At 43.0% G+C, this 144,179-nt stretch overlaps 4 protein-coding genes across 7 annotated transcripts; all 4 read right to left on the reverse strand.

The window, feature by feature from the left end:
• Positions 1–10,077: 10,077 nt before the first annotated feature.
• peli2 (pellino E3 ubiquitin protein ligase family member 2) lies at positions 10,078–35,920 on the reverse strand. Its single transcript, XM_014210814.3, has 6 exons — positions 35,613–35,920; positions 25,438–25,567; positions 16,984–17,085; positions 11,574–11,771; positions 11,111–11,299; positions 10,078–10,892 (listed from the first exon to the last, which is right to left on the reverse strand). The coding sequence occupies exons 1-6, from the start codon at positions 35,687–35,689 to the stop codon at positions 10,314–10,316; spliced, it is 1,275 nt and encodes a 424-aa protein (XP_014066289.1). The 5' UTR covers positions 35,690–35,920; the 3' UTR covers positions 10,078–10,313.
• A 6,743-nt stretch (positions 35,921–42,663) lies between these two features.
• On the reverse strand, positions 42,664–84,227 carry ktn1 (kinectin 1). 3 transcript variants are annotated; one of them, XM_045723483.2, is made up of 34 exons: positions 84,051–84,227; positions 59,357–59,982; positions 58,943–59,101; positions 58,627–58,731; positions 58,215–58,450; positions 57,916–58,047; positions 57,640–57,746; positions 57,341–57,485; positions 56,820–56,916; positions 56,514–56,692; positions 56,149–56,217; positions 54,631–54,668; positions 54,399–54,489; positions 53,934–54,002; positions 53,793–53,830; positions 53,580–53,670; positions 53,391–53,459; positions 53,241–53,278; positions 53,039–53,129; positions 52,774–52,871; positions 52,578–52,671; positions 52,440–52,480; positions 52,230–52,320; positions 51,013–51,099; positions 47,736–47,825; positions 47,390–47,506; positions 47,214–47,303; positions 47,028–47,120; positions 46,679–46,747; positions 46,463–46,546; positions 44,586–44,669; positions 44,277–44,366; positions 43,793–43,903; positions 42,664–43,656 (listed from the first exon to the last, which is right to left on the reverse strand). In XM_045723483.2, exons 2-34 carry the CDS (start codon positions 59,979–59,981, stop codon positions 43,633–43,635), a joined length of 3,642 nt encoding a protein of 1,213 aa, XP_045579439.2. In that variant the 5' UTR covers position 59,982; positions 84,051–84,227; the 3' UTR covers positions 42,664–43,632. The 3 variants fall into 3 exon arrangements, with proteins under 3 accessions (XP_045579439.2, XP_045579438.2, XP_014066287.3); XM_045723482.2 differs by lacking the exon at positions 84,051–84,227 and adding an exon at positions 83,827–83,962; XM_014210812.3 differs by lacking the exons at positions 51,013–51,099; positions 84,051–84,227 and adding an exon at positions 83,827–83,959.
• Positions 84,228–84,336: 109 nt separating this feature from the next.
• msh4 (mutS homolog 4) lies at positions 84,337–90,773 on the reverse strand. Of its 2 annotated transcripts, none has more exons than XM_014210956.3 (20): positions 90,298–90,773; positions 89,880–90,053; positions 89,621–89,787; positions 89,346–89,456; positions 89,142–89,257; positions 88,865–89,038; positions 88,587–88,759; positions 88,393–88,460; positions 88,208–88,282; positions 88,056–88,120; positions 87,788–87,957; positions 87,490–87,626; positions 87,139–87,242; positions 86,765–86,889; positions 85,853–86,053; positions 85,605–85,723; positions 85,382–85,510; positions 85,021–85,195; positions 84,843–84,931; positions 84,337–84,715 (listed from the first exon to the last, which is right to left on the reverse strand). In XM_014210956.3, the coding sequence occupies exons 1-20, from the start codon at positions 90,446–90,448 to the stop codon at positions 84,518–84,520; spliced, it is 2,721 nt and encodes a 906-aa protein (XP_014066431.1). In that variant the 5' UTR covers positions 90,449–90,773; the 3' UTR covers positions 84,337–84,517. The 2 variants fall into 2 exon arrangements, with proteins under 2 accessions (XP_014066431.1, XP_014066433.1); XM_014210958.3 differs by having other exon boundaries at positions 84,338–84,715; positions 85,021–85,216.
• Positions 90,774–134,027: 43,254 nt separating this feature from the next.
• LOC106611014 (ADP-ribosylation factor 6) lies at positions 134,028–137,117 on the reverse strand. The gene is made up of 2 exons (XM_014210811.3): positions 136,565–137,117; positions 134,028–136,349 (listed from the first exon to the last, which is right to left on the reverse strand). The coding sequence occupies exon 2, from the start codon at positions 135,617–135,619 to the stop codon at positions 135,089–135,091; it is 531 nt and encodes a 176-aa protein (XP_014066286.1). The 5' UTR covers positions 135,620–136,349; positions 136,565–137,117; the 3' UTR covers positions 134,028–135,088.
• Positions 137,118–144,179: the final 7,062 nt, after the last annotated feature.

Genomic DNA, 144,179 nt, shown 5'->3' on the forward strand with positions numbered 1-144,179 from the left:
CTCCAAAATGGCACTAATCCTACTACACAATGCAGTTAGACAGGGAGAGGGAGAGAAGGGTGAGGAGAGAGAGAGAGAACAGGGCTGAGAGTATGAGAATAAAGGAAATAAGATGGTCTAGGACTGCGGTGTGGAGAATTTAGAAATAACAGGAGGGAGAGAGAGACTGAATGTCACAGCATGACTTCCATGTGGGAGCAATCCACTTACTTAAACTGATAAAGATTTAATTAACACACAACTCTGCAATTACTATGTAATTAAAGTAATTTGTCCCCTTGTTGGGATGAGTAGACTATATGCCACAGCTGCCACAAAATAGGAAATTGGAGAAGGTGGGAGTGACAGAGAAAAGAAAGAAGGGTAGGGGTGTAAAATCAGAAGAATAAAGGCCATCTGCCCCCAAACAAATTTAGTTGATGACAAAAATACACATTCAGAGTAGGCCTATGCAAAATAACAGCGAAAAGGTCATAATCAAAGTCAAGGTCTTCTTAATGAGGTTGGGTCGGTTTTGCGTTCCAATAGGCATATGCTGTATAGGGGAGAGTGAGGACAATTTTAATGACAAATGTGACATTTACATGTTTTTATTTATTTATTTATCCTTTATTTAACTAGGCAAGTCAGTTAAGAACAAATGATTATTTACAATGATGGCCTACACCGGCCAAACCAGGACGACGCTGGGCCAATTGTGCGCCGCCCTATGGGACTCCCAATCACGGCCGGTTGTGATACAGCCTGGAATCAAACCAGGGTGTCTGTAGTGACGCCTCTAGCACTGAGATGCAGTGGCTTAGAACGCTGCGCCACTCTGGTGCCCTACACTACATGACCAAAACATCTCATTCCAAAATCATGGGCATTAATACAGAATTGGTCCACACTTTGCTGCTATAACAGCCTCCACTCTCCTGGGAAGGCTTTCCACTAGATGTTGGAGCATTGCTGCGGGGACGTGCTTCCATTCAGCCACAAGAGCATTAGTGAGGTTGGGCACTGATGTTGGCTGATTAGTCGGCGTTCCAATTCATCCCAAAGGTCTTCGATGGGTTGAGGTCAGGGCTCTGTGCAGGCCAGTCAAGTTCTTCCACATTGATCTCAACAAACCATTTCTGTATGGACCTTGCTTTGTGCACAGGGGCATTGTCATGGTGAAACAGGATAGGGCCTTACCCAAACTGTTGCCACAAAGTTGGAAGCACAGAATCATATAGAATGTCATTGTATTCTGTAGCGTTAAGATGTCTCTTCACTGGAACTAAGGGGCCTAGCCTGAACCATGAAAAACAGCCCCAGACCATGTGTTGCAACCGAGGACAGATGATTTTTACGCGCTACATGCTTCAGCACTCAGCAGTCTCGTTCTGTGTGCTTGTGTGGCCTACCACTTAGTGGCTGAGCCGTTGTTGCTCTTAGACATTTCCACTTCACAATAACAGTGGTTACAGTTGACCAGCGCAGCTCTAAGCTCTCTCTCTATATATATATTTAAAGTTAAAACGGCTCTCCTGTGAAGTCATGACTTGCGACATACGCCTAGTTTCCTGAAACGCGTCACATATAGTGTATTAAAAACATATAGTTTATTAAAAACCAATAGAATCCTAGAGCAATAATGTCACATGTAATATTCAAACTAGACCTAGAGTAGGCTATGCCTATTTTATGAGACGCTGGGATCCTACTGTTAAATATATCAAGAAAAATAAAGGTTGGGATTTCAGGAAGAAGAAAAAAAAACATTCAAATACCTTTTCTACCCCTCTCTTATTTGCAGAGGTGCTCAACCATAGTGCCCCGGGAAGCGTGGACGGCTGCTGGGCTGGCTGGCTGGCTGCTGACTGGTGCGTATTTCCAGGTAAATATAACTTTGGTTGAATACCGGGTGTTGATAATTAATGAGACGTTTTCCGCAGCAAACAGTGACTAATTGCGCAACACAGATATAGCGAAGAATTAATAACATTCATCCAACGCTTGCCACGATCCCCTACCGGTTCAATTTGCCAGGAGATTAAAACGACTGCCAAATTTACTCAATTAAAAAGCAGGGAAACAAACGTTCGTCTTGTTGTGTTTGTGCGTGAGTTGGTGTGCGTGTGTTGTTACTTCATTTTTTTTAAAGCGAGGGGGGAGAACCCTATCTCTTATTTACAGACGATGATCTGCATATCATTTGCCTCGGCCGCATGCTGGGAGAGGTAAATATCACAGCCTCCAACTCGCCGGCTAAGGTGTCCTATTGATAGCTTGGCGTGCAGCCTCTAGCCACCTGTGGCATTTCGCATGCCAGTTCACCGGGTCTTGGACAGAAAATAGATCAGGAGACAAAGAGACATGAGGGTGGTTACACCATTCAGACACAGCAAGTGAGATGGCGTCTCCACCAAGGATAATAAGGTTTACAGGACAACATAGCTGCATGGCGACATTGCATTATACTCTGCCGCTCACCATACATACCCCATGGCCATCTATTCTAAACCATTTTCAAGTAGGCTAAAACCTAGCATTTATCCCACTCTCCCCTACTATTTGATTATTATCCACCACTATCATGTTATTATTTTATATTTTTTACTTATCTAAATATGTAGGCGTATGTGGCATCAAGACATTATATTTAGACTCACACTTTCTGTAAGATGGATTTTGATGTAATTGATGTAATTTTTGTGGTTTTGTAATGGACTGCAAATGATAATTCATGATGTCCCCACTCTCTTCCCCAACCTGGACTCAGGGGTGTCATAGTAAATGTAAATCCAGGACACTCCCACTTAGTATGATATGTTACGTTTGATATGGTGTGTATTAATTTGTGACGGTTGTCCATCATCCATTTATTATACGTTACAAATTACAGTTTAAATAGTATGTTACGACTTGCAATTTGTACAATATGTTACGAATTTGCAAAACATATACAGTACCAGTCAAAAGTTTGGACAAACATACTCATTCAATTTGGACTCATCAGACCAAAGGACAGATTTCCATCGGTCTAATGTCCATTTCTCATGTGTCTTGGCCCAAGCAAGTCTCTTCTTCTTATTGGTGTCCTTTAGTAGTGGTTTCTTTGCAGCAATTCAACCATGAAGGCCTGATTCACACAGTCTCCTCTGAACAGTTGATGGTGAGATGTGTCTGTTACTTGAACTGTGTGAAGCATTTATTTGGGCTGCAATCTGAGGTGCAGTTAACTCTAAAGAACTTATCCTCTCCAGCAGAGGTAACTCTGGGTCTTCCTTTCCTGTGGCGGTCCTCATGAGAGCCAGTTTCATCATAGCGCTTGATGGTTTTTGTGATTGCACATGAAGAAACGTTCAAAGTTGTTGACATTTTCCAGATTGACTGACCTTCATGTCTTAAAGTAATGATGGACTGTCGTCTCTCTTTGCTTATTTGAGCTGTTCTTGCCATAATATAGACTTGGTATTTTACCAAATAGTGCTATCTTCTATATACCACCACTACCTTGTCACAACAACTGATTGAGTCAAACACATTAAGAAGGAAAGTAATTCCACAAATTAACTTTTAACAAGGCACACCTGTTAATTGAAATGCATTCCAGGTGACTACCTCATGAAGCTGGTTGACAGAAGGCCAAGTGTACAAGCTGTCATCAAGGCAAAGGGTGGTGAAGAATCTCAAATATAAAATATATGTTATGTTTAACACTTTTTTGGTTACTACATGAATCCATGTGCAATTTCATAGTTTTGATGTCTTCACTATTATTCTACAATGTATGTGTCCAAACATTTAACTTGTACTGTATGTTATTGGTTCCAGTTTGTTGTGTCTAATTTTAGCTAGGTGGCTAGGTAGCTAACACCAACGTTAGCTAAGTGGCCAACACTTCCACCTCGACCACCCATCCCCCTACTTTCATTTTTGCCTTAAGTAACCTTCTGTCTAATGTAACCATACCAAACATAACATATCAAGCAAATTTGAGTGTCTCGGATTTACATTTACTAATGTTACGTTTAGTCTATAAGACCAGGCTGTCTTCCCAATATAATTTACCCACCATTCAGAGGTTGACATCTTCTGATCTCCTCTTAAAACTGCCCCACCATCCTCACCCACTGCCAGCTTCCCATCTAAACACCTGTCCAACAGCTGTTAAAACACACATGTATCCCTACTCATCAAACACTGTTCACCTGATCACTTCAAAAGATGCTTTAGTACAACATGAAAGGGAGGGGTGATGTAGTCAAGGTTATCAGAAGGGAGAGGACACAGACTCGGTTGTCTGTTCTGGTTTCAATCTGCTTCCTTGGGTGCCTGCATCTCTCCTTTTGTGGGCGCCTGAATCTCTGACTGATAGGATGTGACATATCCTGCCTCCGTCTTTGATCCTGCAGGTACGGGCCTCTTGTGAAGACAGGCATCCTGACTGAGTCTGTCAGTGGGCTGAAATAATCACACACATTGTATCGGTCTACCTTTCTGTTTGTGGTGTACTCTTGACGTACCGCTCAGCAACGCCACACAAACTGTGAAGCCTCTACAGCACAGAGGCACTAAGCTCCACACTTCCAGAGACCAAAGCGGCTGTCAGTCTACTAATGGCTTATGTCCATCTTGATGGTTAATGCTTCAACATTGTATCATCACTCCCACCAAAACTTCTGCTGTAGTACTAGCTTAAGACTAAAGCAATACTGTTTAGGAGGATACATGGTAGAGACATTTAGTGTACACAAAAAATGAATACTTTCTTGGCAAATGGCAAAAAAACTGGAAGCTAATTCCATGCTTTAGTCATGCCTGATCCCTTCAATGTGCTGCTTTAATCTATAATGTTAATATGCACTTGAATTTGTGAAGTTATTGTTAAAATGGACTATATGAATTAAGGGCAGTTCTAATTCACTGCTTGTTTTCGACATTTTCTTTCCTATATCAAGGGCTGATGAAATTAAACTGTTTATATCACTCTTTTACCAATAGTAAATGTATAATAAAGTCTATATAAAACAGCTCATTCACATTTATTAACTGTCACTGTTTAAGTCTCATTCATTTGCATAACCCTGCCCCGCTTAAAGCAGGAAAGCCAACCAGTGATCTCCCAAATTAGCATTCTGTCACCTTCAGTGTCTCCTCTGTCATTCAGAAAAACAGGCGAGGGTGCAAACACATGAACCCCCTCACATCCACAGGAGTAATGTTAATTAGGAGGCATGGCGTCCCACTGCTCTATCCTCCTCAAACTGACTAAATGACATGTTATGTATTTAAATCCTTTCATGCGCCCTTAGTTTAGAGGGGAGCAAGTTAAATGTGTTTGAGGGAAAATGTCACCGTCATTGTACAATGTTTCTACATGAATACAATTATTCTACAATGTCAAGAAAACTCAATGACATGACTTGGATCCATGATTTGCACTGGTATAGCTAGCTTCTATAAATTGCAACATGAGGAATGCCAAGGAATTATACATTACCTCCCCAGCCCATGTGACCTTGTACTTTTCACATATTAATATCGTCAATTTAGGAAAAAGCATGACATCTATATTCAATCTTGATGTGTCCTCTATCATAAATATTATTCATAATTTGTTGTAAATGTATTCCTTCTCTTTTATCTGTGTCATCCACTGCTGCCATGGGTTGTGGGTCCAATAGTTCCAATGGACATCATTCGCTCCTTACAGGACACTGGGTAGCGCCATATCCATAGTTGAGGGAATAGTGTCCTCTAGTGGTTGGTAAGGTGACCTGCACAAACAGGAAACAAAGGGTCAGGAAATGTTCCGATTATTCATTTTTTTTCAGTTAAAAATGAGGCCTATACTAACTTGCTATGACCATTTTGAAACAACGATAGTATCAGGAAATGTTGCTGTGTTCTGTATGGTAAAATAAAAAGTGGGCTGTCACTGATGAGATATGACACGTACAAAGAAAGCTGCAATCTTTTTTTCTCCATCTTATCTCAAATTGTAACTCTTTTATAGAGCCAACTTTATTTACATATGCTTGTATGAAGATTGGGAATGATGCAACATGTTAGCAACTATGAAGAAAGCCTCCGGGAGATGCAGTAATGCCTGTTATCCTGTGGAGGAGGTGGTAGTTTGGGACTGCTTGCGTCTAGCCTGGCTGATGCAACTCACATGATACACAGCAAAGGAAGTGTTGGAGTTTGGTGTCAGCCAGACTAGACTGTGTCTGAGATCTCCCCTGGAGAAAAAAAATACTAACGTGTAGTGAGATCCTACACCGAACTGAAACCAAACAAAGACAAGCAACATTGTTTTAAACTAATGTTTTATTTTTGCAAGTAGGCTTTGGGAGCGTCAGTGCAGGCTATGACCTGGTTACAGAGTTCAGAGACAGGTCCTTGAGTGAACAACAGGACCCCTCCACCATTGCAGCAGGAAGATGCTTGGGGATGGGGTGCTGCATTTCTTCGGAGACGTGCTACATTGGTCCACTATTTCAGGACTCTTAAAGGACCAGTGCACTACTTTAGTGAGACATTTTGTTAGTTCTTTGTTGCGTTCTGATTTTTCAGGGGGTGCTGCAGCACCCTCAGCACCATTACTTCCCACAGCTATGCCTCCCAAGTATTCAGGGAGGAATGTTTGTGCTACATTACAGCTGTTCCAGAGCAGGGTCTTTATCTGCGTACTGTCAGCACTGACTGGGCATAGTAGGGGGAATACTAGTGTAAGATACCCTTCCTTTACACTGCTACTTAGCACCTGTTATGTCACCACATCTGTCCTACTGTTAGCTTCATACTACCAAGGTCATGTCTTTACCCTCCAGACTGGAGGGGGAACCTCTGCAGTCCACCAACAAAGGAGAGGACACACCACTTCTGTACTGTATTTGAGCCCATGTGCATTTTAGAGACACACGTGACATGTCACTATATTATTTGGCTTCTCAGTGTAGCTGAAAAGAATAGCTCTCTTCCAACATATTCATTAATTATGCAACTTGTACATAGCTACAGTAAGAACACTTGCCATCTCAGGATCATGATGCGCACAATCCTTACCCATTAATACGGTGGTGGTTTGTATACAGTACCAGTCAAAAGGTTAGAGACACCTACTCATGCCAGGGTTTCTTTATTTTAACTATTTTCTACATTGCAGAATAATAGTGAAAACATCAAAACTATGAAAGAACACATGGAATCATGTAACCAAAAGTGTTAAATCAAAATATATTTTATTTTTGAGATTCTTCAAAGCACCTTTGTCTTGACAGCTTTGCAAACTCTTGGCATTCTCTCAACCAGCTTCATGGAGGTAGTCACCTGGAATGCATTTCAATGAACATGTGTGCCTTGTTAAAAGTGAAATTACTTTCCTTCTTAATGTGTTTGAACCAATCAATTGTGTTGTGACAAGGTAGGGGTGGTATACAGAAGATAGCCCTATTTGGTAAAATACCAAGTCCATATTCTGGCAAGAACAGCTCAAATAAGCAAAAGAGAAACGACAGTCCATCATTACTTTAAAACATGGTCAGTCAATGCGAAAAATTAAGAACTTTGAACGTTTCTTCAAGTGCAGTCGCAAAAACCATCAAGCGCCATGATGAAACTGGCTCTCATGAGGACCGCAACAGGAAAGGAAGACCAAGAGTTACCTCTACTGTAGAGGATAATTTCATTAGAGTTAACTGCACCTCAAATTGCAGCCCAAATAAATGCTTCACAGAGTTCAAGTAACAGACACATCTCAATATCAACTGATGAGGAGACTGTGTGAATCAGACATTCATGGTTGAATTGCTGCAAAGAAACCACTACTAACCACTGCTTGGGCCAAGAAATACACGCAATGGACATTAGACCAGTGGAAATCTGTCCTATGGTCTGACGAGTTCAAATTGGAGATTTTGGTTTTAACCTCTGTGTCTTTGTGAGACGCAGACTAGGTGAACGGATGATCTCCGCATGTGTGGTTCCCACCGTGAAGCATGGAGGAGGTGTGATGGTGCTTAGCTGGTGACACGGTCTGATTTATTTAGAATTCAAGGCACACTTAACCAACATGGCTACCACAGAATTTTGCAGCGATACGCCATCCCATCTGGTTTACGCTTAGTGGGACTATCATTTGTTTTTATTTGACCAAGAAGGAGAGTGATGCATCAGATGACCTACACAATTCCCCAACCCAATTGAGATGGTTTGGGATGAGTTGGACTGCAGAGTGAAGGAAAAGCAGCCAACAAGTGCTCAGAATATGTGGGAACTCCTTCAAGACTGTTAGAAAAGCATTCCAGGTGAAGCTGTTTGAAAGAATGCCAAGAGTGTGCAAAGCTGTCATCAAGGCAGTGGCTACTTTGAAGAATCTAAAATATATTTAGATTTCTTTAATACTTTTTTGGTTTCTACAGGATTCCATAAGTGTTATTTAATAGTTTTTGATGTCTTCACTATTATTCTGGAATGTAGAAAATAGTAAAAAAAGAACACTTGAATGAGTAGGTGTCCAAACTTTTGACAGGTACTATATGTTGAGCTACACTCTACATACACGGGTACAATCAAACTCACCCGCATCGACGAAGAGTGTATTAGATTTGATTCAAATTCTTTAGTTTCAACTTATTTCCACCTCACAGCCCACCTACAACGTCATATCTTATATCCATTCATACGCATTTGGCCCACTTGATCCATCTCCACAATTGGATTTGATAAATTTGGCGTTGGCACATGATAATATCCTTATGATAATGAGTACAAACAAATAGCTTTGACTGTCATCCTGAACTAGATTTGTATTCTACAATAGCAATTAGGTTTTTAATTTGCGTACAGTAACACTTTGCGTTGCAGGAAGCAGTTGTTGCATCAGGAGAGAAAACTCATTTTATATTTGGTATAATCCATCAATGCTGCAGTGACTGTGCCCAGGTTTGGGAGCAGACAAAAATCATTGGATAAAACCCAGCATGAGATAAAGCTACAAATTCAACAGTGCACACTGAGTATGGGAAAAGACTAAAGAAAGCTCACAGGTGTGAGTGAGTTACACTTCCAAAAGTTCATCTATTTCACAAGAGTTGACAAAGGCCTTACTGATATGAGACACCAGAGTTTTACAGTATATTAAGGAACAGACCTATAGCCATTCAGCAAAGCAATTGCATAATTTAGGCTAAAGCGCCAATGGTGAGGAGAGTATGTATTTTAATAGATTCATTGTCATGACCCACAAGGTTGATGCCAGTGGCCTGTTGTTGCCTTTTGGTGGTTACGTCACAAGGGACTCATTTCTCCGTATGAGCCGGTGTTGACACATTCAAGCACACCCATGTGATCCAACCTACATGCACACAATAGTTACAAGAGAAAAATATATTAACATTTTCATAAAAAATAAAATACAAAAAAATACAAAAAAATGTACACCTCAGTGTAGTAAAATACTTCTTAACAAAGAATAAAAAGATGGAAAATATTCTGTGGGTTAAATTTCTTTATACTTTATGTAAAACTCTCCCCCTCCCTTAATAACCCTCAACAAAATAGCTTTTTTCATTTAGTAAAAATATTCCCAGGGTTTTACTGGGAGCCCCAGGCACTGGATACATCTCTGTACAAGAGGAGAGAAAAACACTTGTTTTCTTTTAAGGATCTGTTCCCTGAACAGAACAGAGTTCAGCTCACCTCTGGAAAGGCTAAATGTTCTGGATACCATTAAAAACCAGATAAGAGCTGAGGAGCCAATGGAGAGCACTTAACTAGTTACCCATGAACCTTGCTGGCTCGCTCGGTCCTCCTCCCAGCCAACAGTCCAGCTGTCTGGCTCTGTGAAAATCATGCACCTCAGACCCACCATGAACCATCCCACCCAACCCCCACAGACCCTAACTACACCTACTCTCTGTAATCCGTTTGGAGTTTACGATCGAGAAACACGTTTTGTAGCCCTTCTACTTGAAATGAGCAGCCATTTTAGCTTGCACAGTCCAGAGAGTTAGCTCAGTTGAGTTGAAAGCTGATGGCTGGCAGCTGAAGAGTATGATGGTTTCTGTGGTTGTGCCTTAGGTCCACATCGCTGTGTACACTACGCCAGCGGCCATCCAGAGGACCAGAAGCCCAAACACTGTGTAATGGACCACTGCCTTCAGGCCCATCTCCACGGAAACTTGGAACACACTGTTGTAGTACACCATCAACCTTGTGAAGCGTTCCTCCTCTTTACAGTCTGGTGATAAAAAAACAAAGCACTAAAAAGTCTGAACAGTTTCACAGCATGTTGGCCCTCCTGCCTCATTCTTTCCCCCACCCCAGGGCCTCGCAGCTCAGTCAATGGGGCCCTGGAAGATGAGCTTGGCACAGCCCTGGGTGAGGCTGAGCTGGGTGGCACAGAATGGGCAGGCGGCATGGAAGGCGTGGGTGCCATGGGGCAGAGGGATCTCCGCCCAGTACTTTGCCGACTTCTCTGAGCACACGTGACCGCACGGCACAAAGGCGTGTGTGGGGGCGCCCACGTCCACGTAGAAGGCGGGCTCACAGCCCAGCCACAGCGGCACGTAGGGGCCCACGGTCCGGCACATGGGGCACTCCCGCTGGGCACTGGGCTCCTGTTCCGAGCGGTGGCCCCAGTTGTGGTAGCCATGCACGTGGCCACAGGCCAGGTAGACCCAGGGCTGCTTGTCCTCCAGGGAGGAGAGGGCGCGGCTGCGCTGCATGCTGGGGAAAGCTAGGGTGTTGAGGCCCACAGGGCACTGGGGGCGCGCTGCGTTGATCTCCTGCCGCAGGGCCTCCAGGTGCTTCTGGGTGGGTGTGTGGAAGAGGCCGTCAGCTGTGCGCCACAGCAGGGTGGCTCCACATAGGTCTACCAGGGAACCGTCCTGCAGCACGTTGCTCTCACACTCCACCTGCAGGGGGCAACGCAGCACACACAGCTCCATTAGGTTACACTGGGCTCAACACTGACAGCTGGGTTAGAGCACTAAGTCTATGGAAACTACGTTTTTAAGAGTATACGGTATGATGTTGAATGCTGTAATATTTTTTAATGGTTCTTTATTTGACCTAAATGCCTGACAACAGATTTCAATCAGGGTAATGGTGGAGCGTCATCAGTGCTACTGACCAGTTTGCCGCGGGTCTGAGCAGAGCGGGTCTCTCTCAGGGTGTAAACATCCCCACACACAGAGATCTCTCTCCATACTCCTGGCTTGGACTCCTCTGTGAACCCACCCCTGGGGTGCATCACCAGCACTCCATTGGTTGTCAGCCCGTCCATGTGACCATCCGGGTTCTTCCACTTGGCGGCTTTTTCCTGAGGATGGGACAGGGGGAAAAAGTCACAGTAGTGGGCTTACTTAACACTGGTGCTAGTATAAATTGTGTGCTAATCTAGTTGATTCTGTCTGGAATGCTAGACAAGCACATGCGAACCAGGCTCAGATTCTTAGGAGGAAAACAGGAGAAGTAAAAACATGCTAGAAGTGTTCCATTGTGCATTATTGTCATAAAAGAAAGAAAATCGGAATACCAATCAACCCAGGAGACATTCCTAGCCCTGGGACAGCCCCCCGTGAGCCCAGTCTTACCCCCAGGAAGATGTTCTTGGAGGAGTCAAAGCCAGCAGCGTAGATGCGGGCGGTGTAGGGCAGGACCCGCTCACAGACGACACGACAGGCGAAGCGCGAGATGGTGCTCTGGGTGATGGGCGTCTCATCTCCCTCCTGACCCCCAGACACAGTGTCCGTCACCACAAAGTCTATGGGACTCTCTGTGGAGCGGCCAATCTGCAGGACAATATAGTCAGCCCTGGTTACAACAGACACCTGCACCATTAGGGTCTGAACATCCATTTGTAAAACAAGGTGGTTTAGAAAGTGTTTGTTTTTAGGTCAGTGCCTGCGTTCATGGGCTATTTCCTCAATAAATAGTAAAAACAGTAGGCTCAGATGCTGCCAGCACCAGAGATCACACAATTTAAATTAAAAAAAAATAATGAATGAGAGCATGTCAATGAATGCTCCATAGCCAGGATGAACAGTGACTGTATCGATATATAGTCCTCCATCAGCTAGCTAAGGATGCTATGTTTAATCAAACAAGGTCACAAACCAATAGAATTTGTATGCATTGTGATACTGATTAAATAATGATATATCAATTTGAGCTTCACACAGAAAAGTAAATGCTTTTGTCTTTCATTTTCTTTCAACGTTTGTCCTTGTTTAACATTTTCCTCAATTTTTTAATTGGCATTTTTAATGATGATTATACAGACAGAACAAGTAGAGGGAAAAACACGCACGGATCTCCTCCCAGACCAAACCTAAATTAACCCCCCCATGCTCCAACAAAACCCCACCCTAAAACCAGACTTAAAGCAGGCATGATATAGAATTTAAGTAATATATATAATTTATAAATAAAATAAAAAGTAGAATAAAAATAGTGATACAAATGTTAAATTATAGTTGGTTTATGGAGTTGTGAAATTAGCTGGTCCATGTCTTCTACAAAGGATAGGAAAGGTTGCCAGATATTATCAAATGTAATTGCAGATCCCCTAACGGAGCAGCGTATTTTCTCTAGCTTGAGATGTTGCATGCCTTCCTTTATCCAATCGTTAAAATTAGGAGGAAACAGATCATTCCACTTAAATAGCATAAGACATCTACCTAGAAGACTAGTAAATTACCAGCATGTTGCCCATTGAACTGTTCAGAGGGGGCCTCCTACGGTGCCACTCCGAATAATGACTTTTTCATCAATCTACACACAATACCACATAATGATGAAGCAAAAAAATTGAGAAAATTTTGCTAATTGAAATATCACATTTACATAAGTATTCAGACCCTTTACTCAGCACTTTGTTGAAACACATTTGGCAGCGATTACAGCCTGGAGTCTTGTTGGGCTGGGCCGCCAGTTCTAGAAGAGTATTGGTGGTTCTAAACTTCTTCCATTTAAGAATGATGGAGGCCACTGTGTTATTCAGGACCTACAATGCTGCAAAAATGTTTTGGTACCCTTCCCCAGATCTGTGCCTCGACACAATCCCGTCTCTGAGCTCTACGGACATTTCCTTCGACCTCAACGCTTGGTTATTTAATACTTTTGTTTTCGCTTTGTCATTATGGAGTATTGTGTGCAAATTAATGAGGAAAATGTTTGAATATTGCTGTAACAAAATGTGGAAAAAGGGAAGGGGTCTGGGTTCTTTCCGAAGGCACTATAGGTCTCTCCAGTATCTTAGAAAATGTCTCATATTGTTATCCAGAAATCTGTCAATTTTGGCAATGTCCAAAACATGGCAGTAAAGTAGCAGGAGCCTGCTTACATCGGTCACAAGTGGGATCTATTTCTGGTCTAATCTTGGAAAACATTGCCTTTGACCAATGCAGACGATGAACTATTTTAAATTGAATTACAGCATGTCTTAGACATATAGATGAAGAATGGATTCTTTGAAGCATACTCATCTGAAAGTTGTTCACGTAAATCCTCTTCCCATTGGTTATTAAGAGAGTCCAGGGATTCCGGATTGTGCGAGTTTAATAACGTATAGATCATGAACTAGATTCAGCCGCGGGCCAATTTGTTCTGGAGCGGATGGTCGGGGGGCCGGAACATAACTGCAAATTGATTTCAAGAAGCCCAAACAGATAGGATTATGTTTTAGTTAAACATAATCCTTTCTTACATTTGTGTGGAAAAACCTGGGAACAGATTTCTTAAATTAAAGTAAATTGAAGCCGATTTCCTGTTTCTACAGTCTTATGTCCAACAATAAAAATTCCACACAAAACATTACCATGCCAGCAGCATACCACCCTGCATCCCACTGCTGGCTTGCTTCTGAAGCTAAGCAGGGTTGGTCCTGTTCAGTCCCTAGATGGGAGACCAGATGCTGCTTGAAGTGGTGACAGAGGGCCAGTAGAAGGCACTCTTTCCTCTGGTCTAAAAAAATATCCCAATGCCCCAGGGCAGTGATTGGGGACATTGCCCTGTGTAAGGTGCAGTCTTTCAGATGGGATGTTAAACGGGTGTCCTGACTCTCTGTGGTCACTAAAGAGCCCATGGCACTTATCGTAAGAGTAGGGGTGTTAACCCCGGTGTCCTGGCTAAATTCCCAATCTGTCCCTCATACCGTCACCTAGTCATCCCCAGTTTACAAATGACTCATTCATCCCCTGTAACTATTCCCCAGGTTGTTGCTGTAAATGAGAATGTGTTCTCAGTCAACTTACCTGGTAAAAAAACAACAACATTATTAATAAAATAATTTGCTCAGAAAAATGTGGCCAGCCAGTTGGGGAACCCTGGTATAGACCATGCCTATGCCCCCTTTGATATAAGGATAAACTTATTTTATTACATAGGCAAGTCAGTTAACAGACAAAACTGCCCGATTCCAGCCTGGCTGAATCACCCTCAGATCATCACTGATCCTCCACCAAATTTCACAGTGGGTGCGAGACCCGGTGAGGCCTACAAGCCAGTGTCTCGCACCCACTGTGAAATTTCGTGGAGGATCGCTGATGATCTGGGGGTCTTTCAGCAAGGCTAGAATCGGGCAGTTATGTCTTTGTGAATGACGCATGAATCAAGCCACATACAAGGTTGTCCTGGAAGAAAACTTGCTTCCTTCTGCTCTGACAATGTTCCCCAACTCTGAGGATTGTTTTTTTCCCAGCAGGACAATGCTCCATGCCACACAGCCAGGTCAATCAAGGTGTAGATGGAGGACCACCAGATCAAGACCCTGTCATGGCCAGCCCAATCTCCAGACCTGAACCCCATTGAAAACCTCTGGAATGTGATCAAGAGGAAGATGGATGGTCACAAGCCATCAAACAAAGCCGAGCTGCTTGAATGTTTGCGCCAGGAGTGGCATAAAGTCACTCAGCATCAATGTGAAAGACTGGTGGAGAGCATGCCAAGACGCATGAAAGCTGTGATTGAAAATCAGGGTTATTCCACCAAATATTGACTTCTGAATTCCCAAGTAAAAAAATGAGTATTGTGTTATTTAAAAATGAGATGAACTTATTTTCTTCGCATTATTCGAGGTCTGACAACACTGCATTTTTTTGTTATTTTGACCAGTTGTCATTTTCTGCAAATAAATGCTCTAAATGACAATATTTGTAATTGGGAGAAATGTCAGTAGTTTATAGAATAAAACACATACCTATAAAATAGTAAAACCAGAGAAACGGATAATTTTGCAGGTCTCTTAATTCTTTCCAGAGCAAGCTATATTTGTTATATAAGAGCATGTCATCCGCATAGAGTGAGACTTTATTCTCTAAGCCCCCTCTTCGAAAACCTTTGATCGTGGCGTTATAACGTATTGCTGTGGCTAAAGGCTTGATTGCGATGGCAAACAGCTGACGAACCCGGTCTTGTCCCACGTTGAAGTTGGAGATGGGATGAAAAGTTATTATTTGTGCGTACTGCAGCCATAGAGGATGAAAGGTTATTATTTGTGCGTACTGCAGCCATAGAGGATGAAAGGTTATTATTTGTGCGTACTGCAGCCATAGAGGATGAAAGGTTATTATTTGTGCGTACTGCAGCCATAGGAGTAAAGGACTTTGATCCAGGATAAAATTTGGATCAAATCCAAATTACTTGAGTATAAAAAAAAGATAAACCCACTCCACCTAATCAAACGCCTTCTCAGCATCAAGTGATAACAATATCTCTGGAGCATCAGATGAATAGGGATTAGAAAGGATATTATAAAGACGTTCAATGTTGAAAAAGAGGATTTTAAAATGAAGCCAGTTTTTATTTTACCTTTATTTAACTAGGCAAGTCAGTTAAGAACAAATTCTTATTTTCAATGACGGCCTAGGAACAGTGGGTTAAATGCCTTGTTCAGGGGCAGAACAACAGATTTTTGCCTTGTCAACTCGGAGATTCGATCTTGCAACCTTTCAGTTACTGGCCCAACGCTCTAACCACTAGGCTACCTGCCAGGTAAAGAATATGATGAGAATGAATCCTCAAATACGGAAAGCAAGAGAGGAAAAAGTTGATCTGAGAATTTTGTTAAGAATTCGCTCAGAAATCCACCAGGCCCAGAGGATTTATCACACTGCATAGATTTAATTGCCAACACAATCTCTTCTACAGAGAAATGTTCTTCCAATTCAGCAGCTACAGTATCTCAGGTTCAACTGTGGGAATATCTAAGTTCTAAAAGAAGGTGTTGAATAAGGTAGCGTTACCAGCGGATTCCAAAATGTATAATTGTGAGTAAAAGTCAAGAAAGCATGAACTAATCTCTAAATGTTCAATACACCTCTTACCCAGCTCTTCATTTATCTCAGGTATGGTTTGATTCGCGGTTCTGACACAGCTGGTGTGCTAACATTTTCCCTAATTTCTCTCCATGTTCATAATTTTGGTATCGAGATTTACTAATACGATTTTCAGTTTGTAGAGTTGAAGATCAAACTGTCTGATCTGTCAAACGTTGTTTTAGTAGGCCAACGTTTGTCCTCGAGTGGGTTTTTAAACAGCTCTCTGCTGGGTATGGCTTTTGTTTACTTAGTACCGTTTGCAGACACAGACACAATAAAGGTTAGAATGTAAAGCGTGTCTGGAGCAGTGGGAGTGGAGCGGTCTCTGTGCTGTAGATTAACGCTAGGGGGAGAACAGCGTGCAGAACAGAACACGTGTTCACTTGAGGGAAGGAGAGTGGGGAGAAGACAAAGAAAGTGGGACAGACGATCACAGAGACCACAGTGCTACAGAAACACTGCCCAGCTTCGTAGCAAACGATTCCATGGGGAAGACAGAGACTTCATTAAAGATTTAAATAAAACAGACCAGAGTTTTGTTAAAAATGCATTAACATGAATTGTATATTACTAAGCAGACTGCCTTATAAACTTATGGTTTGAGGGTTTTCAGTAAAAAGGATAATGAAATGTACATAATCTGATAAATTTAGACCAATGGATCATCTGGAATATTGAAACTTACCTGAAACATGTCTGTGTCTTTGTCATGGCAGTATTCCACCACTACTGTCTGGTTCCTGGACAGAGTGTAGGAAATACTGTGCTGCCCTTTGCAGGTCACCGCCTGAAACAACAACAGAAGATCAAAAGATGCATTCTACACATGTATATAATGGACTGATAATGACAGTTATCTTACATTGAAACTCTTAATAGGATATTAAGTCATTTGTAAATGACATTGTATGAGCTCATTACTAATGAAATCATACAAACCTATTGAAACAAAGGGCTTCTTCAGTGATAAAGGTGATCAAATCAAATGTTTTGTCACACTCGCCGAATACAACAGGTGTAAACCTTACCATGAAATACTTACAAGCCCTTAACAATGCAGTTAAGAAAAATATTTATGAAATAAAGTAAAAAATAAAAGAGCAACAAAATAACAATAACGAGGCTGTATGCAGGGGGTAAGAGTAGCGAGTCAATGTGCGGGGGCACAGGTTAGTCAAGGTAATATGTACATGTAGGTAGGGTGACTATGCATAGATAATAAACAGCGAGTAGCAGCAGCGGGAAAAAAATAAGCTGTAGAACTTTGAGGATCTGAGGATCCATGCCAAATCTTTTCAGTCTCCTGAGGGGGAATAGGTGTTGTCGTGCCCTCTTCACAACTGTCTTGGTGTGTTTGGACCATTCTAGTTTGTTGGTGATGTGGACACCAAGGAACTTGAAGCTCTCAACCTGCTCCACTACAGCCCCATCGATGAGAATGGGGGCGTGCTCGGTCCTCCTTTCCTGTAGTCCACAATCATCTCCTTAGTCTTGATCATGTTGAGGGAGAGGTTGTCCTAGCACCACACTGCCAGGTCTCTGACCTCCTCCCTATAGGCTGTCTTGTCGTTGATCAGGCCTACCACTGTTGTGTCGTCAGCAAACTTACTGATGGTGTTGGAGTTGTGCTTGGCCACGCAGTCATGGGTGAACAGGGAGTACAGGAGGGGACAAAGCACACATCCTCAACACGGGGGCTCCTCAGGGGTCAGCGTGGCAGATGTGTTGTTACCTACCCTCACCACCTGGGGGATCCGTCAGGAAGTCCAGGATCCAGTTGCAGAGGGAGGTGTTTAGTCCCAGGGTCCTTAGCTTATTGATGAGCTTTGAGGGCACTATGGTGTTGAACGCTGAGCTGTCGTCAATAAACAGCATTCTCACATAGGTGTTCCTTTTGTGTAGGTGGGAAAGGGCAGTGTGGAGTGCAATAGAGATTGCGTCATCTTTGGATCTGTTGGGGCAGTATGCAAATTGGAGTGGGTCTAGGGTTTCTGGGATGATGGTGTTGATGTGAGCCATGACCAGACTTTCACATCACTTCATAGCTACAGACGTGAGTGTTATGGGTCGGTAGACATTTAGGCAGGTTACTATCGACCCGGTAGCATCTGATGACCACTGTTTGTTCTCACAACATTAGAGCAAAGAGCAGCCATGTACCAGGGAGTCACGAAGGGAACTAATGCTTTCCGCAACCACTCATGTTGGGGGAATCATTAGATGATTGTACAACCCCTTGATTATATCACTGGACAAAAACAAATAGGAGTTGGGACAGTAATACTCAGAATGGAACAGTAGGGATCAGTGTTCCTGTGATATAACACTTCCATTATAGTGACCATGAACCGGCCTCTAGGCTCAGTCAAAAGACCAGGCTATCAGCTGAGCTTCATGAAGGGGGATTCATTTCAAGCCTCTCAAACACAGCCCTGCGGCCACCCAGCCCTACAGCCACCCAGCCCATCCACTCTAAATCGGAATCTAAATTCCATTTCCCCTAACAGCTCCATCACGTGAGCAAGGGAGAGGTAAAAGTGGGTCACTCACGATTGCTGTATTGTGCAGCTGCAGAAAAAAAGTTTAAAAAAATAAAAAAAGATCCTGTAGCGAGACATACAGGGGCTTGTCTTAACACAGTGCACACTGCCAACATCCATCCTCCGGTGTCTGTCTGGGCTCAGATACAGTTTATACTCAGTCACAGCCCTCCCACTACGCTAGGCACGGTCTACATACGTGCCGCGCTACGGGAGTCTGCAGGAGTAAGAAACAACCATGATAGAGTTAACATTTTCAACAGAACATTTGGTTCTCCTTTTGGATTTCCGCATATCCAGTGCTAAAGTCCCACTAAAACCCCACGCAACCAAATGAGATCTGGAGAACGAAGTGGCCTAAACCGTATGTTAGGGAACACCCAAAGGAACACACACACACACACACACCCCTCTAATTGAGATCAAGTGGGCAGATTAGAGAGCAGGGCAGGATTTGAATAGGAGTCTGGCAGTGGCAGAGATCCTCATTATCTACCAGAGTGTGCATAGCCCCACTCACTCAGTCAGTCAGCTTTCTCATTATGTTCACATGGCGTGTGTATCTTGAGTGAAAAACACATTCCTGCTGAGCGAGAGAAGGCATCGGGGGACACACACGGCTATCCATAATAGTTGCCCTCTCAAATCTCTGCTTTCAAACAGAACTCTGTGCAGGCTCAAGGACGATAGGTATGTTGAACTCATTCACTGACAGTGGTAGGCTACGGAGGGCCACAAAAGGGAGAATTTCAAAACAAGGTTCCCTTTCTTGCCTGCCAGAAAGAACAGCCATTTCATCTCTGTGTGTACAGCTGTGAGCGGAAGGTCAGCCAACTGCAACAACTTCCTCCTCACTTCACCCGCTAAACCAAGCTTCATACAGGCCCTGATACCAGGGTGATAGCAGAGGGAAAGGGGAGGTGAAGGTGCTGGGGGATTAATAAAGCCCAATCAATTTAAACCAGACAGTACATGACCTCCTACATAAACCTAACTTGTTCTAATGTGGTGTGTCATGTAGGGCTGTCTCCGACTCAAAAAACTTTGTTGAATGAGAATTTGCTCGAAATTTTAAAACATGTATTTTTCCACACAGACACATCCTATGCGTTTTAATCAAATCAACTATATGCACTGAGCTTGCCTGATGCTTTAAGCGCTATGCTTGATGAAATGATGACACACAAATGACAAGAGGGAGTCCGACCGCAATTTGATTGTGCCAGGCCCAGAGTTGCTGCGCTGTGTAAAAAAATAAAAATGACTGACTAGCAACCGTTGTCGTTCTCTCCTCCCTGCTGCAGCGACCACCACAGAACATCAAGTGTTTGTCACGCTGTTGCTGAAGCTGCAACATAATTACAGCCATTTGACTGAAAAGTTTGATTACTGAAATCCCTCATTTGTTTAGGAAAAACATTTCTCTATTCCCTCAACCCTTGCTCTCTTCACGTGACACATGTATGCGTCGCATGCACATGACCAATAAGGTCTGAGTTATAACCTATTTATTGATATGCTATAACAAACTCCGAACACATGAAGAGGACGTTACAAAAAAAACTCGAAATGGGAGAATGTTCACTGCTTGCTCTGTGGAATAAATTTGACTAGCTGTGGAAAATACTGGAGATCAAGAAAAATAAGAAACATGCACTGCATGCATATTATAGATTACAATATAATTTCTTCTGACCATTTGGAACAATGTAAACACAAACTAAATTAAAAGCGTACCAGAAAGTCTGTCGTTTATGCCTTTATTACAGCAAAGACTAAAAACAGTCTCATGCTTTTTTTAATTAACCAGGTAAGCTAGTTGAGAACAAGTTCTCATTTACAACTGCGACCTGGCCAAGATAAAGCAAAGCGACACAAACAGAGTTACATGGAATAAACAAGCGTATAGTCAATAACACAATAGAAAAAAATAGTCTATATACAGTGTGTGCGAATGGCGGGAGGAGGTAGGCAATAAATAGGCCATAGTAGCGAAGTAGTTACAATTTAGCAGATTAACACTGGAGTGATAAATGAGCAGATGATGATGTGCAAGTAGAGATACTGGTGTGCAAAAGAGCAGAAAAGTAAATAAAAACAATATGGGGATGAGGTAGGTAGATTGGATGGGCCATTTACAGATGGACTATGTACAGCTGCAGCGATCAGTTAGCTGCTCAGATAGCTGATGTTTAAAGTTAGTGAGGGAATTAAGTCTCCAGCTTCAGCGATTTTTGCAATTCATTCCAGTCACTGGCAGCAGAGAACTGGAAGGAAAGGCGGCCAAAGGAGTTGTTAGCTTTGGGGATGACCAGGGTGATATACGTGCTGGAGCGCGTGCTACGTGTGGGTGTTGTTATCGTGACCAGTGAGCTGAGATAAGGCGGATCTTTACCTAGCATAGACGATGACCTGGAGCCAGTGGAGAACTAGAGCATACAGGTCGCAGTGGTGGGTGGTATAAGGGGCTTTGGTAACAAAATGGATGGCGCTGTGATAGACAGCTTCCAATACTCTACTCAGCAAACTGGATGCAATTTTGTAGATGACGTCGCCGAAGTCGAGGATCGGTAGGATAGTGAGTTTTACTAGGGTAAGTTTGGCAGCGTGAGTAAAGGATGCTTTGTTGCGAAATAGAAAGCCGATTCTAGATTTGATTTTGGATTGGAGATGTTTAATATGAGTCTGGAAGGAGAGTTTACAGTGTAGCCAGACACCTAGGTATTTGTAGTTGTCCACATATTCAGAACCGTCCAGAGTAGTGATGCTAGTCGTGCAGGTGGGTGCGGGCAGCGAACGGTTGAAAAGCATGCATTTGGTTTTACTAGCGTTTAAGAGCAGTTGGAGGCCACGGAAGGAGTGTTGTATGTCATTGAAGCTCGTTTGAAGGTTAGTTAACACAGTGTCCAAAGAAGGGCCAGATATATACAGAATGGTGTCGTCTGCGTAGAGGTGGATCAGAGAATCACCCGCAGCAAGAGAGACATCATTGATATATACCGAGAAAAGAGTCAGCCTGAGAATTGAACCCTGTGGTACCCCCATAGAGACTGCCAGAGGTCCGGACAACAGGCCCTCCGACTTGTCACACTGAACTCTGAGAAGTAGTTGGTGAACCAGGCAAGGCAGTCATTTGAGAAACCAAGGCTATTGAGTCTGCCGATAAGAATACCGTGATTGACAGAGTCGAAAGCCTTGGCCAGGTCGATGAAGACGGCTGCAAAGTAGTCTTTTATCAATGCCGGTTATGATATCGTTTAGTACCTTGAGCGTGGCTGAGGTGCACCCGTGACCAGCTCGGAAACCGGATTGCACATCGGAGAAGGTACGGTGGGATTCGAAATGGTCAGTGATCTGTTTATTAACTTGGCTTTCGAAGACTTTAGAGAGGCAGGGCAGGATAGATATAGGTCTAACAGTTTGGGTTTAATGTGTCACCCCCTTTGAAGAGGGGGATGACCGCAGTAGCTTTCCAATCTTTAGGGATCTTGGATGATACGAAAGAGAGGTTGAACAGACTGGTAATAGGGGTTGCAACAATAATTTTAGAAAGAGAGGGTCCAGATTGTCTAGCCCAGCTGATTTATACGGGTCCAGGTTTTGCAGCTCTTTCAGAACATCTGCTATCTGTATTTGGGGGGGGGGGGGAGCTGTTGGCCAGGGTTAGGGTAGCCAGGAGGAAAGCATGGCCAGCTGTAGAGAAATGCTTATTGAAATTTAGATTATCATGGATTTATCGGTGGTGACCGTGTTACCTAGCTTCAGTGCAGTGGGTAGCTGGGAGGAGGTGCTATTGTTCTCCATGGTCTTTACAGTGTCCCAAAACTTTTTGGAGTTAGAGATACAGGATGCAAATTTCTGTTTGAAAAAGCTAGCCTTTGCTTTCCTGACTGACTGCGTGTATTGGTTCCTGACTTCCCTGAACAGTTGCATATCGCGGGGACGATTCGAACGCAATTGTCGAAACAGAACAGTTTATTGTTTACTCTAATTATTCAAGGGTCACTTTGTTATTTTATTTTTAAAAAGTATTGAAATATAGGCCTACATAAATTACGGGATTAAGAATAAACAGCACGTGCTCTTAGGCCTACGGCTCGATGGTGGTTATACAAGGCTGCTATACTAAGCCTATTAATGACATTGCTTCTTATAATGATCATAATAGTAATGATAACAATAAGGAGATCAAGAAAAAGGAGGGTTATTATTGTTAATATAATTTGACAATTTGAAAGTGTAAACACTAAATAAATAACAGAGAGCCTGTTTTAATTAAAATAATAATTGTAAAGCTTTTATAGCATAGCAACGATTAAAAAACAGCCGAATTGGTGAAATAGTTTATCAACCGACGTGTTGTGAGGCTTGATGCTCACTGAATCAGTAGACTATTAAACAAACACTCAAACTGCCAACACTAGCTAGATCTGTCTTATTTCTGTAGATACACTACATGACCAAAAGTATGTAGACACCTGCTCAACAAACATCTCATTCCAAAATCATGGGAATGAATATGGAGTTGGTCCCCCCCTTTACTGCTATAACAGCCTCCACTCTTCTGGGAAGGTTTTCCACTAGTTGTTGAAACATTGCTGCGGGGACTTGCTTCCATTCAGCCACAAAAGCATTAGTAAGGTTGGGCACAGATGTTGGGCGATTAGGCCTGGCTCACAGTCGGTGTTCCAATTCATCCCAAAGGTGTTCGATGGGGTTGAGGTCAGGGCTCTGTGCAGGCCAGTCAAGTTCTTCCACACCGATCTCGATAAGCCATTTCTGTCTGGACCTCGCTTTATGCACAGGGACATTGTCCTGCTGAAACAGGATAGGGCAATCCCCAAACTGTTGCCACAAAGTTGGAAGCACAGAATCGTCTGGAATGCCATTGTATGCTGTAGCTTTAAGATTTCCCTTCAATGGAACTAAGGGGCCTAGCTTGGACTATGAAAAACAGTCCCAGACCATTATTCCTCCACCAAACGTCACAGTTGGCATTATGCATTGGGGCAGGTAGCATTTTCCTGGCATCCGCCAAACGCAAATTCATCCGACACTAGGCACTGCACATGGTGATCTTAGGCTTGTACGTGGCTGCTCGGCCATGGAAACCCATTTCATCAAGCTCCCGACGAAACAGTTCTTGTGTTGACGTTGCTTTCAGAGGCAGTTTGGAACTCGGTAGCGAGAGTTGCAACCGAGGACAGACAATTTGCTTCAGCGGTCTCGTTCTGAGAGTTTGTGTGGCCTACCACTTCGCGGCTGAGCTGTTGTTGCTCCTAGACGTTTCAACTTCACAATAACAGCACTTACAGTTGACAAGGGCATCTCTAGCGGGGCAGAAATTTGACAAACTGACTTGTTGGAAAGGTGGCATGCTATGACGGTGCCACATTGAAAGTCACTGAGCTCTTCAGTAAGGTCATTTTACTGCCAATGTTTGTCTATTAGATTGCATGACTGTGTGCTCGATTTTATACAACCGTCAGCAACAAGTGTCGCTGAAATAGCAACTCTACTAATTTGAAGGTGTGCACATACACTATATATACAAAGTATATGGATAATTTAAAAAGCCAGGCACATTTAACAGTTAAGACTATTTATTATCGACCAAATTAAGTTGGGGTTTCTTCTCCTCAATTTTCCTAGACAATTAAGGCAAGGGCTGTTTTCTCGTCTTCTTACTCCGCTGCTGCCTCTGCCGTATTGTTCTCAACATCAATATGCTGGTTAACTTTGCTATTATCCACATTGCAACATGATCTAGTAAAAGGCACTAATTCAACACCTCACTGATGTTTCAGAACCGCGGACAGCAACCGCTATCAAACGTTAGAAAGCACATTTGTTATAAAATAACATTATTTTTTGTGTTACACCATTGTCCTTAACCATATACAAATACAGTACGACATGTCTTAGAGTGATGGACTGTGCCCTTCCCATGGATTAGTCCACTCAGACAGAAACAAATCAGACAGGTGTCTGGTACACTGTTTTTTGTTGTTGTTGCAACTGCTTGACTAAAGAAATCTTGGTCGACCAACAGCCTATCGACCAAACAATCGACTAAATGGGGTCAGCCCTAGTGTCATGAAACAGCACAGACAAGAGCACAGCACAGTAAAGTAAACAGGCCGTCAGAGATTACACAGCCTTTATCAGCTAGCGCCTAAACTTCTCGCAGACTTCACAGTCAGGCTACAGGGTGGGAGACCAACCCAGACTCGGGCCTGAAGCCAGAAGACGCAAACTTCAAAAAGGAGAAGTACTCCGAAATGTGTGCTTGATTTATCTAGGAGACCAATTACAAGAGGGCAGACATATACAGGATTGGCAAGTTTACTGGCTGCAGTCTGCAGCTTTTGTGTAGTAAATGTCACAGATCTATCAATAGAGCAGCAATATTTTCTTGACTGGGATTCCAACGTAGATACATGAAAAATCTTGTGTGTAAAAGAAAATGTTTAAAAATGACTATCAATTTGATAAGTGGGGCCATAACATATTCATGAGAACGCATCAAGTATTAATCCAACCAATGACTTAGTTCATTCATGAATAGCCTACATGAGTAGCCTAGGTTCCTGGTTTACCTTGCTGGCCTGTGGTGTGTTGAGGATATGGACGGTGCTGGGTTTAACACCGTTGGCTTTGCTTCTCTTGTACAGGGCAAAGCGGCTTTTCCTTCTGCCCCGGTCTCCGTTCGGGAGAGAGCCATTGTACCTGTCAGAAAGAAGAGGAGAAAGACGTGAGTGTTCAACATTTCAGACAACGGGAATTAATTGTCCACAAAGGGTGGGTAAACATATGCTTCCAGGAGAGAAAAGGTCTTAGAGAATATGTTACAGAACACACGTCTGGAAATGAATGTGTGATGAATAATAAAATGTGATCTTGGGGTTTTAGAGAAGGGCCATTTCTATCCACTTTCATTAATCCACCACCAGAAATCCCATTCATTTTATTTGTGATATAAGCATCACCTTGGATTATTACCGAGTTATTACATAATGCACTTTAAATGCTTTCCCTGTCTAAGCTAGCCACGATGTAGCTCCAGCTGTTGATCTTTACTAGCCTGTAGCAGAGCAGAGTTTTGAATGTGCGTCAGGTCTCCTGCTGCCCTTTTCAAATCAAAGTTTACTTGTCACGTGTGCCAAATACAACAGGTGTAGACAGTGAAATGCTTACTTACAGGCTCTAACCAATAGTGCGGGAAAAAAGGTATGTATATAGGTGTGTGTGTGTGTGTGTGTGTAGGTAAGTAAAGAAATAGAACAGTAAAAAGACATTTGAAAATAAGAGTAGCAAGGCTATATACAGACACCGGTTAGTCAGGCTTATTGAGGTAGTATGTACATGTAGATATGGTTAAAGTCTATGCATATATGATGAACAGAGAGTAGCAGTAGCGTAAAAGAGGGGTTGGTGGGTGGCGGGACACAATGCAGACAGCCCGGTTAGCCAACGTGTGGGAGCACTGGTTGGTCGGCCCAATTGAGGTAGTATGTACATGAATGTATAGTTAAAGTGACTATGCATATATGATTAACAGAGAGTAGCAGCAGCGTAAAAGAGGGGTTGGGGGGGGCACACAATGCAAATAGTCCGGGTAACCATTTGGTTACCTGTTCAGGCAGCAGTCTTATGGCTTGGGGGTAAAAACTGTTGAGAAGCCTTTTTGTCCTAGAGACTTGGCACTCCGGTACCGCTTGTCATGCAGTAATAGAGAGAACAGTCTATGACTGGGGTGGCTGGGTTCTTTGACAATTTTTAGGGCCTTCCTCTGACGCAGCCTGGTGTAGAGGTCCTGGATGGCAGGCAGCTTTGCCCCAGTGATATACTGGGCCGTACGCACTACCCTCTGTAGTGCCTTGCGGTCGGAGGCCGAGTAGTTGCCGTACCAGGCAGTGATGCAACCAGTCAGGCTGCTCTCGATGTAGCAGCTGTAGAACCTTTTGAGGATCTGAGGACCCATGCCAAATCTTTTTAGTTTCCTGAGGGGGAATAGGTGTTGTCGTGCCCTCTTCACGACTGTCTTGGTGTGTTTGGACCATTCTAATTTGTTGTTGATGTGGACACCAAGGAATTTGAAGCTCTCAACCTGCTCCACTACAGCCCCGTCGATGAGAATGGGGACGTGCTCAGTGCTCCTTTTCCTGTAGTCCACAATCATCTCCTTAGTCTTGGACTGTCCAGACCGGCGAGGCTCTCTGACTCACATGAAGGTTCAACAGCGTAATAGCTCTACCGTATTAGTCACAATAACTTGGAACCTGAACTGTCTGACTCATAAAAACACAGGACAAAATGGCCTCATCATAACAATTGTGTGGTTCACAATTCCATCTTGGTGCACCCTTGTGATGCCCAGTCTCTCAGTCTGCTGTTACTACAAGCCTGGTCTGCCTGGTGAATCGAGACACCCCTTCCAGAACAATTACATCCACCAGCTGGCCCCTACAGCTGGGAAACCCCATGCGCTCCTCCCATCCAACACAGGCCTATCACCCACCCACCCACCCACAATGATTGTGCAAATAAGAGAGTTCAGACTGACACGTAGACTGAGATCACATTATTTCAGAATGAATTGTGTTCACTAAGTAAATCAGTCAACCTCCTTTATTTTAATTAGTGAATGGGCTAAACAACAAACCATTACACTGTAATCCCCAAAGCCCCCTTAATGCAACACTGATGCAACAGCAGCGAGTGATCCCCCCCCTCCATACTCCTCCGTCCTGCCCGGGCCACCTGTCCCCACAGCCAGGCAAACACATGGCCTCAGTCAGAACAGGGTAGAGCTGGTCTGCGCGACACAACCCTCTCACAGGGGAATATGTTATCTCTGCCATCACTGACTGACTGCACACAAGTACGATCAATATGAAACAAGTCACAACCGCAGTGATCAGTCCACAATCAGGCAGGATCAATTGCACTCTTCTTTTAGCCTTCGGCAGCCACCTGTCTCTAAAGCGGTACCAGTCAATACCATTGCCTTTGTACCAGGCGATGTCAGAGAAAGGCCCTAAAAATTCCAAATATTCCAGCCACCCAAATCATATTGTTCTCTCTACTACCGCACGGCAAGCAGGACCGATGCACCATGTCTGGAACCAACAGGACACTGAACTGCTTCTACCCCCATGCAATAAGATGGCTAAAAAGTTAAATAGCTACCCGGACTACAGTGAGATCCAAAAGGTATTGGGACATTGACACATTTTTATTGTTTTGGCTCTGTTCTCCAACACTTTGGATTTGAAATTAAATAATGGACTATGATGTTAGTGTATTTTCATCCATACCTGTTGGATGCATGTTGCCATTTCAGATTATTTTGTACACAAAAATAAATGTTAAATATTGTAGTGTCATTTGGAGTCACTTTTATTGTAAATAAGAATATGTTTCTAAACACTTCTACATTATGTAGACGCTAGTAGGGTTTGGGCAGTATCCAGATGTTCATATCATCCTACTGTCCTCTTATCCCTGGTTTTACAGTATTACCAGTTTAGTACACAAGGGGGCGCCAACAAAATGCATAAAAGCCCATTGGGCATCTATTAGCAGAATGCTAACAAAACTAGCACAAGTAATAGTGAATTTTCATGGAGGCTGCTAGGTAAATAAAACACTTTTTTTATAGCAAAGACATGCAGTCCAGCTCATAAAGTTATACATATATAGGTAGGAGCTAACGAATGTCATTTTTTGTGTTGTGAACCAGAGACATTGAGCAGCCTGTATACACGCTGTGTCTGTATGGAGTCTGGAGTCGCTATGGCAACGGGCCTGCCTGCTCTGCTCGGAGAAGATGGGGAGGAGCAGACGGGCCGAGAACAGAGAGGAGGGCAACAAAAAACAAGGAAATCAAAAGATAGCAGTGGCAGCTGTACAGATAACTCCTTCAAAGAGCTTTGACTTCTCAAACACAGCAGAAAGCCAACAATACGATGCCCCATCACCTTATCTAAGTATGTGGCTGAATTAATAACAAGTTAAACTTCGGGGTCACGTTAAAGCAGAATGGGTTTTTCACACAGGAAAAAAAGATACAACACATAAGAAATATCTTGCTGCGTTTTGTAAACGCAGATCTAAAAATCTTCTTATTGTAATTTCTGCTTGGCATCAGACTCAATTTGTGGTTCAGTTGCACTTCTCCACTTGGTTGAGAATTGACGAACAGGTATTCTATCAGCAGACAGCACTCTGACTGATGTGTAGCCAGACTACATACATGGAGCGGCAGGTAGCCTAGTGGTTAGAGCGTTGGACTAGTAACCGAAAAGTTGTAAGATCAAATCCCCGAGCTGACAAGGTACAAATCTGTCGTTCTGCCCCTGAACAAGGCAGTTAACCCACTGTTCCTAGGCCGTCATTGAAAATAAGAATTTGTTCTTAACTGACTTGCCAAATTGAATAAAGGTAAAATAAATACAAATGTAAAAAAAAAAAATCCAGTAAAATGCAAGATTAACTTTAGGAAATGCAGATGGCTACATTCTTTCTATGATAAACAGAAATATGATGGCCATGCATAGTTTTTTAATTTATTATTGTAAGCTCACTTAGCCTACATGTATGGCTGCCAGCCAAATAGCTTTGCACTTCTGTTGTCATCTGTGAAAGAAAACTATAGTTGCACGTCTCTTATCACTCAATCGAAGCAAAGAAAAACACAAAAAAAGAAAAAACACTTGACTATCAATACAAAACGCGACCCCTGTCAATACACAGCTGGACTCACGTGATCCCACTATCTCCAATTGTGCTATTTACAAACAAAGAAATGACTGGCTCAACTGTTCTGGGGAACTAGAGTAAGCTTCGTAATACGACAGGTGAAATGAAGAACGAAATCTTCATCTCCTAACATATTATACAAATTGACTGCAGGTATTTACTTAAAAAGTAGCTAATAATATAAAAATGTAGTTTCTAAATGTATTGACGCTATTGAAAAACCATCCTGTGGCTATTTTCAAATACCCTGGTATACGGTATACCGCCAAAGCCTAGATGCTACCATGATTAGGGAAAATCATGAATGAATAGTGAATAATGATGAGTGACAAAGTTAGACGCACAAATATCACAGCCCCAAGACACGCTAACCTCTCACCAATACAATAACAGGGGAGGTTAGCATTTTATATCACACCCCCAAGACATGCTAACCTATCACCAATACAATAACAGGGGAGGTTAGCATTTTATATCACACCCCCAAGACATGCTAACCTATCACCAATACAATAACAGGGGAGGTTAGCATTTTATGTCATACCCCCAAGACATGCTAACCTCTCACCAATACAATAACAGGGGAGGTTAACATTGTATATCATACCCCCAAGACATGCTAACCTCTCACCAATACAATAACAGGGGAGGTTAACATTGTATATCATACCCCCAAGACATGCTAACCTCTCACCAATACAATAACAGGGGAGGTTAACATTTTACATCATACCCCCAAGACATGCTAACCTCTCACCAATACAATAACAGGGGAGGTTAACATTTTATATCATACCCCCAAGACATGCTAACCTCTCACCAATACAATAACAGGGGAGGTTAACATTTTATATCATACCCCCAAGACATGCTAACCTCTCACCAATACAATAACAGGGGAGGTTAACATTTTGGGGGTATGATATTTATGCCTCTAATTTCCACACATCATTATCTCTAATCATGGTAGCATCCACATGAATGTAGAAGTGTTTATAAACATTCTATTCACTATAGTCCCGTGTAGCTCAGTTGGTAGAGCATGGTGCTTGCAATGCCAGGGTTGTGGGTTTGATTCCCACAGGGGACCAGTATGAAAAAAAGTATGAAAATGTATGCACTCACTATGTAAGTCACTGGATAAAAGAATCTGCTAAATTACTCAAATGTACTGTAAAAGTGACTTCAAAATGACAATACATAATTTCTATTGGGCACAAAATAATCTGAGAACCAAAACAACCAGCAAATGTGTAGAGTCTCAAGCTTGATGTAGTTGTTGAATGCAAAACCAAATACTTGGAACTTTTTAATACACATAAGTCAATTTGTCCCAATACTTCTGCTCCCCTAAAATGGGGGGGGGGACTATGTACAACAAGTGCTGTCATTTCTAAATGGTTCACCTGATATGGATTAAAATACCCTCAAATGAAAGCTGTCAGTATGTACTTTAACCTCACAGTCATTGTAGAATTTCAAATCCAAAGTGCTGGAGTACAGAACCGAAACAAAAAAAATTGTCACTGTCCCAATAATTTTGGAGTTCACTATGGGCATTGACCAGCCTTTGCATGAATTATTTTTAGACTCATCACATACGCTGCTGCTACTGCTCCTGTTGCCTAGTCACTTTACCCATATGTACATATCTATCTCAATTACTTCATACCCCTGCACATCGACTCGGTACCCTGTGAATACAGCCAAGTTATCGTTACTCATTGTGTATGTATTCCTTGTGTCTTCTATTACTTTTCTATTTCTCTCAACATTGTTGGGATGGGCATTTCACTGTTCGTAAACAACAGGTATAGACTAAGCATGTGACATAAAAGTTGATCTCTCCCTAGCTTGATGCTACTGGGCCATAACATCTCTCCCCCACTCCAGTTAAGCCATTTGGGGTCAGATGGGAAGACTGGACATAAATACCAGTCCATTATCAATCTTTAAGGACAGGAAGTGAAGTATGTAATGTCACCTGGAGCCATCTTCATCGTTGCATTAGCTGGGACAGCATCTGTGCTGTAGCTATTGTAATCCCTTTCTCTTTTGACCTGGCCCAGACAGATAGCGGATTTTGCCTTTGGATAATAGCAGGGATTAGACTAGAGACTGAGCAGCCCAGTTCAACAGCCTTGTCATTCACAGGAAAGAGTCATCTGCACTCCCCTAGTTACTGTGACAGAGTTGGGGGGGCTTTAGGTCACAACCAGTCCAAACTGTGACAATGTACAGCAACATTTCTGGTTCATCCTCAACAGCAGATGTCATCTACAGTTAGTCACCACCCTCCTGTATTGGTGGTTTGGAGGTCTGTGCTCCACCTACCCGGAGAAGTCCCAGTCGAATACAAGCTTCCCTCACAGAGCCGTTCCTAGGAGACTCACAATGCAGTCAATAGCTTCAGTCCCACAGGCACAATGAATAGACAGAGAGGGGACTGAGGAGAGGCAGAGGCTGTATCGTGATCAATCCCTATTTTCATTCCCTAAGACCCACTCACCCAGCCAGCCCGCTGCCAGGCAAAGCATCTATGCCACCACCAGTTTAAGACAAACCCGTGTGAGAATGGCTATTAAAAAACAGGTCTTGTATGCTCTACTTTGCGCCGTTCATCTTTCCCTTGATCCTGACTAGTCTCCCAGTCCCTGCCACTGAAAAACATTCCCACAACATGATGCTGCCACCACCATGCTTCACCGTAGGGATTCAGGCCAAAGAGTTCAATCTTGGTTTTATCCAGTGGTGTAAAGTATTTAAGTAAAAAATACTTTAAAGTACTACTAAAGTAGTTTTTTGGGGTATCTGTACTTTACCATTCATATTTTTTCCTACTTTTACTTCCCTACATGCCTAAAGAAAACAATGCACTTTTTACTCCATACATTTTCCTTGACACCCAAAAGTACTTGTTACATTTTGAAGGCTAAGTAGGACAGTGGTCCAATTCACACACTCAAGAGAACATCCCTGGTCATCCCTACTGCCTCAGATCTGGCGGACTCACTAAACGCACATGCTTCCTTTGTAAATTATGTTGGAATGTTTTAATGTGTCTCTGGTTATCCGCAAATAAATAAATAAAACAAAATGGTGCCGTCTGGTTAGCTTAATTTAAGGAATTTTGGTAATTACATTTACTTTTGATACTTAAGTATATTTTAAACCAAATACTTTTACTCAAGTAGAATTTTACTAGGTGACTTTCACTTGAGTAGTTTTCTATTAAAGCATCTTTACTTTTACTCAAGTATGACAATTGAGTACTTTTTGTACCACTGGTTTTATCAGACCAAAGAATCTTATTTTTCATGGTCTAAGAGTCTTTTAGGTGCCTTTTGGCAAACTGCAGGCTGTCATGTGCCTTTTACTGAGGAGAGCGTTCCGTCTGGTCACTGTACCATAAAGGCCTGATTGGAGGAGTGCTACAGAGATCCTTATGGAAGGTTCCATCTCCACAGAGGAACTCTGGAGCTCTGTCAGAGTGACAATCGGGTTCTTGGTCACCTCTCTGACCAAGGCCCTTCTCCCCCGATTGCTCAGTTTGGCCAGGCAGCCAGCTCTAGGAAGAGTCTTGGTGGTTCCAAACTTCTTCCATTTAAGAATGATGAAGGCCACTGTGTTCTTGGGGACCTTCAATGCTGCAGACATTTTTTGGTACCTTTCCCCAGATCTGTGCTGCGACACAATCCTGTCTCGGAGCTCTACGGACAATTTTTTCGACCTCGTGGCTTGGTTTTTGCTCTGACATGCACTGTCAACTGTGGGACCTTATATAGACAAGTGTGTGCATTTCCAAATAATGTCCAATCAATTTAATTTACCACAGGTGGACTCCAATCAAGTTGTAGAAATATCTCAAGGATGATCAATGGAAACAGGATGCACCTGGGCTCAGTTTCGTGTGTCATAGCAAAGGGTCTGAATACTTCTGTAAATACTTCTGTAAATAAGGTATGTTTTTTTATTTGTAATCAATGTTAAAAAAATGTAAAAACCTGTTTTTGCGTTGTGATTATGGGATATTGTGTGTAGCTCAATTTTGAGTCTCATAGCAAAGGGTCTGAATACTTATATAAAGAAGCTATTTCTGTTATTTTTATTACATGTGCAAATTTTTTTTTGCTTTGTCATTACGGGCTATTGTGTGTAGATTGAGTGAAAACATGTATTTAATCAATTTTAGAATAAGGCTGTAATGTAACAAAATGTGGAAAAAGTCAAGGGGTCTAAATACTTTCCGAATGCACTGTATATTAACAATATCCGTAAATGATACAAAGTTCTATCTTGAAGTGATGGGTAGACCTACAGTAGCTACAGGACAGCAGTTTAAAGCTACAGTCTGGGAATAATGGTCATTTCAATTATGGAACCATTGATTCTATTATTGGATAATATAATGTATAAATGTACACCAAGGTAATTCTTTGTCATGCCTCATTTTAAGAGGCTCAGATGATGACAGGGATCTCAGCAGGGTCAGGCAGCCAGGGAAGACCAGTCTGATGGAGGTGAGGTGGTTTTTTCAGATATAACACTTGTTCTCTCTGTGCAGCAAACACTAGACAAGCCAGATGCTATTTTAAAGCAACAAACCTCCAAAGTTGATTTCCAAACTGTATCAAGGGTTGATAGAGGCTTTTCCCAATGACAAAACATGTCAAACAAAAATGTAAGGAAGAGTTGTTCATTTGTTAGGCAATTGGTTAAAGGTGCAACACAATATTTATTATTGAATTACCTTTGATTTAGCTCAGTCTTATTAATCACAAACATATGTAATAATTATATCTTACCTAGCTTAATGACTGTGGGCATATTTTTACTTTATGTTCTAAATAGAGAAGACATATTGGATTGTGTAAAAATGCAGGAAATTAGCTTTAGATGCCCAAAACCATTCTGGGGGAGGACCCCCAGACCCACGCCACTTCTACAACCAAAGTGGCATCCCTGCTATCATCAATTGGTGCTAAAAGTAGTTTTAGCATCTATGAATGGTAGACCTACTTACTGTATAGCATTTAATGAATAAACGGAACAAACATGTCCACTGGTGTTCTGGATGTTCCCGAAAATATGTCAGTAAGAGATGAATCAAGGAGTCTTACATTCCCTAAATGGCATTTGTATCGATTAAGAACATAGTTGATTACTTTTTTTTCCTGTGGGTAGTGCTCCTGTCAGTTCAAAAAAAAAGTTGTGAGCACTAAAACATTAAAGACTATATTATCGCTGAATCAGTTTACATGAAATGTTTTTTTTATTTTTTAAAAGAGGGTTAAAATTTGGAACGTAGAAGCAGGCCTACGTTAGCCGAAGTCTGAGCCTTCATTAAAGTCGCGTGGAAACACTAGCATACTCTGATGCTATGAGAGATGACTATCACGTAAGCAAAGCAACATGTTTGGAAAAAAGTGAGGATTCGGGGGGATGGGGGAAATCGCCACTTCCGAATTCCTCATCCGCCCTGAATCCAGTCATTACTTGTGAGCAACTTTTATTGGAACAAAAATATACAACACAGGCGCTAAAAGAACACTGTTGCAAGGTTGGGAATTCTGTGATTTACTCATATGTACTATCATCTCAAACCCTTCCACCACAATCTACACATGCATTGTGGGTTACGTTGTAAATAAATAGAACGTTTATACCGTTTCCGAAAAAGTAAATGAAAACAGATAGCTACTAAACCGTTACACATTTCTGATTTGTTGAGTAACGTGGGCGCGTCAAGTTCGCTGTGGCCTCGAACGATAGCAGTGTACATAGGAAAAGTGTGTTTACATATCTTAATCGAAGTAACTAAAGCGTTAATTTTATTCACGGCGAAGATAGCTAACTCCAGTCTGTGTTTTCAGTGCTGGAAAAAAGTTCAGTCACAAACATAGCCTCGACTTCTCCAACTAGCCTACAAATTGTTAGCTAGCTAACTTGTTGACTTTCTAAAATACCAACACTTACATTTAGTAAGTACGGAAGTTTTTCTTCAACTTACCCTAATACTACCAACTCCCCGTATTTTATTGGGTCTTTTGTAGGGGCGCACTGCTCCTCCTGGCTTGGCGAAAACATGAGGGTTCTTGCTTCAATGGACAGCAGGCGCCCCTCGATCTCAATGCACTCTCTCAAATTCAGAGGGAAAAGAACACAAGGAATTCCCTACAAAGAGTGTACGCAACTGCCATTTCACTGTATATCTCGTTGCATAAGTATTTACGACTATATAGAACAGTCTTTCTTTTAAAATTAATGGAACAAAAACGTTGTTTTGTGAGTCCTAGTTAACGCAACTCGGTGGTTCAATCCGCTTTAAAAGCAGATCCAAAAACAGCCAGGAGCAGAGGGTGGACCATACCATTCAGTTGTCCTTTACTTTATATGGGGGTGGGGGGACTTTAGACACATTCCACACTTTTTTAAAAACCCATTTATTGATCAAACACTTTATCGATGTATACTGATATCTTGATTTGATATTGTTTTGTTCATCATTTGATTTCTATAATAATTATTTTGTTAAAGAAATTCTACAAATGACAGACTTCCCTTGTTTGTCTACATCACATGATGGGTATGGCTAGATATGAGGCGGCACCTTCTATTATGTAAACAAAGAGTACAATCTGGAAATTCATAAAGGGATCATAGCTTCCACTTTCCACATCATTTTGAAACAACAGAACGTTCCAAACTCACCGACATAGATGAAACCTGTCCAAATCTGGGCAGGGGGTCCAGGTGGATTCCTATGTTAATATAGCTTTCAGGGTGCAGTATGATTCTTTTAGGCTGGGAGGCGTGCCTGGATGTGTCTGTAAGGGGACCCAGCTAGCAATGAGGACGCGACCCTATTTCCGCGCGCCGGGACTGATTTAATCGGCCCGAATCCGGGTGCCGGGCTTGGACTGACCGGGTGCCGGGCTCGGACTGCCCAGAGTAAGCCAGAACTAAGCCGACACTGCCGGTGTTTTGCCAGAATCCCTCCAGAAGTGTCCTGATGCAAATTCATATTACTATTACCCATCCACCCCACTGATAGTTCTCAATTCAGTTTCATTACACTATAAAAAAATACAAACAGCTGTAAACTAACAACCTTACACAATGACCAAGTAGACATGTACTCATTGTTTTTTTTTTAACTATAAAAAACTGTAAAGATATTACATTTCATACAACAGTACAATGTAGGTAGGTAGTAGGGAACAGAGCCCTGAGCCAAACATCCACAGCAGCAGTGTCCCCTTATACGGTGTCTCCCCAATTATATGTGACATATGAATTGTCTATTTTTTAGGCTCTTCTATATGTTCCTTGTTAATTGATTCCCTATTCGCCAGTCTCTAATCCACTATCTGCTTGCACCTGTTGGGCCTGTTACGGACAGCATCTTCTTAATTTGTTTGTTGTTTGTACAGCACTGATGAAGGCATAACATTCTGAACACATATAATTGGAAAGAGATGTAACATGGTGACCACAAGTAACATGCTGACCACACCACTCGCGTGGCTTGCGCGTCAACGAACGTCTGCATAGCCAGCTACTAAAATAGAACTTAGTTCTATTTGTGATGCTTGACGAGCTGCAAGTCCCACTTCTCCCATCTCCTCATTGTTTTTTAGGAGCATATACCCACGTGGGTGATTGAAAGATGAACTGAGGTCCACAATCCAGACCAGTTGGTGGTGGTAATGCACCTTAAAGTTGGTTGCCAACCGCCATATAAAGTCCAAAGAAGAAGAAGAAGCCTGAAGGAGGAGAGATCACTAGAAACAAACTCAGCCTACCCTTTTATCTGTGGATTAATTGTCAGAGTAGGTAAAATAACAACCCAATGTTTATATCCCAGGACAAATTAGCTAGCAACAGCGAGCTAGCTAGCTAAATTTCCATAAATGTTTAATGCTTTTCGACCTGTCCCCAAATTAATATAGTTGGTTCAGAGTTTGTTTTGATATTTCAACACGCGTGTCCTGATCGCATCTGGTGTGGGTGGACAAAAGCAACATGCGGGCAGACACACGCGAGCGGTGTGGTCAGCATGTAAGGCCGAAACAAATGCTCTGTTACTTTTTTTATTAGCACCTTGCGCTTTCACTTTTTGTATTATTTTGAGCATGGATTAAATTAAGCCTCCTTTGGTTATTCCTTTTCATGGTTTTGAGTGCTAGTACTTTTTGAACTCTACAGATATTTTCTCTCTCACGCACCATCCGCTTTTCATTCTAGCCTGAGCGCAAACCCTCTGACTGGCTTTCTAAACATATTATGACAAATTATTTTTAATGCAGCGTGAAACTGAGCAGACCCAAATTATATCCTCTCGGTTTTGTGTTGAGAGTGAGTGATGAAAATGTAAATACTGTTGGCTGCTGTGACTAACTATGGGGGGCCACAGTGCTGACGGGCCGAATCAGAACATTCTCCCTCTGGTCAAAGACAAAGTCAGCAGTTCTGCCTCAAGTGAATAACACAGAAACTGCATGCTCACTAAAATATACATTAGACACCCAGTCCAAGGCTGCAATTGGTTGGCTATTTATAATGGGGGGAGCTGGGGAAAAGTTCCCTGTTACCTCCAGGAGTGAATATCTCTGACTTACACCTTCCAGCAAGCATCTAGCCTCACTTTAATGTGATTCGCTGTTACCCAATGATGAAATGCCATTCACTGTCAGTCTTACTGAGCTAAAAGTGGCAGCAGCCAAACCAATGTTAAATTAATCTCACATTTTCAACTAGGAAATCCCTCCACTTCCCCTATCCTTTATGTCCAGTCGTTGTCACACCTTTCTGATGAATGTGCCACTTCTACACTTCTGTCTACCACCCTCATCAATACTTGGCTGTCTCTGTTGTTTTCACAAGGCTCTGCTTGGCTAAGTGCCCCATTCCTCCTAACTCTCCATTGTAAATAGCGCATTGAGCCCCCCTTCAGTGGTGTGCTCCACTCTGCTATTACAACCTGTTTGAAGTGGTGTTCAGTTTAAAAGTGCAATAACAGTTAACACAAAAACAAAAAGGTAGTGAGGGCAACCACGGCGGTGTAATGCATCACCAAAAATAGTGACAACTTGATGTTATTTTTGATGTACCAATCCTGTCTATTCATCTGTAAGTAATACAAACAAACAAAAATAAAAATAAAATAAAAAACAAACAAACAAAAAATGTAAGAAAAAAAATATTAATAATATCAAAATACAAAAAAACGAAGTAATACAACAACCCCCTTTAAACCATGGCATTTGTTGGTTACGTTCATGGTTCTCCATATCAGTCCATTAATACTACTGTTACTACAGACAAACCTCTATGTCTGTCTGTATATTAGGATCAAGTTGCTTGTGCTATATACCCCAACTTTCTTCCTCTCAGGCTAGTCTTAACAGCCTGGGGTATAATAACTACAGCCCTTTTGTGTGAGACAGTCTTTGTCCCCCCATTTCATAGAGAGGGTATTGTCTGTTTAAAAGAGCACCATGAGACTCCCTTTCAATAACCCCCCCCATCCCCACCACCAAACATACACAAGCCCAAACACAAAGCGGGGAGATCAAAAGCTCTCTAGCACATACCACACTGATGGGGAGCAGATGCAGAGAGAGCTGCTCTGTGGAGGTGGGTCTTGCTTGAGTGTGTGTGCGTGTGTACAAAGTCAGATGTTTCTTGGTAATAGGCATGGAACAGAGACTCAATGGAACAAATTGCACAATGGTGACTAACTGTATGAGCCATGATGACGTATTGAAGACAAAGCTCCTATTTTCCTTCCTAGTTCCTCCATGCCCTCCCCCTGCAGCCTCCTCTACATCAGGAGTGGTCAAGTTCCCTGGACGTCTTAGACTGTGAGAGAGAGTGTGTACATGTGTTAAGAACTTGTGGGAATGGGATGTGATTGTAGAGTACTATTTCGGTGACAGCTACATAAACTTCACATGGAACTAATTTAAACTACTTCTCCTCTCATATATTTTTGTTATTTATTTCACCTTTATTTAACTAGGTAGGCTAGTTGAGAACAAGTTCTCATTTGCAACTGCGACCTGGCCAAGATAAAGCAAAGCAGTTCGACACATACAACACAGAGTTACACATGGAATAAACAAACATAGAGTCAATAATACAGTAGAAAAAGTCAATATACAGTATGTGCAAATGAGGTAGGAAAAGTGAGGTAAGGCAATAAATAGGCCATGGTGGCGAAGTAATTACAACATAGCAATTAAACATTGGAATGGTAGATGTGCAGAATATATATTCTGCACATCTACCATTCCAATATATATATATATATATATATGAATGTGCAAGTAGAGGTACTGGGGTGCAAAGGAGCAAAATAAATAAATACAGTATGAGGATGAGGTACTTGGATGGGCTATTTACAGATGGGCTATGTACAGGTGCAGTAATCTGTGAGCTGCTCTGACAGCTGGTGCTTAAAGCTAGTGAGGGAGATATGAGTCTCCAGCTTCAGTGTTTTTTGCAGTTCATTCCAGTCATTGGCAGCAGAGAACTGGAAGGAAAGGCAGCCAAAGGAAGAATTGGCTTTGGGGGTGACCAGTGAGATATACCTGCTGGAGCGCGTGCTACGGGTGGGTGCTGCTATGGTGACCAGTGAGCTGAGATAAGGCGGGGCTTTACCTAGCAGAGACTTGTAGATGACCTGGAGTCAGGGGGTTTGGCGACGAGTATGAAGTGAGGGCCAGCCAACGAAAGCGTACAGGTCGCAGTGGTGGGTAGCATGTGGGGCTTTGGTGACAAAACGGATGGCACTGTGATAGACTGACATTTTGTTGAGTAGAGTGTTGGAGGCTATTTTGTAAATGACATCGCCGAAGTCGAGGATCAGTAGGAGGGTCAGTTTTACAAGGGTATGTTTGGCAGCATTAGTGAAGGATGCTTTGTTGTGAAATAGGAAGCCGATTCTAGATTTAATTTTGGATTGGAGATACTTAATGTGAGTCTGAAAGGAGAGATTACAGTCTAACCAGACACCTAGGTATTTGTAGTTGTCCACATATTCAAAGTCAGAAACGTCCAGAGTAGTGATGCTGGACGGGCGGGCAGGTGTGGGCAGCGATCGGTTGAAGAGCATGCGTTTAGTTTTACTTGCATTTAAGACCAGTTGGAGGCCACGGAAGGAGAGCTGTATGGCATTGAAGCTCGTCTGGAGGTTAGTTAACATAGTGTCCAAAGAAGGGCCAGAGGTATACAGAATGGTGTCGTCTGCGTAGAGGTGGATCTGAGAATCACCAGCAGCAAGAGCGACATCATTGATGTATACAGAGAAGAGAGTCGGCCTGAGAATTGAACCCTGTGGCACCCCCATAGAGACTTCCAGAGGTCCGGACAACAGGCCCTCCGATTTGACACACTGAACTCTATCAGATAAGTAGTTGGTGAACCAGGGGTGAACCCCGATAAGGATACGGTGATTGACAGAGTCGAAAGCCTTGGCCAGATCGATAAATACGGCTGCACAGTGGGCATAAGGGCATATATGGGCATAAGACTTTCAAGAACAGACTAGTCATTATTTAAACTGAGTGAGATATACTTCACAGGACAATGCATGTGTGTGAGAAATCTAGAGACTGGATTCCTGGAGATCTGCATCATAGGAAAGTGAAGCAACTATGTTTATTAAGGTGTTTGACAGAGGCACTGATGTACGGTCCTGTATCATATCAGGGTAGAGGGGTATGCTGAGGTTATGGTGTGGTGCCTGTTTTGTCGCTAGCTAGGTCTCCATGATGGCTAAGGCCCTTAATCAGCTGACTGCAGCATGACAGTGGGAGAATTTTAGGAATGTGCTGATCCTGTCCTTCTTTCGCCCCTGACCCGTGCTGAACAAAAGTCCTGTTATTCTTCAGTCCTGAAGGACCACATGCAGGTGTACAGGTGACAAGCGCAGAGCAACGAGTGTACTACATTGACTCACACACATGTCAATTCCTCTATGATCATGCCATTTTAGAACTGGTGTTTCCTCTCCGTCTTAGCTAAGGTAAAGTCGGAAACAAACACTCAAGGCTAATTCTTAACTACAGTATATGGGAAAGGGATACCTAGTCATTCAACCGGAATGTGTCTTCAGCATTTAACACAACCCCTCTGAATCATCTGAATGTGGTCAGAAGTATGTGCCAGAGTTGCGATGTTCTCCCTCCCTAACATGTTGAACTCCACCGGGAATGGGAGGTAAAAGCAGGATATGTAATTCACTGATCCACTGCTTGTACAGCTGCCAGTGACAAACCTGATAGAATTTCCAGTTGTAAAGTTTCCAGATAACAGTAGGGGGCAGTTGTCCTTCTTGGCGATCCATTATGTCGTCACTAGTTACCACAGCCACAAAGTCATTATTCTAGCTAAACCCCACCTATTTATACCATTTCAGCCCACATGATGAATCAACATGTTGCACAATGTTTTGCAAGAATGCGGAATTAACCGGTTGAGTAACGTTTCCGGGTCACAAAGTTTCATAATTGAGGCATCATGCTAACACACCATAATCACACGAATACCCTCCTGTGTCCTAAAATTACTCACCACATGACAGAAACATGTTTGTCTTGAAAGGGGAGGCCAGCCTTACATTATTCTATTTATTAGTCATGCACTCCTTAGAATGTTGGGCATCAGCGTAAAAACTGAGCAGAGTTAATGGCCTTCCATTTGTTTAGTTAGGGTCTAAATTAAATTGAATGCCTCATTGTGGAGATACATGTTCATCTAGCCGAAAAGTTAACCCCTAGACTGCCTGATGGCTCTTCATAGGTCTGAAAGTATCCGATAGATGAAAGCAACGACAAAAGCTTCCCTCAACCCTCAGGTAGGCACTACATTTCAAGATGGTTTCTAGATGTGGTGAGGGGTTGATTTTGTAAGTGTAGGATGGACAAAATTGCAATGAACAAGGCCCCATCTTTGCTCTTAAAAAGCAGAGAAAAGGTCTGGGAGATTGGTGCCCCACAGTGGTATAGTAAAGAAAGTGCAGTCAACACAAGCAGAACTGAAGACAGGACACGAAGCAGATTTTTCAAGCATCCCTTTTACTAACGATCACCTGTTACAAAAAACCCCCCGAAATATTCAGTGTTAATGAAATTACCAACAATATAGCGAGCGTTGATTACAGATATGGGATTCCTCTAATAGTTACAGAAGGATTAAAAACCTCAGCTCAGTAGACCTGTCGTTCTGCTCCCACAGCGAGGCAGGGCCACAGCCTCCCTCCTACTGGCTCTGCACTTAGACTTCCTCTACGGATCTCCATGGTTACAGTTGCTTAGTGTCCCATCTGACATGCTGGGACCCTCCCCTATCCCCTTGCCCTCCCTCCCAATACCCAGCCAAAGTATGCATGTACAGTAGCTATGTATTCATGAATCAACACATGTACAGTACGTGTTTGAGTTGTCAGGACAGGAGTCAAAGAGATCAACAATTGTCGTGTACAGTCAGCAGGTCCTAACAGTTACTTTTTTAAACAATATATTTTTCCTTTAACTTAAAAAGGACAAACAACCCAAAGTTCATTTTGGAATCCACTTCATCGCCCTCTTGACAAAGAAAACTAACAGAGAAATACGATATATTCAAAGCGTTCCATTGAAAAAAAGGGGGTACTAAACAGGGGGGGGGGGGGGTGCCACACAGTCAATGTGTAGGATGCCTTTAGTTCTGGCTGTGCCGTTGGGATCATGAGGAATGTGGTGGGACTTTGCAGTAGTAAGGTCTGGTTTGGTGTTCGGCGTGTTTGTAGTTTGAGGGAGCCCCTCTGCTCTGGGGCCCAGCCAGGTCTCTCCCTGACCCTGCTGAGGAGGAGCAGGTGGGGGTCAGAGGTTATAGGTCAGCGCTGGGCATGGGGTCAGCAAGAGGCTGCCTACAGTACAGGTGAAAGGGAAAGCGAGGAGTGTAGCAGGAGAGGATGAGAGTGCATGATAGGAGAGGTAGAGGTGGAGAGGTTTTCTCTGTACAGAGGGTCCATCCTCCCCTCCCTATACTTCAGGCGAGTCTGATTCCTGCAAGAAAGCACAGTTCAATATCTCTTTAGAGTTACAACGAAGACTTACATGCCAGTTATACCCTCCATTTATTGTAAATTGACTCCTATATTTCAAAGCCTTCTTTTGATTGCTGTGTTATCCAATGTCCTACCGCCTCTTGTCCCTTGGTGAGTTGCCGGTTGACAGCCAGCAGCAGCTGCTGCAGTTCCCTAACAGTTTGGTTTAGGCCTGCCGTCTTCTTCTCCTTCCTGTCAATCTCCTCCTGAGGGACATAGTGACAGTTTAGTTACCCCCCCCTCTGGTCACTTTCAATATAACTACACCTACTGGTCAATAAAACTACCCCTAGGTAAAGACTGGTTACATTTAATATACAACTACAATACCACGGGGGGCCAGTACAAAAATGCATGAAATGAAATGTATGCATTCACTACTGTAAGTCGCTCTGGATAAGAGCGTCAGCTAAATGACTAAAATGTAAATGTAAAACTACAACTACTCATAGCTACCTGTGTTTTTAGCATGAATGTACACTACCTACATCATATGTGTGACTGACTTCAAAACAAATATTTAAAATAAAAAAAATCCACCCAGCCACAAAGTTCCCCTTTCCCTCCAGTAATTCTTACGTGTGATGAGAGGTTGCTGTTCTCTATCAGGTCACCCTGGCCAGTCTCTTTGCAGATCTCCTCCTGGATCATGTCCAGAGACTGCTGGGCCTGTGGTAGAGCAGGATGGGGGAAATTACAAGAAACATTTAAGCTTACATTTCAGGTAATATAAGTGTGTTCAACACATCCACGTATTCAACTGTTCAGAGTGTATTTAGCTCCTAGTGTTTCATTCTAGACTTGGGACTGGTAACAAACTATTTCTCTAAGAACAATGTACATCCAAACCTAAACTTAACATAGTCCAATCCTGAGGGGCTGTCTTACCTTATAGAGATTCCCAGCCACCTTCTGCCTCTCACGCTCCTCGGTCTCCAGTTTAGACCGAGTCTCAGTCAGCTGGGTCTTCAGCTGCAACCAAACACCAGAGAGACGAGACACTTAACACATGACAATGACCGTTCCACTCCTGATAAAATCTGATCTCAAACTGTTTGGAGGGGGGAATTTGCATATACACAAGGTGATATATTTGTATATTTCTACACCAATACTTTTTTCACTTAGCTTTTAGAGCAGTCGAGGTAGACATGTAGCTATATCTACTAAACTAATAATAATTAGCGAGACACTGACAAAGAGTTCTTTATTTTTTTGAATGCATTGTCAAATGAAAAACCATTAAATGTTCAGGTATCCTTGAAGGCATTCACAGACAGAAGGGTGGCAAGACAAGAGATAGACGTGAAAACAGAGACAGACGTTGAAAATGTTTCAACTGCGTTTCGAGGCAAATTACGGACAATATGATGTGTGTGCGTGCAGTTGAAGGCATAGAATGTATCCCCAAAGATGGCCGACATGGAGAAGCTCATTGGCCTGTACAGGAGTAGCAGAAAGCCACCGTAAGCCTTTAAGTGGTAGTGATGGGATAGTGCAGGGGTATTCAACTCTTACTCTATGAGGTCTGGAGCCTGCTGGTTTTCTGTTCTACCTGATAATTGCACCCACCTAAATCAGTCCCTGACAACAGGAGAACAAGGGGGGGGGATACAATAGCTCAGTCTATCGTTATATTCTTAGTGTAACTGCCTCCTAAAAAGCTAAGAAAACCCACCTTACACATGCATATAAAAACAGCTTAGCCTGTTGTATTTAAGCTTATATCACTACTGTATCCAGAGGTTGTAGAAAGATGGAATGATACCCAAAGGACATTGAGAACCTTTATTCTCCAGGCAGGTGATGACCCCAGAGATAACGTTGGGTGGTGGTGGTGAAGTAGGGAGGGACAGGTTACGGGAGCTCTACCTATATGGGTGAGCAAGGCTTACCAAATTCAACTCCTCATTCTGCCTGACTGCTTCTGTATAAGCGCCATCAAGTTAGCTCTGCAGTTCAGTCAACAGATCTTTAAACTGAAATGAAGTGTGAGATGTTTTTAACGAGCGGTTGTGGGACCCGGGGAAACAACGCTACACAGCTGAAGCAAGGGAACGGCTTGGGTGATCGGCTACAAGTGTCCTAGTAGTGAATTAGGGTGTGAGTGTCCTAGTAGAGAATTAGGGTGTGAGTGTAATAGCATCTAAAGCTGTTTAGGAGAGTTCGATTGTTCTAGATCTGACCAATGATCTACAACGACCTAGATAAAATACTCTCACTCTCTGGAGAAACTTGTGATGATATGAATGAATGCAGCTGGAATGTTTCTGTTCTGTGTGCCTGCAAAGGGACTCCATTGATTTAACAGGAAACAACTAGAAAAACATGAAGTGCTGTAAGTTACTGTGTGAAGTTCGCAAACCCTCTAAAACAGAGCATTCTACAATGAAAAATGTGTGTTGTGTGTATGAATGTAATGTCCAACTGTTGCATGTACTAACACAATGGTGGATACCACAAACAGTAAACAAAGAGACATGCTCCATAAACATATAGTAAGTACAGTAACACCCATAAACAATGCAGAGGGGAATGACTACATTTGCATTTTATCAGACACTCTTATCCAGAGTAATTAGGGTTAAGTGCCATGCTTAAGGGCACAGAGACTTTTCACCTAGTCATCTCGGGGATTCCAACCAACAACCTTTTGGTTACTGGTCCAACGCTCTTAACCACTAGGCTACCTGCCGCCCAATGACTATATAGATGGATAACCACTATGACATGACCGAGTATGACAGGAAGTTGAGTCAGCTCACCTCGCTGACCTCCGTCACATAGGTGGCGCTCTCGTACTCTGCTCTCTCCAGCTCAGACTCAAGGTACTGCTTGTCTCTTCTCAACTATGGACGAACAAAATACTGCATTTTTAGCTATATATGAAAATCAATTAAAGTGAATGAGTCAACTGATGTAAAGTGCCTAAATAATACAATTGCTGAGCGGTATGTAAAGTGTTAAACTGAAGGACTGACGTTGTCCAGCTCCCCGAGGTCGCTCATTCTGTCCACCTCCTGCTCCAGTGTTGCCACTTTCACACTCATCTAGGAAAGAAAGGGCAGGAGAGTGACTATAAGCACCACACCAGAGGATGCTGGTGGAAGGAGCTATAGGAGGTCATTGTAATGGCGGGAATGAAGGAACTGAGTCAAACGTGGTTTCCATGCATTTGATGCTGTCCCATTTATTCCATTCCAGCCTTACAATGAGCCCATCCTCCTATAGCTCTTCCCACCAGCCTCCACTGCACCCCACATACCAATGATATTGTTAAAAGTGCAATAAACACAACTTGAGGTTAATTGAATGTTCTTCAGTGTTCACCTCTTTCAGCTCTGTCTGTGACAGATTCAGCTTCACCTTCCAGCGAGACTCCTCCTGCTCCACACTGCTCTGGAGGCGCTGCAGGATACCCTCCTGTGGACAGTAGAGGGTATTACAGGTTAGTTTCATAGCCTCATGACACATTTTTTACGTAATCTACAGGACACTGAGAGAGCGTCGCCTCACCGTCTCAGCCAACACTTTCTTGTATGTCTCACAATCTTTCTGTAGAACCTTCTGGGTCTCTTCTGATTCCTTCAGCTTATCAGCCAATATCTGGTGAACAGAACAGCTCTGGTTTCACTTCTTTCCACCTCAGTTCTCAGACATTTTAAAACATACAAGTATTTTTTATAGGAAACCTTGGTGTCCTCTGAGCCCCCTGGAGCTGGAGGTCTGGGCTCTGCTGCTAGGGTCACCTCTGCTGCCGGGGCCTCTTTCACTGCAGTCTCAAACCTCTGCAGCCACTCCTGGTGGTTCTGAGAGATACACAACAATAGACCATGTGGAACAGATTAACTTAGAATTTAATATCACATCATGTGGTTCTCTGAAGCTCAGTTGGTAGAGCATGGCTCTTGCAACGCCAGTATAGTGGGTTCAATTCCCGGGACACCCATACGTAAAACGTATGCATGCATGACAGTCGCTTTGGGTAAAAGTGTTTGCTAAATGGCATATTATATACTGTATTATGTGAGACCTTACATGTTCAGTGGGAAGAGGCACGTTGGGTAGCAGTCTGTGCAAAACATCTCGACACTCTACCTGAGCTGTCTCCAGGGCTGTCTGGTGCTCCTGAAGAGGTAGAGAGGGAGAAGGAGGAAGAGAAAAGGGGACGTTCAACATGGACTACACTCAGGGCTCTCTCTCCCCCCCCCACACACACACACACGCCACACACGACAGCTGTGCAGGGAAACAGCCAACACCTCAAATCGCTACCTCTGCTCGCTTGGTTTCACCCCTCCCATCTCAGAGTGCATACAGGAGCATGGCCTGTGACAAACGCAACTCCCTCTCGACGACACTCCAGTGTAACAAACAGCGGCTCAATTATTTAGTGTGCTTCAAGCAAGTATTCATCCACCCCAGTGTTCAGCAGCCACACCACCACGAGACGAGTTCATTAAGTTTAGACCCTGCTCTGCTCTCCTCAGGTTCACAAAGTTCACATTGGTCTCCTTTCAAGGAGGAACATGTTACTCACTCTTGTTCACTCAGTTGCAGTAATGCCCCGGAGGAGCTAACATTTTTCCCATGGAGCACCACACGTTCTTCCATTATGAAGAACCACCAAACAAAACACACTACGTTGGTACCATTAATCACACTAGCTGCACAGGGCTCGAAACTCTCAGGAGGAGAGAGATGTCTTGTATAACCCATCTTACCCTCCGATGGAGTGAGTCCTGTAAGGGACCGCTGGCGCAGTCACCTCTACTCTCATTAACACCTTGTGTTGTAAGGGGAAAGGGATCTACGCTGTGACATATGCTTTGGATTGTGTATGAGCATGCATTTTCCTGAGCGCACACAACAGGTGTCCAGGAACTCCTACACGCAGCTTAAATGAAGGCCATTTTTACTGTACCAAGATGGCCGAGAGCAGCTGCTGGGAAAATCAGTTCACTATGTACCCGGTCTGCTTTATGGACATGAGGAGCGAGTCACTAGGGGTTAGAACTGTGGCAAAAATATACCGAGCCCCCACAACTGTTTATAGTAGGAGAGCAATCTGTTAGTCTATGGTTTATTAGTGGGTCCCTAAATACACACGGCTAAGCAAAGGGTCATGGCAGATCATATTCTCACTGATGAAGAAGACTAGAAAAACCCCTAGGAAACAGCTGGGTGGATATTAACAGCAGCTACAGCAGAAGACCATGTGCCAATATTACTGTCTGCTTTCTACACTAAACTAAAATATAAAAAGCAACACGTAAAATGTTGGTCCCATATTTCATGAGCTGAAATAAAAGATCAAGAACAAAATAGCGTATTTCTCGCATATCTGCACAAATCTCTGCAGTTGTCACACAATACGTTACAGATGCCAAAAGTTTTGAGGGAGCGTGCAATTGGCATGCTGACTGCAGGAATGTCCACCAGAGCTGTTGCCATGGAATTGAATGCTCATTTCTCTACCGTAGGCCGCCTCCAACGTCATTTGAGAGAATTTGACAGTACGTCCAACCGGCTTCACAATCGCAGACCACGTGTATGGCATCGTGTGGGCGAGCAGTTTGCTGATGTCAGTGTTGTGAACAGAGTGCCCCATGGTGGTGGTGGGGTTATGGGCAGGCATAAGCTACGGACAACAAACAGAATTGCACTGTATCAATGGCAATTTGAATGCACAGAGATGCCGTGACGAGTTCCCGAGGTCCATTGTCGTGCCATTCATCCGCCGCCATCACCTCATGTTTCTTCAGCATTACAATGCACGGCCGCATATCGCAAGGGTCTGTACACAATTCCTGGAAGCTGAAAATGTTCCAGTTCTTCCTTGGCCTGCATACTCACCAGACATGTCACCCATTGAGCAGGTTTGGGATGCTCTGGATCGACGTGTATGACAGTATGTTCCAGTTCCCGCCAATATCCAGCAACTACGCTCAGTGGGACAACATTCCACAGGCCACAATCAACAGCCTGATCAACTCTATGCAAAGGAGATGTGTCACACTGCATGAGGCAAATGGTGGTCACACCAGATATTAACTGGTTCTGATCCACACCCCTACCTTTTTTTTTTAAGGTACAGCATGTGACCAACAGATGCACATCTGTATTCCCATTCTCATATGAAATCCATAGATTAGAGCCTCATTTATTTATTTCAATTGGTGTAAAGTATTTAAGTAAAAATACTTTAAAGTACTAAAGTGTTTTTTTTTGTAGATCTGTACTTTATATTTGACAACTTTTACCTAACTATATTCCTAAATAAAAGGATGCAATTTTTACGCCATACATTTTCCCTGGTCCAATTCACACACTTATCAAGAGAATGCCCCTGGTCATCCCCACTGCCTCTGATCTGGCGGAGTCACTAAATACACATGCTTTGTTCGTAAATGTGTTTGAGTGTTGGAGTGTACCCTTGGCTATCAGTAAATAAAATAAAATTGTGTCTACTGGTTTGCTTAATATAAGGAACTTGAAATGATTCATACTTTTGATACTTAAGTATATTTTACTCAAGTAGTATTTACTGGGTGAGTTTTACTTGAGTCATTTTCAATTAAGGCATCTTTACTTTTACTCAAGTATGACAATTGGGTACTTTTTCCACCACTGCTGATTTTAAATTGTGGCATGCTGTGTTTATATTTTTGTTCAGTATATAAGTCAATGCAGTAAGGTGGTGGCGTACACAAATTGAAAGATTTCTGTATGTTGATCAATAGTATCACTGTTATTTTATCATGTTTTCAAAAAAGATTTTACACAAAATAATGATGTTGACTGATTGCACATATTCTGGACGGCAATTCTGCAGGATCAAATGGAACACATGCAGAATTGGGGAAAGGAAATGAGAGAAGCACATAGCAGGAAATGAGAGGAGCATCACGAAGATCATGGATCTCAAACTCATTATGACCATCCAGCTACATGAAATCTGGAGTCAGTCACAGCACACTCATTTTCAATTCCCAGTTTTTCTTTGTACTGGAATTTAGGTAGTTATATAACTGTACAAGTAAAGCAGATTCTAGTGCAGAATAGCAAGCAGAACTCAAGAACAGGAGTGGTAAAGTTCTACATAAAATTCATTAGTCTTTCTGAAATTCCTGAGGGGAATAGCTAATGGAGACAATTATTCAGGGCCAGAGTGCAGAAAGAGGGGAGAAATCAGTATGCAGCAGCATATGTATGAATGATGGAGTAACCTCACTGGTCGATTATGGCAATAGCTGTTTGGGGATGAATCAGGTTTTCAATCTAGAGTGAAGCAGACTGGAAGCAGCGTCCGAACCTTGAGGGCTTTGCCAAGTTTCCCCTGAAGCATGGACTCGGTGGCTGCCAGAGCCTCCATAGCGCTCCAGTTTTTCACCCGAAGCTCCTGGTCAGTTTCAAGAGAGATACGACTTTCAGTTCAGCCTCAGGGAAAAGTATGCAGTGACCCACAAACACAATTCATATAGGGACGAACAGAGAACCATTAGCTAATACTATTTTCTACTCTCCTTTTCTGTACAGCTGTCCTGTCCTATCCTGTTTCTGAGTGTAGGTTTAAAAGAAAATCCTCACTGTACTTTACCTGTAAACCAGTCTAAGGGTCAAGCGCAGCTTAACATGAGCTGCCCATCTAACGATTGAGTCTTTAAAAAGGATCGGCCACTAAATTGTATCGGCAAAAACAAACAGTGAAACGGTTTGTCACTCAGTAGAGGTCTTTGGGATAGACACTGAAAGAATATGAAGAATGAGAGCTGCAGCTCACTGCCAAAAAAGTAAAATGTACCTAGATAGGAAAAGCCAAATCACATTATATAGAGCTAGTCAACAAGGTAGCTCTCGGTCTCTGTAAAACAAGGCTGTTGTTATACTGTGGAAACAGAAATAGGGACTCCTTGTAAACATGGCCAAGAACAGAGCAGAGTAGACTGACAGCCCTTAGCTATGATGTTTGATTGTAGAAAGCCTTAGCCAACATAAGCATGGAATTTCAAATTAACAGAACTAAAATGTAATGGTAGAGAAATCATTGACTTGAATAATTTCAAGTAGCTTTATTAATTTCATTCATAGTCTGTGACAAAATGCAATTTATCCACTTGGGAAAATGAATAGAGTGAGATTACTCATTTGAAGCAGAGGTGCACAGGACTGCAGATGCATGGGTAGAGTGACATAACTGAGAGGTGTGGTTTAGGGCAGTGGTTCTCAAACCTCTCCTCAGGGACCCCTCAGAAATCACAATTTTGGTGTAGCCCTTTTCTAACTCATCTGATTCACCTAGTCTTGATAATTAGTTGACAAGTTGAATCAGGTGTGTTAGCTCCAGAATAGTTGAAATGCATAGAATGGCTGGGGGGTCCCTGAGGAAGGGTTTGAGAACCCCTGGTTCAGCAGAGTATATACAGGATGAGGTCTGCAGATGTATGTCAGGGCTAGACTGGAGAGGTAGGTAGTGTGGGTGTGGGCTGGGGAAGCAGCAGGACTGTCTGCAGCACAGGACGGGACACCTACGTTGTTCTTGCTCCTGTGAAGCTCCAGGGACTCCCTCATCTTAGCCAGCTCTCCCTGGAGATCAGACACCTGCTTCTCCTTCTCTGCCAACCTGGAGGACAGAACACCACCACACATACATTACCAAGCATAACGCTGCTGGATAGCCCCATGCCAAGGGACACCTACTGTATACTGAAGGGAATTCTGTGAAGTATTGCTGTTACTCACGCTGTCAGCAGTTCCGGGCTTGGGGCCTCTGTGTGGGTCAGCTAGAACAAGAAGTAAGTTACTTAACTTGTTATTCTTCACCCTCTCCCATTCAGCCAATACAGATGACTAATGAACTGTTTCCACCTCTTCCCTCACCTGTTGTAGTTCCTGCACCTTGTCGCTCACCTCCTTGGCCCTCGCCTCCAACTCACTCTGTAGGGTCTGGATCTCCTGGTCCTTAGCAACAAGCCTGCAACAAAGTGTGTGTCAGTCTAATTTCTCAGGGTACAATGCCATTAATCGAGTAGGAAAGAGTAGTACAATAGGCTTAAGGATAGTACAGTAGGCTTACTGTGTCTGTAGTTCTAGGAGCTGGTTTCTGGCACTGGTGGTGTCCTCAGCCTCCTTCTGTCTCAGCTGCTCCAGCCCCACCACCTGCTGCTCCAGAGACTGCAGGGTCAACAAACACAGGGTCACACCAAACACCCAGCAGGGAGACACAGCACAGTCTAGAACCAATACAGTAACATTGGGAAAAGTCTAAACCCATTCCAATAAAGCCCTTAACTTGAATTTTGAGAGAGAGAGAGTGAGTGAGAGAGACTATGAACACACACCTCAATGGTCATCCCATTGCTGGAGTCACTCGCCTGTGCTGCCTGTAGGCTCTCCTCCATTGACTTAATCTGCTCATCTTTCTCTTGGATCCTTGAAACACAGAACAACAAAACTTGGCGAACACAGAACAAATTGTCCATGAATATGGCAAGCTGTTTCATAGCAGTTGCTAGGGAAAAATAGGTATTTTCATTGACTTACTTGCTCTGTAGTGCGTCCACTATCGAATCGGACAATTTCTGAGAGTAGGAAAAGACAAGAGGGAGAATCCATGAGGGAACGGAGTTGAGACTATCAAAATAAAAAGAGACAGCAGATCCGTGTGGGGGGAAAAAAGTGTGCGTAACATACCTGTTCAGTAGTCTGAAGCTTTAAAGCCACCATCTCTTGTTTCAAAACCTCCTTCTCTTCTCTTACAGTCTGACCGAGAAAGCAATTTGATTTCAAACACTTCAACATCATTTTTGTTTACAAAATGCACGATCAAAACTGTGTTTATCTGGTGGGGTGATCAAGCTCATTCCCCTGAACACTGCTCACCTTCAATTCCTCCTCCTTATTGGCCACCTCAATCAGCCCCATCTTCAGCAGGTCCTCCACAGTCTTGATGTTCTCCTCCCGCTCTTGGAAACTGTGTGTGGCGGTGGGGGGGGGGGGGGAGACAACAACACAAAGAGACATAGTGAGACAGGGTCAATGTGAAGTATAACATTGTTTTCTGGTGTGGTCTTAATGCTCTCCGTTCTCACATACCTCCTCTGGAACTGGTCCAAGGCCAGCTGAGAAGCAGTCTAGATGGGGAGAGAGGGTGTGTCAGAGAGTTATGCATACTGAGGAACTGGTAGATCACAGCAGGAGTTCCATCTAAGAAAACAGGTGTGTTTCACTTCTGACCTGTTCAGAAATCTGAGCCTGCAGATTCTGGAGCTCTACCTTCAGTGACATGTTCTCATTGTGCATGGCCTGTGGAGGAGAGAGGAGGGTGAGGGCAGGAAGCCCAGATTCAACAACATTCATCTCACACAAAGGAGATATCACTATTCATTTGACAGTGTGCATGTAGGTCTACAGTAGTTTGATAATATCTTTATCCTAATGACCATTTTCAGCTAATTTACTTTGTTTTAATGAACAAAGGCGGCCCAGAGGGCTTATCATAGTTCTGTTTTATAACTGTACTAGCTACTATGCTTCACAAATAAATAACTTCCATGTATAGTAAGCCAACAAATCAATCCACTGTACTGTGAGCAGCATTCCTACAGCTCAACACATTCCATCCGGTTAACAGACCGTATTTTACAGAGCTGGTGTAATAATGGGGGTTTAGACAGTATTACAGAGTATTACTGGAGGTACCTGCATGTTAGTTTCCCTGCTGGCGCCACTGCTCCTCTCACCATTCAGGGAGTCCTCCAGACTCTTCCTCTGCAGTTCCTTCTCAGCCAGCCTGGACACAACCACACAGGGCAAGAGTCAGCAACACAACCCATATGACAGGGACAAGAGTCAGAGAGGACATTATATGGAACAGACGGACATTCAAGGATCAGGCTACACAGATGTGCAAGTGGGCTGGGGAAACACTTACAGCTTCTGTAGCTCCTCAAAGTGGGATACAGTAGTGGCCTGAAAGAGGGAAGACAGTGGTCACAACACACTCACATATACAGTACCAGTCAAAAAGGTTGGACACACCTACTCATTCAAGGGTTTTTCTTTATCTTTTACTATTTTCTACATTGTAGAATAATAGTAAAGGCATCAAATTATGAAATAACACATATGGAATTATGTAGTAACCAAAAAAAAGTGTTAAATAAATCAAAATATATTTTATATTTGGGATTCTTCAAAGTAGCCACCCTTTGCCTTGATGACAGCTTTGCACACTCTTGGCATTCTCTCAACCAGCTTCATGAGGTAGTCACCTGGAATGTATTTCAATTAACAGGTGTGCCTTGTTAAAAGTTAAATAGTGGAATTACTTTCCTTCTTAATGCGTTTGAGCCAATCAGTTGTGTTGTGACAAGGTAGGGGAGGTATACAGAAGATAGCCCTATTTGGTAAAAGACCAAGTCCATATTACGGCAAGAACAGCTCAAATAAGCAAAGAGAAACGACAGTCCATCATTACTTTAAGACATGAAGGTCAGTCAAATTTCAAGAACTTTGAACGTTTCTTCAAGTGCAGTCGCAAAAACCATCAAGAGCTATGATGAAACTGGCTCTCATGAGGACTGTCACAGGAAAGGAAGACCCGGTTACCTCTTCTGCAGAGGATAAGTTCATTAGAGTTAACTGCACCTCAGATTGCAGCCCAAACAAACGCTTCAGAGAGTTCACGTAACAGACAGTCTCCTCTGAACAGTTGACGTTGAGTGAGTCAGACCTCCATGGTCAAATTTCTGCAAAGAAACCCACTACTAAAAGGACACCAATAAGAAAAAGAGACTTGCTTGGGCCACGAAACACAGGCAATGTCCAAATGTGAGATTTTTGGTTCCAACCGCCATGTCTTTGTGAGACGCAGAGTAGGTGAACGGGTGATCTCAGCATGTGTGGTTCCCACTGAGAAGTATGGAGGAGGCGTGATGTAGGGTGCTTTGCTGGTGATACTGTTGGGGATTTATTTAGAATTCAAGGCACACTTAACCAGCATGGCTACCACAGCATTCTGCAGCGATACAACATCCCATCTGGTTTGCGCTTAGTGGGACTATCATTTGTTTTTCAACAGGACAATGACCCAAAACACACCTCCAGGCTGTGTAAGGGCTATTTGACCAAGAAGGAGAGTGATGGAGTGCTGCATCAGATGACCTGGCCTCCACAATCACCTGACCTCAACCCAAATGAGATGGTTTGGGATGAGTTGGACTGCAGAGTGAAGGAAAAGCAGCCAACAAGTTTTGGTTACTACATGATTCCATATGTGTTATTTCATAGTTTTGATGTCTTCACCATTATTCTACAATGTAGAAAATAGTAAAAATAAAGAAAAACCCCTGAATGAGTAGGTGTGTCCAAACCTTTTTGACTGGTAATGTACATCGAAACATATGAACTCTTGTTGATGAACTAAAGGGTGAAACATGTTGAAACATACCTGTGAGCTCAACTGGTTCTGCAGAGTCTCAATCTGGGCCTGAAGGCCACTGTTTTCCCTTAGGAGATCCTGTCAGGATTAAAAGGACGTTATGTTCAGTGCATAGCAGAATATGAAAAATACAAATACTAAAATAATTCAAATATTTGGCCCATTTCAGTCTCTCAACTAAAACAGTTTCCCTTTAACTACTTCTCTCCCTCGTTTCCAAATGGTTTGAGTGTGAAGTCCTGTTTATACGTGGCACAATAACTTTAACATCCAAGTTTAACTGTCAACCATTGGTGAATGTAAACACTAGGGAATGTGTTATTGTTATACACATCACATCTGTCATTACAACAATAAGGGCTGTGTTCCCCTACCTGGACCTGCGCTGAGTTGTCAGCCAGGCTGTGCTGGGACACCTCCAGCAGCTGCATCACCTTCTGCTCCACCTGGTCCTTGGACACTATGGTGTCGGTCAGGCTGCTGTGCAGCGTCTGGATCTCCTTGTTCTTGTTGCTCATCTCCGTCTCCACCGCCAGCAGCTGGCTCTGCAGCTCTGAGAGAGGAGAGACACCAGACCCAGTCATATCACATTCATCATATGTAACATTTCTTACATATTGGCAATGAGTCGCGCATTAGTTTGCGTTTCAGAGGTCTGTTTATAGAATCTTTGTGAGCACCTTCTTTAGCAGCATGAAGTTTCTCCCTCTCTGCGTTGACGTTGTGGAGGTAGTTCTGGAGCTCGTCCCAGCGGCGCTTAGCTTCCTGCAGTTGAGCCTGGTGATCACGGGACAACACTTGGCACTTTGACAGTGAACATACACTGACACAACCTCTCAGAATCCATCTCACTGTACTGTGGTTATGGTGATGAACACAGGAAAGGCTGACCTGGGTGTCTGTTGCAGGGAAGCAGTGTTCATACTGAGCACAAAGCCTCAAACAGACCCACTTCCTGAGCTAACACAATCCTCCACTTCCCTGTTCTATTACACACCACCCAGACCCCTCCCTTAGGAAGGGTGGACACAGGCCCTCCCATGGTTACAGTGAGAAACCCGAAACAGTCCAGGTCTGACCACGAAGGAGAGATTCCTTTGTGTTTAATCTCTGTGGGGCAGCCTAGTAAACTATGGGCTGAATAAATAACTAAATTAGATGCCCATGTGAGTCATAGCCCCTCCCCTGACAAACCGCATACCTCCAGCTGAGACACATTCTGCTTGTAGTTGACCTCCAGCGACTTCCTCTGGTGCTCCTCCTGCTGCAGCTTGTTGTTGTTCTCCGTCAGCTCTTTCATCAGACCAGAGTACTCAGAGCGCAGCTGGTTCAGCTCCGACGACTGCCTGCCATGCACACCACAACCACTATTACAACCCACACGCTCATCCATGCCGTGCCTCAAAAGCAACTAGTATTCTTACAGTGCAATACAATACCTATCAAAGAACTTAACATCTTTATAATCTAGAAAACAGATGGCTGGGAGGTGGCACTCACTTGCTCTCCATCTGGTTGGTGGCAGAGCTGACTGCATCTCTCAGGATGCCGTTCTCCTGCTGCAGCCTGGCGATCTGACCCTCCAGCTGCTCCCTCAGCTTCTGGAACTACACAACATTGGGAGTCAGTACCACCAAACATACAGCATCAGACAGAAACACTCGTCTATACTGCCTCAGGACTGATGTTGGAGTATAAAGCATGACAGTAAAAAGTGATGGTAGTTGAGGTTTGGCCTGTTTAAGTAAAGGTATCAGAGTGGTGGATGGTGGTCACCTTCATCTGTATGCCCTGGAGCTCTCCCTGGGATTTAGCCTGCATGACATTCAGCTCCTTCTCCAGCGCCCCACGCTGGTCCCTCAGAACAGCCTCCGCCCTCACAGTCTTCTGCTTCTCCTGCTGCAGCTCCTAACAACGGACAGGGCAGAAATGGCAGCGAATCAGCATTGGAATGAAATGGCACCAAGCCACGGCCAGAGTCCACAGGTAATAAACCAGTGATGTAGTCAATGAATATATATTATGGTACCGGTATGGTCGGGTTAAGGTCATCTTATGATTATGTATAGCTGCACCTTGCTGAGCTGCTGGACCTTGTCCTTGGCGATGGAGGCCTCCTCCTGCAGAGTGGTGAGGAGCCGCTCTCTCTCCAGGGATGAGGGGTCAGCCTTCGCTGCAGATTTCTGCCAAGCGTCCAGGGCAGACGGGTTCTTCTCTTTAAGCACAGTGACCACACTGACAGCCTCTGCCTGTGACAGGGCCAGACTTCCCAGGCCCACCAGCAGCTCTTTCAGCTTCACCTCAGAGTTCTCTACAAATACACACACATACAGGCAGAGGATGAACTATGATGTGTTATACAAGTGTTGCATGGCAGCGGAGTGGAATAGAATGATGCAGTTTAAATAGATTTATCAGATGTAATTGTTCATATGTCAGGTTTAAAACATGATATAGTAGCTATATATTGGAGTGTAGGTTACTCACCTTTATCCATCTCATTCTTCTGTTTCTTGACACTTCCCTTAGAGGGCGCATCACCATGGTGGTTAGCAGGACCTGCAGAGTCAGGCTGGATATCATCTACTTGGGCTGAGGGAGACCGAAACACATTGTCATGTTTGGGGCCAGACAAGGCACACAAATTGAGAGTGGGCCCAAGGATTTCATAAATAAATAAATACATTTAAAAAAAAAGGCAGAGTAAGATTTGTTTTGCTTTCTGCTAGCAGCTTTGAACAATGTCTGAACCTGCTCTGACTTTGATTAACCTGCAGTATCAGTAGGTCTACATCATCCTTACCATGCTCAGTCTTCTGCTTCTTGGCAGAGTTCTTCTTCTTGCCACTGGTTGAGGTGGTGGCTGGGGGGGCCGCTCCATCCTGGGCTTTGGTTTCTACCGGCACGGGAACCTCCTTTTTGACTGGAGCTGGAGCTTTATCCACCTTAATCTCTTCTTCCACTAGACAGGAACCAACACAAGGACAATTAGGCTTTAGAGATGGAGGAAAAGAGGATGCCATTATGATGGCCTTGTGATCCATTTGTGTAGAAGGTCCTGCTCACTACTCATACTGGGCTTTAAATAATCTGATTTGATTCGGGAGGATAGATGTGCACTCAGACACTAACGAGTGGCCCCCGTTGCAGACACAGGCAAGCGCATAGTGAACCACATCCTCTTATCCTATGAAAGCCACCCTGGCCTTCTACTCACCAGCCTCTGTCTTCTGCTTCTTCTCCTTCTTCTTCTTGCCAGAGGACTGGGGGGGGGTCTGAGCCTGGGCTGGGGGCTGAGGGTCAGGCTGGGCTATGGGGGGACTGGGTTTAGCCACTGGGGCAGGGGGCTCTGCTTTGTGGCCAGCTTGCTTGGAGCCATTCACCGAAGGTATCTCGGCAGGAGGAGCGGCTGCAGCGGCAGCTGCCTTTGCGGCTTTCTTCTCCTTCTTCCTCTCCCTCACCCCTGCAGGGGCCTCGGCTGGCGCTGCCACAGGGGCAGAAACAGGGGTGGGTGGAGCCACAGGGACAGGCTCCTCCTCCTCCTCCTCCTCCGCAGTTGAGCTGCTCACAGCGTCAGCCACGTCAAAGTCTCGCAGGTCTTCCTCAGACTCTCCCCCTTCCCCTCTACTACTGCTCTCTTTCTTCTTGCTCTTTCTCTTATCATTCTTCTTGCGGGTTTCTGGTTTGGAGGGTGGCAGCTTGAGGTCTCGTTTCTGCCTGGCCAGCACCTCGTCATAGGAGGTCTCCTTCATGAAGAGCCAGAAGAAGAGGAAGATGAGGGCGATGACCAGGGATGGGGCCAGGATCACCAGGTACTGAGAGTCATAGATGTCCAGCGCCATTCTGAAGAGAGAGCAAGAATGAGTCTTTGGTATCATGCACGTCATAAACACAGCCAAGAAATAAAATAAAAACGAATGCTGCATAGCTGCAAATATTGAATAGCAAAATAGCTGATCAGTTCATGCCCAAAAGTCCTATACATCTCTTTGTTGACACACATTTTAGATTTTTTTTTTAAAGTTGGTTTAAGTCCAAACTTCAAGGCCAGCCAGACACTGGCACAGCCCCATCCAATGCCAGAGCAGCCCAGTGAAAGGGAAATGGGCTAACGTGAAATGGGGCGGATGGTAGCCTCTAGGTTAGAGCACTGGGGCCAGTACCCGAAAGGTCGCTGGTTTGAATACTGGACCCGCCGAGGTGAAAAATCTGTTACTCTGCCCTTGAGCAAGGCACTTAACCTAGTTCCAGTGGCGCTGTACAATGTGACCCCACTCCCTGTGGGTGTCTCAGTGGGAGTTGGGATAGGCAAAAACACACATTTGCGCACACAAGTGTATAACAGGACATATATAATCACGCCCCAAATTATTATTAAAACAGCTTTGGGTACTTCCAGCCAGCCTGATATGAATGCCAGAAGGCATTCCACCTCGCTCCCAGTGCCACTTCCTCAATACTTTATGGGTTTGATATACTACAGCAGAAAAGCTAATGCCTTTTCCCACACCGCATGAATCGATTTGTAATAAATATAACTCAATTACTTTTTCTAGAGGTTGTCTGCTGAATGAGAGAACCAGCTCTGTGCAGTGAGAATGTATGTGTGTGAGTGAGAGAGAGTGTGGGGTGATAGTGATGATAGTGTGTGTCCTCCCTCACTCGTCTCTGTGATATGATCCTATTAGACTACACTGTCCCGGCCCACAGCCTACCTTCTTTACACACACCACGTTTTCCACAAGTGCATAGAGTAGCCAGCCAAATAGAAAAGTAGCCAGCCAAGCACCCTGGGGGGGTCTGCCAGGGTTATTTAAAAACTTAAATACTACATTTAGATGTATTCAGACCCTTTTACTCAGTACTTTGTTGAAGCACCTTTGGCAGCAATTACAGCCTTGAGTCTTCTTGGGTATGATGCTACAAGCTTGGCACACCTGTATTTTGGGAGTTTCTCCCATTATTCTCTGCAGATCCTCTCAAGCTCGGTCAGGTTGGATGGGGAGCGTCCCTGCACAGCTATTTTCAGGTCTCTCCAGAGATGTTCGATCGAGTTTAAGTCCGGGCTCTGGCTGGGCCACTCAAGGACATTCAGAGACTTGTCCCGATAGCCAAGACAACGCAGGAGTGCCTGTGTGCTTAGGGTCATTGTCCTGTTGGAAGGTGAACCTTCACCCCAGTCTGAGGTCCTGAGTGCTCCAGGCATTTCATCAAGGATCTCTGTACTTTGCTCCGTTCATCTTTGCCTTGATCCTGACTAGTCTCCAAGTCCCTGCCGCTGAAAAACATCCCTACAGTATGATGCTGCCACCACAGGGATGGTGCCAGGTTTCCGACAGACATGACACTTGGCATTCAGGCCAAAGAGTTAAATCTTGCTTTCACCAGACCAGAGAATCTTGTTTCTCATGGTCTGAGTCTTTTAGGTGCCTTTTGGCAAACTCCAAGCGGGCTGCCATGTGCCCTTTACTGAAGAGTGGCTTCCATCTGGCCACACTACCATAAAGGCTTGATTGTTGGAGAGCTGCAGAGATGGTTGTCCTTCTGGAAGATTCTCCCATCTCCACAGAGGAGCTCTGTCAGAGTGACCAAGGCCCTTCTCCCCCGATTGCTCAGTTTGACCAGACGGCCAGCTCTAGGAAGTGTCTTGGAAGTTCCAAACTTCTTCCATTTAAGAATGATGGAGACCACTGTGTTCTTGGGGACCATCAATGCTGCAGAAATGTTTTGGTACCCTTCCCCAGATCTGTGCCTCGACACAATCCTGTCTCGGAGCTCTATGGACAATTTCTTCGACCTCATGGCTTAATATTTGCTCTGACATGCATTGTCAACTGTGGGACATTATATAGACAAGTGTGTGCGTTTCCAAATAATGTCTAATCAATTGAATTTACCACAGGTAGACTCCAATCAAGTTGCAGAAACATCTCAAGGATGATCAATGGAAACAGGATGCACCTGAGCTCAATTTCGAGTCTCATAGCAAAGGGTCTGAATACTTATGCAAATAAGGTATCTGTTTTGTATTTTTAATACATTTGCAAACTTCTAAAAACCAGTTTTTGCTTTGTCATTATGGGGTATTGTGAGGATTTTTTATTTAATCCATTTTAGATTAAGGCTAAAACATTACAAAATGTGGCCCCCCCCCCCCCACACACACACACACACCACACACACACACACACACACACACTAAAAAAAAAGCAAGTGCCATTTAAGATGAATTTATTGAAACCTAATGTCAAATGATTATATTAAGCAACACAATCTTCAAAAATGCAGTAACCTCAAATGGCATAGCGTTGCTTTGTTAATTTAGAAGAAAAGCCGCTGCCATTTCCAGAGCCCTTATCACAGTCAAGACATCTATTTTATAGTAAAAAACGTGTAATATAAAAATAATAAAATGGAACTGAATATTTTTCAAAAGGAAGTTGTGCGTCTGGAACAGTTGTTCTTAAAAAGTGATCATTCAAACCGGGCTCAATTTGGCAAGTTGAAAAAAAAAAAAAAGGTACCAACAAAAATCTGTCTTTTCGATATACAGGCTTTAGATTTAGTTTATTTTACCTGGTTTTTAGAGGTTTCTAACAATTCCACATTGAACACCGCATGGGGATGAATTACGGCCACGACATCCGTTTGGTAAGTAGGCCTACGCTTAAATATGCTCAGTCTTTATCAAACTAATGTTTTCACGTATTTTCAGTGTGGAACCTGTATGTTTAGGGGGGGTTATAGCATAGGCTAATCAATTTGAAAAAGATACAAGTAGTTTGCAAAGTAGCCCAAGAGGAAAATAGACAGGACACACTTATTCCAAAACTGCAGCTCATTGTTGGAACACATTTTCCTACTTCAAAATCAACCAATTTGTGATAGAACGTATCATTTTGCAAAGAATGTAGCTTGTGTATCCCATCAGTTATGCCAGCAGCATACCACCCTGCATCCCACTGCTGGCTTGCTTCTGAAGCTAAGCAGGGTTGGTCCTGGTCAGTCCCTGGATGGGAGACGAGATGCTGCTGGAAGTGTTGACGGAGGGCCAGTAGGAGGTACCCTTTCCTCTGGTCTAAAGATATATATCCCAATGCCCCCGGACATTGCCTTGTGTAGGGTGAGACGCTAAATGGGTGTCCTGACTCTGTGGTCACTAAAGATCCCATGGCACTTATTGTAAGAGTAGGAACACCCCAGTGTCCTGGCTAAATTCCCAATCTGGCACTCATACCATCACCTAATCATCCCCAGTTTACAATTGGCTCATTCATCCCTTCTGTAACTATTCCCCAGGTCGTTGCTGTAAATGAGAATATGTTCCTAGTCAACTTACCTGGTAAAATAAAAGGGATTAAAAAAAAGTTTGATATTTTTTTATAGGCATTTATTTATGTGGGAGCTTGTGGGAGCAGTCGGAACGCAATTGAGTGAATGAGACACGGAGGAGAAAGGGAATTTAGGTAAAAGTTAAATAAATGCTTGGCTTCTTGTTTGTTTTGCCACGCAAATGCACATGTACAAATGGAACACTAGAGTCAAAGCAAGTTGTCTTTAACTTCTTATGGGCAGGTGGGATGGTAGCGTCCCACCTGTCCAACATCCGGTGAAATTGCAGAGCGCGAAATTCAAACTACAGAATTATAAATATTTAACTTTCATAAAATCACAAGTGTAATACATCAAAATAAAGCTTAATTTCTTGTTAATCCAGCCGCTGTGTCAGACTTCAAAAAGGCTTTACGGTGAAAGCACACCATGCGATTATCTGAGGACAGCGCCCTGCATACAAAAGCATGAAAAACATTTCAACCAGGCGGGTCCAAAAGGTCCCAGATACATCACAAATGGTCCTTTGTTCGATAATGTCCTTTATATCCATAAAAACTCAGTTTAGTTGGTGCGCTTCAGTCAATAATCCATCCCAGTTTCCCTCCATCAAAATGCATCCCAAACGTTACTAATAAACTTTTCCAAACAAGTCAAACAACGTTTATAATCAAACCTTAGGTACCCTAATACGTAAATAAACGATCAAATTTAAGACAGAATCGTTATTGTCTTTACCGGAGAAAAATACCAAAGAACGCGCTCTCTTCCACACACTTGGAAACACTACAGACAAAATGGGAGCCACCTAGAAAAACTACAATTTCTGGCTCATTTTTCCAAAAACCAGCATGAAACTCTTTCTAAAGATTGTTGACATCTAGTCGAAGCCCTAGGAAGTACAATCTGGGAGAATTTCGCCTTATAATAAAAGTGACAGCCATTTAAAAACAGTGGTAGGCTGAATTTTTTGGGGGGGATGGTTTGTCCTCGGGGTATCGCCTGCCATATCAGTTGTTATACTCACAGACATAATTTTAACAGTTTTAGAAACTTTAGTGTTTTCTATACAAATCTACAAATTATATGCATATCCTAGCTTCTGGGCCTGAGTAACAGGCAGTTTACTTTGGGCACGCTTTTCATCCGGACGTGAAAACCTCTTGGGTAGGAGGCAGTATTAACATTGGCTCTCAAAACTACCTCCAACTTCCTTCACACTAGACACAGAGCCATAAAAATGGTATTCACGAGTTCATCTTACTCTAGGGAAGTAGATAAAGGGCCTCATTGCCAAAATCACATATTATCCCTTTTAAGTATTCGACGTGGTACAGTGTGGAAATTATAATAAAAGTGCAGGAAATGCAGAAAATAATTGCTTAGAGTTGGATTGAACAGTATAAATGGAGAAAACCCCATTGAAATCACTTATAAATGTAAACTCAGTAAAAAAAGAAACGTCACTTTTTCAGGACCCTGTCTTTCAAAGATAATTCATAAAAATCCAAATAAATTCACAGATCTTCATTGTAAAAGGGTTTAAACACTGTTTCCCATGTTCAATGAACCATAAACAATGAATGAAAATGCACCTGTGGAACAGTCGTTAAGCTTACAGACGGTAGGCAATTACAGGTAATTTCCGGACTATTAAGCACAACCTTAATATAAGCCGCACCCACTGAATTTAAAAATATATATTATTTTGAACATAAATAAGCTGCATGTCTATAAGCCGCAGGTGCCTACCGGTACATTGAAACAAATTAACTTTACACAGGCTTTAACGAAACACGGCTTGTAACAAAAAATAAAAAATTAGCAGTAAGCTTTGTCTTTTTGCACTGAGTCAATTCCTCACGCTGCTGTTTCTTATCATCGACTCATTAAGACCAAGCTCCCGTGCAGCAGCTCTATTTCCTTTTCCAACAGCCAGATCAATCGCCTTCAACTTGAAAGCTGCATCATATGCATTTCTCCGTGTCTTTGCCATGATGAGGGTGACAAAATGACTACCGTAATCAGAATGATGGGAAGTTTGAGAGCGCTCGATTTAATCTAAACAGTAAACAAAAAAGTTGTTTGACCTTAACCCGTTCGGCAATTTCATTGGTCTAATGAAAGCTTCATGCCGCCAAAAAACTGAGCACGTCACAGAATGTGTTTTTTTGAGAAAAAAAAAATTTGAAAGTGGGAAAAATCCATATATTAGCCGCGTCATTGTTTAAGCCGCGAGGTTCAAAGCCTGGTAAAAAAGTTGCGGCTTATAATCTGGAATTTACGGTATATCATATAAAGCATACAGTACATTACACATGTATAGTAGATCATGAATATGATTGTATGGCTGCTACATACAGTAAAAACTCATTCCAGGGTTTTTATTTTTATTATTTTCTACATTGTAGAATAATAGTTAAGACATCAAAACTATCAAATAACACATATGTAATCATGTAGTAACCAAAAAAGTGTTAAAACAAATCAAAATATATATTAGATTCTTCAAAGTAGCCACCCTTTGCCTTGGCATTCTCTCAACCAGCTACATGAGGAATACTTTTCCAAAACTCTTGAAGGAGTTCCCACATATGCTGAGCACTTGTTGGCTGACTTTTCTTGACTCTGCGGTCCAACTCATCCAAAACCATCTCAATTGGGTTGAGTTCGGGTGATTGTGGAGTCCAGGTTATCTGATGCAGCACCATCACTCTCTTTCTTGGTCAAACAGCCCTTACACAGTCTGGAGGTGTGTTGGGTCATTGTCCTGTAGAAAAACAAATAATAGTCCCACTAAGCGCAAACCAGATGGGATGGCGTATTGCTGCAGAATGCTGTGGTAGCCATGTTGGTTAAGTGTGCCTTGAATTCTAAATAAATCACTGACAGTGTCACCAGCAAAGCACCCCCAAACCTCCTCCATGCTTCACGGTGGGAACTACACATGCGGAGATCATCCGTTCACCTACTCTGTGTCTCACAAAGACACGGTGGTTGGAACCAAAAATCTCACATTTGGACTCATCAGATGAAAGGACAGATTTCCACTGGTCTAATTTTCTTGGCCCAAGCAAGTCTCTTCTCCTTATTGGTGTCCTTTAGTAGTGGTTTCTTTGCAGCAATTTGACCGTGAAGGCCTGATTCACGCAGTCTCCTCTGAACAGTTGATGTTGAGATGTGTCTGTTTTGCTATCACAGACTGGAACATGTTCCTGGGATTCTTCCAATGGCATTGATGAGTACGCCACATCAGTCACTTACTTTATCAATAAGTGCATCGAGGACGTCGTCCCCACAGTGACTGTACGTACATACCCCAACCAGAAGCCATGGATTACAGGCAACATTCGCACTGAGCTAAAGGGTAGAGCTGCCGCTTCAAGGTGCGGGACTCTAACCTGGAAGCTTACAAGAAATCCTGCTGTGCCCTGCGACGAACCATCAACAGGCAAAGCGTCAATACAGGGCTAAGATTGAATCATACTACACCGGCTTCGATGCTCGTCTTATGTGGCAGAGCTTACAAACTATTACAGACTACAAAGGGAAGCACAGCCGCGAGCTGCCCAGTGACACGAGCCTACCAGACGAGCTAAATCACTTCTATGCTCGCTTCGAGGCAAGCAACACTGAGGCATGCATGAGAGCATCAGCTGTTCCAGACGACTGTGTGATCACACTCTCCGTAGTCGACGTGAGAAAGACCTTTAAACAGGTCAACATACACAAGGCTGCGCGGCCAGACGGATTACCAGCACGTGTGCTCCGGGCATGTGCTGACCCACTGGCAGGTGTCTTCAAAAAAATTGGAAAGCGGGAAAAATCCATATATTAGCCGCGTCATTGTTTAAGCCGCGAGGTTCAAAGCCTGGGAAAAAAAGTTGCGGCTTATAGTCCGGAATTTACGGTAAGGTAACAGTTATGAAAACTTAGGACACTAAAGAGGCCTTTCTATTGACTCTGAAAAACACCAAAAGAAAGATGCCCAGGGTCCCTGCTCATCTGCGTGAACGTGCCTTAGGCATGCTGCAAGGAGGCATGAGGACTGCAGATGTAGCCAGGGCAATAAATTGCAATGTCCGTACTGTGAGACGCCTAAGACAGCGCTACAGGGAGACAGGACGGACAGCTGATCAAACTCGCAGTGGCAGACCACGTGTAACACCTGCACAGGATCGGAACATCACACCTGCAGGACAGGTACAGGATGGCAACAACACCTGCCCAAGTTACACCAGGAACGCACAATCTCTCCATCAGTGCTCAGACTGTCCGTAATAGGCTAAGAGAGGCTGGACTGAGGGCTTGTAGGCCTGTTGTAAGGCAGGTTCTCACCAGACATCACCGGCAACAACGTCGCCTATAGTCCCAAACCCACCGTTGCTGGACCAGACAGGTCTGGCAAAAAGTGCTCTTCACTGACGAGTCGCGGTTTTGTCTCACCAGGGGTGATGGTCGGATTTGCGTTTATCGTCGAAGGAATGAGCGTTACACCGAGGCCTGTACTCTGGAGCGGGATCGATTTGGAGGTGGAGGGTTCGTCATGGCCTGGGGCGGTGTGTCACAGCATCATCGTACTGAGCTTGTCGTCATTGCAGGCAATCTCAACTCTGTGCGTTACAGGGAAGACATCCTCCTCCCTCATGTGGTACCCTTCCTGCAGGCTCATCCTGACAGGACCCTCCAGCATGACAATTTCCGCTCGGGCAGCCGAGCGGAAATGGAGGAAAACTCACCTCCCTGCGGACCTGGCATCCTTTCACTCCCTCCTCTCTACATTTTCCTCTTCTGTTTCTGCTGCTAAAGCCACTTTCTACCACTCTAAATTCCAAGCATCTGCCTCTAACCCTAGGAAGCTCTTTGCCACCTTCTCCTCCCTCCTGAATCCTCCTCCCCCTCCCTCTCTGCGGATGACTTCGTCAACCATTTTGAAAAGAAGGTCGACGACATCCGATCCTCGTTTTTTAAGTCAAACGACACCGCTGGTCCTGCTCACACTGCCCTACCCTGTGCTTTGACCTCTTTCTCCCCTCTCTCTCCAGATGAAATCTCGCGTCTTGTGACGGCCGCCCGCCCAACAACCTGCCCGCTTGACCCTATCCCCTCCTCTCCTCTCCAGACCATTTCCGGAGACCTTCTCCCTTACCTCACCTCGCTCATCAACTCATCCTTGACCGCTGGCTACGTCCCTTCCGTCTTCAAGAGAGCGAGAGTTGCACCCCTTCTCAAAAAACCTACACTCGATCCCTCCGATGTCAACAACTACAGACCAGTATCCCTTCTTTCTTTTCTCTCCAAAACTCTTGAATGTGCCGTCCTTGGCCAGCTCTCTTGCTATCTCTCGCAGAATGACCTTCTTGATCCAAATCAGTCAGGTTTCAAGACTGGTCACTCAACTGAGACTGCTCTTCTCTGTGTCACGGAGGCTCTCCGCACTGCTAAAGCTAACTCTCTCTCCTCTGCTCTCATCCTTCTAGACCCATCTGCTGCCTTTGATACTGTGAACCACCAGATCCTCCTCTCCACCCTCTCCGAGTTGGGCATCTCCGGCGCGGCCCACGCTTGGATTGCGTCCTACCTGACAGGTCGCTCCTACCAGGTGGTGTGGCGAGAATCTGTCTCCGCACCACGTGGTCTCACCACTGGTGTCCCCCAGGGCTCTGTTCTAGGCCCTCTCCTATTCTCGCTATACACCAAGTCACTTGGCTCTGTCATATCCTCACATGGTCTCTCCTATCATTGCTATGCAGACGACACACAATTAATCTTCTCCTTTCCCCCTTCTGATAACCAGGTGGCGAATCGCATCTCTGCATGTCTGGCAGACATATCAGTGTGGATGACGGATCACCACCTCAAGCTGAACCTCGGCAAGACGGAGCTGCTTTTCCTCCCGGGGAAGGACTGCCCGTTCCATGATCTCGCCATCACGGTTGACAACTCCATTGTGTCCTCCTCCCAGAGTGCTAAGAACCTTGGCGTGACCCTGGACAACACCCTGTCGTTCTCCACTAACATCAAGGCGGTGACCCGATCCTGTAGGTTCATGCTCTACAACATTCGCAGAATACGACCCTGCCTCACACAGGAAGCGGCGCAGGTCCTAATCCAGGCACTTGTCATCTCCCGTCTGGATTACTGCAACTCGCTGTTGGCTGGGCTCCCTGCCTGTGCCATTAAACCCCTACAAGTCATCCAGAAAGCCGCAGCCCGTCAAGTTCTCTCACGTCACCCCGCTCCTCCGCTCTCTCCACTGGCTTCCAGTTGAAGCTCGCATCCGCTACAAGACCATGGTGCTTGCCTATGGAGCCGTGAGGGGAACGGCACCTCCGTACCTTCAGGCTCTGATCAGTCCCTACACCCAAACGAGGGCACTGCGCTCATCCACCGCTGGCCTGCTGGCCCCCCTCTACCTCTGAGGAAGCACAGTTCCCACTCAGCCCAGTCAAAACTGTTCGCTGCTCTGGCACCCCTATGGTGGAACAAGCTCCCTCACGACGCCAGGACAGCGAGTCAATCACCACCTTCCGGAGACACCTGAAACCCCACCTCTTTAAGGAATACCTAGGATAGGATAAAGTAATCCTTCTAATCCCCCCCCCCCAAAAGATTTAGATGCACTATTGTAAAGTGGATGTTCCACTGGATATCATAAGGTGAATGCACCAATTTGTAAGTCGCTCTGGATAAGAGCGTCTGCTAAATGACTGACCTGTTGGGGCTAGGGGGCAGTATTGAGAATTTTGAAAAAAAATGTGCCCATTTTTAACTGCCACCTACACCAACTCAGAAGCTAGGATATGCATATTATATGCGCTATTCGGATATAACGATGGATTATTTTGGACCAAACCAACATTTGTTATTGAAGTAGCAGTCCTGGGAGTGCATTCTGACGAAGACAACAAAAGGTAATGAAACTTTTATAATAGTAAAGCTGATATTGGTGAGTGCTAAACTTGGCGGGTGTCTAAATAGCTAGCCCGTGATGCCTGGGCTATGTACTTAGAATATTGCAAAATGTGCTTTCACCAAAAAGCTATTTTAAAATCGGACATATCGAGTGCATAGAGGAGGTCTGTATCTATAATTCTTAAAATAATTGTTATGCTTTTTGTGAACGTTTATCGTGAGTAATTTAGTAAAATGTTAGCGAATTCCCCGGAAGTTTGCGGGGGGTATGCTAGTTCTGAACGTCACATGCTAATGTAAAAAGCTGGTTTTTGATATAAATATGAACTTGATTGAACAAAACATGCATGTATTGTATAACATAATGTCCTAGGGTTGTCATCTGATGAAGATCATCAAAGGTTAGTGTTGCATTTAGCTGTCTTCTGGGTTTTTGTGACATTATATGCTAGCTTGAAAAATGGGTGTCTGATTATTTCTGGCTTGGTACTCTGCTGACATAATCTAATGTTTTGCTTTCGTTGTAAAGCCTTTTTGAAATCGGACAGTGTGGTTAGATAAAGGAGAGTCTTATCTTTAAAATGCTGTGAAATAGTCATATGTTTGAAAAATTGAAGTTTTTGTATTTTAGAGGAGTTTGTATTTCGCGCCACGCCCATCATTGGATATTGGAGCAGGTGTTCCGCTAGCGGAACGTCTAGATGTAAGAGGTTAATAGATACCACAGTGAGAAAGGATTCATTTCGCAACTCCTACGGCTTCCACTAGATGTCAGCGATCTTTATAAAGTTGTTTGAAGCGTCTATGATGAACAGAGACCGGATGGCAATGAAGAGAAGTTGACCTCCCTGGGATGTCGTCACTTCCTTATTGGCTGCACCTGCGCAATCATGTGATGCGATACATTTTTCAAATACGTTTTTCAAGACACAGGAGAGGTCGGGTTGAAACATTACTGATGTTTCACGTTAAAAATGGCTCTAAAGATTGATGCTAAACAACGTTTGACATGTTTGAACGAACGTAAATAGATTATTTTTTTTACTTTTCGCCGTGACTTCCCCCCCCCCCGCGCTACTTTTTAGTAGCCTACCGAAGCGCTAACAACTTGGAGTTATTTGGACATCAATTATGAACTTTGTTGAAAGAAACCACATTTGTTGTGGACATGGGATTCCTGGAAGTGCCAATGGATGAAGATAATCAAAGGTAAGGGATTATTGACAATAGTCATTTTGATATTACATGGTTACAAGATGGTGCTAACCTGTATAGCCTAGCCTATTGTTCTTAGCACAGCACCCGGTTTATTGCAAATTGTGATTTCCCAGTAAAGTTATTTTGAAATCTGGCAATGCAGTAGCATTTACGAAATGTTAAACTATGAATATTTGAATGACAATATTATAATTTACCAATGTTTTCAAATAGTAATTTTGTAATTTGTAACGTTGTTCACCGGAAGCATTTCAGAGAAGAAAAAAAATCTGAATTTCACCGCTACTGTAAAATGCTGTTTTTGGATATAAATATGAACTTGATGGAACAAAAAATGCATGTATTGTATAACAATGTCCTAGGAGTGTCATCTGATGGAGATTGTCAAAGGTTAGTGCATAATTTTAGCTGGTTTCTGCTTTTGGTGACGCCTGACCTTGAATTGAAAATTGATGTTTGTACTTTTGTGGCTATGTACTGTCCTAACATAATCTAACTTTATGCTTTTGCCGTAAAGTCTCTTTGAAAATCGAACAATGTGGTTAGATTAAGGAGATGTTTATCTTTTAAATTGTGTAAAATAGTTGATTGTTTGAGAAATTGAAATTATTAGATTTTTGATGTTTTGAATTTCCAGCCTTGCTAGCAATCCCGTCTCAGGGTTCATTGCTAACCTGTAGCCCCAACAGGTTAAATGTAAATGTTAAACAATGCCACCAGCCATACTGCTCGTTCTGTGTGTGATTTCCTGCAAGACAGGAATGTCAGTGTTCTGCCATGGCCAGCGAAGAGCCCGGATCTCAATCCCATTGAGCACGTCTGGGACGTGTTGGATCGGAGGGAGAGGGCTAGGGCCATTCCCCCCCAGAAATGTCTGGGAACTTGCAGGTGCCCCGGTGGAAGAGTTGGGTAACATCTCACAGCAAGAACTGGGCAAAGGCTGGCCTGGGGGCGATATACTGCCCGCGGAATCATGCTCAGATCAAAGAAAATGCATTTGATATTCAAATTAAAAGCCCAATGAATACTCGCCTTTGTGTAATGATTTCACTCCCACCGCTTGTGGGACATTTATTTTGAAGGCACGTATAAATAACAACTGCATGAGGACAGACTGACTGACAGGCTGACACACAGTCACAGTTACAAATAGTAGCTAGCTAGAAATTGGGCAAAAATTACCCACCAAGTAGAAGCCAACAATCTCACCCACCTTTGACACTACTAGTCTGTTCCCTATCAGATGACCAGCGGGAGAAGCATACATCGCTGCTGCGTGCTTTGAACTGTGAATTCTCTCCTCGTTTTGATGATTTCAAAGTGTTGGAAAATGACATGCTGTCGTTTCCTCTACATTCACCATCAATGTGGATAACGCTCCCACTGACCTGCAACTTGAGCTTATCGATCTTCAGTCTGATGCAGTGATTGGAGAACTATTCAAAACAATGTCACTGACGAGGTTCTATGTCTCTCTCGATGAACAAAACTTTACAAAGATGAGTCATGCTCAGAAGATGTTTGCACTGTTTGGGTCAAACTATGCATGTTAAGACATTTTCAGTGATGAAATATAACAAGTCAAGGCATAGATCATCTCTTAATGACTCACCTCTCAGCAATCCTGCGCATAGTGACGTCAGAAACTATACTCGACTTTACTGCTCTAGTCAATGCCCATCAGATACTTCCCTCCTCACATGGACTGAGTAGTTTAAATGTAATGTTGAGCTCTCTTTCTTGTTCGGTCTGTGGTGCTGAATGCACAGTGTACTTTTCCCTCCGTGTAGTTCATTGCATGTTTAATAATAAAAATACCTACAAAAAGGAGAACATGGATCTGGTTTATTTCTGTGCATGTTAAAGTAAAATAAGTAACATATCTGGACGTGATTTACTGTAGATATCTGTCAACACAGTCATACACAATGTATAATCCTGTAATATCGTTCTAGCCTGGGATGGCAAAAATATATTCTAATGTGGCCCTCCATAGAAAACAACTGACCAGGCCTGTTATAAAGGGAGAGGGCTCGACAGTGGGCTCATCGGAATAACAAATGAAAACTTGTAAATGAAAAGTAGTTAATATGAAGTGGAAAAAGTAGCCCGCTGAAAATTAGTCTGTAACCAGCTATTTAGCTGACGCTAATGGAAAACACTGACACAGGGTAGACTAGCTACTACAGTTTGTACTTAAAACAATACACAATGAATTAAGCAGTCTATGTTAGCTAGCTGCTATACCATTAGATGAGGGACACAAAAATTGACATCCTGCTGGATTGACCCTCTCCGTGGTTAATCCACTCCCCTTCCTCAATGCACTTGCAGGGTAAGATGACATTCTTAACTTAATACAGAAGTGCTTTGCAAGGGGCAAAAATAATACCAACATGTAAATGTCACATCAGTACTGCAGTTTTGAACCAGCCCGTTATGAGGTTAAAGGAGAAAAGGCTCCTCTTGCCCTGCCAGGCCAGGACACAGCAATATGTCCTCATCAGCCAGCGTAAAGCCTACGCATGTCACCTAGCTCCTACATTGGATGGAGATATCACCAAGGGTTGAATAAAAAGGCCTATATTGTCTGACAGCACAGCCTTGGACACCTGGAATTTAGTAATACGAGTTTGTGGTAGGAAAGGGAACGAAGGAGACCAACAATCGATGCAAACATATTAGGCTCTATTGGTTACAAGAAACCACAAGTGGAGAGACGATAGTGGTAAAAAGAAGAACCATTACAAGGAACTGCCTGTCCAGTGATCATCTGAACAGAGATCGTTTCACTCAGTCAGGCATTGCTTTATTTGTAAGCCACCGAGCGGAAATAAAACATTTCAGCCCTGGGTCATGGTCTAGATTGAAGTGTACTATTATTGTCAAAATTACAAACAGTGCCGCTGACAGTGGCTGACCTGGCAATACCCGCCTGCTCTGAATTCAGATTGGTGTCAGCAATAGCACAGGACTCGGCTCTGTCTAGCAGATACATGCTGGGCCTCTTAGGTAGGCCCTAATTTGGATAAATCAGATTACCCATGATAATACATTTAAGAATAACCTTCTGCTGCAGTGATGCTCTGGGCCTGATCAGAGATTTTAACTGCTGAGGGCCCAAAAAGGCGACTAATTTAGCACGGATAAACACAAAATCTGTGCCAACTGCAAGAAAATGTGCCCATTTTCAGAATGAGCTTGTCACAATACCAACATTTTACTAACAATGTGATACCACGCCAAGAATCAAGATACCAAGTGGTATCGTGATACCACGGGGTCAGACACTTAACATCTCTAAGTAGAAAAACCAGAAAGGACATTTCTCTCAGAGCAATAATGCATATGGGCATTTCCATGTAAAAAGACCAATGAGTACCAACATTTGAAGTCCATCGGAGCATGGCAAATTTGTAGACGGCACAGCTCTCAATATAGTGATGCAGGTCTTTTGATGTTGTACACATGAAATTGTCATTCCGAACTTTATCCACAACATTATAATCCATTTTGTTGCGACTCGAGCGATACTCTCAATTTTATAGGCAACTCCCAAAATAAAGGAAACGAGGGATACAAAGTATATTGAAAGCATGAGGCGGTTCCACACAGGAAGCTCCAGACACTGGAAAAATCTATGCCAAGGCGCATAGAAGCTGTTCTGTTGGCCCAACGCCCTATTAAGACACTATGTTGACATTTCCTTTATTTTGTTCAGGGATCCCATTAGGGCGGGGTGATAGAATTAATTTGAATGTATTAGCACAATGTTTCAAATGCCTGTATTGCTAGTTTCAAGGTTTGTCGGTTTGATCTCCTTGGCTTCTTCTGTGCACCTTCCCACACGCACAAACACCAAATTAACTTTAGATTTTGTTTCTTGCAGTTAAAATATATTTTGGGCCATAATTACACAACTTAACAGACATTTCTGTTTTTCTAAAACAAGAAATGTATTACTTGTAAGTAGTAATGGGTAGATGTCGACCGATTATGATTTTTCAACACCGATACCGATTATTGGAGGACCAAAAAAAGCCGGTGCCGATTAAAATCGGCCATTTTTTTATTCATTTATAATAATGACAATTACAACAATACTGTATGAACACTTATTTTAACTTAATATAACACAAATACTATCAATTTAGCCTCAAATAAATAATGAAACATGTTCAATTGTTTAAATAATGCAAAAACAAAAAGTGTTGGAGAAGAAAGTAAAAGTGCAATATGTGCCATGTAAAAGAGCTAATGTTTAAGTTCCTTGCTCAGAACATGAGAACATATGAAAGCTGGTGGTTCCTTTTATCATCTTCAATATTCCCAGGTAAGAAGTTTTAGGTTGTAGTTATTATAGGACTCTCTCTATACGATTTGTATTTCATATACCTTTGACTATTGGATGTTCTTATAGGCACTTTAGTATTGCCAGTAACAGTATAGCTTCCGTCCCTCTCCTCGCTCCTACCTGGGCTCGAACCAGGAACACATCGACAACAGCCACCCTCGAAGCAGCGTAACCCATGTAGAGCAAGGGGAACAACTACTCCAAGTCTCAGAGCGAGTGGCGTTTGAAACGCTATTAGCGCGCACCCACTAACTAGCTAGCCATTTCACATCAGTTACACCAGCCTAATCTTGGGAGTTGATAGGCTTGAAGTCATAAACAGCGCAATGCTTGAAGAATTGCGAAGAGCTGCTGGCAAAACGCACAAAGGTGCTGTTTGAATGAATGCTTACGAGTCTGCTGCTGCCTACCATCGCTCAGTCAGACTGCTCTATCAAATATCAAATCATAGACTTAATTATAACACACAGAAACACGAGCCTTTGGTCATTAATATGGTCGAATCCAGAAACTATCATTTCGAAAACTAAACGTTTATTATTTCAGTGGAAATACAGAACCGTTCTGTATTTTATCTAACGGGTAGCATCCCTAAGTTTAAATATTGCTGTTACATTGCACAACCTTCAATGTCATAATTATGTACAATTCTGGCAAATTAATTATGGCCTTTGTTAGGAATAAATGGACTTCACACAGTCCGCAATGAGCCAGGCGGCCCAAACTGCTGTATATACCCTGACTGCTTGCAATGAACACTAGAGAAGTGACACAGATTCATGTTAGCAGGCAATATTAACTAAATATGCAGGTTTAAAAATATATACTTGTGTATTGATTTTAAAGAAAGGCATTGATGTTTATGGTTAGGTACATTGGTGCAACGACAGTGCTTTTTTCACAAATGCGCTTGTTAAATCATCACCCGTTTGTCGATGTAGGCTGTGATTCAATGAGAAATTAACAGGCACTGCATCGATTATATGCAACGCAGGACACGTTAGATAAACTAGTAATATCATCAACCATGTGTAGTTAACTAGTGATTATGTTAAGATTGATCGTTTTTTTTATAAAATAAGTTTAATGCTAGCTAGCAACTTACCTTGGCTTCTTGCTGCCCTCGCGTAACAGGTAGTCAGCCTCCCATGCAGGCTCCTCATGGAGTGCAATGTAAGGCAGGTGGTTAGAGTGTTGGACTAGTAACCAGAAGGTTGCAAAAACGAATCCCCCCTGAACAAGGCAGTTAACCCCCGTTCCTGGGCTGTCATTGTGTTCTTAATCTGACTTGCCTAGTTAAATAAAGGTGTAAAAAAAAAAATCTAATAATTTAAAAAAAATTCGGAGACCAAAAATACCCATTGTTATGAAAACTTCAAAATCTGCCCTAATTAAAATTGCCCATTCCGATTAAAATCGGTCGACCTCTAGAAATGGGGTATATTGATACATTTCATTTTTGTGACCTGCGTCTTTTGCATGTTAAAATAAATAATTTAGATACAATAGTCATATCAGAAAAAGTTCTACAACTGAATATCAATAATCAAAAAGTGCCTAACCTGCCACAAAAGTCTGAGTGATATGGCGTATTATTAGTTCAGGGACCTACATTGACATTTTTACAAGGAGAACATGTGCTCCTAAGTAGAAATGTACAAGCACACAAATAAATCTAGGACAGTGGTTCACAAACTTTTTATAGTCCCATACCCCTTCAAAACATTCAACCTCCAGCTGCAGCACCAGGGTCAGCACTCAAATGTTTTTTTTTTGCCATCATTGTAAGCCTGCCACACACACACAAATACATTTATTAAAACATAATGACTGCGAGTTGTCATCACAACCCGGCTCATGGGAAGTTCCAAAGAGCTCTTAAAAGACCAAGGCACAAATAATCAATACTTCTGCTCTTTAACCATCATACATATAAAACCTAATTTGTTCATCAAATTGTGAATAACTCACCACAGGTTAATGAGAAGGGTGTGCTTGAAAGGATGCACATTGTGGCTTGCGAAAGTATTTATCGCATTGGCATTTTTTTCTATTCTGTTGCCTTACAACCTGGAATTAAAATTGATGTTTTGTGTGGTTTGTATCATTTGATTTACACAACATTCCTAACACTTTGAAATATTTGTGAAACAAGAAAAAAGACACAAAAAAACACAAAACTTGAGCGTGCTTAACTATTCACCCTCCCAAAGTCAATATTTTGTAGAGCCACCTTCTGTAGCAATTACAGCTGCAAGTGTCTTGGGGTATGTCTCTATAAGCTTGGCACATCTAGCCGCTGGGATTTTTGCCCATTCTTCAAGGCAAAACTGCTCCAGCTCCTTCAAGTTGGATGGGTTCCGCTGGTGTAGAGCAATCTTTAAGTCATACCACAGATTCTCAATTGGATTGAGGTCTGGGCATTGACTAGGCCATTCCAAGACATTTAAACATTTCCCTTTAATCCACTTGAGTGTTGCTTTAGCAGTATGCTTAGGGTCATTGGCCTGCTGGAAGGTGAATCTCCTTCCCAGTCTCAAATCTCTGGAAGACTGAAACAGGTTTCCCCTCAATTTCCCTGTATTTAGCACCAACCCTTCAATTCTGACCCGTTTCCCAGTCCCTGCCGATGAAAAACTTCCCCACAGCATGATGCTGCCACCACGCTTCACTGTGGGGATGGTGTTCTCAGGGTGAGGTGGTGTTGGGTTTGCGCCAGACATAGCGTTTCCCTTGATGGCCAAAAAGGCTACATTTTAGTCTCATCTAACCAGAGTACCTTCATCCATATGGTTGGGGAGTCTCCCACATGCCTTTTGGCGAACACCAAACGTGTTTGCTTATTTTTTTCTTAAAGCAATGGCTTTTTCTGGCCACTCTTCCGTAAAGCCCAGCTCTGTGGAGTGTACGGCTTAAAGTGGTCCTATGGACAAACACTTCAATCTCTGCTGTGGAGCTTTGCAGCTCCTTCAGGGTTATCTTTGGCCTCTTTGTGATTTGCTGTTTAGGGCAAGTTTCTCCAAAACAAGTGAAACCACAAAAAAAATAAAAGGTGTCCGGAACCTTCTATACCATTTACATCAAAAATTCTAAAAAGAAAACTTCTAATTTAAAATGGCAGTTTTTTCTGCCATTCTCAATCCTAAAAATGACTGAAAAATCTAACAGAATGACTGCAATTGAATAAATCAATGGGAAATCATAGTAGTCACAAACCACAGTTGGGTCACCTGCTACTGTCCTCCCTTCCACTGGCATACTGGTATGTTCAGCTAAACTTTGTTCCTTTTTTTCTGTCTGGTGGTCAACACAAGAGTGTGAAAATTCTTTCTTTCAACCAGCATCCTCACCCACTGAACACCGGACATTCATGGATGTTGAAAAGTAGTTAAGTCCGCCCTGGCCTTTATTTCAATGTCCACAGTCGTAGACTTTGTCTGAACCAATAACAGTTCATGTTTCACAAGTTCGGACAGCACAGTACTGTAGTGTCCAGTAGAGCAGTGGTTCTAGGACACCTGGGGGTACTTGGCCTTTTCACAAGGGGTACTTGACAAGACTCGAGAGACCATAAGCTTACTGGTAAAATGCGCACGAGTGGGTTTTCTGGGCAGAGAGCAATTCAGTTGGTGGTAACAGTAACTGAAAAAGGTTGGGAACCATTGCAGTAGAGCACACTAAAGTAATGTACACTGTATTGACTATACTCTACTGCACTGTAATCTATTGAGCTGTCCAAACAGACATATATGATTGAATAAATTGTGTTCTTGTTAAAATAGCCTGGGTGTCAAATAATACCCAAATATGCAAAGGAGGATATTGCATATTTCTACCATTGTACCTAATCAGGACACATCATCATAAAGAGAACGACATTCATATCCATAATTACGCATTTCTGTGTAGTACAGATCAGGGACCCATGTCTTCATTCTGTTACAGGGTGTTGATCCACTTCACTTACTGTAGTTCAATAACCAAAATAGATGTTTTTCTACCCCAAGGTGTCACGTCACAGCCGACACCCCATTCTTTATGCAGACATCTTTGAATCTTAATTTGGAGTAGATATTTAACAGAGCTTTTGGAAAACTTGGTCACAGTCAGATTTTATCATCCTTCTGGTACCAAACTTCACATCTGCATTGTTCCAAGTAAACGTGTTTTTGGAAAATGTTCAGTCTAAACTTCATGAATTTGCCCCTATTCAAACCCCATAATGGTTAATGTGCCAGTTTCTAGTTGATAAGAAGAGGAAATATTGGCACAAGGTTTTTTGCCACATCTCTTTGTTGAATAAGATTTGCTTATCTGTTGAGTAAAATGAGCTTATTGGATACCTCATTTGAAAGTACTTCATCCATATTGGACATGATACCAGGAGTAAAAGGGCATGATTGGACATAGGACAATGTACTCAATGGAAGAATTCACATTTTGAATACAAGGTCACACAGACACACAAAGAAACCATAATATATATAGGTGCAAAAGCCAACACTGATTAGCAAGGGGCTGGGCCACAAACCCTTTCAGGACCAAACCGGAGCAGCCACCGTAACATTTACTTCACCAGGAAACACCCTAGGCGGGACAACTGGAGCTGTGAAAGTAAACACCTCTTAAGCAGAAAAGAACACTAAGGCAGTGTGGACAGGATGGGTGGGGTAAATCGCATCATGCTTGCCTGCTTGCTTTCAGCCCTAGCTATGCTTTAGACTGGAGGGTGAAAAAGTTTCCCAGTACAACAGGAGCCATGTCCCAGCATGGAAATGAGCCCAGAAGACAAAGCCCTCTCGGGCCATTGGCTCTCCGGAATCCAGCCACTGGCTAGCTGGAGCTCCTGCTTTGGCAGGGACAGACATTGTGGCCTCTGTGTCAGGAACCCTTTATAAACTATCAGTCCTCAAGGAGAGAAAACAGAACATGACAAACCAGCCTTTAAGGGCACACTACACCTGACCTGTATCTGTAATATGTGTCAGTAATACCGTCTTCCGAAATAACAGCAGTAAACTTATTTTTAGTCTTCAAGAATATATCCTACTGAAATATTAGCATAGGCCAAAACATGCAGAATTTAAGTCTTGCAAATAAACCCAACAGAGATACTGAGAGGGAGACATTGATAAGAACCAGCCATTACATTCCTCAGTATCCAGGTTAAGCCATGAGGTTTACTGCAGCGCCTCTCTGAAGCCAGAGGCTGATAAGGTATCTCAGCAGTCAGCCCTGTGGGTGCCAACAAATAGAACCACCACCCCTTCAAGCCATATCTGGAATAAGACTCACAAGAGAAAGCTGCCATTCACACACACACACACACACACACACACACACACACACACACACACACACACACACACACACACACACACACACACACACACACACACACACACACACACACACACACACAGTCCTAACTGACCAATCACTACTGGGTTGTATTAATTACGCTGAATCTGTTGCAAAACGTTTCTTAAACGGTGGCAAACGGGGGAAGAACCTAACTGAATTTGTCCAATAGAAACTCTTGTTTTAGTTGCAAAACTTCTTTGGGCTAATAATTACAACCCTAATGTAAGGAAAAGGACCAGGGGTCTGGACGTATATCGCCTACTGCAAAAATACCTCATATGGCTGCAACATAAGGAGAGCATTTACCAAATGTCATGCAATAGAGATTTTGTAGATGGCCCCTGTCAACACAAGTCGCTGGGTAATGAATAAGAGCACTTGGGGGACTTTATCCAGTTAAAATGTTAGACATGACAAGCAGAGATCATATTAAATACTGGAGTAGCCTAGCTAGTTAAACACAAACGTCAAGGATCACTCATTCTTCACAACAGCTACAGATGGTGGGAGAGAAATGCACACTGATGTGAGGCTCACAACAATCATTGTATTAGACAATTAGAGATCACATAAGCCTAACAGCCATTTAGGTGCAGATGACTGGAAAAATTCAAAACAGTCATCCCTCCACCCATTAAAACAGTGTAATGCTGTGAATGTAACCAGCTAGCTAATGAAACTATTCTACAGATAAAGTAGTAATTTCCTTCACCCACAAAACTGCCTACAATGGGTGTTTTGGGCCATGCTTAATATGAGAACAGGCTCTGTTCTAAGCAAAACTCCCCTAGCTAGTATTGCATAAGGCCTAGCCCCTAGGCTAATCAGTTCTGTTTCAAGGTGATGAAATGTTCCGTCTCTGCTAGCATGCCTTCCATGTCCTTGCGCGTAAGTTTGCAAGCAGCACTTGTGGTTAGATATTGTTCTGCTATTATCTTACTAACCATAATGCGAATGTATTATCTATACTGAACAAAAACAAATGCAACAATTAAAGATTTTACTGAGCAACAGTTCATAAGGAAATAAGTCAATTTAAATAAATGAATTAGGCCCCAATCTATGGATTTCATTTGACTGGGAATACAGATATGCAAAAAAGGTAGGAGCATGGATCAGTAAACCAGTCAGTATCTGGTGTGACCACCATTTGCCTCATGCAGCGCAACATCTTCGCATAAAGTTGATCAGGTGGTTGATTGTGGCCTGTGGAGTGTTGTCCCACTCCTCTTCAATAGCTGTGCGAAGTTTCTGGATATTGGCAGGAACATGCTGTCGTACACGTTGATCCAGAACATCCCAAACAAGCTCAATGGGTGACATGTCTGGTGAATATGCAGGTCATGGAAGAACTGGGACATTTTCAGTTTCCATGCGACGTGGGGCCGTGCATTATCATGCTGAAACATGAGGTGGTGGCAGCGATGAATGGCATGAATGGGCCTCAGGATCACTTCACGGTATCTCTGTGCATTCAAATGCAACTGTGTTTGTTGTCTGTAGCTTTTGCCTGTCCATACCCCCACCATGGGATACTCGGTTCACATTAGCAAACCGCTCGCCCACACGATGCCATACATGTGGTCTGCGGTTATGAGGCTGGTTGGAAATAGTGACAAAGTAAATAAAACGACGTTGGAGAGAGCTTATGGTAGAGAAATGAAGAATAAATTCCCTGGTAACAGCTCTGGTGGACATTCATGCAGTCAGAATGCCAGTTGCACACGCCCTCAAAACATGACATATGTGGCATTGTGTTGAGTGACAAAAGTGCATATTTTAGTGGTCTTTTGTACCCAACACAAGGTGCACTTGTGTAGTGATCATGCCATTTAATCACCTTGATATGCCACACCTGTCTGGTGGATCACATCTTGGCAAAGGAGAATAGCAAACTAATTGTAGCACATTTGAGAGAAAGAAGCTTTTTGTGAGTTTGGAACATTTCTGGGTTCTTTTGTTTCAGCTCATGAAACAAGGGACCAACACTTTACATGTTGCGTTTATACATTTGTTCATTGTAACTTGCTAGCAATGTACATCTGAATGGTGGACACGATACTGACTGGAGGGCTTTGGTAAGGCCTTGCTTTGGATACCAACTGGCTAGTTACAAAGCCGTACTGTCATTTAACTAGGAGCCCACATGTTTGTGGGTAGTTAATGGATAACTAACCACTCCGGCTTTTCCAGTGAAGCCTACCTTACTTTAGCCACAAACGAAGTACGCCGTCTTTTTGGGTCAGGGCGTTTAGCTAGCTAAGTAGTTTGCTGTCTAAGGTAAGCTAGCTAGCCAGCCAGCAATAAATGAAGTGATTAACGTTACGTTAGTTAGCCAGTTCCATCTGTGTCAACGTGCTACAAATCATGACACTTGCGGGAAAACTTGTCTGGTCAGTGAGTGACGTCTCGATGCGCACGGACATAGTTATATTTTAAACAGGTGAAATGCTGGAAACAATAATTTGTTGTTTACAAATAACGTTCCCAAAACAGCTACTAACCCAGGAGTACAGCACCTGAGAAGCCAATCCCAACAAAAAGGCCTCGCCTTTAAAGTCATCCGGCCCTCTGTCCTAAAATCTGACCCGCTCTTGCGTCCCGATTTTCCGGCAGTGCGTTGGGGCTAGTGCAAGGCCCAGATTATTGTTTCAGCTAAGCAAAGCCTTGCGTGACTAGCTCGTTTTAAAAATAAATAATAATGTATGAGAAAATGTAATGTACATACCCTGAGGTGTTTTAGTGCCGCAGTTTCCTAAATGTTGAAATTAAATGGAGAGTTCCCCAGAGCAGCACAACTCAACGCTGCCTGTGTATCTTGTTTCGCGGGGGCGGGTCGATATGTCTCAGCACACAGCGTATAATAAAATGAAGAGAGGACTGGAGATGAGGATATAGAAAAGGCAGGGCCTTCTTCTCTGATAGGGGTTTTGAAGCAACGTGGGTGTTTAAAATGTTGGCCCCTCCCTTGTGCCGCTCCATGTTAATAATAGACACTTAGAAAATATAAAAATGTTTTATTTAAATATTACAGATTAACATTGAGAAAACAAATACTACAAATATCTAACAATGTCATTGAATATCATTATAGAAGATAGTCAAAGAGCATCACTCATAAGTCCACAAGCTTCCTCTCTCCTCACCATCTCATCACCCCCTTCCCACCCTTTGACATCCCTTTCCTCATCTGACTCATTCTTCCTCTGTCTCCATGGACACAGGCTCTCCTATGACCTGCAGCTCTGCTTCATAGTGTCTCTTCAGGCCCTTCAGATAGATGCGCAGGCTGTCAGGGTCCAGCCTGGAGTTCCTGGCTGTCTGCAGGAGCCGAGTGGCCAGGTGGTACACTGCTCTCTGCCGTTGCGTTTCCGGATCACTGTGGTGCTTGGCCTGAGTTAAGGTAGGAGGAAGACGACAGGTTGACGGACAAGCAGGGACTTCAGAGAATAAGATGATGGATAGTAAGTTAGATCTAAATAATGATACTGGAAAAGCATGGCCTACTGGAAAAGCATACCAAGAGCTGTTGGCTGACTTTAGAGCTAATCGCCTTTGCTTCTTGGATTATGGTTAAAGGCAGTGCAGTCATCTCCGCAGCCCTCAGACCTGCAAGTTGAACATTACAGTAAACCTTTTACAATTAAGGTGAATGATTGAGATTGGACAATGTTAAGTGTCTGTCTGTATTTCCTTACCGTAGTTTCTTTCCTCAGAGCTTCCACGGCTCAGCAGGAAGGTATAGATGACACGCTCTGTACCTGTGTCACCAGTGCGGGTGTGCTGAACCTCCATGTGCTGGTTTTCCACATTGGGGTACAATGTCTCCAGCTCACATAGTTCCAGGAAGTGTGTGGCGAACAGCGTGAACGCCTGGGACCAGCAGGTAAACAGCTGAGCACACATATTTATCTTATGATAGATTGTGAACTGAGCAGTGCAAGTAACAGGAAGTCAAAGAAAAGAAAGGCCTCCATGATTCATACACAAAATCCAATTAATCATATATTGTTTCAGACAGGAGAGAGGTACTGTGCTAGTTGGCCACACCGTACCTACCCTGAGGCTAAGGAGGAATTCGCAGACAGAGTGACAGATGCCGACACCCTCCTCAGCACTAGTACCACGCCCAAGTTCGTCTATGATAATGAGAGACCTATCACTCACATTATGGATTAAATATGAGACCTTGGGAGTACAAAGAAATTAATCAGAATTACTTTGCGGTATTTCGAAAATACATACAAAACCACTGAGTGGCAAATATGTATGGGAAATGTACCTCCTTCATTTCCACCATAAAGGTTGAGGAGTTTGTCTCAAAGTCATCATCCACCCCGATTCTGGTGAAAATCTGGTCAGCAATGCGGAAGGAGGCATACTCAGCAGGGACAAAGGAACCTAGGAAAGATGAGATTCATTATATAAGTAGCCTGTGAATAAGCCTTTTGAATGGTTACAACACTGAAAATGAAGTTAATTATATAACTACATTCCATTTTAAATTAATTTTATGGTTTCTCCACCCACCTATCTGAGCCATGATTTGGCACAGCGCCACCTGTTTGAGGTAGGTGGACTTGCCGCTCATGTTGGGCCCAGTGATGATGACAAAGTTGCTGCCCTCAGAGATGTAGCTGTTGTTGGACACGGGCTGCTGGCCAACGATGCGCTCCAGAATGGGGTGACGACCCTGCTTGATGGCCAGTGTGTCTGTGAACTCAGGACGCACTGCAGGCACAGAGAAGGAAAACAACTTTAGGAAGAACACAATACAATTCAAATTCATAATTACATGGTTGGTAAATAAATGTTTTACTTGGTGTTGAATTGCTGTGGATGACAGTTGGGTTTGTTATTTTATTACACATTTTATGAGAAAGTTCAAAACACTTCTAGCATGCAGTCGAAACATACATCTACAGTAATCATGTCTTGCAGAAAGATTGGTCTGGTCAAATACAGTAATGGTTTCGTGACCAGGGTAATCTGAGAGTGAGAGGACTGAGACAGAGAAGGCCGGCAGTCAGCACGTGTCTCTCCAGAGATCCTGTTTCAGACAGCTGTGGGCCATTGGTCACCAACCACATGGTTATGGGAGCTGCTGCCCAGACAACTTAAGCTAGCAGGACAACCAATGTTAAATAGAGAGCAGATCACAGCAGCCTCTTTGTCACTTATAAAGGAGAACAGAGGGTGCTGCTGCTGACACACTATTTACTCATGCTGCTATGACTGGCTGCTATGTGAGATGGATGAGTGGGTGGGTTTCTTCAGATACTGTCTAGACTCAGAGCGAGGTCAAACCACTCCAGGGATAGCTTGAATCTGACTGGATCATATGGTTAGCATGAACTATGAATTTGAGCAACACATACTTTTTGCAGATATGTAGGGAGGAAATTAATAATTGATTACATTTAACTTTCCTTCTTGGCTTACCATAGTCTGAGATGGTGCATGCATTGGCTAGTGACAGCAGCATGTCTAGCATGGACACAGCATCGGACAGTTTGTAAAGACAGTGGATATGCTCATGAACTGTATTCAGCAGCTGACACACCACCCTGGAAAGAGAAAGGTGGAAACAGGACAAAATGATTTACAATGTCAAACCAAACTCAATAGCCCCATCTACTGGGTAAACAATAGTAAGTCAATCCAACTTCCCTCAGTTATATTTTATGACACATGATCATAACAGAAATAAAGGGTAGGTTTGACAGATCAAAGCAAAGAATACATATTTTTCAGTACACATTATACACTGAAAATGTAGCCTGATAATTGTGAGACTGAAGCTGTTCTTTACTCACACATAGGACATGTGAAATATTTCCCTCAGGGCCTCATCACAGCGATCATTCATCTTCATCAGGTCTGCTGTGGTGAAGCTGTAGTTGTTCTTGTGCTTCGTCACCTGAGGAAAGTGTGAATAAAACACAGCAAGAATGTGAAAATATATTACTATGGAGAATACCGAACAAGTTTTAGTGTAATATAGAGCCAAAGCAATTCTGACAGGTACAGCCATTTTAAACAATGAACATGAAGCTATATGACACTTTGTAATGGGTTTCTCTCACTTAATGCTCTGTATAATCCATTCACCATTGCCACAGTCCAGCATTGACAGGTACAAAGGTGTTCATCAAATAAGTTATTACCTTGATGAAGTCAGCTGGGAGTTCCCCATCAGGTAAAGCTACCCCCTCCAGTTTCATCTGGATGAAGAAGCCTCGAGCTGTGCTGAAGCTGGTGCGTATCGGCAAGGCATACTTCTCCCCCACCTGGTCAACCAGCTCTGTGCATCAACATCGTTCATTATGTAATTCCCACCAGGAAAGATTGACTGTAGGCTACACATAACACATCAGAGACTGTTTGAAATCAATTAGGGATAATCCGATAAGAGATTATACATTTGCATATCCCTTTAAAACATCATAACCATCTAGTGAACACCTGCAATGTCATCCACAATCTCAGTGTAGGCTCGCCGGGCGATGTCCAGGAACTCGTTGATGTTGGGGCGCACAGCGTAGCACTTCTGTGTGCGCATGTTGAGGCTCCCCTTCATGTAGCTGGTGTCATCATTAATCACTGACTTGATCTGCTCGAGGATCATGTCAAACCTGAGAACATAACAGGATCAATGGAGGCAATGTGCCTGAGAGGTGTTCTATCTAGAGGCTTGTTAATGGAAAACCCAATCCCTTCAGTGATTATGTACCTGTTGTCTTCCAGTGAGCTGCTGTAAGCCTTCAGCAGAGCAGTGTTACAGTTCTTCAGCACCATCTGTTTACACAATACTGGTAATAAAAAGGCACATGGTACAACAGTAGTAATGATTTTGAATATATTATAAGGACACCGAGCACTTACCCTCAGTGGTGGTACCATCTCCAGAGTATGCTTCAGCTGAATCACATGTGTAATCTTTGACTCTGCAACTTGAACCTTCATTGAGAGGAACATTGACAGATTCTAACATTACTCACTGTTCCATCATTATGGCTCTGAGAACTCTTTTATCTTCAGGAAACCATATAAAAAAAATCTATATGTACCGTTTCCTGCTTGGGGATCTGGACAAGAACAGAGAGCAGTTGGTCTATATCCAGAAAATGTCCAATGGCTGCAGTCACAGTAGAAATGAGCAACGGAAATACACAAGTTCACACTAATCTGTACAGAATTGTCAATCAATATTGAAAACCTATCACTGTAATATAAGGTAGTGCAGTTAGTAGCTGTTACTAACCGTTCTTTAAGCCAAAGAAGAGCTCCTCGTCCTGTAACAGCTCTTGAATGGTGTCTAGACGTATGTTTATGGTATCGACATCAAGCAAGGGCTCTAGAATGTTAGAGCGCAGCCTCCTTCCCCCACCAGGGGTTTTGGTGTAGTTCAGCACCCCTAACAGGGTATGTTCACTCCTGCACACACACACACTGGATGTCACATACTCTCTTGATGTATTGACCATGTTTGAAATACTGATAAGTGAGACAGTTTCACATCCTTCTGCCACGTCACCATACCTGTGGTCCCTGTTGTTGACAACCAGCTCCAGGTTAGTGGCAGACGCTGAGTCGATCATGGCAGTATGCTCACTCCCTTTGAAGCTTACTTTCAGTGACTTTGGTGCATAGATGGAGTTCTGAATGAACTCAAAGTATTTCAGTAAAGCAGCCGCAGCTGCCAGGCAATAGTATCTGGGGATGAACAGTGCAGTTTACTGGACAGGTTATTCTGCCTGATTGATTATTATGAAGTGACAGACTATTATTGTTGTGCTCTCTGAGCCCAGTGACATACTTAGCTTGCACCTCCATAATAACAGTGCTGTACTCTGGTGCAGACAGTTGCTGGATGTATTCCAGCCCTTTTCTCTCATTGAAGTACTTTCTCTGGATTGCAGTGAAAGCTACTGACTGAAACATAAAGAAGGTTAGGCAACAAATAACACATAAGACAAAAGTCTCACTTCAGCAGTATAGACAGACCACCTTGACTCAGTACCTGAAAGTTTTCTGTGATTAGGCTGTATAGCTTGGTCCCTTTGCCTTTCTCACTGGCAGTGTCTGGCATTAGTATCTCGAGTGGCACCAGTATGTGAAGCTTGGTGATAACCTGGTAGTGGATCAGACAAGTTTAACGCTCCTTTAGTGCTTTCAGTACACTGAGATAACCATGCACTTAGCTAAGCTGCATGGAGATGGATTTGCCTGTCTCTCCCTGTTCTGAGATATTGAAAACAGTAAACCAATTCAGCCTGTTTGTTTATTATGTTCTACCTTGGCATAGGTCCCAGTGTCTGCAAACTGATAGAGGACCAGCTCTGGGCATTTCAGGTTGATACTGGCCATGCCAATCTCCCCCCTGGCCAACCCACGCCCTTCTACCACCGCCACAATCACAGAGGCAGCAGTGGCCGATATCACGGAGGAGCAGCTAGTGGTCACTGCAGGGATGGAGAGAGCGGAATAATTAAACTCTCAAACTGAGACAGCCCAGTGAAAAACAACTCAGTTGCGTGTGTCTGTATGGCTTTACCAGAGGGTTCAGTCTGTGGCGTCCATGCAGGATGTATGCCTAGAGCCCCAGCTAAGCCTGGGGTCCTCCCCAGTCTGGGGGTCCCCCTCATGAGTCTGGGGGTCCCACAGAATGAGGAGCCACTGGATGGTGGGACAGATGAACTTGTCCTTCCCCCTCTGAAGCTGTGAGTCACTTGACCAGAGTCAAAGAAAGAGGCCATCAACTTGTAGACTACAACTCAATCTAAATAAGCCTACCTGGCTAAGTGCTTTGTAGCCTAGATAATGAAACATATGAACTTGTATATAAGCCTTATTTAGAGAATTTAGCAGTCCTCAACTTTGCCAACATGATTTCCATTTCATCAGAATCGTTAGTTTTGCTATCTAGCATGCTTGTTTACATAGCTAACGTTAAATAGTTTCTGTAGGCCTACCTCTTGTGAGCAGCCCTGCAGATGTTGATCCACGGCCGAGTGACACAGGCCCACTTTGTTTGCCTCGATAATCCAAAGGTGACAGCACCGAGCTTCTTCCGGAGTCCGTGGTGTTGCCAGGTGTCAACTCCTCTGTGCTACTTCGAAGCATTTAAAGAGTTTTGATGGTGATTCGGCACACAAATTTGGAGAAATTATAATAAATGTAGGACACTTCACAGTTTGTTAACCTCAAGGAAGCCCTCGTTTGTAACTTTCCCGCCACGTCAGGTCAATGGGCGCGAGTCAGCTAACTTGTTCAGCGCACGAGCGTAATACCAGGCACAGTTCACACAATAAACTGCATCTGTAATTGCAAAGCAAACATTAATGGGGCTTTCACAACAACTGGGATCTTGGGGAAACAAAACCTAGGTCAAATAATCTCGCCATTGATACTCAGGTCAGAAAGTCGGGAGTTCTCGACTTGAAATTCCGAGTTGGATGACTGTTCAAAATATTTTCCCCAGTCGGAACTAGTTTATTTCCGAGTTTCCAGTTGTCCTGAACGCACTGAGGTCGGAGATGACCGAGTTCCCAGTTGATTTGAACGCAGCAGTAGACCAGACCCAGCTGCTATATCACGTTGGTATCTATGGGAGAGCCTCTGAGCACCCCCCCTGTCAGCCACCCTGATAGCCCTCCTGACAACCCCCCACACACACTGAGGACATACACAAGACACAGATTGTACTCCTAATGGACTCAAATGGGAAATATATACAAGAAAAAAAACTTTTTCCCAAACACAGTGTGTCTAAACTCTGGTGTCCAAACACCCAACGCGCCCTAGACCTTCTGTCTGAGGACCAACTAGGTTCCAGCCACATAATAATACACACAGGCACAAACGACCTGAGAACACAGCAGGAAAGGCACTGAAAGGAGTGACTGAAAAAGCTTCTTCTACTTTCCCCAATGCACAAGTGGTTATCTCCACCCTGCTACCACGAAAAGACTTCCATCCTGCCACAATACAGCCGGGTAAACACACGTATTTCCCGTGACTGTGCCTCAAAACCAAATGTTTTCCTGGCCCACCACTCCACCCTGGACTTGAACAGCCTCTATGACCAGGTCCACCTATACAAGGCAGCAGTGCCCACCTTCGCCCGTACTCTAAAGGACATCGCTCTCAAACGTAGCCCCAACACTTCACATAGGAGCAACAGATCAATAGACACCCCGCCCAGACCAGCGAGAAACTCTCCCAGACCTGCGGGACCCCCCCTGGACCTACACATAGAGGACCCACGCCGAGAGGACTTACATCCAGACCACAACACCACCAGCCACATACACACCCCCACCCCAACCAATCAACACCCCCCCAAGTCAACCATGCCCACACCCCATTTAGGCCCCCTCAGATCAGACCTATGCCCCTCCTGCCCACCCCATGCACCCCACCCCCGCAAAGAGGGCCTCAACATGGAAGTCACACATGCGCCCAGGCCGTGAGCGGGCAAACAGGCTCAACACCCACTCTTACACTAGCCCAAGCCAATGGCATGTACCAGATGCTCAGCAGGCTCTGCTCACACTTACTGGCCTGAGGCCAAACCACACGACCAACAACATTGGACACTTTATGGAACACAAAGCCTTCACTATCTCATCCTAGAATATACAAGGCCTGAGGTCATCTGCCTTTGGCCTAAAGAGCAGGAACCTGGACTTCACCAAAGAAATCGGTAATACAGACATTGTCATCCTGCAAGAAACCTGATATAGAGGAGACGGACCCACTGGTTGCCCTCTAGGTTACAGAGAGCTGGTAGTCCCATCCACCAAACTACCAGGTGTGAAACAGGGAAGGGACTCAGGGGGTATGCTAATTTGGTATAGAGCAGACCTAACTCACTCCATTAAATTAATCAAAACAGGAACATTTTACATTTGGCTAGAAATTCAAAAGGAAATTATCTTAACAGAGAAAAATGTCCTCCTGTGTGCTAACTATATCCCCCCACTAGAATCCCCATACTTTAATGAAGACAGCTTCTCCATCCTGGAGGGGGAAATCAATCATTTCCAGGCCTAGGGACATGTACTAGTCTGTGGCGACCTAAATGCCAGAACTGGACAAGAACCCGACACCCTCAGCACACAGGGGGACAAACACCTGCCTGCAGGTGACAGCATTCCCTCCCCCATATGCCCCCCTAGGCACAACTATGACAACATAACCAACAAAAACGGGTCACAACTCCTGCAGCTCTGTCGCATGCTGGGTATGTACATAGTCAATGGTAGGCAAAGGAACCAAGTAACATTAAGAAACGCTATAGATGGAAGGAATGCAGTTTGGAAACCTACCAAAAAACAATTAGGCAACAACAAATTCAATCTCTTTTAGACAATTTCCTGGGTAAAACGTTCCACTGTAATAGTGAAGGTGTAAACTTGGCAGTAGAAAATCTTAACAGTATATTTGACCTCTCAGCTTCTCTATCAAATCTAACAATGACAAATGGTTTGATGAAGAATGCAAAGATCGAACAAAGAAATTGAGAAACCTGTCCAACCAAAAACATAGAGACCTGGAAAATCTGAGTCTACGCCTTCACTATGGTGAATCGCTAAAACAATACAGAAATACACTACGGAAAAAGAAGGAACAGCACGTCAGAAATCAGCTCAATGTAATTGAAGAATCCATAGACTCTAACCACTTCTGGGAAAATTGGAAAACACAACAACAAAAAAACAACTCGAAGAATTATCTATCCAAAATGGAGATGTTTGGGTTAACCACTTCTCCAATCTTTTTCGCTCTATAACAAAGAGCAAAGAGCAAAAACTTATACATGATCAAATACAAATCTTAGAATCAACTATTAAAGACTACCAGAACCCACGGGATTCTCCAATTACCTTGAATGAGCTACAGGACAAAATAAAAACCCTCCAACCCAAAAAGGCATGTGGTGTTGATAGTATTCTCAATGAAATGATCAAATATTCAGACAACAAATTCCAATTGGCTATACTAAAACTCTTTAACATCATCCTTAGCTCTGGCATCTTCCCCAATATTTGGAACCAAGGACTGATCACCCCAATCCACAAAAGTGGAGACAAATTTGACCCCAATAACTACCGTGGGTTATACGTCAACAGCAACCTTGGGAAAATCCTCTGCATTATCATTAACAGCAGACTCGTACATTTCCTCAGTGAAAACAATGTACTGAGCACATATCAAATTGTCTTTTTACCAAATTACGGTACAACAGACCATGTATTCACCCTGCACACCCTAATTGATAAACAAACAAACCAAAACAAAGGCAAAGTCTTCTCATCCTTTCTTGATTTCAAAAAAGCCTTCGACTCAATTTGGCATGAGGGTCTGCTATACAAATTGATGGAAAGTGGTGTTGGGGGTAAAACATATGACATTATAAAATCCATGTACACAAACAACAAGTGTGCGGTTAAAATAGGCAAAAAAACACACACATTTCTTCCCACAGGGCCGTGGGGTGAGACAGGGATGCAGCTTAAGCCCCACCCTCTTCAACATATATATCAACGAATTGGTGCGGGCACTAGAAAAGTCTGCAGCACCCAGCCTCACCCTACTAGAATCTGAAGTCAAATGTCTACTGTTTGCTGATGATCTGCTGCTACTGTCACCAACCAAGGAGCGCCTACAGCAGCACCTATATATTCTGCACAAATTCCATCTAGACACCGTTGCCCTAGAGCACACAAAAAACTATACATACCTTGGCCTGAACATCAGCGCCACAGGTAACTTCCACAAAGCTGTGAACGATCTGAGAGACAAGGCAAGAAGGGCATTCTATGCCATCAAAAGGAACATAAAATTCAACATACCAATTAGGATCTGGCTAAAAATACTTGAATCAGTTATAGAACCCATTGCCCTTTATGGTTGTGAGGTCTGGGGTCTGCTCACCAACCAAGAATTCACAAAATGGGACAAACACCAAATTGAGACTCTGCATGCAGAATTCTGCAAAAATATTCTCAGTGTACAATGTAGAACACCAAATAATGCATGCAGAGCAGAATTAGGCCTATACCCGCTAATTATCAAAATCCAGAAAGAGACGTTAAATTCTACAACCACCTAAAAGGAAGCGATTCCCAAACCTTCCATAACAAAGCCATCACCTACAGACAGATGAACCAGGAGAAGAGTCCCCTAAGCAAGCTGGTCCTGGGGCTCTGTTCACAAACACACCCCACAGAGCCCCAGGACAGCAACAAAATTAGACCCAACCAAATCATGAGAAAACAGAAAGATAATTACTTGACACATTGGAAAGAATTAACATAAAAACAGAGCAAACTAGAATGCTATTTGGCCCTAAACAGAGAGTACACAGTGGCAGAATACCTGACCACTGTGACTGACCCAAACTTAAGGAAAGCTTTGACTATGTACAGACTCAGTGAGCATAGCCTTGCTATTGAGAAAGGCCGCCGTAGGCAGACATGGCTCTCAAGAGAAGACAGGCTATGTGCACACTGCCCACAAAATGAGGTGGAAACTGAGCTGCACTTCCTAACCTCCTGCCCAATGTATGACCATATTAGAGACACATATTTCCCTCAGATTACACAGATCCACAAAGAATTCAAAAACAAACCCGATTTTGATAAACTACCTAATCTACTGGGTGAAATACCACAGTGTGCCATCACCGCCGCAAGATTTGTGACCTGTTGCCACAAGAAAAGATCAACCAGTGAAGAACAAACACCATTGTAAATACAACCCATATTTATGCTTATTTATTTTCCCTTTTGTACATTAACCATTTGTACATCGTTACAACACTGTATATATACACAATATGACATTTGTAATGTCTTTATTCTTTTTAAACTTCTGTATGTTAAATGTTTACTGTTAATTTTTATTGTTTATTTCACTTTTGTATATTATCTACCTCACTTGCTTTGGCAATGTTAACATATGGTTCCCATGCCAATAAAACCCCTTGAATTGAATTGAGAGCCACCCCCTTAAATAGACCGGAATGGACTATTTTTTCCCAATGGTAAACGGCCTGAGTTACCTATCTTCATTTATCCACCATCTTCGGCAGCATTTCGCCAGGTGGGTGGTGCTACACGTCTAGGTGGGCGTGGATTAAATGGCGAAGAGTTCACAACACCAGAGAACAAGATATCGGAACAAACAGAACAATATACATATTTTGTAAGAGATGTTGAGAAAAACACCAGATTTAAAGCAGTGCTTTAAAGGATGACCCCAACATTATGTGATTGTGTTTAGAGGGTAGAGTACTAATATTGGAAGACCTCATCTAAAAATCCTTCCTATTATATACAGTACATTCAGAAAGTATTCAGATCCCTTTACCTTTTCCACATATTGTTACGTTAGAGCCTTATTCTAAAATATTTCCCCCCCCCCTCATCAATCTACACACAATACCCCATAATGAAAAAGCAAAAACAGTTTTTTGTAAAAAATTCACCCCTTTCCATGCGTGGAACGGATATGGGTGGGGCTAGGTCTACATAGGGGTGCTGATTTAAAAAAATTCACAAAAGCTCTGACGAAGGCCATGAGGCCGATACGTAAGCTTATTAAATATCAGTGATAATATCAAGAGCAGTGTGCGGTTTCCTTTAACCTTCATCCTGTTTCAACTGTTGCCATGCACCTGCAAAAAGATTGCTCAGATGTGCGAGTGCCTTTTGAATTTTGTAAAAAATTCATCAAAAATAAACGGATATCATATTTACAAAAGTATTCAGACCCCTTACTCAGAACTTTGTTGAAGCACCTTTGGCAGCGATTACAGCCTCGAGTCTTCATGGGTATGACGCTACAAATCAAATCAAAGTTTATTTGTCACGTGCGTCGAATGCTTACTTACGGCTCTAACCAACAGTGGAAAAAAGGTATTAGGTGAACAATAGGTAAGTAAAGAAATAAAAACAACAGTAAAAAAAACGGTGAAAAATAACAGTAGCGAGGCTATATACAGTAGCGAGGCTATAACAGTAGCGAGGCTATATACAGGCACTGGTTAGTCGGGCTGATTGAGGTAGTATGTACATGTAGATATGGTTAAAGTGACTATGCACATATGATAAACAGACAGTAGCAGTAGCGTAAAAGAGGGGTTGGGGGGGCACATGTAGCCATTTGATTACCTGTTCAGGAGTCTTATGGATTGGGAGTAAAAACTGTTAAGAAGCCTTTTTGTCCTAGACTTGACACTCCGGTAACACTTGCCATGCGATAGTAGAGAGAACAGTCTATGACTAGGGTGGCTGGGGTCTTTGACAAATTTTAGGGCCTTCCTCTGACACTGCCTGGTGTAGAGGTTCTGGATGGCAGGCAGCTTAGCCCCAGTGATGTACTGGGCCGTACGCACTACCCTCTGTAGTGCCTTGCGGTCGAGGCCGAGCAATTGCCGTACCAGGCAGTGATGCAACCGGTCAGGATGCTCTCGATGTTGCAGCTGTAGAACCTTTTGAGGATCTGAGGACCCATGCCAAATCTTTTTAGTTTCCTGAGGGGGAATAGGCTTTGTCGTGCCCTCTTCGCGACTGTCTTGGTGTGTTTGGACCATTCTAGTGTGTTGTTGATGTGGACACCAAGGAACTTGAAGCTCTCAACCTGCTCCACTACAGCTCCGTCGATGAGAATGGGGGCGTGCTCGGTCCTCCTTTTCCTGTACTCCACAATCATCTCCTTAGTGTTGGTTAAGTTGAGGGATAGGTTGTTAATCTGGCACCACCTGGCCAGGTCTCTGACCTCCTCCCTATAGGCTGTCTAGTCGTTGTCGGTGATCAGGCCTACCACTGTTGTGTTGTCTGCAAACTTAGTGATGGTGTTGGAGTCGTACCTGGCCATGCAGTTGTGGGTGAACAGGGAGTACAGGAGGGGACTGACCACGCACCCCTGAGGGGCTCCACTGTTGAGGATCAGCATGGCAGATGTGTTGCTACCTACCCTCACCACCTGGGGGCGGCCTATCAGGAAGTCCAGGATCCAGTTGCTGAGGGAGGTGTTTAGTCCCGGGATCATTAGCTTAGTGATGAGCTTTGAGGGTACTATGGTGTTGAACGCTGAGCTGTAGTCAATGAATAGCATTCTCACGTAGGTGTTCCTTTTGTCCAGGTGGGAAAGGGCAGTGTTGAGTGCAATAGAGATCGCATCGTCTGTGGATCTGTTTGGGCGGTTTGCAAATTGGAGTGGGTCTAGGGTTTCTGGGATAATGGTGTTGATGTGAGCCATTACCAGCCTTTCAAAGCACTTCATGGCTATGGACGTGAGTGCTACGGGTCTGTAGTCATTTAGGCAGGTTGCCTTCGTGTTCTTGGGCACAAGGACTATGGTGGTCTGCTTGAAACATGTTGGTATTACAAACTCAATCAGGGACATATTGAAAATGTCAGTGAAGACACCTGACAGTTGGTCAGCACATGCCCGGAGCACACGTCCTGGTAATCCATCTGGCCGCGCACCCTTGTGTATGTTGACCTGTTTAAAGGTCTTACTCACGTCGGCTACGGAGAGTGTGATCACACAGTTGTCCGGAACAACTGATGCTCTCATGCATGCCTCAGTGTTGCTTACCTCAAAGCAAGCATAGAAGTGATTTAGCTTGTCTGGTGGGCTCGTGTCCCTGGGCAGCTCGTGGCTGTGCTTCCCTTTGTGGTCTGTAATAGTTTGCAAGCCCTGCCACATAAGATGAGTGTCGCAGCCGGTGTAGTATGATTCAATCTTAGCCCTGTATTGACGCTTTGCCTGTTTGATGGTTCGTCGGAGGACATAGCAGAATTTCTTATAAGCTTCCTGGTTAGAGTCCCGCACCTTGAAAGCGGAAGCTCTACCTTTTAGCTCAGTGCGAATGTTGCCTGTAATCCATGGCTTCTGGTTGGGGTATGTACGTACAGTCACTTTGTGGACGACGTCCTCGATGCACTTATTGATAAAGCCAGTGACTGATGTGGTGTACTCCTCAATGCCATCGGAAGAATCCCAGAACATGTTCCAGTCTGTGATAGCAAAACAGTCCTGTAGTTTAGCATCAGCTTCATCTGACCACTTTTTTATAGAACGAGTCACTGGTGCTTCCTGCTTTAATTTTTGCTTGTAAGCAGGAATCAGGAAGATAGAATTGTGGTCGGATTTACCAAATGGAGGGCGAGGGAGAGCTTTGTATGCGTCTCTGTGTGTGGAGTACAGGTGATCTAGAATTGTTTTTCCTCTGGTTGCACATTTAACATGTTGATAGAAATTCGGTAGAACTGATTTAAGTTTCCCTGCATTAAAGTCTCCGGCCACTAGGAGTGCCGCCTCTGGGTGAGCGGTTTCCTGTTTGCTTATTTCCTTATACAGCTGACTGAGTGCGGTCTTATTGCCAGCATCCGTCTGTGATGGTAAATAAACAGCCACGAAAAGTAAATCTCTCTAGGCAAATAGTGTGGTCTGAATTTTATCACAAGATACTCTACTTCAGGCGAGCAAAATCTAGAGACTTCCTTAGATTTCGTGCACCAGCTGTTGTTTACAAATATGCACAGACAAAGGTAATATCTAAGTGAGTTTCAGAGATGGTCAGAATATGAATGTCATCTCTAACTAGCAAATTGTTGATTTCATTGACCTTGTTTCTTAAGCTACATATGTTAATGTGGGCTATTTTTAGCACTTTTTTGCAATGCTTGATTGTTTTCATTGCTTTACTGGGAAGCTTAGCAGAAGTAGACATACTGATTTTATTTATGTTAGTGCAGGGTGACCTGCACACAGTGGACATCCTACTAGGGCACACCGCCTCAGTGCTAACAGTATCTCTGGTTTATAGGCACATAATTGCTGCATTCAATAGCTGTAGGATCAGCAGAGGCATTCAGGACAGTTAGAGGGACATAAATTAGGTTACTTAAGTTGTGTCTTCCAACGTCCCTGGAGTAATGTACATTTGCTGAAGCATTATTACAACTCAGCGACATAATGGTAGGGATTAACTGAGCTGGGCTTGGGTCATTGTTTCAACGCAGCCTTATAATCCTGTGGAAGTATCCTGGAACCCAAATGATTTGGGTGGATCCCATTCTCCTTATAAAACAAGCTTTGTTTCCAAAATATATCAGAATTGTCAATACATGTTACACCCACAGAGCTGCAATAGTCACATAGTTATGGAGGTCTAAAAGTCTGCTGAAATGTTCAATGCCACGATTTAGGGAGAGTACAGGGCCAGATATTGTGGGGCGTTTGTTGGTATCAAGCAGAGACCCAATCAGTTCTTTAAAATCCATATTCAACTTTTCTGAGCTACCCTTCATAATGTCATTGAATCCAACATTAACTATGATAGGCTCAATTTCCTTATGCAGATTTAAAATGTTTTGGAGCAGCTTATTGATGTCCTGTAAGTTTCTCACCATTAAACTACCCAATACAGCGGCCGGAAAAGGAGATGGAAAAATGGGCCAATCCTACTTCACACAATTTGTGGAAACTTTCTCGGGCCCACAAGAAGCAGGATAGCCTACGCCCGCAGCTTCCGGCGATAGGTCCAGACCTCCCACAGCAGGCAGTGTCCCGTCAGATCCAGAGAGAGGGAAAGGAGTCAGACTCGACTACGAAGCCGCTGCTGGAGTCAGCATAGTTGGAGTCATCACAGACACAGGCAGTCCCAGCGATGAAGGGGCAGGTAGATCAGGCACCAGATCAGGCACCAATTTGCGTTTTCCCCATAAATTCACAAATCATTTACATTTGCTGATTACTAGATTCCATGCAAACAGATACCTGGGGAACAGACCCGGTGGATAGGAATGGTTCTAGCCATGTCCTCTCCTGTGACCTGCTTCTATGATTAGCACCCATTGCCTGTCGTATGTCACAAACAGATGGGTCCACTAAACTAACACATGAGACCCGGGATGATTTTTATAGAAATTACCACAGCCACCTCCATTCCTGAGCACTAGGGGGCAATAGTTGCTCACAATGGAAAAGGGTGACGAGGTGCTGCTAGATATGAACATGCAGTGGCATCATTACCTAATTATAAATGTAGTGTTAATGTTGATTTAGAGGTAACATATAACAGGCTAAAGTAGACAATCACCACAATTAATACAAATGAGCCATCATATAATTTACCATTTAATGTAGCTTTTGAGCAATTATACAAGTAGCCTGTTATATGTCTTAGTTATTCTATACTCCATACTATATTTCAATGATCATGTATCACCAAGTACATCCAGCATATAGCCAGCTTTCCTGAATGACCTCCATGCAGAAGGAATTCCTCACCAAGCCACAGATTAGTAGGAAGATTATATTTATTTTTCAAGCATAAACCATGAAGCACGCCCCAAACTCCCACAGGTATACATTGGCCCCCTTGCAGCCTTTCATGCTGATCTCTGTTTACATAGTGGGTCTGTAGTGTAGTGGGAAGGTTTGCCTCCAATGCCCTCTCTTCAGCTATATGGAGAGACTCAATGAAATGTACAAATAGAGATGGGCGGGGTTCAAACTCCATGTTAAATACTTGCTGACAAATTACTTACATGAATCCAATTTAGCAGATGAATTATTGTTGATTAGGGAGTTTACCCTGGTAGTAATCAAACTCTACCAGTCATTGTCTGGGTCCAATCAAGTGGTCCACTTAGCAATGACTCTAAAGAGGATTGAGAAAAACTTACTATCCTAAAACCTGCTTAAAGGACCATCCATCTGTGATGTATACTATTCGCTCCCCTGAGTTTGGGCTTGTGTTTCACTGAGTGTTTGTTAAAGTTTGACCTTTGTATTTATTACACAAATTTCTAATTTCAAATTCATTGGAATCTGTGAATTCAAACAGATTTGTTTTAATCTAAAGGAAGTCGGACAAAAGGGTCAGACAAAGAATAATTAGTTCTCCATAATCCAATTTTGGATGATTAAACAGTGGACTTAGATAATCAAAGGCTTTTGGCATGGATTATTATTCTGTTCTTTAATTGCTGTACTGGGTTAACCACTTAAATGGCTCTCACACGCTCAGCAAAAAACAGCTTTTGTTGTCATCCCCCCAGCCATCCTCACACACACCCACACACACACACACACACACACACACACACACACACACACACACACACACACACACACACACACACACACACACACACACACCACACACACACACACACACACCACGCACACAGTATACACACACCTCCCTATCTTGTCAGAGACAAAAAAGCCTTTAACAAATAGACATATTGTACATTCACATATTGTACATTCAAAATGTCCTAGTCACAACAAACACACACAGAAGACAGAGATGAAAGGGTGCGTGTTAGTTGAATGAATCACAGACCACCACCCCCACCCTCAAATCCCTCAAGGACTTCTTGGCGGATAATACAGGAAAAGGCGGGAGGGATGTAGCAATTTCACTCAGAGATTAATTGCCATTTGTTGCTTGTGCTATAAATAACCACAACAGATCATTTGAGATAATTACTCCCGGTGGCTCTCTTTTCTCCATCTTCTCCCTCTGTATGCTTTCCAAGTGCCACTGGACTGTAGGGCTTCTTATTCGTCCCCTCTTCTCATTGGCCAGCATATGTTTAGCCTAATTACTTTGACACAGAGCCGGTATTGAGTCTCCCGCTTCCCTGGGTAGTGAGGACATGGCATGAGAGGGATGGAGGAGAGGTTCAGTACATGGTATCATTGAGCAGCATTTCAGATGGTCTCTCAATTCTTCTGCCTGTTTCTCTTGCTATACAATGTTAAAACTTAAGCTCTCTTAAAATGTTTCTTTTTTTTCTGTAAAATAGATTTGCATGGGAGTGCAGAGTGATGTGGTTATGCTGTTCTTGTAGGCAGTTAATTAGGATAGCACTACAAGGGGACACAGCAAGAAGGCTTTCACTGAAATTAGAACAGCTGCTTTGACAAGCGGAGCTCTGGCAATTGGTGTATTCAGATGGTGAACTTGGCCCTTTGGACATAAGTGTTTAGATATTGTACATACTTTTGCTTGGCTTTCGGCAAGCACACCTAATAACTTTAGAAATTGTTCATACTTCTTCTTTTCATTCCGCTGCCACCTGTAGCATCAAAACAGGGAAAGCTACCTAAACCAGGCTGACTCTTCAGGTTGCTTGAAAGATTTTTTTTTTTAATACTAATAATACTTTTCACACAACAACCATATTTGCATAAATCCCAATGGATTTCATTGGCCATAGACTTGAATAGAGACAATAGGTAAAAAATGGAGCAGCTACTCCTCTTGACCCGTTAAAGCTAGAAACACCATTCAAACTTTTAAACATGCAGACTGGTCTGGAATAGGTTACTTGTATACAGCTCTTTGGTACTGTTTATACATTTTGAACTATAACCATTTTACATTTGCTTAAAAGCTCCATATAGGGATGCAAAATTGATGATGAAAAGTGTGCAGATGCAGAGCTATAATAGCTCATTGAGCTATTAAAGAGAGGCACGAACAGATCTTTCTGGGAGAATCTTGTCACGGCTCCTCCTCTGCAGTGCAGGGGTGGTTCCTCCTGCAGGCAGAGGAGGGTCATTAGTGATTGGAGCTGGCGTGATTGGAGCCACCTGGGCTCAGGGTGTAAAACTGCTCCACTAACCTCTCTCTCTCCCTGCTCCTCCAGGTATGATCCTGTTTTGTTTGTTCCTTTGTAGGTTTATTTAGTTTCCGCTCAGTCATGTTCACACACACATATCCATGCACCTTACCTTACATTATGACATTTCCACACCTCATTCTTTTTTCTTTGTTTAGAGTTAATAGTTCTGTTTTGCAATAAAGAACTTTTTGAATTGGCCTATACCTGTTGTTGATGTCCCCTCATTTTTGCCACAGGCTATGAGCCGGCCTGTGACAAGTGGGGGCTCATTCATAAGTTAAAGTTAATTGTACTTTAGTCTTTAGTATTTTAGTTTACTTTAACATTTTGTCATAGTTGGTTAAGGTTGTCTAGATATGTTTATTTGTAATTTGGCTTATTTGACTTGTTTTATAGGTAACTTGGGTTAGTTTAGTTTGCCACATTTTTTTTGTTTGAGAGGGATGTTTTGGTTGGGCCAATATTGTTGGAGAGAGCATTGAGAGCCATGTGTTCTTTTGGTTCAGTTAGCTTGGTAGCTAAATTTGGTTAACAATTCACCCTGGGTTTTTGTTCAAGTGGGAGTCCTCTCCTGTTCAGGCTTATCAGCGAGTGTCAGTAGGAGGCTCGTGGTGTTTTTGTTTTAGGTGGCAGTGAACGTGGGTAGAGCTTCCCTTTTCCCCTACATCGGCTCGGGAGCACCTCCGTGGTTATGGGGGGGCCGCCAATTTCTGGTTGTCTTTTCCACTCCGCTGGTTTTGTGTGCATAAAACCCCACCACATGTGACTGCATGAAGACCAGGGCCAGTTAGTTAGTAATTTTTGGAGGCTAGTGGGGTGTGGCTCCTGTCCTTGAACCCAGACTGACAGTAGGTGAGTTGTATTTTTTTTTGGAGCATTTAGTTGTATTGTATAATAGTTGTATTGGTTGAGGAAAATGTCTTCCATTCTGAGTAGTTTTGTTCAAGCTCCTTCAGAGGTAGCCTTAGAGTTATGTACTAAGGAGCAGTTAATTGAAATTGCTGAACATTATCAGATTGAGATTGTTGATAAAAAAATTTGAGACTGTTAAAACTAAATTAAAGCAGGGTCTTAAGGAAATAGGTGTTTTTTCGGGTCAGTCTGCTAGTAGTGAGGGTTCAAGTTCAGTCTTTCATTAACTTTTGAGCAGTAGCGGGAGCTGTTGCAAATGCAGTTGGCGATAGAGCGATTGAGAAATGCTAATAGACCAAAAATAATTACCAGTTTGTTTCACAATCTTTGTTTGTTGCCTAAATTTGAGTCAGATCCAGACACATACTTTGTTTTATTTGAGCGTATTGCGGAAGCTAGAGCTTGGTCAGATTTGGACATGACTATGTTGCAATGTGTACTTACAGGTAAAGCATGTGAGGCTTTTGCAGCACTGAGTGTAGCTGACAGTAAAGTGTATGCTAAAGTTAAATCAGCAGTTCTGAAGGTTTACATGCCAGAGGCATAACGTCAATGTTTTCGTTACAGGAAAAAGCTAGATTCACAAACGTATTCTGAGTTTGTTCGTGATTTGACTTCTGCATTTAATCGTTGGTGTACAGCTTCTGAAGTTAGTACTTTTGAGGATCTGTCAATTTGATTGTGTTAGAACAGTTCAAAAATTCTGTCTGACCAGGTTGCTACATACATATATGAATGAACGTAAAGTTAAGTCTCCAAGTGATGCAGCAGTCCTTGCAGATGAGTACAGGCTAACACATAAAAGCCATTTTGAGTCAAACAGTGACATATACCATAAAAATAACTTTACTTCTAGGAATAGTAGGTCAACTTTTTCTGGAGCTTCTTTCCAAAGGCCTCAGCAGAAGTTTGGGTCTGGAGGACTTAAAGCACCGGTTAATGCTAATACCTGTCGCTACTGTTAGTTGAAGGACATTGGAAGAAAGATTGTCCTCTACTTAAATCAAAAAAGTCAAGTTAAACCTGCTCTTATGGCAGCTTCTGTTACAGCCTCTGACCACCAGGGTGAGTTTTCAGCCACTAGTTGAGTTTGATTCTCAGTCTTCCCACTGATTTTTCAGCCTTTATTTCAGATGGTGTAGTGTCCCTGAAAGATGGCAACCAAAATGTTTCGATCAAGATCTTAAGAGACACTGGAGCTCTAGATTCTTTTATGCTAGAATCTGTTTTGCCGTTCTCTAAAGAGTCTGATACTGGCAGATGTGTAATGGTACGTGGTATGGGTTTAGTTCCATTCTCTTCTCCTTTACATGAAGTTACCCTAAAATGTGGTCTGGTAGAGGGTGATGTAGATGTTGGGGTTAGACCCCAGTTGCCAGTTGAGGGAGTCCACATGATTTTGGGGAATGACTTGGCATGTAATAAGGTGTGGGCAGATGGAAAAGTAAACATCTTTACGAAGCAACCTTCAGTGCCCCCAGCAAGGTTATCTCCAGATCGCAACTGTGTCTGAGGTATTTCCAGTTTGTGCTGTTACCTGCGCTGCCTCTCGTAATAAGGTTGAGAGTAAGCCAGAAAGTCTTGAGTTGCCAGTCAAACTCCAGACAGAACAGTTGACTAGTTCTAGAGATTCATTGATAGCTGAGCAAAAGGCCGATACTACTTTGGCTGATCTGTTTGAGAAAGTTGTTCCTGATTCAGTGGTGGAATAGTGCTCAGTGTTATTTTCTTCTTGATGGGCTGTTGGTTAGGAAATGGGTTCCACACTATGATCAGGGTCTAGGAGAACCAGTCTTTCAAATAGTTGTACCTACTACTTTGCGAAATAAAGTGTTGCAAACTTCACATGGTGATGTGGCAGGTCATGGGTGTTCGTAAAACTTATGATCGCGTACTCCGTTATTTTTTTCTGGCCACGTTTAAAGCGGGATGTTTCTCAGTTTATTAAAACTTGTGATATGTGTCAGCGCACAAGCAAGCCAAACCAGGTTGTAAAGCCAGCGCCTTTGTATCCAATACCAGCCGTAAGGCAACCTTTTGAGCATCTTATTATTGATTGTGTTGGGCCTTTACCACGGTCCAAGTCAGGTCATGGCTACTTATTAACCTGTTATGGCTAGGGGTACCCGATTTAATCAGATTATTACTCCTGCCCAGAAACTAGAATATGCATATAATTATTAGCTTTGGATAGAAAACACTCCAAAGTTTCTAAAACTGTTTGAATGGTGTCTGTGAGTATAACAGAACTAATTTGGCAGGCCAAAACCTGAGATGATTCTGTACAGGAAGTACCCTGTCTGACCATTTCTTGTCCTTCTTGATTATCTCTATCCAATACAGGGGATCTATGCTGATACGTGACACTTCCTACGGCTCCCATGGGCTCTCAGAAGGCGGCAAAAAGCTGAATCCTAGCTTTGCAGGCTCTGGCTGAAAAACAGTAGCGCGTTTGGATAGTGGCCGGTCACAGTAATATGAGACTCAGGCTCGTGCACGAGTCGACTCCATGTTTTTATTCTTTCGTCTGTGAACGAAAACCACCACTCCCGGTTGGAATATTATCGCTTTTTTACGAGAAAAATGGCATAAAAATTGATTTTAAACAGCGGTTGACATGCTTCGAAGTACGGTAATGGAATATTTAGAAATTTTGTCACGAAATGCGTCGTGCGCGTGACCCTTCGTCACCCTTGGATAGTGTCTTGAACGCACGAACAAAACGCCGCTATTTGGATATAACTATGGATTATTTTGAACCAAACCAACATTTGTTATTGAAGTAGAAGTCCTGGGAGTGCATTCTGACGAAGAACACCAAAGGTAATCAAACTTTTCTAATAGTAAATCGGAGATTGGTCAGGGCTAAACTTGGTGGGTGTCAAAATAGCTAGCCGTGATGGCTGGGCTATCTACTCAGAATGTTGCAAAATGTGCTTTCACCGAAAAGCTATTTTAAAATCAGACACCTCGCTTGCACAAAGGAGTTCTGTATCTATAATTCTTAAAATAATTGTTATGTTTTTTGTGAACGTTTATCGTGAGTAATTTAGTAAATTCACCGGAAGTGTTCGGTGGGAATGCTAGTTCTGAACGTCACATGCTAATGTAAAAAGCTGGTTTTTTATATAAATATGAACTTGATTGAACAAAACATGCATGTATTGTACAACATAATGTCCTAGGCGTGTCATCTGATGAAGATCATCAAAGGTTAGTGCTGCATTTAGCTGTGGTTTAGTTTTTTGTGACATATGCTAGCTTGAAAAATGGGTGTCTGATTATTTCTGGCTGGGTACTCTGCTGACATAATCTAATGTTTTGCTTTCGCTGTAAAGCCTTTTTGAAATCGGACAGTGTGGTTAGATAAAGGAGAGTCTTGTCTTTAAAATGCTGTAAAATAGTCATATGTTTGAAAAATTGAGGTTTTTGTATTTTTGAGGAATTTGTAATTCGCGCCACGCCTATCATTGGATATTGGAGCAGGTGTTCCGCTAGCGGAACGTCTAGATGTAAGATTAACTGTTATAAGTCATGCAACTACATATCCGGCAGCTTTTCCCTTGTGTACCATAACTTCAAAATCAGTAGTTAAAGCGTTAACTCAATTTATTTCAACATTTGGGATTCCAAAAATCATCCAGTCAGATCAGGGATCTAACTTTACCTCACATTTATTTGCTCAGGTTCTCAAACAGCTTAAAATTAAACACAAGTCTACTGCCTACCATGCTTAGAGTCAGGGAGCTTTGGACCGTTTTCATCAAACTTTGAAATATTTGCTTTGTGCATATTGTACAGAACTGTCTGCAGATTGGGAGGAGGGGTTACCTTGGCTGTTACTAGCTGCTTGTGAAGTAGTGCAGGAAAGCACAGGGTTTAGCCCAAATGACTTAGTGTTTGGTCATAAGGTGCGTGGGCCTTTAGCAATGCTGCAGGATGGTTGTTTGCCTGAGGAACCACCTCAGAACCTTATTGACTATGTAAATTGTTTTAGGTTGAAGTTGTATAGGGCTGGTGAACTGGCAAGAGAAACTAAAATGTTCTCAACAGAAAATGAAACTGAAATATGACGGACAGGCTGAGCTACGTGAGTTTAGTCCCGGTGATTGTGTACTTGCTCTTTTGCCTCTTGTAAGTTCACCTTTTCAGGCAAAATACTGGTCCTTTCACTGTTGCGCAAAGTGTCAGTTCAAATCTATCTTATTGAAACCCCTGGTCATAGGAAGTCCTCTAAATTATGCCATGTGAACCTGTTAAAATGTTATTACTCCCGTGATCGAAGCAAAGTGGAAGACACTCCAGCAGTGAGGTCAGCGTTGATTGCTGTTCCAGTCACTGCATCTTGTGGCTTTAACTTTGTGGAGGGGGAGAAGAGGTAGTTAGGGTTTCGGGGGAGAAGAGGTAGTTAGGGTTTCGGGGGAGAAGAGGTAGTTAGGGTTTCGGGGGAGAAGAGGTAGTTAGGGTTTCGGGGGAGAAGAGGTAGTTAGGGTTTCGGGGGAGAAGAGGTAGTTAGGACTTTCGGGGGAGAAGAGGTAGTTAGGGTTTCGGGGGAGAAGAGGTAGTTAGGGTTTCGGGGAGGTCTTACAAGGTCGGTTGAAAAACTCAGACTTTGAAAAACCTTGGTTTTGGTAGATCATTTAGACTCTGAGAAACGTGATGAATTGGTAGCTCTTATTAGAAGCTACCCTGTGTTGTTTTCTGACACTCTATCGAAAACCCATTTAATTGAGCATGACAGACAGCGGAGATGCTAAACCTATCAAACAGATTTTATCGTATCTCAGGAGAAGAGTGCAATTGGAAACAGAGGTGCAGGATATGTTGGACAATGGTATTGCGGCGCCATGTTATTCAAATTGGGCTTCACCCTGTCTTCTGATTATAGAAAAGTTAATAATGTTACTAAAGCAGACCTTTACCCTCTTCCTAGGATGGAGGACTGTATTGATCAAGTTGGGTCAGCAAAGTATGTTAGCAAATTTGATCTTTTAAAGGGATATTGGCAAGTACACCTTACCAGAAGAGCTTGTGAGATTGCTGCCTTTATATCTCCATCTGGTTTGATCTCTTATACAGTGATGCCTTTTGGGTTGCGGAATGCTCCAGCCACTTTCCAGAGGCTGATGAATCGGGTGGTCTCAGGTCTGGAAGGGTGTGCCGTGTACTTGGACGACGTGGTCATCTACTCAGACTCTTGGGAGGAGCATGTCTGTAGAGTGCAAGCCCTGTTGGAAAGACTGGTGTGGGCCAGGTTGACTATCAATTTGGCCAAGTGAGTTTGCCAAAGCTACAGTCACATACCTAGGCAAGGTTGTTGGTCAGGGTGTTGTCTGTCCCGTGGAAGCCAAGGTTCAGGCTGTGAAGCAGTTCCCACAGCCCTGCACAAAGAAAGAACTGATGCGCTTCCTGGGAATGGCGGGGTACTACCGTGCTTTTTGTAACTACTTTTCGGTAGTAGTGTCCCCCCCTGACCAATCTGAAGGCCAAGGCTGAATTTATCTGGTCCACCCAGTGTCAAGAGGCATTTGATGCAGTTAAGGCTCTTTTGTGTTTGGCACCTGTGTTGGTAGCACCAAATTTTGGGAAACATTTCAAATTGCAGGTAGACGCCAGTCAAATCGGTGCTCAGTCATGTCCACACACACATATTCACGCATCCATGCACCTTACACACACCTTACATTATGACATTTCCACACCTCATTCCTTTTTCTTTGTTTAGAGTTAATAGTTTTGTTTTACAATAAAGAACTTTTTGAATTGGCCTATACCTGTTGATGTCCCCTCATTTTTGCCACAGACTATGAGCCGGCCTGTGACAATCTCAATTGCATAATCCTAGCATCCTCTTCTACTCTCCTCGCCTCCTTAAAACCCATTGGAGAAGATCAGACCTCTGGCGTTCTCCTCCAATGTGTTTTGAGGAGAGAGGACTTGAGGAGTATGAAATTGAGATTCTCCCACTGGCGTCACTAACGTTACCTTCACTAGCTGTGTCATCACGCACACCACGCAACACACTTTGTTCCTGACTGGGACATCTGGAATGCAGGTTGAGGTAAGCAACCTGTGTCCTAAATAGTTATTAACGTTAGCTAGCTAGCATCTAAACTGGCAAGCTAACATTACCACCCGCCAATGAATAATGGTGTTTCTCATATTGAAATTAATGACTGAACATAGAATGCATCTCTACGTATCCTACAAATAGAATATCAGAGTTCAGAGCGTGATATGTCATATCAGAATGAGTAATTCATCCAATAATATCACGCGTGACAGCTGTGAGCAGCCAGCCACATCCCCTAACGGCCTAACCAGCCATTAGTCTACTCAGCTGCTCTCCAGACCTGGCGCCAGGATAAAGTGACTAAGGGGGCAGTTGAAATCAGTGATGGGGCAACATTTGGGGGTGTTCTTGCATTGTAATTATATTGAATTATGCTTATATCATGCTATACCACAATGAACAAAGTTCAAATGCTGAGACTTTGAGACCATTGATTGAGTGCTTTTGAAGTGACAGGCTACAGATTTCACGTCAAACCTATCTCCTATGCGCTGTATCAGTAGAATGGACAGCGCCCTAAACACTAAAGGCCATTTTGGTCATGAATATACAGTAGGCTACAAGATAGGCTCTTTGTAATAGGTGAATTACCCTATGTGAATGCAGCTGTACACACGGCTGTCTTTGCAAACTAAATGTAGTAAGTAGTAGTCTAGTTATTCATGCATGCAAACAATAATACTGAATAGCAGTTGGCTTAGAATACCGACACACAGCGGTACCAGGTAGTAGGCCTAGGAAACAAAATATCAGATCGATAAAGGCATGACAATCTATATTTAGGCTAGTTACATTAACAGTAAACAAAAGGTGAATGGAGATCCAAATAACCAAAACAGTCTACTACAGTGAGATGCAGCATGCACAGCTCTCTTGCCAAACAAATAGGCCGGTTTCAGAAAATCATGCCGCTCGTGAGAACAGCAACACGTTGTGATATGGCACACTACACTTCTGCGGATAAAACTTGACCCACGTAATCAATTAAGCAATGTCAGCCTACCACAAACATGTTTCCAGAGTATTGAGATTATACAGTGCCTTAAGTAATCGGCCCCCTTGAACTTTGACCTTTTGCCACATTTCAGGCTTCAAACATAAAGATATAAAACTGTAATTTTGTGAAGAATCAACAAGTGGGACACAATCATGAAGTGGAACGAAATTTATTGGATATTTCAAACTTTAACAAATAAAAAACTGAAATTGGCCGTGCAAAATTATTCAGCCCCCTTAACCTGTTATGGATAGGGGGCAGTATTTTCACAGCCGGGTAGAAAACGTACCCGATTTTAATCTTATTACTCCTGCCCAGAAACTAGAATATGCATATAATTATTAGCTTTGGATAGAAAACACTCCAAAGTTTCTAAAACTGTTTGAATGGTGTCTGTGAGTATAACAGAACTAATTTGGCAGGCCAAAACCTGAGAAGATTCTGTACAGGAAGTACCCTGTCTGACCATTTCTTGGCCTTCTTTGCCATCTCTATCCATTACAGAGGATCTCTGCTGTTACGTGACACTTCATACGGCTCCCATGGGCTCTCAGAAGGCGGCAAAAAGCTGAATCGGGGCTTTGCAGGCTCTGGTTGAAACAAAGTAGCGCGTTTGGGTAGTGGCTGGTTACAGTACTGTGAGACTCAGGCGCGTGCCCGCGTCGACAGAATGCTTTGTTTTCTTTCCTCTGTTTACCTAAACGCAGATTCCCGGTCGGAATATTATCATTTTTTTACGAGAAAAATGGCATAAGAATTGATTTTAAACAGCGGTTGACATGCTTCGAAGTACGGTAATGGAATATTAAGAAATCTTTTGTCACGAATTGCGCCATGCTCGTGACCCTTATTTACACTTCGGATAGTGTCTAGAACGCACGAACAAAACGCCGCTATTTGGATATAACGATGGATTATTTTGGACCAAACCAACATTTATTGAAGTAGCAGTCCTGGGAGTGCATTCTGACGAAGAACACCAAAGGTAATCAAACTTTTGTAATAGTAAATCGGAGTTTGGTCAGGGCTAAACTTGGTCGGTGTCTAAATGGCTAGCCGTGATGGCTGGGCTATCTACTGAGAATATTGCAAAATGTGCTTTCACCGAAAAGCTATTTTAAAATCGGACATATCGAGTGCATAGAGGAGTTCTGTATCTATAATTCTTAAAATAATTTGTTTTTAGTGAACGTTTATCGTGAGTAATTTAGTAAATTCACCGGATGTTTGCGGGGGGTATGCTAGTTCTGAACGTCACATGCTAATGTAAAAAGCTGGTTTTTGATATAAATATGAACTTGCATGCATTGTATAATTATAATTATTTCCGGAACTCCAATTTGAGCAGCAGCAGCTGAAAAATGAGCTCCTACAAATATTGAAATTTACATGGTTTTTAGAGTGAAGTACATCGGAAAAAAGCAAAAGAAAACTGCAAGACTGAATAGGAGAAAAAACAAGCAACAAACAAAGAAGATAGGCTTTTGAAAAATAACTATTTTTCATAAAATTGTAGTTATCTTAGCAAGCTGAATTGTTTACCAGTTGCTAAGCAGTTGCTAGGGACTCTTTTGGAAGAAGCTAGCTAGCTAACGAAGAACAACAAAGAATATCTAGTTAACAGAAGAAAAGAGAGAAAATCAGGACAGAAGAAAAAGGATATCAAAGTGAAACAGTTCTCTAAAGACACAGGAGACAATAATACAAGAAACAACACTTCTGTAGCTTGTCAACTATGTGTCTGTCTATCCCTGTTCTCTCCTCTCTGCACAGGCCATACAAACGCTTCACACCGCGTGGCCGCTGCCACTCTAACCTGGTGGTCCCAGCGCGCACGACCCACGTGGAGTTCCAGGTCTCCGGCAGCCTCTGGAACTGCCGGTCTGCAGCCAACAAGGCTGAGTTCATCTCAGCCTATGCTACCCTCCAGTCCCTAGACTTCCTGGCGCTGACGGAAACATGGATTACCACAGATAACACTGCTACTCCTACTGCTCTCTCTTCGTCTGCCCACGTGTTCTCGCATACCCCTAGAGCATCGAGCCAGCGGGGTGGTGGCACTGGAATCCTCATCTCTCCCAAGTGGACATTTTCTCTTTCTCCCCTGACCCATCTGTCTATCTCCTCATTTGAATTCCATGCTGTCACAGTTACCAGCCCTTTCAAGCTTAACATCCTTATCATTTATCGCCCTCCAGGTTCCCTTGGAGAGTTCATCAATGAGCTTGACGCCTTGATAAGTTCCTTTCCTGAGGATGGCTCACCTCTCACAGTTCTGGGTGACTTTAACCTCCCCACGTCTACCTTTGACTCATTCCTCTCTGCCTCCTTCTTTCCACTCCTCTCCTCTTTTGACCTCACCCTCTCACCTTCCCCCCCTACTCACAAGGCAGGCAATACGCTTGACCTCATCTTTACTAGATGCTGTTCTTCCACTAATCTCATTGCAACTCCCCTCCAAATCTCCGACCACTACCTTGTATCCTTTTCCCTCTTGCTCTCATCCAACACTTCTCACTCTGCCCCTACTCGGATGGTATTGCGCCGTCCCAACCTTCGCTCTCTCTCTCCCGCTACTCTCTCCTCTTCCATCCTATCATCTCTTCCCTCTGCTCAAACCTTCTCCAACCTATCTCCTGATTCTGCCTCCTCAACCCTCCTCTCCTCCCTTTCTGCATCCTTTGATTTTCTCTGTCCCCTATCCTCCAGGCCGGCTCGGTCCTCCCCTCCTGCTCCGTGGCTCGACGACTCACTACGAGCTCACAGAACAAGGCTCCGGGCAGCCGAGCGGAAATGGAGGAAAACTCGCCTCCCTGCGGACCTGGCATCCTTTCACTCACTCCTCTCTACATTCTCCTCTTCTGTCTCTGCTGCTAAAGCCACTTTCTACCACTCTAAATTCCAAGCATCTGCCTCTAACCCTAGGAAGCTCTTTGCTACCTTCTCCTCCCTCCTGAATCCTCCTCCCCCTCCCCCCCTCCTCCCTCTCTGCGGATGACTTCGTCAACCATTTTGAAAAGAAGGTTGACGATATCCGATCCTCGTTTGCTAAGTCAAACGACACCGCTGGTCCTGCTCACACTGCCCTACCCTGTGCTTTGACCTCTTTCTCCCCTCTCTCTCCAGATGAAATCTCGCGTCTTGTGACGGCCGGCCGCCCAACAACCTGCCCACTTGACCCTATCCCCTCCTCTCTTCTCCAGACCATTTCCGGAGACCTTCTCCCCTTCCTCACCTCGCTCATCAACTCATCCTTGACCGCTGGCTACGTCCCTTCCGTCTTCAAGAGAGCGAGAGTTGCACCCCTTCTGAAAAAACCTACACTCGATCCCTCCGATGTCAACAACTACAGACCAGTATCCCTTCTTTCTTTTCTCTCCAAAACTCTTGAACGTGCCGTCCTTGGCCAGCTCTCCTGCTATCTCTCTCAGAATGACCTTCTTGATCCTAATCAGTCAGGTTTCAAGACTGGGCATTCAACTGAGACTGCTCTTCTCTGTGTCACGGAGGCTCTCCGCACTGCTAAAGCTAACTCTCTCTCCTCTGCTCTCATCCTTCTAGACCTATCTGCTGCCTTTGATACTGTGAACCATCAGATCCTCCTCTCCACCCTCTCCGAGTTGGGCATCTCCGGCGCGGCCCACGCTTGGATTGCGTCCTACCTGACAGGTCGCTCCTACCAGGTGGCGTGGCGAGAATCTGTCTCCGCACCATGCGCTCTCACCACTGGTGTCCCCCAGGGCTCTGTTCTAGGCCCTCTCCTATTCTCGCTATACACCAAGTCACTTGGCTCTGTCATATCCTCACATGGTCTCTCCTATCATTGCTATGCAGACGACACACAATTAATCTTCTCCTTTCCCCCTTCTGATAACCAGGCGGCGAATCGCATCTCTGCATGTCTGTCAGACATATCAGTGTGGATGACGGATCACCAGCTCAAGCTGAACCTCAGCAAGACGGAGCTGCTCTTCCTCCCGGGGAAGGACTGCCCGTTCCATGAGCTCGCCATCACGGTTGACAACTCCCTTGTGTCCTCCTCCCAGAGTGCTAAGAACCTTGGCGTGATCCTGGACAACACCCTGTCGTTCTCCACTAACATCAAGGCGGTGACCCGATCCTGTAGGTTCATGCTCTACAACATTCGCAGAGTACGACCCTGCCTCACACAGGAAGCGGCGCAGGTCCTAATCCAGGCACTTGTCATCTCCCGTCTGGATTACTGCAACTCGCTGTTGGCTGGGCTCCCTGCCTGTGCCATTAAACCCCTACAACTCATCCAGAACGCCGCAGCCCGTCTGGTGTTCAACCTTCCCAAGTTCTCTCACGTCACCCCGCTCCTCCGCTCTCTCCACTGGCTTCCAGTTGAAGCTCGCATCCGCTACAAGACCATGGTGATTGCCTACGGAGCTGTGAAGGGAACGGCACCTCCATACCTTCAGGCTCTGATCAGGCCCTACACCCAAACAAGGGCACTGCGTTCATCCACCACTGGCCTGCTGGCCCCCCTACCTCTGAGGAAGCACAGTTCCCGCTCAGCCCAGTCAAAACTGTTCGCTGCTCTGGCACCCCAATGGTGGAACAAGCTCCCTCACGACGCCAGGACAGCGGAGTCAATCACCACCTTCCGGAGACACATGAAACCCCACCTCCTTTAAGGAATATCTAGGATAGGATAAAGTAATCCTTCTAACCCCCCCCCCCCCCCCCCCCCCCCTCTTAAAAGATTTAGATGCACTATTGTAAAGTGGTTGTTCCACTGGATATCATAAGGTGAATGCACCATTTTGTAAGTCGCTCTGGATAAGAGCGTCTGCTAAATGACTTAAATGTAAATGTATAACATAATGTCCTAGGGTTGTCATCTGATGAAGATCATCAAAGGTTAGTGCTGCATTTAGCTGTGGTTTTGTTTTTTGTGACATTATATGCTAGCTTGAAAAATGGGTGTCTGATTATTTCTGGCTGGGTACTCTGCTGACATAATCTAATGTTTTTCTTTCGCTGTAAAGCCTTTTTGAAATCGGACAGTGTGGTTAGATTAACGAGTCTTGTCTTTAAAATGCTGTAAAATAGTCATATGTTTGTATTTCGCGCCACGCCCATCATTGGATATTGGAGCAGGTGTTCCGCTAGCGGAACGTCTAGATTTATCAAATAAAATCAATTTTTATGCCATTTTTTCTCTCGTAAAAAAGCGATAATATTCCGACCGGGAATCTGCGTTTAGGTAAACAGACGAAAGAAAACAAGGCATGGGGTCGACGCGGGCATGCGCCTGAGTCTCACAGTACTGTAACCAGCCACTATCCAAACGAGCTACTTTTTTTCAGCCAGAGCCTGCAAAGCCACGATTCAGCTTTTTGCCGCCTTCTGAGAGCCCATGGGAGCCGTAGGAAGTGTCACGTAACAGCAGAGGTCCTCTGTAATGGATAGAGATAATCAAGAAGGGCAAGAAATTGTCAGACAGGGCACTTCCTGCATGGAATCTTCTCAGGTTTTGGCCTGCCAAATGAGTTCTGTTATATTCACAGACACCATTCAAACAGTTTTAGAAACTTTGGAGTGTTTTCTATCCAAAGCTAATAATTATATGCATATTCTAGTTTCTGGGCAGGAGTAATAATCCGATTAAATCGGGTACGTTTTTTATCCGGCTGTGAAAATACTGCCCCCTAGCCATAACAGGTTAAAAAGTTTGAAATATCCAATACCTTTCATTCCACTTCATGATTGTGTCCCACTTGTTGTTGATTCTTCACAAAAAATTGTTTTCTATCTTTGTTTGAAGCCTGAAATGTGGCAAAAGGTCAAAGTTCAAGGGGGCCGAATACTTTCGCAAGGCACTGTATGTATTATGTACAGTGGCAAGAAAAAGTATGTGAACCCTTTGGAATTACCTGGATTTCTGCTTAAATTGGTCATACAATTTGATCTTCATCACAACAATAGACAAACAGTCTGCTTAAACTAATAACACACAAACAATTATACGTTTTCATGTCTTTATTGAACACTGTAAACATTCACAGTGCAGGGTGGAAAAAGTATGTGAACCCTTGGATTTAATAAATGGTTTACCCTCCGTTGGAAGCAATAACCTCAACCAAATGTTTTCTGTAGTTGCGGATCAGACCTGCACAACGGTCAGGAGGAATTTTGGACCATTCCTTTTTACGAAGCTGTTTCAGTTCAGAAATATTCTTGATGTCTGGTGTGAACCGCTCTCTTGATATCATGCCACTGCATCTCAATCGGGCTGAGGTCAGGACTCTGACTAGGCGTATTTTCTTCTGTTGAAGCCATTCTGTTATTGATTTACTTCTGTCTTTTGGGTCGTTGTCCTGTTGCATCACCCAACTTCCGTTGACCTTCAATTGGTGGACAGAGAGCCTAACATTCTGCTGTATTGATAAACTTGGGAATTCATTTTTCCGTAGACGATAGCAAGCTGTCCAGGCCCTGAGGCAGCAAAGCAGACCCAAACCAAGATGCTCCCTCCACCATACTTTACTGTTGGGATGAGGTTTTGATGTTAGTGTGCTGCTCCTTTTTTTTCTCCACACATAGTGTTGTGTGTTCCTTCCAAACAACTCAACTTTAGTTTAATCTGTACACAGAATATTTTGCCAGTAGCGCTGTGGAACATCCAGGTGCTCTTGTCCTCCCATGAACACCATTCTTGTTTAGTATTTTATGTGTCGTAGACTCGTCAACAGAGATGTTAGCATGTTCCAGAGATTTCTGTAAGTCTTTAACTGACACTAGGATTCTTCTTAACCTCATTGAGCATTCTGCGCTGTGCTCTTGCAGTCATTTTTTGCAGGACGGCCAGTCCTAGAGAGAGTAGCAACAGTGCTGAACTTTCTCCATTTATAGACAATTTGTCTTACCGTGGACTGATGAACATCGACTCCAGGTTAGCTGACTCCTGACTCCAATTAGCTTTTGGAGAAGTCATTAGCCTAGGGGTTCACATATTTTCCCAACCTACACTGTACATTTTTAAATGATGTATTCAATATAGACAAGACAAATACAATAATTTGTGTGTTATTAGTTTAAGCACCATGTGTTTGTCTATTGTTGTGACTTAGATGAAGATCAGAACAAATTTTATGACCAATTTATGCAGAAATCCAGGTAATTCCAAAGAGTTCACATACTTTTTCTTGCCACTGTAGTTGTTATTCTCTGAAAATATTGTCACCTTTTTGAACCCTCATCAGTTTGCATCCCTTTTTATCATAATAGTACTACCTATAGAAATATTTTTTAGTGGGGGGTAGAATACTGTGGATTTGGGCCATTGCTGGGCCGGAACCCAGCTGCCAGACCTGGGCTAGCAGTTTTAGATCTGGCATGCGGGAATCAGGCCAGATATGAGCCAGACGTTTGTGCTACCAGTTGTGGGAGATGCCTACCTATACCAACAGACATTGGCAGAGGTCGGCTGTCGAGAATGGGACCAGATTATTCCGATAATGGAGGAGGTAGAACATCAGACTGACGATGCAGCAGAAGATGGCGCGTGTGTAACTAAACACTCTGATTTCTTGTTGCTCATCAACCCTGATGTGTTGGAGACTTTCTTCAGAATGCCCAGGAGCAACTGGAAACGAAGTGCCACACGACGGGCCAATGGGAAGCTCGCTGAAGCGTAAGTGTTTTGGCTAATATTACTCACAGGTTATTTATATTACTCTCCAAGATTAAAATAAATAGCCTACCTAATGACACCCTTCCAACTGTGTTTGAGTGTCCTGCCTATACCCCATAATGTAACTGGCTACTGTAGTCCCTTTCAAATTTGTCTGACAATAATGACATGCTGGCTAGGTGAACAGTGTCTAGAACGAGTGGATGCGTGCCATAGAAATACAATGTATGGGACGCACACTCCACAATCTGGGTCGACATAAAATAATGTATATTACCGAACAGTGTAAGAAGTATAAAGTCAATCGGGTTAGTAGAGAATAACATATTGCTTGCAATTGCCAGTCTTGCTTTTATAGGCTAATTAGGTTATTAATGGTATAAACACACTTACACAAGGAAGAAAAACAGCCTCACACTTACAAACACCCGTTGAACAATGAGTTGGCTATACAGTCTTCAAGTATACAAGATCAAGAGAGCCGTCAATAGCATTGCAGGAGGTAGGTAGCCTTCCGGTCAGAGTTTTGGGCCAGTAACCGAAAGGTTGCTGGGTCGAATCCCCGAGCCGACAAGGTGAAAAATCTATGTGCCCTTGAGCAAGGCATTTAATCCTAACTGCTCCTGTTAGTTGCTCGTCTGCTAAATTACCTAAATGTGTTGTGCCATCATCAATATGGCTTATAAATGAATATGCAATTATCCCTGGGCCTGTTATATTTTATGTGGTATAGGCCTAGGCCTATTGTCTCTCCAGACAATAGACTGGTCTCTTATCGGATCACCCTGGAGTGGATGCTGAAGGGAGAACATCTAGGTCAAGGCCAACAATGGGTACTCCCAGCCTCTGTGGTGGCAGCAATTCCATCTAACTACCCTGACCCCAACAGCAGCTACAATGGATTCCAGGAAGTTGGAGGCTCATCACTTCTTATACTAATAACATTTTCAAGAAATACAATTGTAGTAAAAAAACATTTAATAACCAATGTAATGTTATTATAAAACAAAACAATTACTCAGTTACTATGCCATTCACACTGTCATTCAGCATTAGTTAGACCAGGGATTTACAAACATGTTTTTGGAGAGCAACCATCTTCTAGGTTTCTACTCCAACAGGTGAGCTTGATTAGGGTTGGGTTGGATTGAAAACCAATAGGACCGTAGCTCTCTGGGTACAAGGTTTGAGAACCGTGTGTAACGCCCTGGTCATAGAGAGGATTTTTTTGTTCTCTATTTTGGTTAGGCCAGGGTGTTACATGGGTGGGCGTTCTATGTTTATTTTTCTATGTTGGTTTGTTTCTTTGGTTTGGCCGTGTGTGCCTCTCAATCAGGAACAGCTGTTCTTTGTTGTTGCTGATTGAGAGTCATACATAGGCAGCCTGTTTTTCCTTTGGGGTTTGTGGGTGATTGTTTTCTGTCTAGGTTTGTGTTAATCCTGACAGGACTGTTTGGCTGTCGTTTCTTTTCGTGTTTTGTTTGTAGTGTTCATTCGTTTATTAAAATCCTTTATGATGAACACATCCTCCGCTGCACCTTGGTCTCATTGTGATGACGGCCGTTACACCGTGGGGTTATGCAAAACACAGGGAAGATCCCAATTACATACTCTTGCGTCCTCTCTCAAAACACATTGGATGAGAAAGCCAGATGACCTCATGCAATGAAATGTATTTTTTGTAATGTCAGTTGAGTTGATTCACCAAATTAGAGCACAGATTGATGGGTACACTTCCTGCTTTTATTTTATGCTTTAATTTACTGCTTTGCTCCTATGGGCACACTCATAGCAGAAAATAATGTGCATTTTCTTATCAGTAACCTTAGAATGAAGAAGGGAATTGCATCACAAAGCTAAATAAACAAAACGGGGAGGCACAAATAATCTCTGCCCTGAATGACGGGTCCCCACTGGATTGCTTCAACACAGCTTTTCTCTACCATCTACAGTATACTTCAAACTATAAATGTTGTTGTATCCCCTTTCATTTCAATGGCGGAATGCAGGCATCAACATTCTAGACTGAAATCACTATCACAGAACTTTCATGTACTCACTCTAGCCTACTGTAATAGCCCACTATAATAACTACACACCTACAACGCACCCCAAAATAGGTCACTATAACTAACCCATAGCCTATGACAACCCTATTACTACCATTAGTATTACTACCATTACTACTGCCGTCACTACCACTGCTACTACTATTCCACAACCATAAATACTTCAATACTAGCAAGCACACACATTTACTTCAGGAAATGTCCTTTTCTAATTATAAGGTGTGCTTGCTGAAAGCCAAACACAACTTTAGAAATAGTTCATTCTTATTCTCTTTCCACTGCCACCTTTAGCACTAAAATGGTTAAAGCTACCAACACCAAAACAACTTTAAAACGTGCAGTCTGACTGTCTTCTGTGTGCTTGAAAAAAACAAAACGTTTTGATACTACTTATACTTTTAACACTACAACCATATTTCCATAAATCCCAATGCATTTCAATGGGCCTAGACTTGAATGGTAAAAATTCCGGTCATAACTAGTAGACAATTTGTTTTACAAGAAACGCCATTCAAACTTTTAAACGTGCAGACCGGTCTGTAACAGTGTGCTTGTATACAGCTTTTTGATACCATTTATACTTTTTGAACTAGAACCATTTTATATCTTCATAAAAGCTCCATAGGCTTGAATGGGAAATATTTGGATTCACCACTGCACTTGATCCGCTTCAGCTACAAACACCAACCCAACGTTGACATGTGCAGACTGACTCAACATAGATTGCTTCAACACAGCTTTTCTCTATCATTTATTCTTTATAAACTATACTGCTTTGTTGTATCCCCATTCATTTCAACGGCGGAATGCAGGCTTTGCCAAACTGAAATCACTGCCACAGACCTTTCAGAATGTTAAAACGAAAACATTTTCAGAGTTCAAATACACATTATATGGCTTAGGATAATATAGTAACCACTCTAGCCTTCTATACTATCCCCCTATAACCCACTATAATAACTCCACACCTACAAACCACCCGAAAATGTCTCACTTTAACTAAACCATGGCCTTGTCACGCCATGATCTGTTTCACCTGTCCTGGTGATTGTCTCCACCCCCTCCAGGTGTCGCTGATTTTCCCCAGTGTATTTATCCCTGTGTTTCCTGTCTCTCTGTTCCAGTTCGTCTTGTATGTTTCCAAGTCAACCAGTGGTTTGCCGTTCTCCTGCTTTTCGCATTCTCCTTTTTCGAGTCTTCCCGGTTTTGACCCTTGCCTGTTTCTGGACTTTGCACCCGCCTGCCTGACCTTTCTGCCTGCCTTGACCACGAGCCTGTCTGCTGTCTGTACCTCCTGGACTCTGATCTGGTTTTGACCTTTTTGCCTGTCCACGACCATTCTCTTGCCTACCCCTTTGGATTAATAAACATTGTAAGACTCCAACCATCTGCCTCCTGTGTCTGCATCTGGGTCTCGCCTTGATAGGCCTATGACAACCCTATTACTACCATTAGTACTACTACCATTACTACTGCAGTCACTACCACTACCACTACTTATTTTACAACCATAAATACTTCAAGACTAGCAAGCACACACACATTTCTTCAGGAAATGTCATTCTGTAGTTTTATAGTTATGCTGTATGTGTGAATGGTATAACTTCCTTTTGAAATATACTGATCAGCAAAACAAGAAGGACTGCTGGTGGCCAATGTTTGGGAAATACTGTATTGAGGCAATTCTTCCAACAGATGGCGCTATAACTACAAAAACCTCAACATGTGGAGCATACTTCTGAAAACCTGCCTACACATTGTTATTTCCAAGTACCACATCCTCCTTGTTCACAGTTTCTGTGAAAAGGGAAAACATGAAGTCATTATGATGATGACCATGTGATGGGACTACCGTTTCCATCTTTGTGTGTCAGTCTTGCATGCAGATCCTAATCCGCAGGTTAGGAAGTGCTCTGTAAATGTGTTTAGCATTCTCGCTAGAGTAGAAAACATTTTTTTATTAACACACTATTGGTGTCTATTAGAAACGTATTGCACCCTTATGGAGCACATTCCTAAACCTTTGCATAAATTCCACGGACTGCATACCTCTTCTGGGTTCCTATGGAAGGGTACTCAAAATAACATGAGGAAGCAGCCTCACCCTAACTACAACAGTGGCGAGAAAGAGAGAGTGGCGAGAGAGAGAGACTGCTGCATCACATCCCAGTGACACAGAGGAGCCTTTGTGCCATCGTCATCACATTGCTGCCTCCAGCTCAGCCCAGCCAGGAGATGCTGTCTCTGTGTCACAAAAGAACACTTATTTTCTTGCCTACTTAAGAAAGAAACTGAATAGAAATCAGATTGAGATTATTAAAAATAGACCGGGAAGGTTAAAGTGGGGCTCTACTTGAGATAGAAATTGAAGAATAGATATCAGATTGAGATTATTAAAAATAGACCGTGAGTGTTAAAGTGGGGGTCCTCTGATATGACAAAATCCCTCCCTAAAGACCTCCTCCCTAAGATTGCTTTGACATTATGGGGTATTGTGTATAGGCCAGTGACACAACATCTAAATGTAATCCATTTTAAATTCAGGCTGTAACAACAAAATGTGGAAAAATTCTAACTCTGTGAATACTTTCTGAAGGCACTGTATCTACCGCAATTACCTCGTAGCCCTAGAAAATAACTCAGTACTGATACACTGTGTATATAGCCTAGTTATCGTTCCTTATTGTGGATTTATTCCTCGTGTTAACTTTCTATTATTTTTCTATTTTTCTCTCTGCTTTGTTGGGAAGGGCCGGTAAGTAAGCATTTCACTGTTAGTCTACACCTGTTGTTTATGATGCATGTGACGAATAAAATGGGATTTGATTTAAAAATGAGTGTACAGTGCCAATGGAGCAAAGCCCAGTTCTAGAGAATAAACGGATGGACCAACGACGTTAAAACTAGCTGATGCAGCCACAGTGTTGACTCCACCCCTCCCTGCAGGCAGGCAGGCGGATGGGGGGGGGGGGGGGTAGTTCCAGTGTTTCCCTGAGTCATTACCTCTCACCAGTTTGAGTCTCTGTAGTGTGAGGCTGTGAGCAAAGCCGTGCCGGGCCGGTTGTAGGGGCTGTGGCTCTCTGGAGTTCCTTCAGGCAGTCAGAGGCTGCTGTATAACGGGCCAAGCTGTCACTCTGAACCCTGACACTACTGCAATTAGATGGGATCCTGTCAGTCACACAGACGTAGTCAGTCATTGAGTGTGACACTGGGGTGGTGAGCTCCTTTGTCGATGGAGTGTAATGAGAAGTCTCTGAGCGGTGAATGCTGTATCTCCATCACCCTGTCACTGGTGGAGTAGGTTAGTCCCTGAACATTGCCGCAAGAGCCAATCAGTGAGCAACCACCAGTCGCTGCAAACACCACTTATATGTATATGATATAGATAATGAGAGATATAATGAACAAAAATATAAATGCAACAATTTCAAAGATTTTGCTGAGTTACAGTTCATATAAGGAATCAGTCAATTGAAATAAATTCATTAGACCATAATCTATGTATTTCACATGACTGGGCAGGGGCACAGCCATCGGTGGGCCTGGGAGGGGTTGGTCTGGCCCAGCCAATCAGAATGTGTTTTTCCCTACGAAAGGGCTTTATTACAGACAGAAATACTCCTGAGCACCCCCCCCCCCCCCCCCCTTCAAAGCACCTGCGAGTGTCAAGTTAACCTCAACTGAGTATGAGAAGTGTCTGTGTTCTATATGTAAATCTAAGTGATTCCATTATAACAGAGGTCAGTGCTGCACCTCCACTCTAAGTCTTGAACAAAGGTGCAGAACAAATATAGGCCCTTTGACTCACAATACCTGATACAGAGAGAAAACACACACATACTGTACTCACACACAAGCACACATACCCACACACAGAAGTTGGAGGGTAAAAGATCCAATGAGGAAGTTATACATGTGTAATAAACTAGTTTTTGAAATTACTTAATTTCCCCTCAACAACAGATGTAGTCTGAAGTGCTGTTCTTCCTACTGTACAGCACATATCAAGGAGTGAGACCAGCATTGGATCCAGCACTTCTCTCTACTCCTTATCTTGTACAGCTAATCAAACACAGTGCTCTCTCCATATGAGGCCAGGCATTCTGGGACAAATATACAGTACTGTAAATCAGCTTTTCTGTGTGTTCACACCCTTACACAGCTGTGATAGGCATGCTACAATACCCCAGAGGGCCTATACAGACAAACTTCAGGCTTTCATATAATATGATATAAATAGAAGCCCCCTACTGAGTTCCTCACAAAAGAGTGTTATGTGAGTCATAATGCTTCGCTGTTAAAAAGTAACGATCATGATTATGGGTCAATGCACAAGTTGCCAATTAGACTGGGCTCTTCTTTCATTTAATTTATTAAATTGCTATGGTGGTTAACAGGCTCATGTCACCGCCTCAGTCCACCAAAGAGCACTGACCACCAGTCGCTACTCATTTATAAGAGGACTCCATTCAACCCCTGCCTCCCTACTGTTTGCTATTTCTCTCCCGGTCTCTACCCCTCTCTGTCTTTCCCCCTCTCTGTCTCTCTCTCTTTCTCTCTCTGTCTCTCTCCCTCTCTGTCTCTCACTGTCTCTCCCCCTCTCTGTCCCCTCCCCCTCTCTCATAACGTAACCCTGGGCCTAAGATATGATTGGAATGTATTCTGGAGCGATACCCAGTGTACACCTATGACTTTCTGGCCCTTATTCTCACTAAACTGGACCACCACATTTCAATATTTACTATGTATTTAACAGTGGTGTAAAGTACTTAAGTAAAACTACTTTAAAGTACTACTTAAGTAGTTTTTTGGGGTATCTGTACTTTACTGTACCATTTATATTTTTGACAACTTTTACTTTTACTTCACTACATTCCTAAAGAAAATAATGTACTTTTTACTCCATACATTCCCCTGACCTAGTCTGTAATACCTACACGTTTCAAGCAGACCACCATAGTCACTGTGCCCAAGAAAGCGAAGGTAACATGCCTAAATGACTACCACCCCGTAGCACTCACGTCGGTAGCCATGAAGTGCTTTGAAAGGCTGGTCATGACTCACATCAACGCCATCATCCCGGAAACCCTAGACCCACTCCAATTCGCTCCACCCTGCCATTTCCCACCTGGACAAAAGGAACACCTACGTGAGAATGCTGTTCATTGACTATAGCTCAGCGTTCAATACCATAGTGCCCACAAAGCTCATCACTAAGCTAAGGACCCTGGGACTAAATACTTTCCTACTGCCTTAGATCTGGCCGACTCAACTAAACACAAATGCTATGTTTGTGTTGGAGTGTGTACCTGGCTATCTGTAAATAAATAATAAATTGTGCCGTCTGGTTTGCTTAATATAAGCAATTTGAAATGATTTATACTTTTTCTTTTACGTTTGATACGTAGGTATATTTAAAACCAAATACTTTTAGACTTTTACCCAAGTAGTATTTTAATAGGTGACTTTCACTATTACTTTAGTTATTTTCTACAAAGGTATCTTTACTTTTACTCAAGTATGACAACTGGGTACTTTTTCCATCACTGGTATTTACACCAACATACATTCATTAGTGATAACCAATCCTCAACCTAAAGTCTCTATTTTGCTCACAGCCAGCAGCTGTATGTATTTTCACCCTGGTCTGCTCAGAGCTTGAGGCACGTATGACTTCATGAGTCCCAGCAGGAAACCCAGAGCTAACTTCAAACCACTTCCTGTCCCAGCTTTAAACTGAGCACCTCTGTGTGTGTGTGTGTAGATTATTGACAATGTAGCATTAGGTAGCTAACTTGCTGTGGGTTGGGATTATTATTATTATTATTTAGTAAATATTTTCTTAACTATATTTCTTAAACTGCATTGTTGGTTAAGGGCTTTTAAGTAAGCATTTCATGGCAAGGTCTACACCCGTTGTATTCGGCACATGTGACAAATACAATTTAATTTGATTACCAGAGGAGAGAGGTTCCCTCACTGGGTTGAATAATGGATGTTTTACTGTTCTTGAGGATAAGCAGTTACCCAACAGAGTTTTGTGGAATGTGGTTTAGAGTGGGGCTCCCTTGGCAGATGTAAAATAATCTGCCTGAATCACTGTGTGTGTGCGTGACTCACGAACCACAAACTGATTATCCCCCTGGGTGTGGTGGCTGAACATAAGCTACAGCATTGGACCATCAGTTGACTACACTCACAGCCCAAACTAAGAGCAGAGGAGGGTGGGACAGAGGTGAGTTACTCACAAGGCCTGATGCTTTAGTAAGCCTAAACACCATAGACAGGGATCAGGCTGAGGTCATTTCTACAATGCTGTACCACTCAACAGGTTTATCACAGGTCATGTTAAATATTCGCCTAGCAAAAGACTTCAATCTGGCCAAGAGTGCAATGTGAAATTGTTCACGTTTACTGTCTCTTTTGTTTTCTTTGCCTACTTCCCCTTTCTATGTAGCGTAGAGTAACTCCACTACAGGAAACAGTTCAAGCTGTCTTACCTCAGTGATACCAAAACCACTCCACTGGCCCCATTATGTAGTAACCATAGTCACCGGCCTAGCAAACAGCGCATTCTGGCCTGCTGATGAATTTGTCTTGCACATTCTTGGAGAAACCTGTGAAAGCGTGTGCACGTCGAGCTGTGCCCTTTGCATATAGTTACGCCCTCACCCTCCTGCTATGTCAGTTTACCATACATAAGTCAAGTGCTTAACATTTTGCCAGATTCAATGGGGAGATACTTATGATTGAGGCTTCATTGGTAGGGTTCCAAGAACACGTGGCTGTACACCACTGGTAACACTGAAGTTCAGTGAATACATGCTTCCTGATCCTTTTCCATATCACTGTCATATGCTGTGGTTTTCTTGGGTCCTGGAACACTGACACTGCACATGCTCCATGGCCACATCTATGATCATTCCACCTTGGCAGAGTATCTAAGACCAATCCCAACTGTTGACACATCCATCAGACATTGGTGCATCTATCAAGTGCATCACATTGGCATGAAAACCCATTCCTCGACATCTTGTCCTTTCAGGAAGTCTCTGGGATTCCAGCCAACCCCAGCGGGAGAAGAGAGGAACGGTCATAAAACCTGTCTGACTGTCTCTGTCCTCCCCCTCAGGGACATGTGGCTATCAAAGGTTGTGGAGAACATGTGGTAGTAATGAAGCATGGAGAACCACAGTAGCCAAATACTGGCCAATTAAACTGAAGTTAGTGTCCTAATGGAGGCCCTTGACTGAGCTCCTACTGGGAGGAGGGTGACAGAGTGCATGTGTTGACACCAACACACAAGCACACTAACTCCTTTAACTGAGAAAATGCAAGTAAGCATGTTTCAATGTTTTTATGTGTGTGTTTTACCAGCGCTATAAATCACTTTTGCTTGTGGCATGTGGTTTGTGTGATACATCTCTCCAGTGCCTGTATCATATGTGGGTCGACGTCACCTGACCTGTCTGACGGAAACCAGTGCTAAAACAAACAGCCTAGCCTCTGCAATAGGCTAGTTCTGCAGCAGCTTTTCCACACACCGAATGAGGCCAGTCAGTCCATGGCCAACTGACTGTGTGTGGATATGGACACACACACATCTGCATGGATAATTACCTCTGTTTGCCCTTAGCTCCGCCTCCTGCATGTCTCCACTTGTCCCATTGCCTTTGACTTAGAGGGCGTATGCATCAATCTTAATGCTAAGGCAGTACTCTTTATGTACAGCAAAATGGCTTGACACATTAAGTGTGACTGTTGTATTGAATGTAATACATGAAATGCATGGTAAACAGTATCACTTATTGCTTAATATCAAACCAGTGGTATGTGGAGGGTAAACGCAAGTAAATGCAGTTTACCCACCTTTTATGGGAAAATGCATTGAGAGTATAGGAAACTTTATTGTTTTCAACATAACCAGCAATCAGAGTTTTCCCACCTATTTCTTACCACTACATGACTGTATCAAACCTATAAAGGACACTGTCCCCTTCTGTGCTGCTGAGAAAGGAAATATCTGTTGCTATCTGTTGAATAAAACAAACTAATCTTCTGTTGCCCAAAACACCAGGGCCTACCCGCATCTAACACCATCAATCCCGTCTTTGTCAGGATTGTAAACACTCCCTTTATTGTTCTTAATCAGCTTTAATGGGAGAACTAAAGCATTCCTTCTATCACGCCTCCTCGGTGTCTCTCTGTCTGTCTCTAATGGAGTCCTATTGCTAATTTTGTTAAAGGTACAATGCAGCCATTTTTATCTCAATATCAAATCATTTCTGGGTAACAATTAAGTATCTTACTGTGATTTTGAATTAAAATTTTCAAAAAGAAAGGAAAATAGCTAAAGAGCAATTTTACAATAAATAATTTAGCTAGACTGTCTGGGAGTGGTCTGAGTGGGGAGGGGAAAACTGAAAACTAGCTGTTATTAATAGAGAGGTTTGGAACTTATTGGTCTATTAACCGATTTAACACCTGGTGATGTCACCAGGCAGGACAAAATTATCATCATTTTCACAATTTGACAGTATTATTCCAACCTCATAGTGTGGAAATATATATAAAACACAGGAAAATCACGTTTTTGACTGCACTGGGCCTTTAAACATGGGGCATACAGGACTACACAGACCAAGCAGTTAATCATATTCATAGAGCCTGTGACCTCAAGAAATAAGGCTCCAACACAATGTAGCAAAATACACTGCTCAAAAAATAAAGGGAACACTTAAACAACACAATGTAACTCCAAGTCAATCACACTTCTGTGAAATCAAACTGTCCACTTAGGAAGCAACACTGATTGACAATAAATTTCACATGCTGTTGTGCAAATGGAATAGACAACAGGTGGAAATTATAGGCAATTAGCAAGACACCCCCAATAAAGGAGTGGTTCTGCAGGTGGTGACCACAGACCACTTCTCAGTTCCTATGCTTCCTGGCTGATGTTTTGGTCACTTTTTAATGCTGGCGGTGCTTTCACTCTAGTGGTAGCATGAGACGGCGTCTACAACCCACACAAGTGGCTCAGGTAGTGCAGCTCATCCAGGATGGCACATCAATGCGAGCTGTGGCAAGAAGGTTTGCTGTGTCTGTCAGCGTAGTGTCTAGAGCATGGAGGCGCTACCAGGAGACAGGCCAGTACATCAGGAGACGTGGAGGAGGCCGTAGGAGGGCAACAACCCAGCAGCAGGACCACTACCTCCGCCTTTGTGCAAGGAGGAGCAGGAGGAGCACTGCCAGAGCCCTGCAAAATGACCTCCAGCAGGCCACAAATGTGCATGTGTCTGCTCAAACGGTCAGAAACAGACTCCATGAGGGTAGTATGAGGGCCCGACGTCCACAGGTGGGAGTTGTGCTTACAGCCCAACACCGTGCAGGACGTTTGGCATTTGCAAGTGAACACCAAGATTGGCAAATTTGCCACTGGCGCCCTGTGCCAGTGATCCCTTGTGAGACCATATGCTGGTGCGGTTGGCCCTGGGTTCCTCCTAATGCAAGACAATGCTAGACCTCATGTGGCTGGAGTGTGCCAGCAGTTCCTGCAAGAGGAAGGCATTGATGCTATGGACTGGCCCGCCCGTTCCCCAGACCTGAATCCAATTGAGCACATCTGGGACATCATGTCTCGCTCCATCCACCAAAGCCACGTTGCACCACAGACTGTCCAGGAGTTGGCGGATGCTTTAGTCCAGGTCTGGGAGGAGATCCCTCAGGAGACCATCCGCCACCTCATCAGGAGCATGCCCAGGCGTTGTAGGGAGGTCATACAGGCACGTGGAGGCCACACACACCACTGAGCCTCATTTTGACTTGTTTTAAGGACATTACATCAAAGTTGGATCAGCCTGTAGTGTGGTTTTCCACTTTAATTTTGAGTGTGACTCCAAATCCAGACCTCCATGGATTGATAAATTGGATTTCCATTGATTCTTTTTGTGTGATTTTGTTGTCAGCACATTCAACTATGTAAAGAAAAAAGTATTTAATAAGATTATTTAATTCATTCAGATCTAGGATGTGTTATTTTAGTGTTCCCTTTATTTTTTTGAGCAGTGTATATATATATAATGGTGCCTGCACCATTTGTATTTACATTCACAATGCTATTTCAGGCAACCCTACTAATATACAAAGACTCAATCAGTATGTTTAATAGTTTAAAAAAAAGGTTAAATAAAAAAAAAGAATGTAAATGACATCAATACAAATTCAATCAAATCAGTCAGATTATTAACAACATGAAAACAATATGAAAATGATTGACAATGTTCGAAAAATGACAGTTGGCCACGGAAACATATGACTTGGAGGGGCTTGGTCTGGGTCTTGTCCTCTCCTATAACAAGCATTAATGTGGGATTCTGACAATTCTATTGAATTTATTAATCAGACCTTGCCTCTTCACTGCAATTTTCAATGGGGATCAATAAATATCCTATTGAATATCTCTCTCTGTGGCACTGCCAGGTATTGACTCTGTGGGACGCTGAAAGATGTGTCCTCCGTCCTTCAACATCGATTGGAGGGGGATCAGACTCCCCTCTTACTCTTGAGGGATGCCAGTCACACACCCCAGGCTGATGAGGTTCTATCCATACCATCCATCCTCTGTCCAGGGAGAGGAGACACATCCCGTAGCCACTAGTCTTGGTCTATCTTTACTTGTGAACACCAGTCAAACAAAAGCCATATTTTACTGATACTGTATGACAACCTCCAGTTGCATGGGCTATAAGAGTCATTCAGGTTGTACATCAAATCAAAGTTTATTTGTCACGTGCGCCGAATACAACAGGTGTAGACTTTAAGTAAGCATTTCACTGTACAGGCTCTAACCAATAGTGCAAAAAAGGTATTAGGTGAACAATAGGTAAATAAATAAATAAAACAACAGTAAAAAGACAGGCTATATATAGTAGCGAGGCTATAAAAGTAGTGAGGCTACATACAGACACCGGTTAGTCAGGCTGATTGAGGTAGTATGTACATGTAGATATGGTTAAAGTCTATGCATATATGATGAACAGAGAGTAGCAGTAGCGTAAAAGAGGGGGTGGTGGGTGGGACACAATGCAGACAGCCCGGTTAGCCAATGTGCGAGAGCACTGGTTGGTCGGCCCGATTGAGGTAGTATGTACATGAATGTATAGTTAAAGTGACTATGCATATATGATAAACAGAGTAGCAGCAGCGTAAAAGAGGGGTTGGGGGGGGGGGGGCACACAATGCAAATAGTCCAGGTAGCCATTTGATTACCTGTTCAGGCAGCAGTCTTATGGCTTGGGGGTAAAAACTGTTGAGAAGCCTTTTTGTCCTAGAGACTTGGCACTCCGGTACCGCTTGCCATGCGGTAGTAGAGAGAACAGTCTATGACTGGGGTGGCTGGGGTCTTTGACAATTTTTAGGGCCTTCCTCTGACACCGCCTGGTGTAGAGATCCTGGATGGCAGGCAGCTTAGCCCCAGTGATGTACTGGGCCGTACGCACTACCCTCTGTAGTGCCTTGCGGTCGGAGGCCGAGTAGTTGCCGTACCAGGCAGTGATGCAACCAGTCAGGATGCTCTCGATGTTGCAGCTGTAGAACCTTTTGAGGATCTGAGGACCCATGCCAAATCTTTTTAGTTTCCTGAGGGGGAATAGGCTTTGTCGTGCCCTCTTCACGACTGTCTTGGTGTGTTTGGACCATTCTAATGTTGTTGGTGATGTGGACACCAAGGAACTTGAAGCTCTCAACCTGCTCCACTACAGCCCGTCGATTAGAACGGGGGCGTGCTCGGTCCTCCTTTTTTACATCTGTCCTTCTATGACTTTCTCAAGTTTAAAAGTCAAGCCTGTCTCTCTCTGGGCTTTTGACTCCAGGTTCAGTGAACTTCTCTCCTCCTAAACCAGTACGCTGACTACAGATGATGGCCTTGGCACCCCTGTTCAGTATGTGCCAACCAGATAAGCGCCAGCTGGTTCTTCGGCTGATCGAGTCAGTGTGTTTGTGATTATAAAGGCCTGAGTCTCTGGTCCTATTCTTTTGACTGTTTAAACAACTACTCAAGAAGACTGATTAAGTCAAGACTTGAAAAACACCTAGGGGTAATTAAATTACCAGAAAATGTATTTCTGGGTCTTACAAGGCCAAGGCACCATTACTGCCGGGTGTGCGATAATACACAGATGAATGAGTAACTAGAGACCTTGTCCCATTGTGACCTTTTATTTGAATCCTTAATGTATATTTACCTTGAGGGAAAGATAAAACGCTCAATAAAAAAGCGCATTTAGCAGGACAATTTTTACAAGCAAAAACAAGTTTTCAGAGTTGAACCAATCTGGTGGACAATTTATAATATTCACAGGACCCCAGACAAGATACAAACCAGCATGCAGCTGGATCGCTTACTGATTCTAACTGGAGAGGACACAAGAACTTGGTAACAGATGTTGACCTCTTTCACTAAATCTGATTCCGCCCAAAACCCTTGACAAAACTGTATAAAAAACAGTATGTTTTTTTCTAAACGATGCCGTAAAGTATCCCAATAAACTTGATTTAACATGTACAAATGTTGTTTTTTTACTTTGTTTTGTACTGGGCATACATCAATTATGTAGGTTCTTTCTAAACAAAGATTGAGGGGAGGGCAGAATTTGTAGCCTGTTTTGAACCACAAGCAGAGGAAGTAACAGCTGACAACCCAGCATTGGCTCAATATCAAGCACAAACAAGTGAGCACAGAATTCACAAACAGCTGTATTGCTCCAACAATTTGTGCAGCCAGTCAGTCACCCAAACCCCAATGCAGGCTAGTCATGTGGTTCTGTAGTTATTCCGCTGAGACCAGTTGGACTTCTTTTTTTACATGGGGTAAAAGGAAAAACATATATTTCCCAATGGTGGCAAACAGAGTGACAATACAGGCTTTTTTATTATGGTGGACAGCTATATAAACTGCCCAGGAAGGTTTCAATGCAACACTTCACCAAGACATTGTGTTCTTCACATAACAGAATGACTCATTAGGCCTACTTATTTGAATGAAATGCTGTAAAAGTTTTTTTTGTGTTGGATATTGAACACCTGCATTCTGCAGCACATCAAGTGCAAGCTCTGCAAAACATTCCTCAAAGGGGGAGGCTTGTGTTCACATCAATCAGATAAGAATTTTCACAGTGCAAAGGTGGTCAACTATTAGCAAAGACCAATTACAATCTTGTCTCTAGCATTCTTTATGATGGATTTTAAGTCCTAAGGAAGATGTGTAATATGAGAACTGTGTTCCTTTAACCCCTTTTGGGAAAGTTCAGGTTGATTAAAAAAAGAAAATTAGGCATTTAAAATTACTTTATTTTTTATTAGACATTACAATGACATTGTTCTGTACATGGTTCTCCAAGTCAACAAGAGTAAGAAAGCTGAACCAAAAGATGACATCATTTCACCAGGGAGCTGTTCTCTCCCATTGAATGACAGGTCCACTCTGCTGTAGGGTTACTGTACTTCTGTACTCATGCTGCAGATTTAGTCAAGTAATAGGTCTCGTATCCTGAGACATATTAATGGTAGTAGGTTGAGAGCTCAGAGCTGAATGATATTCCTTTGGAATATTGAGTCAATTGGCTACATAACCATCTATGTTCGGCTACCCATTAACAAAACCTGCATTCCAAAAAGCATGTTTGAGTTACCAGAAGCCTGTTTCAGTTTTATGCTTGAGCACAATTTGGGATAATTCACAATATAGCCCACTGAAGGGAATCACTTGTGCAAATGGGTTCCAGATGGTTAGTCCAAGCACTACACAATGTATTTTCAGACATAATTGTCACAATGTCCAGAATACTGAAAATGAAATGTAAGACATGGAATACCTCAATTTGCTACTGGGTTTCTGTATTAAAACATGTTTAATATAAAGGTGTTGAAGCTAGTTGTCCCAAACAAGCTAGACTAAACAGACAAACTTTAGTTCTGAAAGGAAAAACTAGGAAACAGACCCTTGTTACTCAATCAATCCAAGTGTATCTTAAAAGAATAACAGAACCAAGCCTTAGCCCAAATGAAAATATAAAAATCCAGCTCCATTAGAAAATCTATTAAATTGGGATGAAGAATAGGCAAAGGCAGTAAACTCTAGTTCTGAATTATGAACCCATTTAATTGTGTATTCATCAAGCCACAAAAAATAATGTGACATAGGCTTGCTACAGAGCATAGGCAAACTATAAATCAGCAAACCCAGTTTATAAAGATAAATTAGCTATAGGATCATAGTAATCAAATAAATGGATAAATCAAAACTTCTTTATTGTATTCATTTGAGAAGTAAAGTTATTTAACTTCAAAGTAAAAAAAAATGTATTCTAAAAACAGTCATCACTCAATCATTAAGATTTGTAATTTGATGTTAGCCATGTCAACCCCTCGTATAGTCCGTCTCCCGTGGTCGCACATGAGGGCTGAACATACCAATTCCTATCTCTGATGCGGGTCAATCCTAGTTTCTCTTGGATTTCATGCGGCTTCATGGCATCTGGCAGGTCCTGCTTATTGGCAAAAATCAAGATGATGGCGTCCCTCATTTCACGGTCATTAATGATGCGATGGAGTTCCTGCCTTGCCTCATCGATGCGATCTCTGTCTGCGCAATCCACAACAAAGATTAACCCTTGAGTGCCCGTATAGTAGTGTCGCCACAGGGGACGGATCTTATCTTGGCCTCCAACGTCCCATACATTGAATTTTACGTTTTTGTAGGTGACAGTCTCGACATTGAAACCAACAGTGGGAATTGTGGTGACTGACTGTCCAAGTTTCAGTTTGTAAAGGATGGTGGTCTTTCCAGCAGCATCAAGTCCAAGCATCAATATTCTCATCTCCTTGTTGCCAAAGATTTTCGAAAGCATTTTCCCCATCATGAAAACAGTGCATAAATATTCCTTTTCAAATGAAAAAAACTGGTTGGGTTCTTCAGTACGTCCTGTATTACTTCCTTAATGTCAAAACCATGCAGCTTTCAATTTGATGTATTTGCTTAACCAGGCGTAACCCTGCAACTAACTATCAATGGACATGATGTGAAATATGCTCACCCTGAGCATTGTCAGGATCAAATCAATACTTAACGTATGTGTCTGCCAAACACGGGAGTCAAATAAACTGGCAACAATAAACTTATTCCTGGTGACAAATCAGTAACTATGAGGATTGCTGCTAATAACTTATTGCTCAGACTTTGATGCATCCAAGTTCAAATGTGTACCCAAAGGTTTGGAAAGTAAATTGTATGGCAAGCCGTATACGTCTTAATTGTAGCTGTCACAAAATGTTAATATTATCGATTTCTTATTCCTATCGATTTCTATTAAATTCCGGGTCAGTGGGGCGGGGGCTGTTGATAGACCAAGGAAATCGAATAGGCCCTCCAAAAAGCCTGCGCTACTCCTGACTTCCTCTTGGTGAGTGTGTTTCGAGGTCCCCCTCCGCGCCCTTGTTTCGATCAGCACCACCGGAGGGGAAAGGCAATTTTCTGCAACTATTCCATCAAACGTCGCACTGGGCTACCCACTCGTTCGTAGGAGCCCGTTGTCCTAAAGTCCCGGTGACTAAGGTCATTGATTTATTCCAAAAATACCCCCTCTTGTCCCCCTGAAACAGAAAAGGTTTGGGATGAGTGTCAGAAAGCTCAATTTAGCAAGGTGACGGCTGCTAGCTAACGTCAGCTAAATGCTAACTTCTAGCTTGCTAGCTACTTCACGCTGCATTGTGGATAGGTCAACGAAATTGAAAATGTAGACGTTAGTTAGCATGTACCCTTTATAATATTGTACACAAATCTCAAAATAAATAGAAATATATATTACCTTCTGTTTCCCCCCTCCTCTCTCAGTAATTTCCAACCCGCTTTCGTTTCTCTCCTTTTCAGTCGAGTTGAAGTGCTACTACCAAAGATTATTATAGCAAACCCAAGATAGACCAGAGCCTGTCGTTTCCAATGGGAGCAAATTAATCATAGTGGGCAGAACAAGCAAGGAAGTGGGCAGAGCCAGGCTCAAGCTAGTTAGATCCTATTGGTGCATTCTATCATTTATTTGCATATTTCAGTTAAGGAACGCCTACACTGTGAAATGCGCTTGTGCAATAACTCAATTCGCCCTTGCACTCCTTTTAAACGACGCAATTTTAAAAAACTTTGGCAAAGGGTAAAGTATATAAAACGCAGTCCACTCTGTTTGTTACAGCTTATAGTTTGGGAAACTGTATCAAGATCAAATGTTTCATTGATGAGAAAATTACCTTAATGACCTGTCGGCCAAAATCTATCTCGCTCCATCTTCTCCGACTTTCGGGCCACTGGACTTCCGTTCATCACCATATTTGGTAGTAAGTGGAACCGGACTTCACATTTATAAGTCTGTTGAAATATCTGTCTCATTGTTCTATCTGTGCAACAACTCTGATCTACCGGAAAGGTGTGGACTACATCATCCGCCACTTCCTCTGGCTCATTCAGTTGGCTTGCGCACACGCTGTGCGTTCAGAGGTGACATTTCTGCTCCTCGGATTACTCTGACATCACAAGCATTGTCAAAAATGCGGTCCATTGATTAAAAATAAATGCATGGTGCGAATGTACTAAAAATCATGGCCATTAATTAAAGAACGAAATTGCATCAGTATCAATATGTATTTGTAAATTAAAATAGTACATGTGGTATGCTTAACAACCATATATTTAAATGTAGGCTTCTTATGTCTTTCCTTAACATTTTTTTTTAATGAAGACTAGGTTACTGTATGGATACTGTCCTCGATACAAAGTGTAATATCACCACCTTGTGGCATACATCAGCGTTGTCTTTCATTTTACTGAAATTATTTACCAACGATGCAGGAGATCAGTAGCCAGATGCCCCACTCAAGTTCATAGTGGTGGTAGCTGAACTAATATCTATCAGTTTTGTTCGGCTGTTTGAACCTCTGTGTGGACGCATGTGAGAGGGATACTCTGTTCTGATGCTTGCTGGAGTTATGACCTGTGGGCTGGTTAAAATGAAATTGTATTTGTCACATGCGCCGAATACCTTAAAGTGAAATGCTTACTTACAAGCCTTTAACCAACATTGCAGTTCAAGAAATAGAGTTAAGAAAATATTTACTAAATTAATTAAAGTGAAAAAAAAAAAAAAAAATTATAAAGTAACACAAGAAAATATCATAACAATAACGAGGCTATATACATGGGGTACCGGTACCGAGTCAATGTGCGGGGCTACAGGTTACTCAAGGTAATGAAAATAGTCCAGGTGGCCATTTGATTAATTGTTCAGCAGTCTTATTACTTGGGGGTGGAAGCTGTTAAGGAGCCTTTTGGTCCTAGACTCCGGTACCGCTTGTCGTGCATTTAAGGCCCTTGGTTGAGGTCGTTGGTGTCTGGCTGACCTGTAGATGACAAAATCATGTATTGCCATTTCCTGAAGGGTTCCATCGTCTGGATGATGGCCATGTGTCTGTGTCTTATATCTGCAAACGTCAAGGTTGCCCAAGTAGCATACCATGTTAGTCTCAGTACCGGCACAGTGGTCCAAGGCCAATCTCATGTCGAGTTGAGGTTCCTCAGTGTTACTCCTCCCATCCACAGATCTGGCCATCTGGGCCCTGGTGCTCCCTGTTCTCTGTCTGTGCATCATTGAGGGCAGGAAGAATGGAGCTGCAGGGAGTCTTTGGTCTGGAACTCTGGGACGAGGGACAGCAGCCAGGCCTCAGTTTCCCCAATGCCCTGTAGTACTGTCTCTGCTGCTGCTCGATCCCCCTCATACAGTATCTATGCTCCAACTCCAGGCTACGGAGCAGGCCCTTATGCTGCTGGACTTGGTGCCTGTGTAGTCCATGCTTCGTGGCAGTCAGTGGCTTCTGCATTTAGTTGTCGGTGGCTTCTGTGTATCACCTTGTGGAGGAAGGGATAGCAAAAAATGGAAGTTCAATAATTAGCTATACCAGTATAGTAACTGTGTATTTCCTGTGGTAGAACCATTGTATTAACATGTGACAATTGCATTGTATTTGCATAGCAATAGAGTTGAGCATTTCTTTTTTTATATTATTACACAAGTTGAAAAAGGACAGTTGTGTAATAACAAAGATCTTCATCAATACATCTTTCTCATTTAAAGGAATGTAAAATCATACTATGGATAGATACAATACATAGACCTCATAAAATGATCCTGTTGATTCATCAAAGGTTATTTCACAGTAAGTCAAATAAATGGCACTCGCTTGAGAATTAAATCAGCATCCCTTTGATTCATTTGATGAGTCACATATCTCTGCTACTGTGTCATGTCCTCTAATCTCACAGGGAATCTCCAGAGTGGAAAGTTGGTTGTGTTAAATTCTACAACCACCTAAAAGGAAGTGATTCCCAAACCTTGGGAATCTACTTTGGGAATCAAAGCATGGTGGTCCTGGGGTTCTGTTCAAAAACACAAACAGACCCCATAGAGCCCCAGGATAGCAACACAATTAGACCCAAATCATTTGAATACAAAAAAATAATTACTTAAAATATTGGAAAGAATTAACAACAAAAAAACAGAGCAAACTAGAATGCTCTAAAAAGAGTACACAGTGGCAGAATACCTGACCACTGTGACTGACCCAAAATTAATTAAATGGCTATCCTACTGATCCTTGACTTCGGTGATGTCATCCAACACTCTACTTAGCAAATTGGATGTAGTCTATCACAGTGTCATCCGTTTTGTCACCAAAGCCCTATATACAGTGGGGCAAAAAAGTATTTAGTCAGCCACCAATTGTGCAAGTTCTCCCACTTAAAAAGATGAGAGAGGCCTGTAATTTTCATCATAGGTACACGTGAACTATGACAGACAAAATGAGAAAAGAAAATCCAGAAAATCACATTGTAGGATTTTTAATGAATTTATTTTCAAATTATGGTGGAAAATAAGTATTTGGTCAATAACAAAAGTTTATCTCAATACTTTGTTATATACCCTTTGTTGGCAATGACACAGGTCAAACGTTTTCTGTAAGTCTTCACAAGGTTTTCACACACTGTTGCTGGTATTTTGGCCCATTCCTCCATGCAGATCTCCTCTAGAGCAGTGATGTTTTGGGGCTGTCGCTGGGCAACACGGACTTTCAACTCCCTCCAAAGATTTTCTATGGGGTTGAGATCTGGAGACTGGCTAGGCCACTCCAGGACCTTGAAATGCTTCTTACGAAGCCACTCCTTCGTTGCCCGGGCCGTGTGTTTGGGATCATTGTCATGCTGAAAGACCCAGCCACGTTTCATCTTCAATGCCCTTGTTGATGGAAGGAGGTTTTCACTCAAAATCTCACGATACATGGCCCCATTCATTCTTTCCTTTACACGGATCAGTCGTCCTGGTCCCTTTGCAGAAAAACAGCCCCAAAGCATGATGTTTTCACCCCCATCCTTCACAGTAGGTATGGTGTTCTTTGGATGCAACTCGGCATTCTTTGTCCTCCAAACACGACGAGTTGAGTTTTTACCAAAAAGTTATATTTTTGTTTAATCTGACCATATGACATTCTCCCAATCCTCTTCTGGATCATCCAAATGCTCTCTAGCAAACTTCAGACGGGCCTAGACATGTACTGGCTTAAGCAGGGGGACACGTCTGGCACTGCAGGATTTGAGTCCCTGGCGGCGTAGTGTGTTACTGATGGTAGGCTTTGTTACTTTGGTCCCAGCTCTCTGCAGGTCATTCACTAGGTCCCCCCGTGTGGTTCTGGGATTTTTGCTCACCGTTCTTGTGATAATTTTGACCCCACGGGGTGAGATCTTACGTGGAGCCTCAGATCGAGGGAGATTATCAGTGGTCTTGTATGTCTTCCATTTCCTAATAATTGCTCCCACAGTTGATTTCTTCAAACCAAGCTGCTTACCTATTGCAGATTCAGTCTTCCCAGCCTGGTGCAGGTCTACAATTTTGTTTCTGGTGTCCTTTGACAGCTCTTTGGTCTTGGCCATAGTGGAGTTTGGAGGGTGGCTGTTTGAGGTTGTGGACAGGTGTCTTTTATACTGATAACAAGTTCAAACAGGTGCCATTAATACAGGTAACGAGTGGAGGACAGAGGAGCCTCTTACAAAATAAGTTACAGGTCTGTGAGAGCCAGAAATCTTGCTTGTTTGTAGGTGACCAAATACTTATTTTCCACCATAATTTGCAAATAAATTCATAAAAAATCCTACAATGTGATTTTCTGGATTTTCTTTTCTCATTTTTTCTGTCATAGTTGACGTGTACCTATGATGAAAATTACAGGCCTTTCTCATCTTTTTAAGTGGGAGAACTTGCACAATTGGTGGCTGACTAAATACTTTTTTGCCCCACTGTACTACCCACCACTGCGACCTGTACGCTCTCGTTGGCTGGCCCTCGCTTGATATTTGTCGCCAAACCCACTGGTTCCAGGTCATCTATAAGTCTTTGCTAGGTAAAGCCCCGCCTTATCTCAGCTCACTGGTCACCATAGCAACACCCACCTGTAGCACGTGCTCCAGCAGGTATATTTCACTGGTCATCCCCAAAGCCAACTCCTACTTTGTCTTCTTTCCTTCCAGTTCTCTGCTGCCAATGACTGGAACAAATGGCAAAAATCACTGAAACTGGAGACTTATATCTCCCTCACTAACTTTAAGCATCAGCTGTCAGAGCAGCTTACCGATCACTGCACCTGTACACAGCCCATCTGTAAATAGCCCACCCAACTACCTCATCCCCATATTGTTATTTATTTTTGTTCTTTTGCACGCTAGTATTTCTACTTGCACATCATCATCTGCACATCTATCACTCCAGTGTTAATGCTAAATTGTAATTATTTCGCATTATGGCCTATTTATTGCCTTACCTCCTTAATCTTACTACATTTGCACACACTGTATATAGATTTTTCTATTGTGTTATTGACTGTACGTTTGTTTATCCCATGTGTAACTCTGTGATGTTGTTTTTGTCGCACTGCTTTGCTTTATTTTGGCCAGGTCGCAGTTGTAAATGAGAACTTGTTCTCAACTGGCCTACCTGGTTAAATAAAGGTGAAATAAAAAAAAAGGTTAAATTAAGGAAAGCTTTGACTATGTACAGACTCAGTGAGCATAGCCTTGCTATTGAGAGATGATGCCGTAGGCAGACTTGGCTCTCAAGAGAAGACAGGCTATGTGCACACTGTCCACAAAATGAGGTGGAAACTGAGCTGCACTTCCTAACCTCCTGCCCAATGTATGACTGTATTAGAGACACATATTTCTCTCAGATTACACCGACATACAAAGAATTTGAAAACAAATCCTGTTTTGAAAGACTCCCATATATATTGGGTGAAATACCACAGTGTGCCTCACAGCAGCAATATTTGTGACCTGTTGCCACAAGAAAAGGGAAACCAGTAAAGAACAACACCATTGTAAATGCAACTCATATTTATGTTTATTTATTTTCCCTTTTGTACTTTAACTATTTGCACATCACTACAACACTATATAGCCATAATATGAGTGTAATGTTTACTGGTCATTTTATATTGCTTATTTCACTTTTGTTTATTATCTGTTTCACTTGCTTTGGCAATGTAAACATGTTTCCCATGCCAATAAAGCCCTCTGAATTGAATTGTGTATTCTCTTCTTTATACGGAGTCTCTTTCTCTCTCTCTCTCTCTCTCTTTCTCTCACTCTCTCTCTCTCTCTCTCTCTCTCTCTCTCTCTCTCTCTCTCTCTCTCTAATTATGTAATCTGATCCCCTGGCCCATGTGGAGGTTGGTCGTCATGTGATCTCTTGACAAGCTTTATTTACAGCCCTCTGGATTTCATTCACTTTGTGCAAAGTAGAACAAGTTAATCCCAGGTGACAGGTGAGGCTGCATCCAAACCAAATGTTATTTACAATATCATGTAAACCCCAATATAGAGATGATATGAGTATAGCCCATTATTTAGCTAGACCGCTCAAGACATTGCAGGGGGCTATACAAGTGGGTTACTTTGCTGCTGTGGTGTAAGAAAGAGACGACAACAACAGATTTGTGGCTATGAAATATTTACAGCAAAGTTCAGATGACTAAAACCTTTGTGTAGTACACAGTGTGAGTCCTCATCAATAAAGTTTCAGAAACTTGGTTTCATTCACTGTCCTTCCTTAAACTGTGGTGTTTAATTATAAAAAACAGTCAGCTTGAACTGCACAAGACACACATTTCAGAGGATTTTCATTTTATTTTCCCACCCTTGTCTTGCGAACTCAGAACATACTAGTAATAGTGGAATAATAGTGGAGGCCCTCATAGTAGTGAAATCACTTTCAGTTCAATGGATCAATCTCATGACCAGTAAATGTACACATTAGGTACATGAATCTGAACGGGTGTGGATCACTAAGCTCACTAACGGAGAGGCTAAATAAATAGCAATGACCTGAATGAATGGGATATCTGAAGCCATAAATTATATACATGAGTGCAAATATGTAAGTAACAGCGATCTCAATTCAATTGAATTTCTGCGTGGAAGTCTAGACAACACATAACACAATTTACCTAACGACCTGGGGTGAAATACTATTTAAATTATTTAAATTACTAGCACATACATTTTGAAGTAAGTATTCAGATATTAGTTGAAGTAGTTGAATTGTGGAATGTATTTGGAAATATACTTGGAAAGTATTATTGGCATGTATTAGAAAATACTCATATACACACAGTATTGTCAAATACAAATAAATACTCCCATGCATTTGAACCCAGGTTCAAGGAGCATTTGAATAATGTATTTGAAAATAAGTATTAGTAAATATTTTCAAATTGTAGGCTTTACAGGATGTATTTGAACCTAGGTCTGTTACCTAATGATGCTTTTGAATTCAAAATAAGTAAGCTGAGTTTAGTGGAGACAATGTCCGTTCCTTAAAACCTGTTGGGGCTAGGGGGCAGTATTTGCACGGCCGGATAAAAAACGTACCCGATTTAAACTGGTTACTACTCTTGCCCAGAAACGAGAATATGCATATAATTAGTAGATTTGGATAGAAAACACTCTAAAGTTTCTAAAACTGTTTGAATGGTGTCTGTGAGTATAACAGAACTCATATGGCAGGCCAAAACCTGAGAAGATTCCATACAGGAAGTGCCCTGTCTGACAATTTGTTCTCCTTCTGTGGCATCTCTATCAAAAATACAGCATCTCTGCTGTAACGTGACATTTTCTAAGGTTTCCATTGGCTCTCAGAAGGCGCCAGAAAGTGGAATGACGTCTCTGGGCGAAAAACAGCAGGAGTTTTTGTGAGTGGTCAGGCAGGGAACAATGACACTGGAGATGCGTGTCCACGAGATGACTCCATGTTTTTCTTTCAGTCTTTGAATGAATACAACATCGCCCGGTTGGAATATTATCGCTATTTTATGAGAAAAATAGCATAAAAATTT

Source organism: Salmo salar, chromosome 09, assembly GCF_965601325.2.
Source record: "Salmo salar chromosome 09, fSalSal1, whole genome shotgun sequence".
NCBI classification, from domain to species: Eukaryota; Metazoa; Chordata; class Actinopteri; order Salmoniformes; family Salmonidae; genus Salmo; species Salmo salar.

Coding starts and splice junctions, on each gene's coding strand:
- peli2 (XM_014210814.3), bottom strand. CDS start 35,689: ATGTTTTCGCCAAGCCAGGAGGAGCAGTGCGCCCCTACAAAAGACCCA. Junction 17,086..25,437: donor ACACACCACAGGCCAGCAAG/GTAAACCAGGAA, acceptor TTGTTGTTTCAG/GCGGTGACCTGCAAAGGGCA. Junction 11,772..16,983: donor AAGACACAGACATGTTTCAG/GTAAGTTTCAAT, acceptor ATTGTCCTGCAG/ATTGGCCGCTCCACAGAGAG.
- ktn1 (XM_045723482.2), bottom strand. CDS start 83,885: ATGACTTTAAAGGCGAGGCCTTTTTGTTGGGATTGGCTTCTCAGGTGC. Junction 56,917..57,340: donor AGAATGTGTCTCAGCTGGAG/GTATGCGGTTTG, acceptor CGTGATCACCAG/GCTCAACTGCAGGAAGCTAA. Junction 44,367..44,585: donor TGGCTGGGAATCTCTATAAG/GTAAGACAGCCC, acceptor GCTCTACCACAG/GCCCAGCAGTCTCTGGACAT.
- msh4 (XM_014210958.3), bottom strand. CDS start 90,448: ATGCTTCGAAGTAGCACAGAGGAGTTGACACCTGGCAACACCACGGAC. Junction 87,627..87,787: donor GATTGTGGATGACATTGCAG/GTGTTCACTAGA, acceptor GTTGATGCACAG/AGCTGGTTGACCAGGTGGGG. Junction 85,217..85,381: donor AATTCCTCCTTAGCCTCAGG/GTAGGTACGGTG, acceptor ATGTGTGCTCAG/CTGTTTACCTGCTGGTCCCA.
- LOC106611014 (XM_014210811.3), bottom strand. CDS start 135,619: ATGATGGGGAAAATGCTTTCGAAAATCTTTGGCAACAAGGAGATGAGA.